At 42.4% G+C, this 121,887-nt stretch overlaps 5 protein-coding genes across 10 annotated transcripts in view; 3 read left to right on the plus strand and 2 right to left on the minus strand.

The window, feature by feature from the left end:
* The first annotated feature begins 8,244 nt into the window (after positions 1 to 8,244).
* On the plus strand, positions 8,245 to 43,395 carry LOC103095661 (zinc finger protein OZF-like). Of its 3 annotated transcripts, none has more exons than XM_056813502.1 (5): positions 8,245 to 10,437; positions 10,955 to 11,076; positions 26,184 to 26,310; positions 31,612 to 31,707; positions 33,718 to 43,395. In XM_056813502.1, exons 1-5 carry the CDS (start codon positions 10,389 to 10,391, stop codon positions 34,827 to 34,829), a joined length of 1,506 nt encoding a protein of 501 aa, XP_056669480.1. In that variant the 5' UTR covers positions 8,245 to 10,388; the 3' UTR covers positions 34,830 to 43,395. The 3 variants fall into 3 exon arrangements, with proteins under 3 accessions (XP_056669480.1, XP_056669481.1, XP_056669485.1); XM_056813503.1 differs by having other exon boundaries at positions 10,416 to 10,437; positions 10,955 to 22,690; XM_056813507.1 differs by lacking the exon at positions 8,245 to 10,437 and adding an exon at positions 21,020 to 22,690 and having other exon boundaries at positions 10,964 to 11,076.
* A 12,790-nt stretch (positions 43,396 to 56,185) lies between these two features.
* On the plus strand, positions 56,186 to 57,683 carry LOC100030326 (ubiquitin carboxyl-terminal hydrolase 15-like). Its single transcript, XM_056813510.1, is given in 2 exon segments — positions 56,186 to 56,255; positions 56,258 to 57,683. Coding segments are annotated over 2 exon segments (1,404 nt in total). The 3' UTR covers positions 57,592 to 57,683.
* A 3,344-nt stretch (positions 57,684 to 61,027) lies between these two features.
* Positions 61,028 to 97,861, plus strand: LOC100030337 (all-trans-retinol 13,14-reductase). Of its 2 annotated transcripts, none has more exons than XM_001379837.4 (11): positions 61,028 to 61,603; positions 67,517 to 67,699; positions 68,031 to 68,272; positions 69,132 to 69,333; positions 69,780 to 69,977; positions 73,167 to 73,286; positions 93,022 to 93,160; positions 93,556 to 93,665; positions 93,753 to 93,919; positions 94,118 to 94,277; positions 94,895 to 97,861. In XM_001379837.4, exons 1-11 carry the CDS (start codon positions 61,336 to 61,338, stop codon positions 95,038 to 95,040), a joined length of 1,935 nt encoding a protein of 644 aa, XP_001379874.2. In that variant the 5' UTR covers positions 61,028 to 61,335; the 3' UTR covers positions 95,041 to 97,861. The 2 variants fall into 2 exon arrangements, with proteins under 2 accessions (XP_001379874.2, XP_007477847.2); XM_007477785.2 differs by having other exon boundaries at positions 69,135 to 69,333.
* A 90-nt stretch (positions 97,862 to 97,951) lies between these two features.
* On the minus strand, positions 97,952 to 109,028 carry TGOLN2 (trans-golgi network protein 2). Of its 2 annotated transcripts, XM_007477786.3 has the most exons (4): positions 108,085 to 109,028; positions 106,083 to 107,503; positions 102,936 to 103,019; positions 97,952 to 101,726 (listed from the first exon to the last, which is right to left on the minus strand). In XM_007477786.3, exons 1-4 carry the CDS (start codon positions 108,140 to 108,142, stop codon positions 101,721 to 101,723), a joined length of 1,569 nt encoding a protein of 522 aa, XP_007477848.2. In that variant the 5' UTR covers positions 108,143 to 109,028; the 3' UTR covers positions 97,952 to 101,720. The 2 variants fall into 2 exon arrangements, with proteins under 2 accessions (XP_007477848.2, XP_056669515.1); XM_056813537.1 differs by having other exon boundaries at positions 97,952 to 103,019; positions 108,085 to 108,253.
* Positions 109,029 to 114,484: 5,456 nt separating this feature from the next.
* TCF7L1 (transcription factor 7 like 1) overlaps positions 114,485 to 121,887 on the minus strand; it is a 206,809-nt gene continuing 199,406 nt past the window's right edge. For both annotated transcript variants that reach the window (XM_007477797.3, XM_056813553.1), the window contains exons 7-12: positions 121,751 to 121,834; positions 120,800 to 120,943; positions 120,016 to 120,175; positions 118,015 to 118,122; positions 116,925 to 117,006; positions 114,485 to 115,845 (exon numbers count right to left, since the gene is read on the minus strand). In XM_007477797.3, the coding sequence (XP_007477859.2) occupies positions 115,412 to 115,845; positions 116,925 to 117,006; positions 118,015 to 118,122; positions 120,016 to 120,175; positions 120,800 to 120,943; positions 121,751 to 121,834 (1,012 nt within the window). In that variant the 3' untranslated portion in view covers positions 114,485 to 115,411. The remainder of the gene's footprint in view (positions 115,846 to 116,924; positions 117,007 to 118,014; positions 118,123 to 120,015; positions 120,176 to 120,799; positions 120,944 to 121,750; positions 121,835 to 121,887) is intronic.

Genomic DNA, 121,887 nt, shown 5'->3' on the forward strand with positions numbered 1-121,887 from the left:
TTTTCCACCTAGGAGAGACAATGACTGCGCGTCCACAGAAATTGTCAAACCTAGAGCCCTCAGTTTTTCATGAGGTCTTACTTCCATATACCAGAACGTCTTCCAGTATATGAAAGGGAAGCCAATAGATCCCGAATCCAGCGGCCGTCTGAATTCTGGGACTGTTGGAGGAGAGCAAGACATTTTTCCTATCAAAATATTACCCACAAAAACAGGGTATCAGGAGTAATGGTTAACAATGGTATTAACACTCAACTACTGCTATGGTAGTCAGCCCTTAATGTAATGTCAGGAACATAATCTTTGCCTGGATGTCAATGATCTCTTACAATAACTCAGGTTCCTGATTAAAGATTTCCTAATGTCTTTTTCCTGATCTCTCATTCTTTCTTGAGAGTAACATCAGTGTCATCTGTCCATTAACCATGTCTGTGCAGCATTTTCTGCTTAGCACCTCATTTTTGATGTCAGAAATATCAGATCTATCCTATGAATGAAAGTTTTCTATCTCCTACTCTTTGGAGAGTCCTACCAAGGTCTATACCCTTGTTGATAACAGCATTTCTTACAATACAAGTGGTAGCTTTACAATGCATACAATTCATAATGCATACAAAATTCCCTTTGACAGTATCATATACAAAATACAAGGTATACTTTAGTAGCTAGACAATTTGTAGCTATTTCATCTCAATCCCATCGCAAAGTCTTTGGAATGTGGGATGTATCTGGTGTCTTGTACAGACACAAGTGTGATTTAGTCCTTCTGAATTAGCATACTTGATGTTGCTCTGGGTACCCCATCTCAATGGATGTCAGCATGACAAGTGTCCGTCAGTGGCCTAATAGCCAATGTCTCTAATAGTGTAATGTCATTGTTCTAGAGTGATATTAGTCACCAAAGAAGTGTCCTTCCAGCGAGTCTGGATTGTGGCTGGCATGTAGGTAGCTGATGCCATCACCTTCCGTCTGCTTCTCTTCCTGGTCTGTATCAGCTGGCATGAAGCATGACGTGGGTGCCCAGATGTTTTCATTATCTGTGAACATACAAACAAGACCTCGACCCAACATTATCATCCCCTTGGGTCCCTTACAGTCTTAATATCTTGATGATTTTTAACCCAATTCAGGTATCTCACACAATGTGATCTTTATCATTACATTCAATATTGATTATTACAAAGCTTTAACTAATATTCCTTTGTGGGGTGTAGAAGAGATAGATGGTTAGTGATACCATATCCACCTCTTTCCTATTGAAAGTGGAACAGTCATAGCTTAACAAAAGTGACTTCTAAATAAGTCTGATTCCAGCAAAAACATATTGTTTGCAAATATAATGTACCCTTTAAGACCATAATCATCATTACATTTTGGATAGTATTACCCATTTGTGCTGCAAGTGGACAGCATTCCTTATACTGTCATAATATTCCCAATTATACCCTTTTGATATTTGATCAAATTTGGCTAACATGGAACAATTCCAATAATATCATTTCAAGTTACACATTGTACCAATACCATTCAAAATTGTCAGGCATGTAATAAAGTTAGATCTTTTACCAAATACCCATATATTCCTAGAACAGAATATCTGTTAGTGACTCAATGATACTCTTCTGCATGTACATTGTTTCTCATACAATTACATGTGTGTGCATAGTGTGTTAAACCTGCCTATAGGGCAGCCTTTACAGTCCATGTGCTGCTTTTCTGGTGTCCTGTGCCAGACACCTCTGCCTTCTGTCCTTCTTCCGGGCAGATTTTCTTGCCATCAGATGCTCTTAATCATCTTCCATGGACTCCATGTATCTGAGAAAGTAAACAGAAAACCTCGACCCCAAATGAAAGCCTCATTGGGTCTTAGAAAGTTAGAAAGTGACAGAACATAGATACCTTCAGTTTTTGAACCTTGGGGCTCATGAATTCCTTTGAGCTCTATTTACCATAGCTGGCATGTAAGCCATGAGCTATGCCATTTAGCCTTTGCATTGCTGTTAAAAGCCCTGCCATTCCAAGCTGTTTGGAATAGACAGTTGTGCACAGTTATTCATAAAATCTGCAATCACTTTGCTCACTTCTTCATTTGAGCTTAAACCCATAAACCAGGAGAGTAAGTATCTCCCATCATTTTTCACAGTTCAACCTTTGTGCCAGGAGCAAACTGAAATGCACCTTTTGCTCCAAAATATACAGTGGATATTTATCAGGGGTGAAATTAATCCACAGCAGTTTGCATTGATAAGCGATATCACCTGCTTGTTCAGGATATAGATGTACCATAGATCTGGCCCTCTGCTAGAGCAGAGAATGCCAGCAGCTGTTTGTTCAAAACAGCATGTATAGATGCTTAAATATTTGCTTTTTCAAATCCATAATCAGAAAAATATCATTCTATAAATCACTTGTGAATTGACCCATGTGTGCTGGGATCTTAAGCCTTTGTCTGCCTGCACACAATTTTTGCTTTTTGAAAAATTTCCACCTTGTGCAGTTATTAAAATTATAGCATTGTCTTATGCTGTACAAATAAGCATAGAATTATCAAACAATTGCACAGAAGTTGTTATTTCTGAACTCCTGCATAACTGAAAAGATCTTAATACTGTGAATAAAATCATTACTTTCATCTGCTAAATCTGCAAATCTTCACTGCAGAAATAAATCAAATTATGCCAGTAACCTTTGAATTTGCATTATTATCATAGGTCTCTTTTCAATATCATGATCAGCCTCAATATCTGCAATTTCAATACATGATAGTATTGCCTCTTTCAAATCCTTAATAAATTACTGTACTGAGTAACAGAGTTCCTGATAACCTTAATAATTAACCACTGGTAAACAGATTGAATCCTTCTAACCATGCTTTTACTCTGCTGAGCATGTGTCTTAATTTTCCATAGTAAAAGCTATTCTAGTTATAAATCATTTGCTTTCTGGATACAGGTATGTTAATATGCCCAGTAAAAAAGTTTCTGAACTGCATACAGGCTGTTTGAATAAGCTCTGCTCAAGATTCATCCTGTTGCTTTATGTCCTGCTTAGAAAAGTGTTAATAATTCCTCCATAGTTAAAATTAGAAAGCCTTATAAATTCCTTTAAATCATATTCCAATTCATGCTTATTATATCTTAGTATTAAATTTGTTCTTCTAGCCAATTACAGCCTTAGTGATACAGCTTGCAACCTCAGTTGCTCTGATGCTATCTTCCACGTGGCTCAAGCCACGTGGCCAGTAGAGAAAAAACATTTCAAGCTGCTTCAGATTTAAACTCAAACCTTAAAAGTTTTCTGTTTGCACTTTAATTACCTCGTGATTTATACCAAAATTTCTCTACAGATAAAACATTTCTAGTCCTGATATTTTGTGGCATATAACAAAAGTCAGAGAAAGATATTTAATTCTCCTTTTTTAACTTCCTTTATCAAAAAATATAAGCAGACATTCCTTTATAATTTTGCCTATCCAACCTAAATTAAAACTAAATTCAAATTCAAATTCCCAGCACCCAGGTAAAGCCTGCCTTTACCTGGCTGGACCTCAAACAAAAGAGTTCCTAGGACCTTTTTTCAAATGCTAAATGAGTTTGGAGGCTTGCTTTTTTAAAAAAAAAAATCTTCTGCCTTTGGTTACAGAATGGCAATATCTTTTTACAACTTAGGCTGTTCCGAATTTAACCTAATTCAGGATTATTACCTTGGTTCCTTAATTTTGCTGAGACCTACGGTTTTATCAGAAAAAAAAAATTTTTGTTTTTTATCCGTTTTTTCCAAGTAATTCTGATCTTTTAAATGCCCTGCTTTGAGATTAAAGCAACCACTTCCTGATAGGCCTTTCAAATGCATCTGAGTCCGACCTCTCCTGAAAAGGCACAGGGAGTTTCTTGTAAAGATTAGCTTGCAGAACTTTTGAAATAAGAAGTGCTTAAGAAAGAACTCCTTAGCATTCTGCAGCAGTTTCTGCCTTGCGTCTTCGCTAGCTTTTCCCCCTTTTGCTAAACTGACTGTTTTGCCTATGAATAGCAGGTAAATTCGACTTTGCTTTCCAGATGAAATTTTAACTCCTGCTTTTTCTTTTCCCAGTTGCTCCTATTGAAATTCACTAGGCTCTAGCAACTGTTTGTTTCAGAGTGAGATTTTTCGAGTTCTCAATAGCCCCTAGTGAGGGTTTCCCTGGGTCAAATTTTCTTTTTCCTTCCCCTCCCCCTCAGACCACTCCTCAGGTGTTTCTTAACCTCCGGAGATCCAGGTCCGAGAGAGGAGGCCTCCGACTAGCAGACCCAGGTGGGGGAGGGAAACTGCACCTCCCTGACAGAGATAGTTTAAGAATCCCTCTCTGACCGATCGTGTGCTTCCCTCATCCTGATTCAGTCTCAGGCAGTTAAGCTCTTTAGACTTCCATTTCTCCCCCATCAAGCTACGACATTAAGAGTCGAGCAGGGTTCAGAGGGGAGACCCACCTCAAGCAGAGGAGGACTTACCGTCCTTGGCCAGAGGTACGGCAACCTTCCTGGACTTCCGGCACCTGCCTACGCTCTTTAGCCTCGTGTCCTCGAACGCGTTCTCCCATTCGCTGTGTGAAATAAAAGAGTGGAATGCCACGAGAAAGTTGGGCGCCATCTGTAGCTCTCTCTGAGGTGAGAGAAGCCACAAGGTAGGAAGATAGAGACAGGATAGAAGTTTTGATACCACGAGGGAAGTGACGGAGTCCTAATAGAGATATGAGGTGTTCAGGATGAGTCTTTATTAATTATCAATGAGCCACAGCTAAGCTCTGATCAAAGGACCAATTCTGTAGGCTTTTCCAGTCCTGAGATCCATACCACGCAGGTCAGAGAGGTGAATAGAGAAAGATTAAAGATGGAGCTTGGCCAGAGGCCAAGCTCCTGCAAGGACAGCCATCTGGTAGCCTGAAAGAGAAGGAGAGCAGAGAGCAGAGGGCAGAGAGCAGAGAGAGAGAAGGCGGAGCCAGCTGGGCTAGATATAGTTTTTGATATGCAAATATACACAGTACATAGGGATGATTCTCATTGGTCAATGACAAGGCATAGGTGTGGTTTCTCTTAACCAGGTGAGAACAAAGAAACCTGTTTTCCCGCCTAACCTGGGAGAAGCTGGGGTCAAGGGTCATAGGCCTTCCCAGCCATGAGCACTACTGAGCATGCCCAAGACTGAGCAATCTGCACATACTGTGTTTCCCTTGCCCATAGCCAGGGGGCGGACTGCTACAAAGGGAAACAACAAAACCTGGAAAAAAAACCTTATACCAAGTTTCTCTGATAAAGGTCTCATTTCTCCAATCTGTAAAGAACTAAATCCAATCGATAAGAATACAATTCAGTCTCCACATTATAAATGGTCCAGGGATATGAACAGGCAGTTTTCAAGTGAAGGAATCAAAGCTCACCCTCCAATGTTTGCTGTTCCAGGCAGGGGAATTGGACTACTACTGCCATCCCACTGACAACCCAGGTTCTTCCCCTTCTTCCTTCCCTCAACAATAACAGGAATATTCAGTAGGAAATGGCATTGTACCTTAGAGTCTAAAGAGATAGGCTGGTTGGGCACCACACTGAAAATGACTGCAGGGATTTCTCAGTTTAGCAGGTGACATTTTCCCAGAGTGACCATGGGATTGATGAATGGCAAACCCAGAAGAGCAGGAACTTGGTCTGGGATCAGCAAGATTTAAAGACTAAAACCACACAAGCATCAGAAGAAGGCATTGAATGGGCAATGGAGCAGGGCCTCCTAGCACTGGGGACAGAGCATGCTCAGAGCCAGGGTGTCCCTTCCAGTCTCAGCTGCCTGTCTCCCTCTTGTTCCTCAAAAAGCCCTCCCTGGAGCCATGTATCCTGACTTGAGATCATGCAGATTCTCCTGCCTTTGGTGGCTAAACACCAGGAAAAGTCTGGCTGAGAGGAGGGCCTCCACTTGTTCCCCCCTCATTCTCTTCCCCACTCTCCACACAGTCTGGCTTCTGATCTCCCTCTTCCCTGCTCTCTCCAAAGATACCAATGAGCCATTATCTCCTCAATACAAGACCAAGATGGATAGACAGAAAAGGCTTCCTTCCTCTTACCATCCAGGGATCTCTGGGCACACTCTTCTCATCCCAGGAAGTCAAAATCTTCAACAATGGCACCCATTTAGGAATCTTCGGAGTCCCTGGGGCATTTCCCCTTGTCTAAGCTTAAAAAGTCCCCAAAAGGAGAAAGATAAAACAGAAGAAAAATTGGGTTTTCTCATTTTACTGTAGGACTCACTTGGCCACACTTGAACACAACTTTTAATCCATTTCTAAAATATAAAATTTATATTAAACTCCCTTCTCAAGGGAACATATTACCCTAAGCAGTGACGAGTTTGAATAAAAAAATGGCATCTGTCCCCTCAAATCACACTCATCCTTCAGTCTCTCTGGAGCTGAGCTAAAAGGTTTTCCCACCTTCTAAATCCCTTAGGCTAATAATCCAATTTAAAAGACCCAAGGATTGAGATCTCACCCATCCTTACAGTGCCTCAGCTGGTAAGACACCCAAATTCTACTTTCTAGAAAGCTGCTTTTTCGAAGAACTCGGGGTGGGTGGGTGGGGGGGAAGAATGAAAGAGAAAACGAAAAGAGGGAGCCTGTCACTAATTTCGTGCCACTATGATGGTTATCAATAACAATCTGGAGGCTTATTCCCAGAACTATAAGCACATTGAAGTAAAGAGAGGGGCATAGATGGGGGAGAGAGAGAGATCTCATCCTTTCTGACTTCACGGGCAGATCTGATTCTCCATTTACCTGGGTAATCCATGGATCTCCAGGGAATGGCAGGGGGGTCAGGGTGCCCCAGACACCCCATCCCAGCTGAATGCAGGCCATCCCCAGACCAGGACTGGGTATTCTCTCCTCCAAAGCACTTGGAACCAGGGATTTAGAGGAATTTAGAGCAGCAGCCTCTGGGGCCCTGAGGCTAGAAAAGGAAGACTTGTTCAGAGGAAGAGGCCCTTCTAGGGCCTTTAGCACTTTGGTGCCTACTAGAGCCAGGACCTGGAGTTAGGAAGACCTGAGTGCATCCCCAGCATGACCCTGGACAAGTCACTTTACCCTTCTTGCCTCACTTTCCTCCCCTGTAAAATGAGCAGCAGAAGGAAATGGCAAACCAGGCCTGCATCTCTGCCCAGAAAGTCCCAAAGGGGTCAGGAAGAGTCCAACAGGACTGAACAGCCTGACCCACAGCAGCCCTGCAGACAGACACACAGACTCTCCTTTCTCCATCAGGGACTCAGAGCATGGGCTCAGCCACTGCTCCTGGCCTTCTCTGGCCTGAAAAAGGGAAGGAGATGAGTTCCTGGACCTCCCCCAGGCCTCTGAGTTGTCTTTGGTCATTTTGGCTGGGGGCAGGGCTGGAGGAGACCCTCCTTAGCTGATTCAGAGGCCTCAGGGGACCCAGAATCCCTAGTTGTGAGAACCGGAGGAATCAGCCATGTTTTTCCTCAGACCCACCCTGGACCCTCTTCCTCACAGCCCCTGGGGTCAGGCTCTGAGTCTCTGGTTCTCACAACTGAGGAAACTGAGGTAAACACAGGGAAAGAGCTTGTCCAGGCTCCCCAGCTGGGAAGTGTCAGAGGCCAGATCTTGTGGATTGTGGGTCTAGGCCGGAAGCCCCAGAATCACCAGATTCCTCCAACTGGGGACAGGGTTGGCCCTATTTTGGGCAATTCTGGGTCCCCACCCCCAGCCAGAAGGAGCAACAGGTGGGTCAGAAAAATCCCTGGAGGAGGGGAACTTGTGAGAGGGAGGTCATGGGCCTGGGCCTGGGCCTGGGCCCTGGGCAGTCAGCGGCTGCCCTGTGCCTCAGTTTTCTTCTGTCAGAAGGAAGAAGCCTAGCACCACCTCTCCAGGCCATTGGGAGGATGGATCCATTGATCAATCAAGCAGTCAATCAATAGACACTTATTAGGCACCTGCTGTGTGCCAGGCCCCATCCTGAGGTAACTTCCAGGCTAAAGAAGCAGGGCCGGGCTGGAAGGTGAAATGGGAGCGCAAGGGAGAAGACTGCAGCCCCCTAGGTGGGGGACCAATTCCTTTATAACTCCTCCCCAACCAAGACTCTAAACCCAGGAACCCAGACAGGAGGACTACATTTCCCAGAATGCCGAGGTCCTGACTTCCTGCAGCTCTTTCTATACGGAACTCCATTTCCCAGAATACATGTTTCCTGGCCCCTCTCCAATATGGCAGCCTCGAGGCATGCTGGGATGCTTTTTTGGGTAGTCTCAACCGGGAAGGGTGCACATCTGTGCTTTTTGGATCTTTCTCAGGGTGCGAGGGGGAGGAGAGGGCGTCAGTGGCCAGGGGCGGCCCAGGCTCCCTGCTGTGACAGCTGAGACTTTCTGCTCCCTAACTCCCCGAGAAGGGTAGACCCGTTCCGGATTAGTGAGTCTGAGCGAAAGAGAATGCGTCTGTGCAACGAGAGAGGAAGGGCAGGGATCGTGAACCCCGGTGTAAATGGGTGTGATGGGCAGAACGACGGCTCTGCAAGTGTCTCTGTCTCTTTAGTGTGTGTGTCAGAAGGGGGAATCCTGGCATTACTTCCCCAGGCCGTGGGGAGCCTCGATCCGTTGCTTGAGCAGTCAGATAAGACGTAGACGCTTATTAGACACTTGGTGTGTGCCAGGCTCTAGCTGGAGGCAGTTTGCATTCTAATGAGGCAGCAGTAGAGCTGGGTTGGAAGGAAAAAGGGGGATGGGGGAAGCAGCCTGAGGCCTCCCAGGTGGGGGAGAATTCGTGGATAGCCCCTCCCCCTCAGCGCTCTAAACCCAGGGTCCCAGGCAGAAGGACTCCATTTCCCAGAAGACCTATTTCCTGACTTCAGCCAAGTCCTGGCACCTCCCTCTGGGGAATTCCCAAGGCATGCTGGGAATCTCCTGTGGGCTCCCAGGTGTGATTCTTGGGCCTTTGCTGGGTGAGGGGGGCGGGGGCGGGACTGGGAGTCAATGCGCAAGCGCGCCCAGGCTCCTTGCTCTGGTATCCTATCTTTGGGGAAGTGGGAAGACCCAGGTGGACCAGTTCCGGGTTACTGAGCCCGGGATTGGCGGGGTGGGGCAGTGGTGTTCCCATGAACTACTAGAGAGGAGAGAAAGGCCTGGTGGGAGCGGCGGGGTAGAGTGAGTGAGTGAGTGAGTGAGTGAGTGTGTGTGTGTGTGTGTGTGTGTGTGTGTGTGTGTGTGTGCGCGCGCGCGCGCGCGCCTGTGTGACCTTCTCTCTATGCCTGTATCTCAAGTGTGTTTCTCTGTGTCTATCACTTGAAAAGACTATAGAAAAGGGAGAAATGAGGAAGTGCCAGTAGACTAGGAGCCAAGGCAGGGCTTTGCCCATCCGAGAGGGGAAAGAAGGATCCCACAGCCCCTGAGCCTGGCGGCAGCAGGGGAAGGGGATGCAGTCATAGAATGGGGCGGGTTTGTCGTGGTCTGGTCCTAGCCCTTCCCTAAAGGGAACATTCAGGTCACCACAGGCCAAAGGGGGCAGAAGAGAACAACATGACCATGGGGGTAGGGAGGATGCCAATACCCACGTGTCATGCATGGAAGGGGCTCTGATTTTGGGCAATGAAGAGATTCCAACACTTTCTCACCGACCCCCAGGTGATATCCTTAGCCACCTCCCTCACTCCTCCCCTGCCTTTACCCAGTAACCTCTCTACCTAGGAATTTCCCTCCATCTACCCTTTCCACTGTAAACCTTAAAATTTCACAGACTTATGAATGTTAAAAATTTTACTCCACATTGAGGAATCCTCCAATTTCCTACTTGAAATAATTCCCTACCAGATTGTGAGAACTCTACCTGAATGTGAAAACTCCTTGCTATGGGAGTATCCCTACTCCACCCCTACTTAAGACTGCTTTAGGGCAGAAAACTCCTTGCTAAACAATGAAAGTACTTGAAAACCATACTTATAAAGGAAAAGAGTTCTTTGAGCCATGCCTGTTTTTGGAATTGATACAATGGGATGCTAGGTGCCTATAAAGGTGGGGCAACTTATAAACTACTTAGACCTAAAAGGTGAAAACTTACTCAGAGGTTTTCTCTTAATGAAATTCCTAGACACAGCAGCATTTTTTTTCTGACTTACTAAAGAGATTAATCTACTCAGCTGTGAATTCAAAATGGGCTGTCTTTTGGAAAACATCTACAGTGATTGGTAGATGGAAGAACTTAGGGGAGTTGACATAGGAGATTTTGCCCTTAAAAATAAGAGCTCAGAGAAGAGCTGGAAGTCATTCTGAAACATTCAGATTGAGGAGGACTCATTCTGAAACATTCAGATTGAGGAAGGACTGATTCTGAAACATTCAGATGGAGGAGGGAGCTGGTGAAAGCAGCTGAGATGATGCTGACCTGGTGTCACTTGAATCCTTGCTTAGGCAGACCTTGTGGTGAGTGTTAAAAGACTGATCTCTCTCTTAAGACTCAGGTCTAGGCCATGTTGGCTTAAGGCCCTTCATACTTATTTCCTTTTTCTCTCTTTTCTTTAATTCCACATTTGTATTAATTAAAATCTCTATAAAACCCAACTGACTTGGGTATTTGAATAATTGGGAATATTTCACTGCCGACCACCTTATATTTGATTTAAAAACCAAGGCACTGTAGTGAAACATTTTCTGCGGTCAAATTTACTCACCCTCTCTTATATCTATCACAATTTATATCTTCCACCATTTTAACTCACTGCAGTTTAAGACCTCAACCATTTTAAATCTCACACCACTCAGTGCAGTTTGTGAATTAAATGAAGCCAAAGATGGTGGTAGAGAGGGTGGGAAGCCTCTTCCTGTCCAGTCCAAGGTTATTTCCAAGCCTGATGCTCCCTCTTTCCTAATGTTGGGGGAGAGACCTTGGGAAGGATGCTCCAAGCTCCTCTGAGACCTCACCCTCTCTGATTCCCCATAGGTGTACTAAGAGGAAGTCTCCTCACCTTGGGGAGCCACTCCCTGATGGACCACAGCCTGGCCCAAGCAGATTCCCCAGAGCCAGAGGGAATGGCCCCTGGGACCCAGAGATCTCCATCCCAGGTGAGTGCAGTCACACTCCAGCCCTGGCCAAGCTTCCCCCAGCTAGAATCCAGCATGACTAAGACCTCTGTCTTTCCCAAGCCACCTTCACTGTTTTCCTCAGTGTGACCTCAAGGGTCAACCCTGGCTGCTCCCACATGCACATTATTTCTGGGGTTTTCCAGGGCCTTGGTAGCCTCTGCCTGAATAAGCCAGCCCAGGTTCTAGACTGACAGGCACAAGTGCTGTCATTTATTCATCCACCTTTGAGTGTGACGCCTTCCACCAGCAGGTGATGGCCCTTTGTCCTGAGATTGCAGGGATGGCACAGGGACATTCTCTGCTTCTCAACTCTATAACCTGGGCTTCGGACAGGTCAGTGAGGCTTGCCAGGGAGGCTTCATAACTAGTGTGGGATATGTTCTCTCCCAGATTCCCTTCTGACAGCCATTCCACACTGACTATAGAAGAATCTTAGTTTTAGGTGCTAAGGGTGAGGAGCGTGGAAGATGGGATTGTACTTCCCCAGCTCAAGGAGCAAAGAGCCTTGAAGGGGCTGGCATCAAGATGGCAGAGAGGGAGTGGGCTGGCAGAAGAGACCTACCCAAAGGAGGAGATCAGGACCCCTGGGTGAGAGCTGAAGTATGTGTGTGTGATGCAGGGCCTTGGTAGGAAGGTAGCATCAAAGACCACTTCTTTTTCATGGAAGACCAGTGAGGGATGGGGCAGATATCTAAACTGTGCGAACCCCTGGCTCCACCCTACCTGGTTGGTTCCTGCACTTCCTCAATGTTTGTTCCCTTCATGCAAAATATTGTAAGGACCATCATTCTGAGCTGAAGATTCAAACTTTAATTGTGGGAAATGAAAGCTGGAGATGGCACCCACCATACCTGTAGCAAAGATCCCATAGAGATGTAGGGCAGGGTGTTTTATGGGTGTTTGACAGATAGGTAGCAAAGTCATTAACAGGTTAGAATATACAGAGGAGTTAAGAAATAGTTGGTGGTGTTTTGTCACCAGGGTTTGAACATTTGCTCCCAAGTTCTCAGTTTAATACAAGGTTAAGAGAAGAAAATGTAATGAATCCTCCAGAGCTATCAGTCTATTTAGGTCAGAGGAACCAATCTTGATCACAATCCTTCAAGAGCCCAGAGTTGGCATAATCTTCACAGCCTCAAACAGCACTTGGACCAGCTGAGGTGGTTTCCTGTGTCCTCTCATCAGGCCAGCTATTGACTCGCCATTCCCAGTTATCCTAGTTCCTTCTTCAGAGCTGTCAGTTTCCCCAAATGGCTACACAGACCTCAAGCTTTTATTCCTACAACAGCTGTCTTTGATGTCATGAGTTACTTTAGTATTCTAATGCCCCAATCTTCATCCCTTCTAATACTGTGGCCCATATTCTACTAGATGTCTGGTACATAGTTTCATACCTGAGGCTAATTCTTTCTAAGAATTGTCATTGCAGTTACTTATCTATAGGAGTATATATGATGAATTCGTTCATGATCAGTGGTATAAAGGCAAGGAACAGTTCCCTCTTGGAGAGCATACTGTTAATCCCTTTGGAGGTGTGTTGATAAGAATTTCTTTACACAGAGGGCAATCTTTATGAAATATGTGCAATCCAGGACAGGCATCCTCTTACCAGTACACAGAACTCAACTACAGAATCAATAATAATGTCAGGTTACATTATTATGAATTCAAATCCACATTCTCTTCTATCAATGTCATGTTTTGATTCATGACTTGATATAATGATTGAACTATCTTTGGGTGATACACAAGTGTTTTGTAGAGAGTCTTGACTTTTAATTTTTTTTCAAACTTTTTAAAGCATTGAGAATTGCTTCAGGGTTCAGTTTATCAATCACACATCTCACAGACTCAGGAACCAAGGACATTCCTAATTTAATATATTTCTTAAGATTATTAGTTGGACATTTCTTATCGGTAGTAATAGGGAACTCTTCAAGTTTATTACACATTAGTGAATGTCATTTTCTGGAATTCCTTTCTAAAAGAATATTCTCCATGATTTACAAACATGCCCTTGAAATCTGAGGAGGTGAGGTCTCTATTGTGGTGAACAATTAATTTCCACAAATAAAAATTTCAAGCTAATAATAGGCCTATTGGGAGAGGGCCCATCTCACTATAAAGCTGAACTCTGGTCAAAAATCTGATGACATAGTATCCTATTACAGACAGAAAATACAGTCAAAATTAAAATAGAATGAATACAAAATCTTTCACATGGGCAGGTCTTAATGAATGATTCAAATATTGAATAAGCTGGAAAGTACAAAAATAGTCACTTTCAGTGGTAACTTTATGTCTTATGGCCGTTCTTTCTAAGGCCTCTACCCTATGGGGTCAGAGTTTAATTGTTTTTGCTGACAAGTATTATTTAATGGGAGGTATCAGCAGTTGGATGACTGATATTGTCCCCAAGAGCAGCCTTCCACTTCCCTACTGACTGTTTTGTCATACATAGAACTGGGTGTGGTGGGCTTAGTAGAAACTTTTGGGCTATAGGCTTAAAGTCAAAATGCCTTTCACCAAATTTGATACCACCATAAATTGCATTTTCTTAGCTAATGCTTACAATTCATATAAAGCAAACCATATTATTTGATTATGTAAGAGTTAAAATAGTTGAGGCCATAAACTGTAGTGATTAAAATAGTGGAAGACATAAATTGTAGCAGATATAAGAGTGGATGAGTAAATTGTGACCGCAGAAAATGTTTTCACTACAGTGTCTTGTTTTTAAATCAATATTTAAGGTGGTCGCCAGGGAAAATTTCCCAATTATTCAAATATATCCAAGTCAGCTGGGTTTATAGAGATTTTAATTAATACAAATGAGGAATTAAGAAAGAGGGAGAAAGAGAAAAAGGAAATAATGAGAAAAGGATAAGCCGGCCCAGGGCAGCCCTGGCCAACCCAGGCCTAAGCCCTTAGAGAAAGATCAGTCAGTTCTTAATCACTCACCACAAGATCTGTCCAAGCAAAGATTCTAGTGACACCAGACCAGCTTCATCTCAGCTGACTCCACCAGCTCAGTGCCTGAATCTCTATATCCATGTGAATGAATCTGAGCTCCTATTTAAAGGGAATTTTCTCCTATGTCACCTCCCCTAAATTCTCACATCTACCAATCACAGTAGATGTTTTTCAAAGGACAGACCCTTCTTAGTTCACACCTGAGTAGACTAATCTTTTGAGTAATTCACACTTGAGTAGACTAGAATCTCTGAGTAAGTTTTCACCTCTTTGCTCCTTATAAGTTCACAAGTTGCCTGACCTTTATAGGTACTTAGCACCCTTTTGTATTAGTCCTAAAATAGGCATAGCTTAAGAACTTTTGTACTACTATAAGTATGGGTTTAAGTACTTTCATTGTTCAGCAAAGAGTTTACAACTTTATCTTCCCCTAAGGCATGCTTAAGTATAGTGAAGTAGAGTTCTCACATTACTGATCTAAGTAGCTTCACTGCCCAAATGGGGAATGGTCCCAATGGGGAATGGTCTTAACCCAACCTTATGAAGTAGGGTCTGGGAATTTTTTTTTAAGGTTTACAATCCTAACCTTATGAAGTAGGGTCCGAGAATTTTTAAGGTTCACAACTATCAGCTCAAAATTAATGATCATGTTATAAAAATAATTATTAAGGCTAATACTATTATGATCATAAAATCCAGTGGGGAGTTTTACATTCATACTGTTGATGCCTGAGTTTGGGTGTGTAGGAGTAAAAATGAATAAATACTCATAGTATTTAAAAATATATAGAATAAATAAATCAAAACAAATCAAAAGAGAGGGAAAAGAAGGAAAAAAAATACGTTCTTTCATTCAAGTGACACCTGCATCACTTTACCAAAAGACAAAGCTCCAAAAAAAAAAAAACAACCCGCAGTGTGAGTCTCAGCCAAATTTATCCCCCAAGCCTCTGTAGGTAAGGTATGTTTGGGAATGTAGCTCAGGTGTGGCACATTTTCCACCTGCACAGGTGCTAGGTTTTGTCAACATCTGGTAGCTTAAACTGGATGGACTATAATATTGAAAGGTACTGGGGATAAGGAAGGGTTGGTAACAGGGAATGGAGGAGGTGAAGGGACTGAGAGACTGTGAAGGGCTGGAGAGATAAAAGGGAGGAATACTATCTGTGGCTGAGGCTGTCTTTGAAATTCCCTCATACTCAACCCACAAGAGAGGTACCCACTGGGTAGAGTTAGGTTAAGGATGACAGGACCAGTGTCTTTGAGAGGGCTTTAATGAAATGAGAAATTATTTTTCTCATGTTCTAACAGTTCTTCTATCGGTTCTTTATAACTAGGTGTATCGTGTTTTAATTCCTTTATATCTTGGGATGTGAAAGGTGTATGTTGTTTTAATGTTAACACAGCCCCATTGCTTCCTATTGTAGGCACTTCCCTTATGGGAAAAAGGCCTTTATAGGAATCAGTCAATGGTTGTGGTTTCTTAGTAGTTGTCTGTGTGGACACTTAGGCAGTACAGGTAGGAATCTATATGGTAGGAGGATTATGTTTCCTCAAGGCTGAGGTTGGTCGTGGGATGGGAGAAGAGAAAGGAGACAGCGGGGCATCAGGAAAAGGAGCAGGAAAGGGAGGTAGGGTTAGCCAGGAGTTGCACAACATGCGAGTGGAGGTTCTTCACCTGAGACATAGGTCAAGGGTCTTCCATCTGCTTTTCAGGAGAAATAGGATTTTCCTTTCTTGGTAGTTCAGGAACAAGTATGCAAAAATCAGACTTTTTTGGGTGGAATCCTTTGCCATTAGACCATGCAAGAAGTGCTTGAAATTGTCTGGTTGAATTTGAATTTCGGCCTGCATTTTCTTCAGGCAAGCCTGTTGAGTCTTTACATTTAGGATCAGGAAAAGAAAATTTCCTAGCAACATAAGGAGAAGTTGGCATTCCAAAACCTTAAAGGTTCCCATTTGGACAAAAGTCAGAAGGCTTTCTTGCAGAGTAGCAATCATGCTGCTTGGCATTGTAATCAAGAGATTAAGAAACTAATTTTCAATGTTTTTTATTTTATTCTTAATTACTTTGTTTTTTCATTTATTTATTATTTTGATAATTATTATTTTTATTGGTGCTGCCCTCTGGTGGTAGAAAAGCAGCACTGCAAAAGGGTTGCCAGCTTAACAGGGAAAAAAGATGAGCGCTCAATACTGGCCTCTAGTGGCCAAGAGGTAGCATGACAGTTGGGGTGGGATGGGGGTGGTGGTGGTAGTGATAGAAGTGGTAATTTAGTCCAATGTACCAAAAACCAAAATGGAGTATCTGGCTGCAAAGGTAAGATGGGTAGAGAGTAGGCAGAAATCCTTTCACTGAAGGCTAAGTGGAGGGTTAACGGGAGACAGCTGCCTACTCCCTTCCCCAGTGTAAAATGCTAGAACCACATGCTTCTGACCAAGTACTTCTGTAATGGAGGAAGGTTTGAAGGGTTTTTAAAGAAATAGGATCTAAGAGAGACAGCTGGTGTTTAAGATTGGCTCAGAGAGAGGAGTAGGGGTTAGAAGATTTCCCCCCTTCACCCTTCCCTCCTTAGCTATGGTTGCTCTCCCATATTTGATCTTATCCCTCTTGTCCCTCCTCCACTACAAGAGACTTAAATGTTTCTTCTTAAAAAGATGTCTCTCCTCCTTGAAGCTTTTCACTCACACTTGATTCAAAATTTGGGGAAAGGATAACTATTTTAATATCAATTAACTCAGTCATGGTAATACAAAGGAATAGCTGACAGGGAAAGGAAAGTGGGGAGAAGGGGTCTCTTTCTCTAGCTAAATCCATTTTCCCTCCCTCCTTGAGTTTGGGGGGATCTCGGGCTTTGGCAGCCTGAGCCCCCTAAGATAAGTCAGGTTGACTGACCCTGGGTTTGGCCCCTTGGCCCCAGTTGAGACCCAGGGCAACAGGAACTGAGGTAAAGTCTGACAGAGACTCCAAATGTCTTTCTTAAGTTTCTCTTCAGTGGTCTTTAATAACTGGGAAATTTTTTGGGGGGAAGATTTCCAGTGTCAAGCAGGGAAAAGGTGGGTTACCCTCAGGAGAAATTCTTAACCAGCCCTCCCTCTTCAGCTTCTCCAAACTAAGAGACCAACTGCTCTTCAGAGGAAACTTTCTGCTTCCTCAAGATTCCAACCTCCTAGGGCCCCTCCCCCGATGAGGAGAAAGATCCATCCTCTTCAGCTTGGCACCTTTCCCCTAGTGCCAGCTTCTGTCACACTTCCCACCATGTGCTTCCTTATGCAGGGAACAATGCCACTTTTCTGAGTTTTGCCTGGGGCAAAATATTTTTATAATTTTTTTTTAGCTCATTTGTGCTCTAAAACATCTTAGGGTAAAAAAAGGACCAGTTACTTTTGTTACTTTAATGCTATTCTTCCTGACTGATCTCCCCAGGTTTCACTTCTCACTTAAATTAATTCTAGAGACATGTGGGGCTTGGAAAAAGAGAAGGACTTCCAGGAGCAAAACAAGACTAAAACTTTGTTAATTTCAGCTTAACAATGACTCTAAAAACAAACAGGTGAACAGAACTCACTACCTTTACTCAAGCGGTCTAGCAGACTCAGCTATTTAAAACACTGACTTAAGGAGGTTGTAAAGAGTGAAAGAAGAGTCAAGAAAATTTGAGGGAGATTAAGGGTACTCTTCCCAACCTATGTGGTCATCCATAATGTAAAGGGCAGAATGTAAGGGGTTAAAATTAAAGGGTTGTATTAAATTATTCAAAAGTATGGTCTCCAGGAATGAATTACTCAATTCCAAATGATTTTTATGGTAATTTATTTACAAGAGGAGAAAGTGAAAGTAAGAAAATCGAGAGAGGATAGGGTAAGATATCTAATTCAACACACTAAGTATGTAGCTCTGGCCCCTGGCTCAACCCAGGCAGGGCTAATTAGTCCTCAGCTAGAGGGGCCTCAGACTTGAGCTGAGGGCCTGGTGATGAATAAAGCAAGGACTTCAGCCATGAAGCCTCTCTCAAGAGAGGAGGCCTCACCTAAGACTAGTCCCTCCAGAAAATCCAGGAAAGGAGTCAGTCTTTTTCACTGACCCACATGTTAGTTCAAAGGGAGAGATTTAAGAACAGTCTCACTAAGTCCAGGGTCTCGGGTCCATGAAGCAGAATCTTCACATCCTCCAACTCAAACTTGGAACTCCAAAAAACAAAGAACACCTCACAGGAAGTTGTAACTCCTTTTTAAAGATGCTTCTTTGTATCACTTCCTGTGCCTTCCTCTACTTTTACATGGATCATTTATAGTTTATAGTTTTGCTTAGGACTGCCCAGGGGGCAGTCAGTGGTTTCTGATTCATCACCCACTTTTGCATTCATGGGGTATATACACTTCTGGTGATTAAATCTTAAAATGGGCAGAGAAGAATTAATCCCATCTTCACATATCTAAGAATTCAAGTTTTGCAATATTTTCACTATGCACACATGTAATTTACAGAATCCTCACATATATACATATATTACATGAATGTATGTTACATATATGTACAGATTTAAAAAACCTTTTGCATTATAACAACTATGGGCATTGAAATTTACATATATAGACATATCTTACAACATATACAAAATATGTATACATATGTAAATGTATGTACACTCACTATATTATAATTTGTCATCACAAACTATGTTACAAATTATATACGTGTATGTACAGACCTATTTATTTATGTGTGTAATGTGTTCTTCAGATCACCACCCTTATGTGAATCTTAAACCTTAATCTCTCTACATATCCCTATATGTTGTCTGATGGTACCTAAACAGTATCACAACTCCGACCTTCTATATATGTAAGACCTTATTGATCCTAATGTGTATAGCTAATCTACTGTTATCCTAACCAATATTTATGGTACCTATTCATCTACATGGATACTTTGCTTATTAAAGATCTAATTACATTTAGTAAGAAATGTATCCTAATTATTTGCATGTTGGATGTAACCATACCTACCAAACTCTTCAGACTCTCCTTATGTTGCCTGTTGACTCTCCTCTGCCTTCACAGTTTTTGGTAACATTATGTAGTGTTGCATGCAACTAAAGTGGAAATATACTAAGTTACTCACTGTCATGAGTCTGTTAACCTTCTGCTCCTCTTCTGTGCAATGTTAGCCTCAGATCAGCTGCCTTCTACCTAATTCTTCTGCTGTCATCTGGTTCTGTGCTGTTATCCTCTTCTTTTTTTGAATCTCTTCCATAGATTCGTCCTCTCCTTACTGAATTTTTGACTGCAAACTCATTTTGCCTGATATAATCTCTCAGCTTTCCTCTATGTATATGATTTCTATGTCCTCTCCTTCTTCTATATCTATCTCTCTCCTTTGTCTTTGCTGTGAGCAAGTTTTATGTGCAAGCAATGAAACCATAAATCTCTGTCTAGGACCTTAATTGCTGAAGGTGAAGTTAAAATACATTTTAAAGACCAATTCAGTTTTCTTGTGTTGCAGATGTTTTCACAAAGTTCTTAATATAGACTGAATCTCCTGGTTTTATATTGTGAAAAGAATAATCCAGAGGACCAGATTGGACTAACACTCCCATGTCATGAAGTTCTTTTATTCTTTCTTGCAAAGCAACTATGCAGGATTCAATTTGCATACCACCTCCTAATATTGAGGCATAAGCAGTCTTACAGATCTTAGCTTGCAAGGGTGGATGGCCAAATAACATTTCATGAACTGATACATTTAAATCTGTTTGAGGTCTAATTTTTAGTTAGAATAATCTCATTGGAAGTATTTCTGGCCATTTGTGATGAGTCTCTGTACAAAGATTTCCCATTATGGTCTTTATTTCTCTGTTTAGCCTCTCAACTTGTCCAGAGCTTGGGGGATGATATGGCACATGAAATTTTGCTGTTTTCCCTAGGTTTTCATAGACTTGCTTTAATATTTCCTGTGGAGAGTGTGATCTGTCTGAGTCTATAGAAACTGGAATCCCAAATCTAGGAATAATCTCTCTTAGCAATACTTTCACTTAAAAATCTACTGTGTTTGTAGTAGAGGGAAATCCTTCAGACCACCTCATTAGCTTGTCCACCAAAACCAAGAAAAACTTGTACTTTCTGCTTTAGGCATGCTAATGTAGTCTACCTGCAAATTTTCAAATGACCAATCAGTTATCTCACTGTACCCAGGGATCCATTGATGGCATAATTACTCTACTTTCTGTATTACCTAATGCAAAATGACTAAATATATTCCAGTAAGTAATGACATTCATCATAAAGCAAAGACAGGATATTTTGGCAATGGCTTGTCATACTCAGTGGTTCATGTTTATAGCAGATCTCCCTCCTAAACCTTTCTTTCTAAATGCTTCCTGATTGAATTTTTGACAGATAGAACAGCTATTATAGACTCTACAACATACTAATTCCTTGGGCAATCCAAGTTTGTTTTATTGAATCTACCAATGCCAGATATGGCATGACATATATGATTGTAAAAACCTTTTGGCAAGATTAGTTTTTGTAAAAAATAGACTCGAATACAGGACTACAATCCCCATGAGCCTTTGCTCCACTTCCCCAGAATGCCTTGTAATCTCACCTGGGCCGAGATGTAGAAGGGATTTAAACTGATTCAAAGTCTTTTGAGGGGCTCTTGGCGCTTTTTGGACTTCCGTTTTGGAGCAGGCGGTCTCTTGCGTGATGTGAGGTTATTTTGTCTAGGCCTCTGGCCTAGGCACATGTTTCTTACTTGTATATTCTTTAATATTTAACCTTTAATAAACCTCTAAAAAATATAATACTTCTTGCAGAGAGAAACTAATTTCTACCTGCCTCAGTCTCCCCATCTCCCCTAAATTTTAACTGTTACAGATGGCGACCACTAGATTGGATGAGAACTTCTCAAAATTTTTTTAGCCTAGAGAATTTTTTTTTAAAGCCAAGGTTCTCCGAGATGCTCTTTAGAAAACCATCTTGATCAGCTCCTGCCTGCGGCCCTCTCTGGCTCCTGCTTCTGCTCCTGGCCTCTCACCTGGTGCCTGAGCTGTGCTCCAGCTCCTGGCCCGACCCACCCCGGCGGTCTGTCTCTCACCCATCTGGCCTCCGACCCAGCTGACTCACCACCCAGATCCTTGGAGCAGATCTCAGGACTCATTGCGACCAGCTGGTAACTGTATTGGCCACGTGGGTGGAGGGGAGAGACGAGAGGGAAAGGAGACCAGGTAATTTTCCCTTAGGCTAAGCCTCCACGTGGCTGGGGGTATTGGCTACTGCGGGATCAGAGAGGGGAAAGAGAGAAAAGACTAGAGATCAGAAACAGACTTTTCAAACAGAAACCTAAAAAGCAATGGGCTGTTTAAAAGGATTTTTGACTCTTCTGGCAATTTCATTGATTTTACCTGCCTGTCTGGGAGCAGACTCAGCCCAAAGATTCAACTTTAACTTTGGGGAGGAAAATGGGTGGCCCAGCGAACTGGAAGCCAGGCCCAGAGACCGGAGGTCTCTAGCTAAAATCTGGCATCCGATGCTTCCCAGCTATGGGGCCCTGGACGGATCCCTTGAACCCCATAGCCTAGCCTTTACTACTCTACCTTCGGACAATAGACATTTAAATGGATAATTAAAAACAAACAAAAAAAAAAAAACCCCAAGGAACTTTGAAGAGACTAAAGGCTACATTCTAAGGCATTTCAGACTCCAATGGTTTATAAAAAAATCTCTGTATTCTATTGCATTTTTTGTTTAAGATATAACTTTGTGGTTTTAAGTTCATATATTACTGGATTGAATATTATTCTGTGAACTGAAGGTTGATTGAATTTATTTTGAATGTACTGAGTTTTAAAATTCTGTTGTTTTTCCCCTATAACTGTGTTGAACAAATATTATTGTGAATAAGCCCATATATGAAAAAACAGCTTTTTTCTATTTTGCTGAGGATAGATGGACTTCAGAACTGGTTATAATTGTATTAACAACCTTGGAAAATTTAATGTGCTAAATACCTCAAATGATTTGATTTTAAGGGTTTTTTAAATATGATTGTTGGAATTTTTTTAACAATCTGGTTATTTTGCCTGCCCCTACCACGAGGTAAGGCCTATTAGCTGAAGTGAAATACATTTTATAAACCCCAACCTTCCCACATGTGAATGGAAGTTGGGCAGTTAATTTCAGGGCATTTGTACCCTTAAAAAGCCTCCAAAAGGAGCACCCCTTTATTTATACTCTTCAGCTCACTACTTTACTTGCATCAGAATTATATCTAGATTTCTTGATTATGTTCTTAACCCTAGACAGTTTTACTTTGTTTAAAAAAAAAATGTTTATTACCAAGGTTGAAAGATTGCTGTTTGTAAAAATTGTGACAAATGTCCATCAATTCATAGGTTTTAAAAATGTCATACAGCAACTTATGTGAAATATGAAAGTGTGTTTGTTTGCTATTGTAATTAATTGGGCTATTGAGAATTTTGGGGATTGTGATATCTACATATTTGTACTACTGTATTTTTAAAGATGAAAAAATTGTTAACCTTGTTCAATTCATTTGCCTTCTACTCACAGTGATCATGGCCAGATACAAAGAGGAAATGGATCTCATTTTTTGGTGAGAAAGCCTTGCATTTTATATTTTCTTAGCTGACACAGAGTGTCAATGGTTATAATCTATATTTTTGAATTTTTAAAGCTCTTTTATTATTATATTTTTCTTGCATGTGCAATATACTTTTTTCAGGTTTTATTTTTATTTTTCTCTCTTTTTTTATATTTGAAGCACATGTCACCAGTATTAAGATTTTCTTTAACCTTTTGATTTTCAGTGCTACAAGTTTAAGATACATTTGCTAATGCATGCCCTAAAAAGCTCATGACTATAAAAACGATGCCACTAATTATTTAAAAATTATGGGACTTTGCTTAATGATTCTGTCTGATTCCAGGACAAGATATACACATAAGAGCCATTTCATAGGGCCAAAGAAAGGCCAATCTAGGATGGATTGATGCACTTCTAGGCCAATACAAAGGTCCTGAACCTAGTGTGAAGACTCGAGGTTACTATGTTTAACATGTGTTAAGACATAGGCTTTCCTTGTATCTACACTCACTCTGAAGATACTCACAGATGAGTATCCCCAAAACCTTGGTTCCAACTTGGCTTCTATAATCTGGTCCCTTTCTTTTCTGCCTCTCATAGTGTGGTACCTTTCTGTAGTCCTGGCACTGACTGGGTAAATGCATCATTACTTAGATCATTTTGATTGGGCCCTGATTGAAGGACCTGTTATAGATTTATTTTTCTTCTACTTGGAATTTTTACACATAAGACTTTGATAGTCTATATTTTCATCCAGAAATTTTTCTTTTGGATTTTCTGATGTCTTTTTAATATCTCTTGCCAATTGATTCATATACCTCATACCTCAGCCATGCATCCCTAACTGATTCTGAATCTTTCAATTACCCACAACACGGGGGAATGTAAAAAAAATCATTATTTAAATTGCAAAGTTTAAATTCCTTTTGAGAAGAATTTTAGGTAAAGAAGATGCTACCTCTCTGAATCCAGAACTGAACTGTTGGAGAAGCCACCATGAAGAAGCCTCCAGACCACAAAATTGCACAAAATTGAACTTTGGGTTTGGTTGATTGAACATTTATTTGTATGTATACTTTTATGCCAAAGGGGACTGCCCCCTAATGGCTTTTTGTCAATGTGTTCAGCAATTACTGGTTTTATTCTTTTTTCTCTTATCCTCACACTATTGCAATCTTTTAAGTTTATTATGTTTTTATGATCCTTTTGGGAAAAAATTAATTTTTCCAAAATGATCACACAAGGGAATGTAAAAAATAGACTCGAATACAGGACTACAATCCCCATGAGCCTTTGCTCCACTTCCCCAGAATGCCTTGTAATCTCACCTGGGCCAAGATGTAGAAGGGATTTAAACTGATTCAAAGGCTTTTGAGGGGCTCTTGGTGCTTTTTGGACTTCCGTTTTGGAGCAGGCGGTCTCTTGCGTGATGTGAGGTTATTTTGTCTAGGCCTCTGGCTTAGGCACATGTTTCTTACTTGTATATTCTTTAATATTTAACCTTTAATAAACCTCTAAAAAATATAATACTCCTTGCAGAGAGAAACTAATTTCTACCTGCCTCAGTCTCCCCATCTCCCCTAAATTTTAATTGTTACATTTTCCAGTATCTGTGACCCATATGCCATATGCTTCTCTAGCTCCACAACTTTTCCTTCCATGTTTGAATCTCATAGTCCAGATATGCTTTTTTGAGATCTGTTGACTCTATAATGGATGAATTCATAACATAGAATGGAGCTTTGCAGGCTCCATATTTTGCTGTTACATGTACCCTATAATTCCTATAGACACTGTGGCCTTGGCAATGTATTATAGTTATCTGTCTTGGCTTCTGGATAGCTGCTATCAAATCAGTTATTTCTGCATGTGCTGTTTGTTTCCCCCCAGCTGTTATGAACCCATGCTGTTTCCAAATTGACCCTGTTGCATGGCAGATCGAAAACGAGTATTTAGAGTCAGTATAGACAATAGCTACTTTGCCCTCTGCAAGAATGCAGGCTTGCTTCAATGCAATGAGTTCTTCCCCCTGAGCACTTATATTTTGGGGCAGTGAGGCATACCACAGAGTCTCAAATTCTGTGACTACTGCAGTTCCCATGTAATGAATATCATTATGGATGTAAGAAGACCCATCTGTTAAAAGCACCAAATAAGCATTTTCGATAGGTGTATCTTTCAAGTCCTGCCTTGGTTGTTCCACCAATTTCCCTACTTCCTCACATTCATGCAATGGCTCCCCATTAGTTGGCAACTCTGCTAGCAGTGTTGCTGGATTTAACACACTACACTTCTTTAGCTGTATGCTTTTATGACCCAAAAGAATTATTTTGAGGGGCAGGTGGGTGGCTCAATGAATTGAGATTTAGACCCAGAGATGGGAGGACCTGGGTTCAAATTTGACCTCACACAGTTCCTAGCTGTGTCACCCTGGGCAATTCATTTAACCCCCATTGCCTAGCCCTTACCACTCTTCTGCCTTAGAACTAAAACCCAATATTGATTCTAAGATGGAAATTAAGGTTTAAAAAAAAAGAATTATTGCATACCAAGAAATTCTCTGGTCAGAAAAGGCCTGGGTATGAAATTTTTTCCTAAGTGCCTCATTTTGATGTGAACAATAAACTGTCAAAGGGCATCTGAAAACTAAATCAGCTGACTTTTGCACTAACAATGCAGTGGCTACTACACCTCTGAGACACGGGACTATCCCTGATGCTGTTGGATGGAGTTGACAACTGTAAAAGCCTATTGGACAGTAATTTTATTTCAGAGTCTGTGTTACTACTCCAGATATAATCCCTTTGCACTCATTTACAAATAGCTGAAATGGTTTTGAATAGTCTGGGATCCCAAGTGCTGGTGCAGAAAGAATTGCCTCTTTTAGCTTTGCAGTGGCTTGCAGATGTTCTAGTTTGGGCTTCAAAAGTTCAGGTTCTGAGTTTCTTGTCAAGTCAGTAAGACATTTAGTTATCTCACTGTACCCAGGAATCCATTGATGGCATAGTTATTCTACTTTCTGTGTTACTTAATGTAAAATGACTAAATATATTCCAATAAGTAATGACATTGATCATAAAGCAAAGACAGGATATTTTGGCTATGGCTTGTCATACTCAGTGGTTCATGTTCTTACCAGATCAATTCTGACACTTGTGATGAGGAGGAATTTCAGATCACTTTCTTTCTCCTCCACAGAATCTCCTACCTTATTAAGAGAAAGGGTACCATCTCCTTGATTCCACAGAGAAAAGGATTTCACCATTAGGCATTTCTCCAGGTTTTAGTCTTCCCACATTATTTTCATGTTAGACACAAAATGCCTTTCTTAATATTCCACTGGGTTCTGAATGTTCTCCAGGGCTGGCTCTGGCCCTCATGAGGGTTAGCAGTTTGGGGAAACTCCCTTGTGTGCTTCAGTTTCCTCCAATTAGTTCATAAGAACTGGGCTGGATGAATTTTGAAGGCTCAGCTCTAAATCTCATGATTTTTGCTTGTTTAGGAGTCAATAACATTCAAGGATGTGGCTGTGGACTTCAACCAAGAGGAGTGGTGCCTGTTGGACCATTCTCAGAAAGAGCTATATATGGAGGTTATGCTGGAGAATGTGCAGAGTCTCCTCTCTGTGGGTAAGGACCATTTTCTCTCTTAACTCTGAATGTACCATTAAGGGAATATCTTCATTCCACGCCAAATGTATAGGACTTTGAGCCTTTGTCAATGATTAAGAAAGCAAAAAAGTACTGATCTCTGCCAAGGGTTGTCCTCCTGTCTACTTTTCATTAAAAAACTGTCTTTAAATTATGTGATTAGAAGCTGGGACTTTCCTTTCTTCCTCCTGAAATTGTCTCTCCTCTGTTTTAGGTAATTTCAGGTAAAAACTTTGAGTGTTTTAGATTTACATTCCTGAAGCTAATCTCAGAAGTCTTGTAGTCCTGCCTCTAATTAGACCTAAATTTTGTATGCAATTTCTTTGTCAATAACCAGGCAGTTTTTCCTTCAAGATGGGCATTGAAGGGAATCAGTCCCTTCCCATTTGGGATGTGTCTGGTCCTTTGAAAGGATTTTTTGTTCAAAAGTATTAAATGGGGGATGTGAAGCCTATTTGGCAGCATATGGCAAATGGTCAATGGGTTATGAATAAGCAGTTTTCAGATAAAGAAATCAAAGCTCTCAATAATCATAAGAAAAAATGTTCTAAATCAGTCTTCATAAGAGAGGTAACTTAAAAGAAGTCTGTGGTATTACCTCATACCTCTTAGATTGGGCAATATGACATTCGAGGAAAGTGACAAAGGTTGGAGGGGATGTGGCAAAATTGAGAAACTTAATGCATTTCTGGTTAAGTTGTGCATTGATCCATCCATTGTGGAGAGCAATTTGGAATTACTCCCAAAAAGCTATAAAACAATGAATGCCTTTTGATCCAATCACTACTAGGTTTGTACCCCAAAGAGGCTGGAAAAAATGGGGAAATGTGAATTTTAAAACTACTCCATCCTACTCAGACTGTACTTTAGAAGATCTGATTTAGCTATTTCCTGATTAGTAACAATGGAGATACTTGGTCTAACAGAATCAAGTCTTGGTAACTCTACATTTCTCCAACCTACTTAGCTTAACAAGGTCAGGAATGTCTGCACCATATTCAAGGATTAAGTATCTGAGAAGATGGCCTTCAACAGACATGTGCAGAAACAGTAGACAGACCCCCTGGGCTGTCCTAAGTCAAGCTAAGCTAACATTGGTACAGATGAGACGCAGAAAAGTGATGTAAAACCGTCTATATGGGCACGTCACTTCTTCTCTTCGGCCTCTTTACCCGGAGAGGCGTCTTTGGCTGGCAGCCTGCTAAGCGATCTGAGATCTTGGGGTGGTGGCAGTGATTTGTCTAGGTTTTGTCAGTGAGTTTGCCCTTAAGCTAATTCAGGTTCAGGCATCTTGGCTGAACCCTCTTGGAGTTCAGGCTGATTCCTTCCTCTTTTACTCTCCAAAACCTTACCTTCTAGAGCCTCTAATCTTCCCACCAGGCACAAGCCAGGTGGGAGAAATCCTACACCCTTTCCTTCTCCCTTCTTAAATTTCTTTCTACTATATTAATTAAATCACCATACATTTCCAGACTGACTTGGGTACATTTTTTTTTATTATTTGGGATATCCATGGCAACCAATAATTAATATAATTTAGGTCACAACACTAAAATTATCCTTTACAGAAAGGGCCTACTTGTAGGAAAATATTTGTAACTGATCTTTTGGTGGTAGCAAAGGGAAATTGAAGGGATATCTATCAATTGACAAATGGCTGAAGAAAATGTGGTAAATTATGGTGATGGAGTACTATTATAAGAAAAGATGAACAGGATGATTTCAGAAAGAGCTGGAAAGATCTTCATGAACTGATAAGCAGAACCAGGAGAATATTATACACAGCAAAAATAATATTTTGGAATAATCAGCTGTGATAGATTTTATTACTCTTGCCATTACAATGGTCCAATATAATTCTGAGGGACTTAGGACAAAGATTGCTATTCATCTCCAGAGAAAGAACTGTTGGAATTAGAAGGCAGATGAAAGCATTCAATTTTTCACTTCTTTCTTTGTTTTTTTTTGTTTGTTTTGAGGTTGTGGTTTTATACAATTATTGACTTACAAAAATAAGCAGTATAGAAATAAAATAAAAAAGTATAAAACTTAACTCACCTCCCCTAATTCTGCCCAGTCCAACAAGTTTATCCTTATTCCTCCTTCATTCTTCCCTCTAATTTGTAGAGCTTAAATTTAATGGTTGGAAGCAGTTTATTTACCCAAATAGAAGGGGAAACAATAAATTAGATAAATGTGAAAGAGGATAAAGAAAATACCTATACTAGTCCTCAGCAAGGAGGGCTGGTTGAGTAATCATGAGGCCTCACTAGCTTCCAAGATGGAAGCTAGTCTCTTAGTAAATGAGTCAGCCTTTTCACTTACCCAGCCAAGTAGTCCAGGAATCAAGAGTCTAAGTTGAAGTCATGATCCACCCTGCACTCTCCAATTAAGTTCCCTCGAAGACTATCTCCAGGAGTCACTCTCCATGAGGCTCAACTTCACCAGACTCCCAGCTGAAGGATTTTGTGGCTTTTATGGTGGTTTCCTGTCCCTGCTCCTCTTCACAGGGGCCATTCCCAGTTTCCAGAGTTGTACCACCTCTCATCCTCTTAAGGTGGCAACTTTTTTTTTTCCCACAGTGAAATCAAAGGTTTATTCATTTTTTAAAAATAATATTTTATTTGATCATTTCCAAGCATTATTCATTAGAGACAAAGATAATTTTCTTTTCCTCCCCCCCATAGCTGACGCATGATTCCACTTGGTATCACATGTGTTCTTGATTCGAACCCATTGCCATGTTGTTAGTATTTGCATTAGAGTGTTCATTTAGAGTCCCTCCTCTGACATGACCCCTCAACCGCTGTAGTCAGGCAGTTGCTTTTCCTCGGTGTTTCTACTCCCACAGTTAGTCCTCTGCTTATGGATAGTGTTTTTCTCCTAGATCCCTGCAGATTGTTCAGGGACATTGCATTGCCACTAATGGAGAAGTCCATTACGTTTGATTGTCCCACAGTGTGTCAGTCTCTGTGTACAATGTTCTCCTGTTTCTGTTCCTCTCACTCTGCATCACTTCCTGGGTACTTCCTGGAGGTCGTTCCAGTCTCCATGGAATTCCTCCACTTTATTATTCCTTTTAGCACAATAGTATTCCATCACCAAGATATACCACAATTTGTTCAGCCATTCCCCAATTGATGGGCATCCCCTCATTTTCCAATTTTTGGCCACCACAAAGAGAGCAGCTATGAATATTCTTGTACAAGTCTTTTCCCCCATTATCTCTTTGGGGTACCAACCCAGCAGTGCTATGGCTGGATCAAAGGGTAGACATTCTTTTATCGCCCTTTGGGCATAGTTCCAAATTGCCCTCCAGAATGGTTGGATCAGTTCACAACTCCACCAGCAATGAATTAATGTCCCTACTTTGCCACATTCCCTCCAGCATTCACTGCTTTCCTCTGCTGTCATGTTGGCCAATCTGCTAGGTGTGAGGTGATACCTCAGAGTTGTTTTGATTTGCATCTCTCTGATTATAAGAGATTTAGAACACTTCTTCATGTGCTTGTTAATAGTTTTGATTTCTTTATCTGAAAACTGCCTATCCATGTCCCTTGTCCATTTATCAATTGGAGAATGGCTTGATTTTTTGTACAATTGATTTAGCTCTTTATAAATTTGAGTAATTAAATCTTTGTCAGAGGTTTCCATGAAGATTTTTTCCCAATTTGTTGTTTCCCTTCTGATTTTAGTTACATTGGTTTTGTTTGTACAAAAGCTTTTTAATTTGATGTAGTCGAAATTATTTATTTTACATTTTGTGATTCTTTCTAAGTCTTGCTTGGTTTTAAAGTCTTTCCCCTCCCAAAGGTCTGACATGTATGCTATTCTGTGTTTACCCAATTTACTTATGGTTTCCTTCTTTATGTTTAAGTCATTCACCCATTTTGAATTTATCTTGGTGTAGGGTGTGAGGTGTTGATCAATTCCTAATCTCTCCCACACTGTCTTCCAATTTTCCCAGCAGTTTTTATCGAATAGTGGATTTTAGTCCCAAAAGCTGGGATCTTTGGGTTTATCGTATACTGTCTTGCTGAGGTCACTGCCCCCAGTCTATTCCACTGATCCCCCTTTCTGTCTCTTAGCCAGTACCAAATTGTTTTGATGACTGCTGCTTTGTAATTTAGTTTGAGATCTGGGACTGCAAGGCCCCCATCATTTGTGTTTTTTTTTTCATTATTTCCCTGGATATCCTTGATCCTTTGTTATTCCAAATGAACTTTGTTATGTTTTTTTCTAAATCAGTAAAGAAATTTTTTGGGAGTTCAATGGGTATGGCACTAAATAGATAAATAAGTTTGGGTAGGATGTTCATTTTTATTATATTGGCTCATCCTATAAGGTGGCAACTCTTATCAAAGACCTCTGAACATCAATTTCTCATAAAAAATTTATAGTTTCTGAGGGTATAAACTCTTAAAAGAATTCACAAGTTTCTGATTGCTTGAGTTACAAAAAGGGGTGGAGCTCTTCCAAGTATCTTGCTGGCTTCTCACCTCTAAAGGTGTTAGCTATCCTCCTAGTTGTAAGAGTTTGTGGAGTTCCCTTACTTTAGAGTTAAGTATGGGTGTATTTGCTTATGCTGATTAATTCAAAATTAGATAAACTAGAGGTAATTCTGTTTTCAGTCTAGTGAGGTACTAAGTAAGGGTACTTAAATTGTTGTTACTACAAAGTGTTAACTCCAACTAGGCAAAGAGAACAAAGAATTTACTTATCACAAGTGCAAACTCAGAATAGACAAAGAGAACCAAGAATTTCCTTTCACAAATTCCAGGCCAGAGGATAGGAATGGAAAGGAAGTACATAAGCATTTTAAAATATGCCCTATGCCCCCAACTGGGTAAAGGAGTTCATAGTTACATTAATTTCATAACATCCCTGTGAGTTTGGTACTCTTATTACCCTCAGTTCATAGTAGAGGCAAGTATAGGTTAAATAACTTGCCAGGGATACTCACTTACCATCTTTCTGAGACTTTAGTGAGTTTGTTTTTGATTCCACATTCTGACATTATCCTCCTTTACTACCACCTTCCTTTCATTTCTAGATAATGGAGGTTGTGGAATGTACCTATCCTTTTATTAAAAGAAGTAAAGAAAGATGGACTTTTGAAATTTTAAATGGTTTCCATGATCTCTGCCCTCCTGCAAATGTCCCAAAAGGGAATTCCTCAGAAACCATCCCATAGGCCTTGCTTACATACCTCCTTTCCATGAAGAGGACTAATGTTTTTATTTTTCTCTCTGGATCCCTTTCCTTTTTCCTTATTCCAAGGACTTCCCATTCCTAGAGAAAATGTTCTCTCCTGTTTTCAGCAAGGGGAAGCACCATGGCTGCTAGAACAAAAAGATCCAAGGAGCTTCTGTCCAGGTGAGTGAGGTGAAAGCAGGTATATGAGGGTTGTTGTCCCAAAAGACTTTTATCTATTGTAGTGAAGGGAGTGCTAGACTTTGTGACTGGCAGACCATGTTGAATTCTGCTATTCATTTCCTCAGAGATGGATGATAGACTCAGTGTAGAGTCATGTTGGTGAACCTCTGGCACATGTGCCACAGGGGACTGCTCTCCTTTCCCTCTCCTCTCACCTGAGGACATTTCTTATTTCACCCATACCTCTGCCCAGCAACCCAATGGGAGTGCTTCCTCCTCCCTGCTATGAGAGTTACAGTTGGTGTACTCAGTCTGTAAAAGGGTTGTGATCACTATTATAGAGTATGGCATAATATATGATAAATTTTAAAATAGGATGAATATTTAGTATATCTGCATTAAATTGTATACTATCTTTGCATCTGTAGAGAAAAGAAAACTTTTATTGCATGAGAGTTGAAGTTGTTTCTCAGCTGAACATATAAAGTTTATCAAAAATGACCAATTGAGAGAGCAGCTGTGTTGTTCAGTGGATTGAGAGCAAGGCCTAGAAACTGGAGGTCCTAAATTCTAATCTGACCTTTGACATTCCTAGCTATGTTACCCTGGGCAAGTCACTTAACCCCCATTGCCTAGCCCTCACCAGTCTTCTGCCTTAGAACCAATACATAGTATTGCTTCTAAGATGAATGGTAAGGGTTTGTTAAAAAATGACCAGGTGCATCAAAAATGTGCATTCAAAATGTGCCTCAAAAATAATGAGAACAGAATATTTGGAAGATGAATTGAGACTGAAAAAATTATAAGAATAATCAATGAGTGACTTTTTAAAAAATTTTTATTTGGTCATTTCCAAACATTATTCATTGGAAACAAAGATCATTTTCTTTTCTTCCCTCCCCCCCTCCCACCACCTCTCCCATAGCCCACGCGCAATTCCACTGGGTATCACATGTGTTCTTGATTCGAACCCATTTCCATGTTGTTGGTATTTGCATTAGAGTGTTCATTTAGAGTCTCTCCTCAGTCATATCCCCTCCACCCTTGTAGTCAAGCAGTTACTTTTCCTCAGTGTTTTTACTCCCACAGTTTATCTTCTGCTTGTGGATAGTGTTTTTTAGATCCCTGCAGATTGTTCAGGGACATTGCATTGCCACTAATGGAGAAGTCCATTACCTTCGATTGTACCACAATGTATCAGTCTCTGTGCATAATGTTTTCCTGGTTCTGCTCCTTTCACTCTGCATCACTTCCTGGAGGTTGTTCCAGTCTCCATGGAATTCCTCCTCTTTATTATTCCTTTTAGCACAATAGTATTCCATCACCAACATATACCACAATTTGTTCAGCCATTCCCCAATTGAAGGGCATCCCCTCATTTTCCAATTTTTGGCCACCACAAAGAGTGCAGCTATGAATATTCTTGTACAAGTCTTTTTCCTTATTATCTCTTTGGGGTACAAGCCCAGTAGTGCTATGGCTGGATCAAAGGGCAGACAGTCTTTTATCGCCCTTTGGGCATAGTTTCAAATTGTCCTCCAGAATGGTTGGCAATGAGTGACTTTTAAAGGAAAGACAGAAAGGGCAATGGAGAAAGCCTATCTAGTAATGTGGTCAGAGTATTCTCAGGCAAAAGGTTTGAGTTGAGTGTTGAGTCTAGTTACAGGGAGGTTGGTCAGGTCATTCCTGTATTCTGGTCATGACCTGAGTTGTAAAATGCAGTGTGAATATTGGACCTGTCTGTGTCACAGGCCTATTGTGAGGTTTCATTGGTATTGTGTGTGAAGCTATTTCTGAAATCCTCCATCTTGCAAATATGACCAAATAATGTATTGAAAGTCTGGTTCTGCTTGTATTAGTTTAAAAAGTTATTTTTGACAGGGGAAATAGAATAAAAATCAGTTTACTTTCTCCAGTCAGAGCAAAGAACTTGTATGTTTATGTGTTTGTTTGTGCGTGTATATATGTCCTCCTTCCTATTATGTTTATATCATTATTTGTTTTCTTCAGAGACAGAGAACAATTCTGAAGTGAAGAAGATATCTACAAAGCTGAGCCTTTATGTGCAAGGATGTGACCCTCAAATATGCATGAATGAGGGTTCCTGTGACTTGATTTTGAGAGAAATCTGTGACTATAATATCAACATAAATGAAAATCCAAAGACTAAAACTGCAGAGAAATTCAGACAGTATTCAGTCCTATATCAGCAAATGAAATTGATCTCAGAAAATAATTGTTTTCAGGATAATGCATTCAGAAAATACTTTCCTGAAGAAGTTGAACTTATTCAGTCACATGAGAAATCTCCTAAAATGCCCATGTACCAAGGTAACCTAGAGGGAATGACATTTGGCTCTAGTTTAGACTTCATTAGACATTCAAAAAGTAAACATGTAGAGATGCTTTCTGTGAATAATAAAAGTGGGAGACCTTTCAGTCAGAAGTCTGAACTTGATTCACATAAAATAATCAACTGTGAAGAGAAACCTTATGAATGTAAACAATGTGGAAAGACTTTTGCAGTGAAGCACAGTCTTTCCATACATCAGAGAATCCACACTGGAGAGAAACCTTATGAATGTAAGCAATGTGAAAAGGCTTTTGCAGTGAGGTACAGTCTTGCCAGTCATGAGAGAATTCACACTGGAGAGAAACCTTATAAATGTAAACAATGTGGAAAAGCTTTTGCAGTGAGGTACAGTCTTGCCAGTCATCAGAGAATCCACACTGGAGAGAAACCTTATGAACGTAAACAATGTGGAAAGGCATTTACATTAAGGAGTAATCTTGCCAGACCTGAGAGATTCCAGAGTGGAGAGAAACCTTATGAATGTAAACAATGTGGAACGGCATTTTCAGTGAGGCACAGTCTTACTCAGCATCAGAGAATCCACACTGGAGTGAAGCCTTATGAATGTAAACGATGTGGAAAGACTTTCACACGGAGGGGTGGTCTTGCTAAACATCAGACAATCCGCTCTGGAGAGAAACCTTATGAATGTAAACAATGTGGAAAGAGTTTCACACAGAGGGACCATCTTGCCAAACATCAGACAGTTCACACTGGAGAGAACCTCATGAATGTAAAAACATGGAAAAGCATTTACATTAAAGTGTAATCTTGCTATACATCACAGCACCCACACTGGAGAGAAATCTTATGAATGTAAATAATGTGGAAAGACATTTGCATTGAGGGGTAAAATTCCTATACATCAACGATTTCACACTAGAGAGAAATCTTTTGAATTTAAAAAGTGTGGAAATGCTTTCATCCTTAGGGGCTCCCTTGCCAGACATCACAGTCCACTCTGGAGAAAAACCTTATGAATGTAAACAGTGGGGAAAGGCTTTCACATGGAGGGCCTTTCTTGCTGTACATCAGAGAATCCACACTGGAGAGAAACTTTGTGAATGTAAACAATGTGGAAAGACTTTCACACAGAGTGGCAGCCTTACTCAACATCAGGAAATCCATCCTTCACTCTGGAGAGAAACCTTATGAATATAAGCAATGTAGAAAGGTGTTGGCAGTGAGGAGCAGTCTTACTCAACATCAGAACATCCACACTGGAGAGAAACCTTATGGATATAAACAGTATTGAAAGGCATTCCCAGGAAGGGTCAGTCTTACCACATCAGAGAATCCACACAGGATAAGCAGTATGGAAAGGCTTTTGCAGTGAGTGACCTTCTTGCACTACCTTACAGTCCACACTGGAAAGAAACCTTGTGAATATAAACAATGTGTAAAGGCTTTCTCACAAAGAAATCATCTTGGTAAACCTTAGAGCATTCACAATGGAGCGAAAAGTTATGAATATCATCAATTTGTATAGGTTTTCACATAAAGCCCTACCCTTGCTTCATGGTAGAGCGTCTTACCTAGAAAGAAATCTCATGAGTGAGGCTGATCTTATTGTTGCCACTCTTAAATTATTTAACATAAGAGGATCCCCACTAGAGAGGAACTGTAGTAATATGATCAATGTGAAAAAGCCTTCAGGCAGCAATCATGTCTTATACCCAAGCAAAGTTTCCTTTTGGGTAGCAATCTTATTACTGTCCTAAATGAAGGAAGACATTAAATGGAAGAGTCCAGATCTAGTTCAATATGGGGAAATGAGAGGATTCCTAGTGCATAAAAACCTAATGAGGGGGAAGCTGGATGGCTCAGTGGATTGAGAGCCAGACACAGAGACGGGAGGTGCTAGGTTCAAATCTGGCCTCAGACACTTCCCAGCTGTGTGAACCTGGGCAAGTCACTTAACCCCCATTGCCCAGCCCTTACCACTCTTCTGCCTTGGAGCCAATACACAGTATTGAATCCAAGATGGAAGGTAAGGATTTAAAAAAAAACCTAATGAATGTGGTCAATTTCTTTCCATTTTCCTGAAGAGTAGAGTGAACACTATTATTTAGAGAAATGAAAATAATAAGTGTGACGGAACACCCCACATCGATATTAGATTGTCTATTGTACATAAAAAAAAAGTGACAAAAGTTGAAGGAGATGTGGGGAAATTGAGATATTGATGAACTCCTGGAGGAGTTGTGAAGTGATTCGACCATTCTGGAGAGAGCAATTTTGAACTATGTCCTAAGGGCATTAAAAAAAAACAAAAAGGAAAGGAAGTATATTTAAAAGACAAAACAACATACTTAAAGCTGCTCTTTTGGGGGTGGCCAAAGAATTAGAAAGTAAGAGAAAACTCATCAATTGGGAAATGGCTAAGTAAATTGTAACATATGATTGTAATGGAATACTGTTGTTTGATCATGAATGAAGAGAGGGAGGAGCTCAGAGAAACCCAGAAAGACTTGAGAACTTATGCAGACTGAATTTAGCAGAACCAGAACACTGCACATTGTGACAACACTATCGTATGTAGAACAACTGAATTGAACTGTTGTCAACAATATACTAATCCAAAACAATCCCAAAGGACTGATAAGAAAAAAAAAATCAGTTTCGAGAAAAGAACTGATGGAGTCTGAATCCAGACCAAAGAAAAATTTTTTGACTTAAAAATTTTTTCTTTATTGTTTGAGTTTAGTTCCACAAAAGGATCAATATAGGAAAATGTATTATTGTGTTACATATGCCAACTCTATATAAGATTGCTTAACTTCTTTTGGTTATGGGGAGAAAAATCCAAGACTCAAAAAAAATTAAAATATTGGACATTGTTTTCATACATAATTTTTGTCAAAAAATAAACTGAAATAATGGAGAATAGTTGTAAGAACAATATTCTTTCTGGAATGAAAGGCTATACAAGTAATAATTACAGGAAGGACTTCATCTTGAGCTAATACTTGACTAAACAATGGACACATAGAGGTAAGATTCAGTGTCTCCAATTCAGTAGGAGAGGCCTTATGCTGTAGCACAGACTTCATAGATTGTCCTACAGAGAAGCCTGCCTTAAACACCCCAAATTTCATACTGTGCATAAAATACTATAATAATAAGTCTTTTTCTCTGAAATCCTAATGCTTGTCATTCTACCTCACTAATTGAAGGTATTCATCTGTTACAGGTTTTTTTTTTTTTGCCATTCCCTAGTTAATTGGCACTTGCTTCTTTCCCATTTTTTTTATTGGCACATATGGATCTGACCAAACAAATGTGAAAAATGGAAACTTGGTATCTGTAAGACACCATACACCTTTTAACCCTGAAGATTTAAATAAATTTAAGGAAGATCTTCCATCATTTGAGGAAGAACCAATATTAATTATAAAAAGATTGGAGAACATATTCAGAACTTTTGACCCCACTTGGATAGATGTTGGAAATTTATTAGAAAAATTTCTGACAGAGAGAAAAATAATGTCATCTCTCTGGCTAATCAGAAGTGAGGTAAAAGAGGACATTATTGGCCAACTGAAGATCCACATTGGAACCCCAGTGTTGAACCAGATTATACAAAACTAAACCAGGCCAGAGAAACATTATTGACAGCCATGAGAGCATGCTTGGATAGACCTGAAAAATGGTCAAAATTTTAAAGAACCTGACAAGAAATTTATGAGAACCCCTTCCAGTTTATGGACAGACTTATTGATGTAGGAAATACATATATGGACCATGATTTATCCAGAGAAAGGGACATTAGGCAAATACATACGCAATTCATTGAGAATTGTTGTTCAGTGGTAAAAGACTACTTTAAAACTAACTGTCCTAATTGGGACTCTATAGACCTCAAAGAATTGAGGAGAGTAGCAACCTATGTTTATAAGGGTTGTGTAGAAAGACCTGAGGAACATAATACATTAGTGGAAGACTTAAAAAAAGAAATTGAAATGTTAAAGAGACAATTGAAAAATAAGGGAGAAACCACAGCCCCTTTGCAGGAATCCGCAGATAAATCAGTAACCTGTGTAACATTTAAAATAGTTGGAGACCATAAACTGTTATATTTAAAATAGTTAATGCCTTAAACTGTGGCAGTTAAAAGAGTTGAAGGCTATAAACTATAAGAGTTAAAATGGTTGAGGTTGTAAATTGTAGTGAGTAAAATAGTAGAAGATATAAATTGTGATAGATATAAGAGTGGGTGAGTAAATTTGTGACCGCAGAAAATATGTTTCACTACAGTGTCTTGGTTTTAAATATAAGGTGGTCACCAGGGAAATATTCCCAATTATGAATATACCCAAGTCAACTGGGTTTTATAGAGATTTTAATTAATAATACAATGAGGAATTAAAGAAAGAGAGAAAGAGTAAGAAAGGAATCAGTATGAAGGGCCTTAAGCCAACATGGCCTAGACCTGAGTCTTAAGAGAGAGAGAGAGATCAGTTACTCTTTTATCACTCACCACAAGGTCTGTCTAAGCAAGGATTCTAGTGACAGAGTCTGCTCAGAGAGAGTTCTAGCCAGAGTCCTCCTCAAAGAGCCTTCCAGCCAGAGACTCTCTCAAGAGATCCTCCAAAAGGATTGATTTTCAAGAGATTCTGCTTTTTCTTATATAGGGGGTTTTCTCCTATGTCACCTCCCCTAAGTTCTTCCATCTACCAATCACAGTAGACGTTTTCAAAAGGACAACCCATTCTAAAAACACTGCTGGGTCGACTAATCCCTTTAGTAAGTTTGTACCAGAAAAAACTTCTGAATAAGTTTTCACCTCTTTGCTCCTGGCAAGTTTACAAGTTGCCTGACCTTTAATAGGTACTTAGCACCCCATTGTATTAATTCTAAAAATAGGCATGGCTTAAAGAACTTTTTGCCTCATAAGTATGGGTTAAAGTACTTTCATTGTTTAGCAAGGAGTTTTCTCCCTTAAAGCAGTCTTAAGTACGGATGGAGTAGAGGTCCTCCCATTTCTGATCCAAGTAGAGTTCTCACTGTCAAAATGGGGAATGTTCCCAGTAGGGAATTGTTCCAATGGAGAATTCCCCAATGTGGAAATGTTTAACATTCACAAGTCTGAGAAATTTCAAGATTCACACCTGCTACTTCTGTGAGAAGGGCCACAAAATGATAGAGTGCAGAACTTTTCTTAAGATTATCTGAAGGAATACCCAGTTTAATAACAATTACAGAAGTGATAATTATAGAAATAACTATAATAATGACAATGGAAACCACAGCTTTAGAAATAATAACTATAGAAATGACTATGATAATGATCATAGAAACCACAATTTTAGAAATTATAGCAATAACTATAATGACTATAGAAATAAAATTTTAGAAATCAAAATTATAGAAATTGGGAAAATAATGACAGTGTTCCAAATGAAGAAAATTATACCCAACACAATGCCCAGCAACAATATATAAAAAATGGTGCTCGTCCAAAAAATACTCGAGGTGCTAATGCCCCTCAGGGGGATGCCCTTCAGAGGGGTGCCCAAGGAACTTCCTAAACCCAATGAAGGTATCTGGGGGTGGGGTGGGACTGGGGCACAGTAATCAGAGGATTCAACCTTTGATTTTCTGGACCCCGAGGTCCTACTACCCGTTGTCCCTATCCACTGTCCTCCCCATACTAATGAACCCCATGTTACCTTAAAAGTGAGTAACACCTATTATGATTGTCTTTTAGACACTGGAGCTACCAAGTCTATATTAAAGAGTATACCTGATTTACATTGTTCCATTGACTCACAGTGTAGTGGGAGTATCAGGAATACCCCAAAGAGTTAAAAAACTTGCCCCTAGAATGGTGTCTGTAGGACCCCTAGAGGTACAACATTCCTTTCTTTTGATGCCTGACTCCCATTTAAATTTGCTGGGGAGGGATCTTCTATGCAAACTCAGAGCCACAATAACTTGCTCCCCAGATGGTTCCTTATCATTGGAAGTACCAGAGGAATCTTTAAATTTACTCCCTGTACTTCTCTCAGAGAGCCAGGAGGCAAAAGAGCCTCCCACTTTTGAAATACCTACAGATATACCAGAGTCTCTTTGGGCCACATCTTCCAATGTAGGCTTACTTAAATCTGCTGTTCCTGTACAGATAACTAAATCTAGCCCACCTCCTTCCATTCCTCAGTATCCCCTCTCAAAGGAGGCAATTGAGGGTATTACCCCAGTAATTAACTCATTAATTAAACAAGGAATAATAATCCCTTGCAAATCAGAAAACAACATGCCCATCCTGCCAGTTAAAAAAACCAAAAAGAAGGTCTGATGGCAAGCACCTCTATAGATTTGTACAGGATCTGAGGGCAGTGAATAATCACGTTATAAAGAGACACTCCATAGTTTCCAACATAAATACTATTATTTCCTCTATTCCTAGCACAGCTACATACTTTACAGTAGTAGACTTGTAGCTTTCTTTTCCATACCTGTACATGAGAACTCCAGGCATATCTTTGCTTTTACCTGGAAGGGCTCACATTATACATGGAGTCATCTGCCCCAGGGTTATGTGGAAAGTCCGAGTTTATTTGAACAAATTTTGAGCCAAGACACAGACAATATAACATTTAAAAATAGTAAATTAATCAAATATGTAGATGATCTACTCTTGGCTTCAATGCAGAAACATGTCAGGAAGATAGTAAACACCTTTTTTTTGGAATTTCACAAAAGAGGACATAAGATCTCAAAGGATAAGGTTCACTGATGTTTCCCTAAAGTAGAATATTTGGGATTCATCCTGACTGCTGGTGCTCATTATATTTCTCCAAAAAGAATTGAGAATATTCAAAATTTAAACACTCCTACTACTAAGAAACAGTTGAGAGCAATTTTAGGAGCAACAGGGTTTTGCAGACAATGGATTCCTTGCTATGGGGAAATTACTAAACCCCTTATAGCATTAACAAAGGATTTGGTTCCTGAACCCCTCAAATTAGAGCCTGAACACTTGTCAGCTCTATCAGATCTAAAAAAGGCTATCATGTCTGCCCCTGCTCTAGTCATCCCAGATTACAAGAAGCCATGTGCATGAGTGAAGAGGAGTAGCTTCTGGTGTTTTAACTCAGACTTTGGGACCTTCTCAGCGCCCAATTGCTTATTATTCTGCCCAACTGGACCAAGTAGCATCAGGAGCACCACCATGTCTTAGAGGAGTAGCTGCTACAGCCTTACTAGTGACAAAAACTGTTGATCTAGTATTGGGATGTCCCCCGGTATAACTACTATAGCCTCTAAAGTGTGTTTAGCCTGCTCTACCTGCCAAGCATATAACCAACATGCATTTCGTGGGAAAGCCTTTGGTGGGCATCCTCTGGCTTACACACCTTTTGAGCATCTACAAATAGATTTCATAACAATGCCAAAGGCAGGACATTATATATTTTGATTAGTCATAGTAGATTAACTGACCAGATGGCCAGAAGCATTTCCTGAGACCCGAGCCACAGGGGCTTTTGTTGCTAAGGTACTTTTAAAAGAAATTATTCCTCTCTTTGGCCTGCCAGCAGGTATTGATTCAGATAGAGGAAGTCATTTTACTGATTCTGTTCTAAACCAGATATATTCTTGCTTGGGGATAACTCCCAAATTCCATGTTCCATATCATCCCCAGAGCTCAGGCCAAGTTGAGAGGATGAACAAAGAACTTAAAACTATGATTGGTAAATTATGCACTGAGACAAATTTAAAATGGCCTGAAATTGTCCCTTTGGCCATATTTTATCTTAGAAGCAGGCATAGAGGAGACCTACACATCTCACCATTTGAGATGTTTTTTGGACATCCACCTATACAGGCTAAACCTTTCTCCCCTGCATATACATCACTATAGGGAGATACTACTATTGCTTCCTATATACAGGAATTACAGCACAAACTACATGAACTCCATGAATCCAGAACTGCAGTACAAGCCAGACCACTGGACTTTTTACTTCATGACCTGAACCCAGGAGAAAAGGTGTATATTAAGAATTTCAAGCGTACTGGAGCAACTCAGCCTTCGTGGGAAGGACCATTCCAAATATTGTTAACTACTCCAAAATCTATAAAGGTTGGAGAGAAGGACTCTTGGATTCATTGCTCACATGTGAAGAGAACATCTTCTGTTGAAACTGATTGACTGTATCCTATCATAAACATTGGAGATAATAATCCATAAACAAGTGGATACTGTTTTCAGGAACACACTGAATTCTTGATCCCCCCCCCCTTGTTTTTATTATTACTTTTCTTTTATTTTGAATATTTTATTTTTTTCTTTATTTTCCTCATTTCTTGTACTAAAGGTACATACAATTTATATTATTTTTCTGCAGTAATATAAGTTTAATATATATATATGTGTGTGTGTATGTATATATATACACTTGCTATAATATCAATGCATACCCAAAAGCTTTAAACTGTGGGAACCTGCCATTTATTGATAAAATGTTATGGAACTGTGATTAATGTTTGTGTCTGATTTTAGGAAATGGGATAAAAAAAAAACAAGGAGCACAGACTTAACCTGAGAGCCAAAAAGAGCACACGGGAAAAACTAGTGTGAGACTTGAGGTTGCGACACTTGACATATGTTAAGTCATAGGACTTCCTTGTATCTACACTCTTTATGAAGTACTCAGACAAGTACCAAAATTTGACTATCATTCTGGTTCCCTATATCCCTGAAAAAAATCAGACATGGGAATGACACTTCCCTATCAAAATAAAATTCTAGTTCTTTTCTTCTTATAGTATGGCAACTTCCTGTAGTCTTGGCTGCAAATGGGTAAGGGAAATATTACTGCATTCTGTCCTACAGACTTGTGGGATACAAACTATTTTAAATTGGACCTATACAACGGCCTGTTAGAAATTTATTAAACCCAAATAAGGGCCTATTTTGAATTTTTTATTCTTTTTTCTTTCCATTTTTTCCCTTATTTTTTTTTGTTGTTTTTCCTCTTCTTTTGATAATTAACTCATACACCCCATAACTGAACCATGCATCCTGAGCCGAACTGGATGTTTTTTAACACCCACTTCAGAGGGGGGATTGTATTTTAAATAAAATCCAAGTTTTTTTTTTTTTTTGAGAAAGATCTTCCAGGAAGAAGCTTGCTAACTCCTAAATCCAGAGAATAAAGTATTACAGAAAGATGCCAGAAAACCTATACTACATCAAGAAGATCAAGAATGAACTTTGGGTGTAGTTGATTGAACTGAAGTTTGATTGAACATTTATTTGTAAATGTACAAGGGAACTCCCTAATTTGTCTTTTTTGTCAATGTGCCTAGTAAAACATTGGTTTGCTTTCTTTCTTTTCTATTCCTCCCTAACTACTGTAATTTCTTCTTAGAAAATTGAATTTTGTATAAATCTGTATTTAGAAGTGCTTTAGGACTAAAAGATAATTATGTTAAATGATCAATGGGGAGAATAGTCTCCCAATGATTATCAGGGGGGATTGTGAACTTGGAAATTACTCCACCCTACTCAGACAGTGCCTTAGGGGAAGATAAAGTTGTCAACTCTTGATTGAACAATGAAAGTCCTTAACTCATACCTTATGGTGAATCCAGAACTTTAAGCTAGGTCTATTTTTAGATCTAATACAAAAAAATGTTAAGTACCTGTAAAGGTTAAATTAATCACAAAAAGGTCAAGTAACTTACTTTTAAGATTAAAATTTAGGGGAAACTGAGGCAAGGTAGAAATGAGTTTCTCTGACAAGGAGTATTATATTTTATGAGGTTTATTAAGGATTAAGTACTTAAGAAAATACAAGTAAGAAAACACGTGTCTAGGTGGGCCAAGAGGACCATTAAACCTCATCTACATCATGAAAGACCTGTCTGCTTGCAAGCAGAAACAGGAAGAGACCCAGCCGTAGGTGGAGACTCTTTAAATAATAATTTTTTTCTCGATCCAGGTGAGAATTGAGGTGAGGTTACAAAGCATCCTGGGAACCAGAGCAAGGACTTCTGGGGATTGGAGTCCTAGGTTCAAGTCTCCATTTTTACATTACAAAAGGCAAGCTTAACAAAGAGGTGTGAAGTACTCAGAAGATATAATCTAACCAGAGAAGGTGTGAACTAAAGAGTGATGAAAACTAAGAATGGGCAGTCCTGGAAAAAAAAAAAAACCAAACGTCTACTGTGATTGGTAGATGTGAAAATTTGGGGGAGGTGACATAAGAGAAAATTTCTTTAAAAGGAAGGGGTAAAAAGTCAGTGGAAGAATTTTTCAGTTCAGAGTATAAGAACCTTGCTTAGAGATGGTCTTGTGGTGAGTAATAAGACTGACTCGCTCTTCCTTAGGCTCAGGAAGGCCACTTTGGCCTAGGCTTTTAAATACTGCTTGGCTCAGCCTGAGCCAGAGCAATTTAAATTAATTCTCTCTCTCTTTGTCTCTCTCCTTCCCTTAATTCCTTCTCTCTTTATTAATTAAAATCTCCATAATGCCCAGCTGACTTGGGTATTTTCATATTTGGGAATTTTCCATCTCGACCACTTACTTAGAATTTAAGTCAAAACACTAAAATTATCCTTACAGTTTTTGCGTTTACACAAAATAACAATGCATGAAGAAGATGTGGAAGGGATAAGGGACCTGATCCCTACTGTTCAGTCCATTCTATCCAAGAACTCAAGCTCATGATGCAGTTGGCTGATTCCTGAGTCTGAGCCAGAGTTCAACCCATTGGATGAAGAAATAAGGGAGAATTTGAGGTCTCCAAGTCCACTTTGTGTCTGGAAATATATCAATTAATGGGAATGCAGGGGATATCCTAAGGTTGAGCTGTCAGGCTAAAGAGTAAAAGGATACATACGACTCCCTTCATAAGCAAGAAGTAAGGCACATTCTTTTCTGGGTATGAATTAGACACATTTTTTGCTTATAAGAATTTCTTTCCCCCATTGAGAAACAATATTCTCAGAAGAAATAGCCTCATGTTCTTTACTGGTTAAAGTCTCCATGCTACACAATAAAACATTTCTCTAAGATGAACAAAGTCCTAATTATTCCTCCCTCTGATAATTACTTTGCCTCTATTCAGAGGGACCTTAAAATGGAGAAGGGGATAAGAATTTCCATTGCCCTTATAGCTCACAAGGAAACAAGGACATTTAAGCCAATCCCTTCAATTTTCTCCTTTCAAATGTAGGCAATAAATAATGGATGCATTTTAAGATGATCAATATAATATGATACAATATTATACATTCTATTATATTTAATAGATCATGTGTAATATTGTGATATAGATTATAATACTACAATCAGTATCATATAATATTACCATCTTTATGATAACCCAAATAAATGATTTCCTTGAGGGATAACTTCAGAATGAAACATAATGCTTCAGAATTAGACTTAAAACAAATTAGAATTAAAATTCATGAAACAATGCTTGATATAATTAAAACACATGATCAACAAGGCTGATAAAATACATAATCTTTTAAAATACATTTTTTTTACCACTTAAAAATTTTAGTTTATAATCTATCAAGATCCAGATTTTAAGAGAATCTGCTTTTCTACAGCATTTCTTTATGATAGTTTGTCAAATTTCATGTTTTCATAAACGATGATTTTGAAACTAGAAACAAAACTATCCAATTTCCTTTCACAGAATTGCTTCTACTTATTACCTTTTACATTTTTAGTCACATCTAAAACCCTGTATAAGGCTATCTAAGGTGAAGATTCTATGAAACCAACAATAGCCCTTACACTAGGGGCAGCTAAATGACTTGTTGGATTGAGAGACAGATGTAGTACTACGAGACAGGAGGTCCTGGGTTCAAAGGACTGAAACACTTCCTACCTGTGACCCTGGGCAAGTCACTTAACCCCATTACCTAGCCCTTAGCACTCTTCTACCTTGGAACCAATATACAGTATTCATACCAAGAAGGAAGGTAAGCATTGAAAAGGTAATGACAGCAATAACAAAGATGAGCATTTATGTGTTTGCCACAAACCAAGTAGGCAATTAAGCCTTTTAGGTGCTAATGTATCCCTATTACCCTTTAGAAAGGTGAAATCCCATGGCTAGTAAATGAGTAAAATTGGTAAAAAAACAAACAAACAAAAAAATTGGTAGAATCATATTTCCCATCATTGTGGCTCTTCCTCAAAACTGTCAACTCTCTAAAGAAAGAAAAGCTCTCATTTGATCAATACCCAGTTTCCAAATTCCTAGCTAACGATAACACTAAACCTATTTCATTTCTGAGCTGGATCAGTTTCTGTCCCTGTCCAGAGTCCTGATCAAATCTTTTGTGTTCATTTAATCAACTCCTAAACCTCTTTCCACCTATCCCCAGGCTTTTCAGGTAAGCATCTTCACATTTGACCTCTTCCCCCTCTCCCCAGCTTCAGGAGCTGAAATTTTCCAGCTACAATTACTACATGAAAACTGTACCTGTCCTCCTTCCTACTTTGATCTGAGCCTTCCGTTAACAATCACATCCAATGTTGTTTATGGAAGCAATCCTTCTATTTGACTGATTCTTGTTTTTAAACCCTTACTTTCTGTCTCATCTTTTTCTTTCTCTGTTTGTTGTCTTTCTCTGTTTTTTGTTTTTCATCTGTTTTTATCTCATTTTTTGCCTCTTTTTATCTGTCTTTTATCTTTGTCTGTGTCTGCCTCTCTTGCCTGGAGACTGTACAATTGGAAATCTGTTACCCTAAAAACTGCATTTCCCAGAAACCCACTGCCTTCCTGTCATTACAAACTTCCTGTAGTCTGAGGGATAAATTCAGTGGGTATTCCTGGTCTGACCTCTTGGCTTTCTGTTGCAACCATGGTGGTGGTAAGCGGGGGTTTTGAGCAGGCTGATTAGCCATAGGCACATGGTTTTTATTTTGTTACCTTTTTATTCCTTTACTTCTAAAGATCATTAATAAACCTCTTAAAATATAATATTTCTATTTTTTGAGATTAATTGTAATTTTTATAGGCAAAATATCTTTTCCTAATTTAATCAATACTGGGTAGACAATTAACCACCTGGAAGTCCTGCCCATACTCTTGGCTCCCTGAGGCTCTGCAGTACTCCCTATAGTCCACCTCTCCTCAATCACTGATGGAAGCCAGCCTCAGGAAATCATCACTTCACTCTCCACTCTCAAGAAGTTTCTGCCACCCAACTTCCTCAGCCCAGTCATAGCTTTGGCTTTCTTGGCCATCTCAGTCCTTGCTCTTCTCCAGTTCAGGCAACGACAACTAAGAACAATTCACTCTGTTCCTATACCTGAATGATGGATGTCAGTTTATGCCTGAGGCCTGTAAAAATAATATGTCAATGAATTGATTATGGATATAAATTGATTAGATACTCTGCTTGCTGTGCTTACAAAGTCTCTTCGGTTTGTATCAGTGAAGGGAAGCTCATAAGTGAGCTTCTCTTCAGGGCCAGGAACAAGAACACTAAGGACTCTTGTTATATGAAAATAAACTATTTACTGAGAATATAAGGACATAAAAGGATTGTTAACTCTAAGGGATTCTAACTCCACGCCAATGAGAAGACACCGTGTATGTGTACCCCAGAACCTGTTCTCTTAGTCACTGAATTGTCGGAAACCATAACATTGCCTCAGCCCTCACCACTGCTGACCTTGAAACCCATTTCCCATGACCTATTTTCCTTTGCCGTCCTTGGCCCTTCCAGCATGGTGGCCCCAGAGCCATCTATTCCCTCCCAGCAATGGATTTGGAAACCTTGGCCAAGAATCTACCACAATATGTCATGTCAGGAGAATGCTGGTCAAGTTTCTGGGGGAAACTTTCCTCTTTGGAAACAATACAATGTATTGGTTCTAAGACAGAAGAGTGGTAAAGATTAGGCAATGGGGGGTGAAGTGACTTGCCCAGGGTCACACAGCTAGGAAGCGTCTGAGGCCAGATTTGAACCCAGGACCTCCCATCTGTAGGCCTGTAAGGCCTCTATCTTTACAATCACCTGGATTTGAAATGTCAGAATCATTCTTCTCTCTTTTTTGCTTCACCCTTTATCTCTAATCTTATGGATTCTCTCTCCACAATATCTTCCATCTCTTTCCTTCTCTCCATTCATGGAGCCACCTCCTCGACTCAGGTCCATATCATTGTTCCCAGACGCTCGCAGATGCCTCCTCATTGGTCTCCTGGGACTCCGTTTGTTCTTGCCTCAAACTATATTCTAAAACAATTCTGAAATTGATATTCCTAAAGGATGGCACTGACGTGGCACAACTTACTATCCAACCAGAATTCCTTTATATTCAATTCTCTTTAGATTAAAATAGTTGCTTTTTGGAGCTGAACAAAAGCAGCAGCATGTATGTTCCCCTTCAATATATTCACCGAAAGCATCACCAGTTCAGCTCTAGTGGTAGATGGGAAAATGGCGGAGGAAACGTGCTTCCTTCTGTTCCCCCCCTCAGCTCTCTATGCTTTGAAGGCTTTTCGTTGCCTGTGGCTTGGAGCTTCTGAGTGTGTGCGAGGAGGACATCTCTCTAAAATGTTTGTGAAAGGAGAATGGCCGGGGGGGCCCGCCGGGGTCCCCCCATGCGGGGGACCCAGACGGATCTTGGGCAAGCCTCACACTAGAAATGTGAGGCGAAGGGAGATAGAGACGTGCGGCTCTTGACTTCACAGTATTTCCCAGGGATTCTCCGTTGCTGATGAAGAAATGGTTGCATTTCTTCCAATTCCTCGAATCCAGAGCTTCTTGAGTCTACAAACTTAAAAACAATTGATAACTGGATTTTAATAAAATTGGCTTGCTTTGTAATCTTACATAGTTTGTTTTCTGCATTTAGAAATATTGATTAGAGAAGGACTCTATAAGCTTTATCAGACTGACAAGCACAAAAAAAGGTCAAGAATCCCTGTTCTGAGCCCTATTTGCCCTGGACAGTTAAAATGCACCCCACCCTGTACCCCAGTCTTTTCATCTCAGGGCTAAACAACCCCCAATTCTCTCAGCCGATGTTCATAGACTATGGTGGAAACCCTTCATCGTCCTGGGAGCCCTTCTTGAACTCACTCCAGAGATAAAGGGGAGCACAATGACTGCAGGAGCACAGTAGGGCAAGGCTTGCCAGCTCCCATCTTTTCACCTGGCCCTTTTCCATTTCAGCTAGGTGGCCCAGGAAATAGAAAGCTGGGTCTGGAGTCAAGAAGTCCCGAGTTCAAATTTGGCCTTAGACACTTTCCAACTAGGTGACTCTGGGTGAGTCACTTAACCTTGGTTTGCCTCCGTTTCCTCATCTGTAAAATGGGTCTGATAATAATAGTGACTACCTCTCAGGATAATAATTGTAAAGTGTTTACTTTGCACCGTGCCTGGCACATGGTAAGTGCTATCTAAATGCTGGCTACTATTATTACTGCTCCATTTTACTGATCTGCAGAGGAACCAGGGGCGTTCATAGGCTGTGTGTGGGCTCGTGACTGAAGGAAGATTCACTCCGCCTCTTTGCCAAGACTCTGGGATGCTCTGAAGAAAATCCAGGCAGGTGACTCAGGGATTTGGTAGGTGTCAAAACGAGTCTCCCATCAGAATTTAGACGTGATTGTAGACTGAGTGACAGCAAGAGAGAAAACACAAAAGCTTCGAGGGGCTCCGGCTGGCTATTGGAGTGGGCTCTGGTCCCTGGAACAGGGAGGCTGTGTGGCAAAGAGGAATCCAGAAGATGGCAGCAGAGAAGGGCTCCATGGAGAGGTCCACCAGAGGGCAGCGCAGCTGAGATCGGAGTCCCAACACACGCCTGATTGCCTGTGGCATCTCTGAAGTGAATTGTTCACCTGAGCCATGAATGTGCCCTGGCCACACGTGTTCCCTACAGGCTCTCTTCCAGGTGTTCCCCCTGGGGATCCCCATTCCCTCGGAGCCTCCCTTCTCCAGGAGAAGGTGCCCCCCTTTGTCACTGCTTTTGGGACACTGTTTGATCCACTGACTTTAAACATGATAACTGAATGATGGTGTAAACATGCCTGAAAACTACGGGAAGGCTTCCACGTTTAATGCATTCAATGCTGCATCGGCAGCCCAAATCCCAGCCACAGACCCGGTGAAGGCGAAGATCCTGATACAGGGGGCAGCCCAGATGTGGTCGCTGCATCTCTAGGAGCAGTTCAAGGACCCGGAGAGATGGAGCCCAGCCCAGCTCTGAGGGCGCAGGAGAGCCGTCCTTCCACAGCCGAAGGGCTGACCTGGTTCAGTGGAGACTGAGCTGTTAGCTCGATGCAAGAAAAGCTTTTCTAACAATCAGAGTTGTCAAGAAGTACAATGGCGGCCTTGGGAGCTGGTGGTCTGGAAGCCAAGACCAAACAACTACTTACTTTTCTGGATAAACGTTTGCTTTTCCAGATGATGGTAACGATGATGATAATGGCACATGTCGAGGGCGCATGGATGCCCTTTTTGGTCTGAATTGGACAATATAATCCTTCCAACTTGATTTTATCATCTGTATTCAAGGGGCCACCAATTGAAACCACATCCCCCTCTCCCAAGCCTACCCATCCTCTCCCTCTGTTTGTTACTGTTTTCTTTCTTCTTAAACTATATGGAATCAATCCATCAACAAATGTTTCTGCCTCCTCACTACTGTCTTTTCCACCTTCCCGTCTGGAATCAAATATGAACTACTCTGCTGGGCCACCATTTTGTCAGGCCTCTAGGTCACCCTCCCTTCACTCCTGGCTCCCCTCTTGAATTTCCAGACTTCTCCACCCTTGCCCCAGCAGCTTTCCTGCCTTGGAGATGCATCTTTCCAGAAGCCCACTCTCCTCACTGCTGAGTCTTCCCACACTCCTGGTTTCCAGATGCCCTTTATGTGCTTTTCTCTGTCCATTACAATGTAAGCTCTTTGAGGAGTAGTTTTGAATTTTGCTTTTGTATTCTCAGCACTTAGCACAGTGCCAGGAATATAGTATTTAATATGTAGATATGTATTGTTAAAAGTACATAGATTTGAAGGGGTTTAGGGAAGGAAATGCAGAGGGAAACAGCACAGATAAATATTTTGAATTTATTTAACATAGAAGGGATGAATGGGGAGGAAGGAGGGAAAGGGGTATCTGACTGCTTAAACCCTAGTTAAGCCACGTCAAATAAGTTTAACTTCCTACATAAAATCCTAAAGTCCAGTCCAACAGTAAACCCAGAGATCTCACAAATAGAGTCCTTGACAGGTAGATGCAGGTATCCAGATGATAAGTCCTCAGATGTCCCAAGAATGGCTGAAGTCCTCCATATCTCCTTTGTCCGTCAAAGGATATTCGGGAAACTCCTGTTCACTCTTGCTTGAAGGGCTGCTTGTATGTTGTCCAAATGAAGTCCATGAGATATCAGATCTGCAACATCCAGTCTCCTCCAGCAAGCTGCAGACTCCCAGTTGAGGCAAATGGTTAAAGGCAATTGTGATCTGGGTAACAAAGGATTGAGAACTCAAAATGATGGTGATACATATGAAATATCAACTTGATCAGATGGAATTATATACAAAAGATAACAAGGCATCTATGTATTTATCTATCTACCTATTTACCTATCTCCCCCCACTCTCTCTCCATGTCCTGTCTATCTGCCTATCTATCTCCCTACCTATGTCTGTCTATCTATCTATCTATCTATCTATCTATCTATCTATCTATCTATCTATCTATCTACTATCTATCTATGTTTGTCTATCTATCTGCCTACCTACCTATCTCCATCCATCCTTCTTTCTTTCTTTCTTTCTTTCTTTCTTTCTTTCTTTCTTTCTTTCTTTCTTTCTTTCTTTCTTTCTTTCTTTCTTTCTTTCTTTCTTTCTTTCTTTCTTTCTTTCCTTCTTTCCTTCTTTCCTTCTTTCCTTCTTTCCTTCTTTCTTTCTTTCTTTCTTTCTTTCTTTCTTTCTTTCTTTCTTTCTTTCTTTCTTTCTTTCTTTCTTTCTTTCTTTCTTTCTTTCTTTCTTTCTTTCCTTCTTTCCTTCTTTCCTTCTTTCCTTCTTTCCTTCTTTCTTTCTTTCTTTCTTTCTTTCTTTCTTTCTTTCTTTCTTTCTTTCTTTCCTTCTTTCCTTCTTTCCTTCTTTCCTTCTTTCTTTCTTTCCATTGGTCTATTTGCTTATCTATCTACCCACCTATCTATCTCCATCCATCCATCCATCCATTCATCCATCTACCCATCCATCTATCTACTATCTATCTATCTATCTATGTCTGTCTATCTGTTATCTATCTACCCACCTATCTATCTATCTCCATCCATCCATCCATCCATCCATTTATTCATCCATCTATCCATCTACCCATCCATCTATCCACTATCTTTTATCTATCTATCTATCTATCTATCTATCTATCTATCTATCTATCTATCTATCTGTCTGTCTATCTGCCTATCTGTCTATGTACCTGTCTCCATCATCTATTCATTCATCCATCTATCCATCTACCCATCCATCTATCCTTCTATCTATCTATCTATCTATCTATCTATCTATCTATCTATCTATCTATCTATCTATCTATCTATCTATCTATCTATCTATCTATCTATGTATCTGTCTATCTATGTATCTATCTATCTGTGTATCTATCTATCTATCTATCTATCTATCTATCTATCTATCTGTCTGTCTGTCTGTCTGTCTGTCTGTCTGTCTGTCTGTCTGTCTGTCTGTCTGTCTGTCTATCATCTTCACAACCTGCCCCCCAAACCCCTCTTCCAATCTTGATGTAGAATACTTCCCATGTACTCTATGTATAATTCTGCATCCAAAAAGTCTTGTCCTCTTGCTGTTGCTTACATACAATACTTCATCTCCTATCTCTATCTTGGTGCTTTGTTCTGGCTGTACCCTGGATGTATTCCCATTCTGCTTCTATTTCTAAGAATTCAGATTCTTATTGAAGATTCAGCTCAAGAGCCATTTTCTGTCTGAAGCATTTCCTGGTCTTCACCCCTCACCCTTACCCCAACAGCTAGGGCCATACCTCCTTGTAATTGCTCCTTATTATGCATATTTTTATACTCATGTTGTATATGTCATCTTTCCAATATTAGAACAAAAACATCTTAGAAATCCAAGTTATCAAAAACATGCTTCAAATCATTAATAACTAGAGAAATGCATATGAAAGAACCCATGAAATTCCACCTTATATTCCTCAGATTGGCAAATTTGACTAAAGAAAAACACCAAATGATGGAGAGGTTATGGGAAAACAGATATAGTACTACATTGTTGGTGGAGTTGTGAATTGGTACAGTCATTCTAGAAAGCAATTTGGAGCAGTGCCACAAAGGCATAATTAAGTTCTGCATACTCTTTGACCCAGAGATGCCACTAATATACCTATGTCCCCAAAAAGGTCAAAAAAAGAGGAAAACATTTCATACACAAAAAATATTTATAGCATTTTTGTAGTGGTTTTGTTGTTCATTTATTTTCATTGTATCCAACACTTGGTGACTCTATTTGGGATTTTCTTTGATAAGATACCAGAATGCTTTGCCATTTTCCTCTCCAGCTCATTTTGCAGATGAGGAAACTGAGGCAAACAGAGTTAAGCAACTTGCCCAAAGTAAACATGCCTGGGCTGGTAGTTTGGGACTCTTCTTTCTTAAAGAAATCTCATGAGACAAGAGGAGATGAGCAGGCCAAGATGGATTTTTATCTTCTTGGTTTGTAGGGAAAGAAGGGTCCTATTTGATATCCAGGGTATTCTAAAAGTTTTTGTACAGCTTTAAGCTTTAATTTCTTTAATATCATGTGTTCCTTTGTCCTTTGGATTGAGTCATGAGGGTCAGAGGGGAAGCTTGAGGAGTGACACAGGAGAGAGTGCCTTAAGTTTTAATAGCTACAAACTTCATGTATAAGATATTAATCAATATTTTGAGGTATAAGAGCCATTTCCTAACTGATAAATGAGCTAAGGGTATGAACAAGCAGGGCTATCTATAACCATATGGAAAAAATGCTCTAGATTTCTTCTAATTATAGAAATGCAAATTAAAACAATACTGGCATTCCACTTCACATCCATCACATCAGTGACGTTAGCAAAAATGGAAAATGACAAATGTTGGAGGGGCTAGGGGAAAACAGGCACAGGAGGCACTATTTTTAGACCTGTGAGTGGAGATAAACATTCTGGAAAGAAAATTGGAACCAATCACAAATAGTTAGTCAAGTAACATTTATGTAGTGCCTACTGTGCATCAAGCACTGTGATAATCACAAAGAAAGACAAAAGATAGTCCCTGCTCTTAAGGAGCTCATAGTCTAAGAGGGAGGCTACATGGAAAAACCATACAAATAAAATCTATACAGGATAAATTGGGGTGAGTCAATAGGGAAGACACTAGCATTAAGGGGGGTTGGCAAAGGCTTCCCATAGAAGGTGGGATTTTAGCTGAACTTGAAGGAAATCAGAGTCAAAAAAGCAGAGATGAGGAGGGAAACAATTTCATAAACAGGGACATCCAGTGAAAATGCTTGGAGTGAGTGTCTTGTGCAAGGAGGCCATTGTTACTATAATCACAGATTTCATGGAGGAAAGTTATAAAGTGTGAGAAGACTAGAAAGGGAAAGGGGGAAGGGGAGCAGGAAGTGATCTAATTCAACCTGACCTTTGGGAAAATCACTTTAATAGCTGAGAGGATTGGAGTGGAGGGTTTGAGGCAGGCCATTACAATAGTCCAGGTATGAGGTGATGAGGGCTTGTATCAGTGGGTTAGCAATGTCAGAGGAGAGATGTCATGAAGATTACTAAACAGTGCACATCCTTTGACCTACTGCTAGGTTTATACCCCATCCCCAAAATTAAAGGAAAGAGGAAAAGGTCTCATGTATTAAAAGTATTTCTAGAATCTTTCTTTGTGGTGGCATAAAACTGGAAATCAAAAGAATGCTCATCAATTGAGGAATGAGTGAATAAATTATTGCAAATGAATGTGATAGAATATTATTATTGCATTGTAAGAAAAGAGGAAATAGATGATTCCAAAAACATGGAAAAGATTATACAAACTGATGCAGTGTGAAGTGAGCAGAACCAGGAAGGTAACATACTCTAATATCAATAGTATAAAAATAAACGATTTTGAGGACGTAAAAATTAAGAAGGAAATAAACAGAAACTAGAGCAATTTATGCAATAACAACACAACTATAAAGACAAACATATGAATTCTAATCAGTGAAATAACTGGGAAGAATCAATAATGAACCATGACATCTTCCTCCTGACTGATTCTCTAGACAGCCAGAAAAAAGTCTGGTGAGTCGTTTTGCTTGATCAAGCAAAATTGTTAAAAGGAATTGTTTCTCTTTCTCCTCTCCTCTCCTCTCCTCTCCTCTCCTCTCCTCTCCTCTCCTCTCCTCCCCTCTCCTCTCCTCTCCTCTCTTCTCCTCTCCTTTCTCTTCTCTTCTCTTCTCTTCTCTCCTCTCTTCTCCTCTCCTTTCTCTTCTCTTCTCTTCTCTTCTCTTCTCTTCTCTTCTCTTCTCTTCTCTTCTCTTCTCTTCTCTTCTCTTCTCTTCTCTTCTCTTCTCTTCTCTTCTCTTCTCTTCTCTTCCTTCTCTCTCTGTCAAATAAGATGTTAATTAATTAATTATTATTATTATTTGCTTTGGTCTGGATTCAGACTCCATCAGTTCTTTTTCTTTCTTTTTTTTAAATGGAAATTCTTTAGTTAACTTAGAATATTTTCCCATGGTTACATGATTCATGTTCTTTCCCTCCCATTCTCCCCCCCCCAACGGGTAATTCCATGGGGTTTTAATTGTGTCTTTGATCAAGACCTATTTCCATGTTATTGATAATTGCACTAGAGTGATGTTTAGAGTCTCTATCCCCAATTATCTACCCATCAACACATGTGATCAAGCAGTTGTTTTTCTTCTGTGTTTCTACTCCCACAGTTCTTCCTTTGAATGTGGATAGTGTTCTTTCTCCTATAGATGTTAATTTTAAAAAATGTAACCCTCTTTAAAAATAGAGGGGTTGGGCGGGCCGCGGGACGCCGTGTTCCCACAATGCTCCCGGGTGGTGCCAACGCCTCCACCGCCACTGCCGCCAGTACCGCCACCTCCTCTGCCACTAGTGGGAGAAGATGGCGGAGGGAGGAGCTGCGGATCTGGACACCCAGCAGTCCGACATCGCTACGCTGCTCAAAACCTCGCTTAGAAAGGGGACACCTGGTATTTAGTGGATAGTCGGTTCAAACAGTGGAAAAAATATGTTGGGTTTGACAGTTGGGACAAATACCAGATGGGAGATCAGAATGTGTACCCTGGTCCCATTGATAATTCTGGACTCCTTAAAGATGCTGATGCTCAGTCCCTTAAGGAACATCTTATTGATGAATTGGATTATATTCTATTGCCAACAGAAGGCTGGAATAAACTTGTCAGCTGGTACACATTGATGGAGGGTCAGGAACCAATAGCACGCAAGGTGGTTGAACAGGGTATGTTTGTAAAGCACTGCAAAGTAGAAGTATATCTAACAGAATTAAAGCTGTGTGAAAATGGAAATACGAACAATGTTGTAACACGAAGATTTAGCAAAGCTGACACAATAGATACAATTAAAAAAGAAATAAGAAAAATCTTCAATATTCCAGATGAAAAAGAGACCAGATTATGGAATAAATACTTGAGTAATACATTTGAACCACTAAATAAGCCAGACAGTAGCATCCAGGATGCTGGTTTATATCAAGGACAGATGCTAGTAATAGAGCAGAAAAATGAAGATGGAACATGGCCAAGGGGTCCTTCAACTCGTAATGTGAAAAATTCAAACTATTGTCTCCCATCATACACTACTTATAAGAACTATGATTATTCAGAGCCAGGAAGAAACAATGAACAGCCTGGCCTCTGTGGCCTAAGTAACTTGGGAAATCCATGTTTCATGAATTCAGCTATTCAGTGTTTGAGCAACACCCCTCCACCTACTGAATATTTCCTCAGTGATAAGTACCAAGAAGAACTGAATTTTGACAATCCCTTAGGAATGAGAGGTGAAATAGCAAAATCTTACGCTGAACTCATCAAGTAAATGTGGCCTGGAAAATACAGCTATGTCACCCCAAGAGCCTTTAAGACACAGGTGGGACGTTTTGCACCTCAGTTTTCTGGGTATCAACAGCAAGACTGCCAAGAATTACTAGCTTTCCTCTTAGATGGTCTACATGAGGATTTGAATAGAATTAGGAAAAAACCTTATATTCAATTGAAAGATGCTGATGGAAGGCCTGACAAGGTTGTTGCTGAAGAAGCCTGGGAAAACGACTTAAAAAGAAATGATTCTATCATAGTAGATATATTTCATGGCCTTTTCAAGTCAACCTTAGTTTGTCCTGAGTGCGCTAAGATTTCAGTAACATTTGATCCTTTTTGTTACTTGACTCTTCCACTGCCTATGAAAAAAGAGCGTACCTTGGAAGTTTATTTAGTTAGAATGGATCCACTTACCAAACCTATGCAGGTAAATATTATTGTTTCCAGGTAAATAGCACTATTTATGTCCTGCTTATAACATTCAAAGAAATTAATTTTGAACCTTCATTTTCAAACCCAGTTTAGGTGGAATTTATGAGCTCAAGAATTTTAAGCATCATAATTTTTAGAATATTAAAAAATTTCATGATGGTGTGGTATTTTTTTCCCAATAAAAGTCCCAACCCTCAAGGAGCTTACATTCTATTGTGTAAAAAATAGACTCGAATACAGGACTACAATCCCCATGAGCCTTTGCTCCACTTCCCCAGAATGCCTTGTAATCTCACCTGGGCCGAGATCAAGAAGGTATTTAAGCTGATTCAAAGGCTTTTGAGGGGCTCTTGGCTCTTTTTGGACTTCCATTTTGGAGCAGATTCGTCTCTTGCATGATGTGAGGTTATTTTGTCTAGGCCTCTGGCCTAGGCACATGTTTCTTACTTGTATATTCTTTAATCTTTAGCCTTTAATAAACCTCTAAAAAATATAATACTCCTTGCAGAGAGAAACTAATTTCTACCTGCCTCAGTCTCCCCATCTCCCCTAAATTTTAATCTTTACAATTGTGTTTTCTCACAAGTATGTATTAGATAGCTGCATTCTTTCACTCAGTTTTGTCCCAGAATGTGATACTAAAAATAGATTGATAATATTACTTATCTCTCAGATCCTCCATTTTTTGAGTCTTCTTTTCATTAAGATGCCTAGTATCCTCTTATTAACCTCTTAACTACATCAAGTTTTCCTACTTTGGCATGACACTTAAGACAGTTTCTCATATTTTTCTGATATTCATCCACAATAAAATTAAAATATATGTCATACTCATTATGGCTAAATCAAAGGCCTGACAAAATAATCTGAAAAAAAAATAGAGGGGTTGGGAGGCTACAGGTATGGAATGTTCCATGCATTTTGGGGTAAGATCACTATATTTTTAGTTTTTCTTAATTGTTTTACTGTCACAAGAGAGTTTCACAGGATTGGTTGATCTGGAGATGTTTGTCATGTAAAACCAAAAAATGTCAGTAAAATTTAGAAAAAGTAAGAACAGAAAGCAAAATGAAGCCCACTATTGGATTCATAGGAGCTCTTAAGATCACCAAGTCAATCGACAAACATCAATTCCTCACCACATCCCTGTGAGGTAAGCACTTTTATTATCTTCATTGAACAGTTTAGGAAACTGAGGCAGAAAAGTTCAGCCACTTTCCCAAGATTCCACCCCTAGTAAGTGTCTGAGGCTGGATTTGAACCCAGGCCCATGAGCCTACATGATCAGGTCGTACCATGAACTTGCACAGGTATAAAGGTCCATATCTCACAGAAGGGTCAGAACTCTCCAGGACGTGATCCAAATAACATAATTCCCATGTGAAATTGGAGAAACGATTAGGCATGGAACCAGATGCCTGGGACCTTGAGAGACCGAGTGCTCCTATTGATTAGCAGAGGGGAAAGTGTGCTTAGGGCTGATGATGATGATGATAATGAAGATGCCGCCTTTCTCTCCTGTTCCTCTGACTTCAGGCTTGGAGAGCCCTTCTTTAAGCCGTTTAGCCTGTGCTCTTTCTGTGCACCTCGCTTTGGGGTTTGCTCCCATGTACTTCTATCAACCAACGACGGGTCCCTAGACCATGAGATCAATGCCAGGATCCAAAAGGCCAGCCAGGCACTGGAGGCACATGAAGCAGCTGGAGCAATTCCACCAACGGCTCCCTCCGGTCAATGATGAGGATCCGATGGCAGGACCGAATCACCAACCAGGAAGTCCTCGACAGAGCCAACTCCACCAGCATCGAAGTCCTCAACACCCAGCTACGATGGTCTGGACACGTCGTCCGCATGGACCCACAGCGGATACCAAGACAGGGATTCTATGGGGAACTGTCAGCTGGACTCAGGAAACAAGGCCGACCAAAGAAAAGATACAAGGATCAGCTAAAGTCAATCTTGAAGCGGGCTGGCAGGACACCAAAGCAACTAGAACTCGCTGCCTCTGACAGAAGCAGCTGGCGAGCCCACATTAACCACGCAGCCACCTTTGAAGATGAGCGACGTCGACGTCTTGCCACTATGCGTGAATGCCAACATGAGGCCACAACCGCACCTCCTGTAACAACTGGCGTCCCAGGCCCCGTGTGCCACAAACTGTGCGCCTCAGCCTTTGGACTCCAAAGTCACAGGAGGGTACACCGTAGATGAAACGGCACAAAGACAATCGTCATTCGGCTTCCGAGAAACTACCACTAGACTTCTATCAACAACCACTTGCTTCCGATCGAGGTGTGTGCAGTGACTGCTGGAATCAGGGAACTGAAGAAGGCCGTCCCGTGATGCTTTGCCTGGGGCTCTGCGCGGTGCGTACCCTGCAGCGATGCTTCCTCCTTTTGCCAAAACAAACGCTGATCTGGAATTGGACGCTGTTTTTGTATCGCTCCGTATCCAACATGCAGCGGCAGATTGGAAGGGAAGGTGGCCGGAAGGTGGCCCCCTGTCAGCAGTGAGGGCTGCTGGAAGTGTTTCTCCAGCGATCCTGAGCCTGCGGGAAGGCGCTGAATGGGACGGGAAAGACCAAGAGCTTCAGAATTCCGCAAACAGCAGGGCGGCCCAGGGACGTGAGATGAGTACAAGTGAAGGGGGCCGCTTCCCCAATGGGCTTTGGAATTCAGGATCATGGAGCAGTCTGGAGAACTGTTGGCTTCGTGCTCCGCTTCGGGAATCTGAAGAGAAGGCGCTCTTCTTGCCGTCCAGGACCTGGTGAATCTATCCCCTCGGCACCGCCTTCCCCGCAGCAGCAAAGGCCACTGGTTTTGTGTAAGCCACGCCCACCTCACGCCCACCCCACGCACGCACACTCAGTGCGCACTAAGCTGTTCCCACTTCCACTCCGCTAGGTTCTCCCATATTCGTCCTCATACAGCAGCCCCCTCTCTTTGGGGTTCACCCCATTCATCTATACCCCGCCCCCCCAAGGCCAGCGGCTTGTTACTGAAGTCTATCAGTTCCCAATTCAATTGGAGAAGCGAGGGTTCCTCGGTTACCTATTCCAGATGCGGAAGGGATACAAAGCCCAAATAGTCCTTCTGCTCGAGGTGGGAGGGGGAAATCCCCGGGCCCGGGAGGAGTAAACAGGGATATTTGCGAGGGATCAGGGACGGCTCCAGCGCCTGGCTCCCAGGTTTCCCCTCCCCCCTTCCCTCCTGCCCCCCTGCTTCGCTATCTCCTCCCAAGGATGCTCTGCTCTCTGCCGCATGGTCCCATTACGTGCTCCCCGCCCCCAGCAGCTCTGGTCAGTGGCTGCCCTTTTCCTGGCGCTCCTCCTACTAAGTGCAGCTTCTAACTCAGACGGTCCGCGTCCCGCGCCCCGCCCGCGCCTCCCCCTCCCTCCCCCCTCTCCTCTCCCCCCCCTCCCCCCATGCGGGTGTGCCCAGGCTCCGTCTTGCGCCTCCTCGTCCTCTTTGGACGGTTTTATCAGCTCTCAAGGATTCCGCTGGAGCTGAGCCCGGGGCTCCCCTCCTCGGGCTGTGGAGCCCCGGCCTCTCTCTCGGGCAGCGGTCGGGCCGGGCGCCTCCCCCTCAGTGTCCTCCTCTAATCCTTCAGCCTGTACTGCCAGTTCAGTTACGCCCAGCCCTCCCGGCCTTGCGCCTGGCCCCCTCTTCTCCCCAGGACTACCGTCGATCACACGGTCCCCCTTCCCTAGCCCGGCTGCGCTCCGGCCGCCGCTGCCCGTCCTCCATCAGCTAGGGGCAGACCGATGTTCGGAGACCCCCCTGACCCCAGCCAGCCGACTCTTGCCTCCGTTCCCGGGGCAACCGAGCAGCAGGGGCTGGAGGCAGGCAGCACCATATGGCTGTGGGCGGCGTTGGGGCTGGGGACTGGGCTCGTGCTGTTGATGGCCGGGGTCCGGAGGCTCGTCCTGGGCCGCCACTGGAACGGCCCGAATCCCTTCGCGGAGGACGCGAGGAGGCCGCCGAGGCCACTGGTGACTGACCAGGAGGCCCGCAGCGGCGTCCTCAAGCAAGGTGCGCGACGGGCTGGAGGGGGAGGGAGACGGGACAGCTAGGAATGGGATCGCGCGGCAACTTCTGGAGGCCAGAGCCTCGGAGGTTCGAATCCCTGCCCCGAGTCTCAGTTTCCCTCTTTGTAAAATGCTGTAGGAATTGAGGATTTATGGGAGATCACCGTGAGGGAAGGCAGAAGGGTTGGAAGGAATCTCAGCAGTGGCACATAATAGTAGGTGCCTCATAAATACCTATTGATCGCCCCATTGACCCAGACTGTGGAATTCTTTAAACAGCCGGATATCCTCCTCGACAGGACGTCCCTCCCCAAGTTCTCAGGGAAGCCTTAAGCTTGAACAGCTGAAATAAATAAAGGGGGCTCCGTTTTAGTAGATTAAACCTGCCAAGACTTGGGGGACCCCCTGTATTTTACCAGTCCCTGGGACGGGAGAGAGAGAAGGCTGGAGCTGGGATCAAGGGCGCTGGGTTCCATTGCAGCTGTGCAATTGTTGGCCTAGGATCCAAATGTAACTGAAAGGCGATCTCGGGCTAGCTGGCCCTACTCCAGTTTACAACTGAGTCTCAGAGAGCTTAGGTGACTTGGCGCTGGTTACACCGGGGTACATTGTGAGAGGCGAGAGCCCAACCCAGGTCTTCTTGGGTCCAAGACTAGCTCTCCATTATCGCTGGATTTCTTCCTCTAAATGAGGAGGTTTTGGTTCATCTCACATCTCTTTGAGCTCCACTCTGCTTCTATAATCGCAGACCCTCCCCTCTTTTTAATGAAGGCTTTACTAGTGGGTTGTAAACTTTGCTGAGTGGGACCGAAGGGAAGCCCTGCTTAGCTAAGGTAGGAGTCAAGGTTCAAAACCAGCCTCAGACATTTATGAGCTGTGTGACTCTGGGCAGGACCTTTGCTTGTTTCAGTTTCCTCCTCTGTAAGATGGAAATCATTTTAGCACCTACCTTATTGCGAGGATCAATAAGATACCTGTAAATCACTTAGCCGGTACCTGGAACACAGTAGGCACTTAATAAATGCTTCTCTTCTTTCCCATCCCTGGGGGAGAGGATGACTCATTTTTTCAACTACAGAAACTCTTGTGAAGGCCATCTATTAAGCTTATGGTCTGCACTGTGATCAGATCCTCAAAGAATCAGACTAATTGCTTCTCTCTCCCTCTCCCTCTCTCTTGTCTCTTTCTGTCTGTCACATTTTCTTAGCCTTTGCCTTTCCCTTCCCATCTCTGTCCTCTATCTAGGTCTATAGTGCCCCATTCAGTTTGATGGGGGAGGAGGACCGCCTACACTTTAGGGAGGATGCTAACATATCCATGTTGCTTTAGAAGAGGACAAAACAATGGGGGAGAGGACAGGCAATCCAGCCATTCAAGGAGCAACTGAAGGAAAAGGAGCTGTTTATCTTGGTGGAGAAGAAACCTCAAGGAGACATGATCACTGTTTTTTTATTTTGTTCTTTTGTTTTCATAAGCTACAGAGCTGGGATTTGAACCCACGTGCTCTGGGTTTGAAACCATTTGTTCTAAAAAATATAGTGAGTTCCATATTCTCTCCCCTCTAGCACTCCCCCCACCTAATGAGAAGTCAAACAATATGATATCCTTTATACGTGTGAAGTCATGCAACACATTTCCATATTAGCCGTGAAATTGGAAATGAAAAATAAAGAGAAAACCAGTCTATTTCATTCTGCAGTCTATCAGCTCTCTCTCTGGAGGCGGCACTCCTGGTTCATTATGGGGCCTTTGGAGTTATCACCGGTGATCACTGGTTTCAAGTATTTGAAAGGACCTGCTTTGTCCTGCTTGGCCTCAGAAGTTAGAATTCGGAGTGATGGCTGGAGTCTGAAGAGAGGCCGTTTATTGGTTGGCTCCCTTACAACTCAAAATATTCCTGAAGGGGATTGGCTTCCTGAGGAGGCAATGGGGTCCCCTTCATCAGAAGACTCCAAAGGAGCAATTGATACTATTGATGGGATTATTGTTTGGTTATGAATTGGAGTAGATGGTCTGTAGTTTGCCTTCCAATTTGGAGATTCCATAATCTGCTTGCTGTGCATCCTAGACCTAGGAAGGAATGGTGAAAGGACTTAGGGCAGTGGCAGATAATGCCCCATAGTTGATTTATAGTTATCTTTGGTCACCTGGACATTACCATAATAGTAGTAAGACTTCAGATATAGTAATGGCCTTGTCTCAGTTCTCATTCTCTTTGACCTCTCTGTAGCCTTTGAAACTGCTGACCATCCTCTTCTCTTTGATACTCTTCTCTCTGGGTTTTCAGGCCACCTCTCTCTCTGATTGTCCTCCTACCTATCTGACTGCTCCTTTGCTGGTTCCTCCTCTATATTAGGAACCATAGGTGTCCCATAGGGTCCCATCCTGGCTTCTTTTTCTTCTCTTCTCTCTTCTCTTCTCTTCTCTTCTCTTCTCTTCTCTTCTCTTCTCTTCTCTTCTCTTCTCTTCTCTTCTCTCCTCTCCTCTCCTCTCTCTCCTCTCCCTCCTCTCCTCTCCTCTCCTCTCCTCTCCTCTCCTCTCCTCTCCTCTCCTCTCCTCTCCCTCTCCCTCCTCTCCTCTCCTCTCCTCTCCTCTCCTCTCCTCTCTCCTTCTCTTCTCTTTCTCTCTTCTCTTCTCTTCTCTTCTCTTCTCTTCTCTTCTTCTCTTCTCTTCTCTTCTCTTCTCTTCTCTTCTCTTCTCTTCTCTTCTCTTCTCTTCTTCCCTTCCCTTCCCTTCCTTTCCTTTCCCCACTTCCCTTGGTTTTCAGTTGCCATGGTTTTTAATTGCCATCTCTACAATGATAATTCTCAAAACTCTCTATCCTGCCCCAATCTCTCTGCTGGTCTTTAATCTCACATCTCCAATTGTTTTTCAGACATTTTGAACAGGATGCCTAATAGACATCTTATTTCTAAATTTTTTCAAAATTAAATTGGATTATTTATTTATTTTAAAAGATATTATATTTTCCCAATTACATGTAATAACAATTCTCAACATACATTTTCCAAAATTATGAGATCCAAACTGTCTCCCTCCTTCTCTTCCCTTACCCCTCTCAGATGGCAAGCAATTTGATCTGAGTTTCACATGTATTGTCGTGCAAAACATATTTCTATATTGTTCATTTTTGTAAGAGAAAGGTCATATAAAGCCAAAACCCCCAAATAAAAACCCAAATAAACTAAAATGAAAAATTGTATGTTTTGATCTGCATTCTGACTCCAACAGTTCTTTGTCTGGACATGGAGGGCATTCTTTGTCATTAGTCCCTAAGAATTGCTCTAAATCCTTGTATTGCTGAGAGTATCTAAGTCTTTCACAGTTGATCATCATACAATATAGATGTTACTATGTACAATGTTCTTCTGGTTCTGCTTATTTCATTCTGCATCAGTTCATACAGGTTTTTCCAGTTTTTTTCTGAAATTATCTTACTCATCATTTCTTACAGCACAATAGTATTCCATCAACATAATTTACTATAATTTATTCAGCCATTCCCCAGTTGATGGATATCCTCTCTATTTCCAGTTCTTTGACATCACAAAAAGGGCTACTATAAATATTTTTTGTACAAGTAGGTCCTCCCCCCACCTCCCTGCCACTTTTTTCCCCTCTCTTTGGGATCCAGACCTAGTAAATGGTATTACAGGGGTTAAAGGGTGTACAGTTTTATAACCCTTTGGGCATAGTTCCAAATTGCCCTCCAGAATGGTTGGATCAGTCCACAACTCCACCAACAATACATTAGTATCCCCCAGTATACATCTTAACCTCAAAATCAAATCCATTCTCTTTCCCCCTAAATTCTGATGGCTGTAGAGGGTAACACTATCCTTTCAGTCCTTCAGGCTCCCCGACTAGGAGTCATCTTGGACTCTTCACTCTCTCTCATCCCTCTCCCACCCCCTTCTCCAGGGTCTTGTTGCAAGGTAATTACAAATTACAAAGTAATTTCCTAAAGCAAAGATCTAACCACGTCATCCACTTTCTCAATAAACTCCAGTGGGTCCTTATCACCTCTAGTATGGAATACAAAATACTTCATTTGGCATTCAAAGCCTTTCATAACCATTCCAATCTTCTTACCCCTTACTCCCTGATTTATATTCTTTGATCTGGTGAAACAGTTCTCCTGGCTGTTGCGTGAACAAGATGTTCTCTGGTGTTTCCTTTGGCTGTCCCCAGACCCGGAACTCTCTCCCTCTTCTACTCTAATTACTGATGTCCCCGACTTCCTTCAAGTCCCAACTACACTTCCATCTTCTACAGGAAGCCTTTCTGAATGCCTCTTAATTCCAGAGCCTTTCCTTTGTTAATTATTTCCTGTTTACCTGGTGGGTAGCTTGTTTTGTATCTATTTGTTTGCATGGTGTCTCTTCCGTTAGACTGTAAACTCTTTGAGGGCAGGGACTATCTTTTGCCCCTTTTTGTAACCCCACTTCTTAGGACAGGGCCTGCCACAGAATAGGCACTCAATAAATGTTTATTGGTTGATTGCTTTTCTGTGGACGCTGCCTCTACCCACATGAATTGCAGCCCCACTAAATAAATGGTCTTTGAGAGAGGCTGTGGCCAAAATCTTCACCACCATGCAGCCTACCTGCTGATACACCTCTCTGGACTTGGCTTTGTAGTTATCAAGAGTTGGTCATCAGACTTGTATCCTCCTTTCCTGCCTTCAAGGCCCCACCAATGCCACCAAGACATTTGGAATCAAATTGAATCAGGCCCGAAAACTTTTATAGGAAGAATAATCCTAGTAGCTCACAATGATATAAAGCCGGGATCTCTTCAGTAGAGAAATACTTTTTATTCTTATTTCATGGGTAAAGCAACGGGGCTCAGAGAAACGACTGCCTTTGATCATTCCAGCAAATTGGAACCAAAGGCTGAAGCTGGATATTCTGGCTCTCCTCACTGATCTCTTGCAGTGCCCACATAAACTGGTCCAAAGGTCAGAAGGAGTTTTATGCCCTTGTCTAGAGCTTGAAGCCAGAAGAGAACCCAGCAATGGGCAGCAGAGGAAAGGTCATGGAAAGGTTTATATTTCTTCCAGCAAGACACTAAGACCTTCCATCTGCAGACTGAGCATTTTCACTAGTCCTGTCCTCCCTGACTTCTGTGGCCTCCATCAAGTCCCAGCTAAAATCCCACCTTCCAAAGGAAGCCTTCCCAATCTATTTTTTTAAACCCTTACCTCCGTCTTAGACTCACTACTGTATTGGTTCCAAGGCAGAAGAATGGTAAGGGCTAGGCAATGGGGGTCAAGTGACTTGCCCAGGGTCACCCAGCTCTGAAGTGTCTGAGGCCAGATTGGAACCCAGGACCTCCTGTGTTTAGACCCAGCTCTCCAACCATTGGGCCACCCAGCTGCTCCCTTCCCAATCCTTCTTAATTCTGGCACCTTTTCTCAGTCAATGATCTCCTCCTTATCCTATATATATATATACTTGTGCACAGATGTAGATGTGTACATACGTATAGATGTGTAGAGTGTGTGTGGTTTGTTCATGTTTGTTTTCTTGTTTCCTCCTTAAATTATGACTCCTTCAGAACTGGGACAATTTACCTCTCTTTGAGCCCAATACTTAGAGCAGATTGACTGACGGATAATTAGCCAATGCTTGGGAGCACTAAGATCTGCAACGGGGCCAGGATCGGCTTTGGCGCGCTCTAGTCTTCGGCATTCGGTGCTCTCCTGTTCCCACCAAGCAGCCTCCTTCCTTTCCTTTTCCTGGATGTGTGGAAATGACCCCCGAGCTGGGCTCGAGCATTCTTTCCTGGACGAGCCTTCCTTTCTGTAGGGGGTCCCTGAGCAGTGAGCACGGAAGCCCTCCTCCTCTCTGCCCTATAATTCGGGCTCCCTCATGCCGCCTCAACGGTTGACTCCTCGCCCTTCCTTGCATTGCAGCTCTCTCAGACACGCCGGTGCCAGAGCGGCTCGATGCTGTGGTGATTGGGAGCGGCATTGGGGGCCTGGCAGTAGCGGCCATCCTCGCCAAAGCAGGGAAGCGCGTCCTGGTGTTGGAGCAGCACATTAAGGCAGGTGGCTGTTGCCATACCTTTGGCCGGGATGACCTAGAGTTTGACACAGGTAAAGCGAGTCTGGGGAGGGACTGGCGTCCTCTAGCCCTGGGAACACGTTGACGGCACCAGCTGGCTTGGATCAGGCGTTGGGAGATGTCAGACGGCAGGCGATCCATTTGTTTAGCGATTCCCTCCTCTTCTGAGGGATCCCCAAGGAGGGAGTTAGCATTGTGTGGTGCGAGGGCAGTCACTGGCTTTGGAGACAGTGGATCTGGGTTCAAATCTTGGTTCTACCCCTTACCCTTTCTGTCACCCTGGGAAAATCATTGAACTCCTCCTCGTTTCCTTTTTCTACCTCCTGAGGGGAGGCTGTCCCATTCCTTGCCACTGTTTGACAGGAATCCACTACGTGGGGCAGTTGAAAAAGGGCAGCTTTTGCCGCGTCTTCCTGGACCAGATCACGGAGGGGCAGCTGGATTGGGCTTACCTGGGTTCCCCCATTGACATCATGGTGCTAGAGGGCCCCAGTGGCAGGAGGCAATTCCCCATGTACTCTGGGGAGAAAGCCTTTGTCCAGGGCCTCAAGGAAAAGTTCCCTGACGAAGAAGCTGCCATCGACAAGTACATGAAGATGGTGAAGGTAAGACTGAGGTTACCTGACACGTTTCCTCCCCTCCTGTGTAGAGCCAGGAAGGACCAACATTAACATCTGGGGGAGGGAGTAGATCTGAGGAGGGACCCAGGGCCCACCTGCTTCTCATGAGGTGAGATGGGTCCGGTCAGGTCCTCAGGTACCCTTGCCTCAGGGACTTCCTCCTTCTGAGCATTGAAGCTCTTTTAAGATACAAGTCCCTGGCCTGGCAGAGCGGGCACTTAAGGCGTGAGTTAGTCTCTCTCTGCCTCAGCTGTAAAATGGGGCTATTGGCACATGCATCCCTCCTGGGCTTGTTGTGAGGATCAAATGAGATAGTACTTGTAAAGCACTTACACTGTGCCTAGCGTGTAGGAAGTCTCAGATATTACTATTAAGGAAACCCTAGCAGGCTCTGGGTTGTTAGCTAAGCTCCTGCCACCCAACAGGATCCCGTAGAAAGGAGAAAAGGGCGGACAGAATTTGATGGAGGGAAGGCAGGCTCAGGACAGGCTGGAGAATGAGACGTCTGTGAGCAGTCCTGGTGGGATGGGGTACAGCGCTGGACCAGTAGGGAGGGGGGCCGTGAAATGGAAGAAGAGCCGAAAAATAGTGGTGGGAAAAGCTTCAAGCAAACCTCCACTAACCTGTTTTACCTTGGGGAGATCAAGGCATGGTTCAGGGCACTGAGTTCACCCGGGAAGAGCACCGGTTCTTGCTAGGTTAAGGAGGAATTCATTTTTCAAAATGAAAATCTTTCTAAGAGATGCTCAAGAAGGACACCCTCTTTCACTTAGGGAAGACCCCCAAGCTTGGGTTGCTGGCACAGGAGTAAGACCTCTCTCCCTGGCTTCCTTTCTTTTGCCAGCAGGTAGCAAAAGGAACCCTTCACATGGTCCTGCTGAAAATCCTCCCTTTGCCGGTGGTGAAGCTGCTGGACAAGTTGGGGGTGCTGGCCTTTTTCTCCCCTTTCCTGAGAGCTGCCACCCAGAGCTTAGGGGAGGTGCTCAGCCAGCTGCCTGCCTCCCAGGACCTCAAAGCCGTGCTCAGCTACATCTACCCCACCTACGGTAGGGACCGTGGGTTCTGGGCACCCAGGGTAGTGAAGGGAGCAGCCAGGGGTGAGGGGTGGGTGGTGGCAGGCGCAGGAGGGCTGCTGTTCTCTGGGTTTCTTCTTGCTTTGTTGAACATAAACAATGAAGTTTAGATTGGAGTCCTTTGGGAGCCTGTGAATGTGCCAGCTGCCGTGGAAGAGTCTTTTCCACTCTGTGTGCTGGAATTGTTTTTCACTTACTAGAATTCGCTATTCTCTTCAGACGTGGCACCATTACAATCCCGAGAGGGGACGATTCACCTACTGCCCCAGAGGTCAGTAAAGGGCCATGATTTGATTGGTTCAGGCCCCAGAATATACCATGGTACAGGCCTTCTGGTACATCTACTGAACCAGAGCATCCATAGGCGAGATGGAGAGCGTCCAGCTGAGAGGACTCAATTTTCTCCCTCCTTCTTCTAGGTGCCATCCCAAAGAATGCCAGCTTCTCTATGCATGCCCTACTAATCAACCACCTCCTGGATGGGGCATTTTACCCTCGGGGAGGCTCCAGCGAAATTGCTTTTCACATTATCCCTGTAATTCAGCAGGCTGGGGGTGCAGTCCTTACCAGGGCGACTGTGAAAAGTGTGCTGCTAGATTCCACTGGAAGAGCCTGTGGTGAGAGCTGGGGACCAAAAGTATTTCCCAAGACTTGGGGGTGGGAGACAGGCTAGGGGAAATTTGAAAAGGAAGAAGTGCTTAGGGCAGAGAGTATCAGGTATGGGTAATAGCACGTAAGTGGTCCCCATGTGGGGAGAGAATATTGAAAGACACTCCAGAGAATTTTATCTGGGAGACACGAAAGAGCATTCAGTCACTCATTTATCTAGCTGGGTTTCACCACTGAGGATGAGCAAGGCTGCATGCCGCTAGGCATCCTGGAGGACACAGAAATAAATAAAAGGTAGCACCTGCTCTCAAGAACAGTCTAGGCTGGTTCTACCAACAATCATAATGCAAGGTGGAATGGGGGAGATACCATTGGAAAGGCAGAGAAATGGCTTAATGAAAGAGGAGATATTTGAAAGACCTGGGATTGGGAACAGTTGGGTGGCTCAGTGGATTGAGGGCTAGGCACAGAGATGGGAGGTCCTGGGTTCCAATCTGGCCTCAGACACTTCCTAGCTGGATGACCCTGAGCAAGTCACTTAACCTTCATTGCCTAGCCCTTACCGTTCTTCTGCCTGATTTAAAAAACAAACAAACCCTACCTTCCATCTTAGAATCAATACCATGTATTGGTTCTAAGGCAGAAGAGTGGTAAGGGCTAGGCAATGGGGGTTAAATGACTTACTTGCCCAAGGTCACCTAGCTAGGAAGTGGCTGAGGCCAGATTGGAACCCAGGACCTCCCATCTCTGGGCCTGGCTCTCAATCCATTGAGCCAACTAACTGTTCCCCACAATATTTATTCTAAGGTGGAAGGTAAGGGTTTAAAAAAAAAAGAAAGGATTGGGATAGGGAGCAGGAGATATTATGGAGAGAACATTCTAGGGAGCAAAGACAAGAACATGTACAATGTATTCTGGGATCCAAATCAAGGAGGCCTGAGTTTGAAATCTGGCTTTAACTCTGTGATCCTCAGCTTAACCTTCTTTGCCTCAGTTTCCTTATCTGTAAAATGAGAAAAATAATAGAACCTACCCCGGAGTTGTGATGAGGATTAGTTGAGGTAACATATGTGAAGAACTCTATTAATAAATACAATTATTATCTAGCCTGGACTTCAGTGTATGAAGAAACAGCCTGGAAAGGGAAATTGGGACAAGGAAACTGGAAAGAGCCTTTATTTTCAAAAATAGGAGTTTGGATTTTTCTCTTGGCAAAAGGGAGCCACTGAAAGTTCTTAAATAGGGAAATTACAATCCGAGCTACACCTTAGGATGACGTCTGTGACAGCAATATGTAGGACTGAGAGGAAAAACGGAGAGAGCAGCTAGTTCTGACTGCCTCCTTGGCTGACCAATCATTGACTGGATGCGGTGTGGGAGCTGAAGGAAGAGGGATGCGTTCCAGATTCCAGTGGGTTTTCAGTACTGAGTAGCAAGGTGACCTTTGGTACGATTGACCAGAACAGGGTGTTTAGGGGCAGATCGAAGAAGGAGGAATGAAGAGGAAGAGAAGTATGTGTCTGCATTTGATCCTATTGAATTTTAGGCAACTGAAAAAGACCTTGAGAGATGGAGGCCAGACATAGAGATCTGGCAGCAATCCTCTTGGAAGTGATGGTTGAACCATTTCCTACTCCCGGAAAAAGGGCAGAGAGTGAAGCTGGAACCTTGGGAACTTCTCCACTGTTAGGAGTGGAAGGAGAGAGAGGGGAAGGGATTTGTGAGGAAGAGAGATGAGCAGAGAGTAGCACCCAGGAGACCCAGGAAGGGGTATGTGGTGGGAAGGGGTGGCTGGCAGTGTGTGATGTCAAAGAAGGGTCAGAAGAAGGATGCAAGACTGGGCCTTGGCCTTTACAAAACTAGGAGACAGCCCCTGGAGGAAGGGTGGGAGTGTGACCCAGACTGGTAGGGAGAGGTGGGTGTAGCTCCCATATTTTTTAGTGTCTATGGGAAGGCAGAAAGTTTTCCTTAGAACGGAATAGGATTAGCTTCAAGCAAAATTGTGAAATAGTGTATCTTCTTGGCACCCTCACCCTGACACCTCTCCTTTGCACACCCCGAGGCACAAAGGCCCTCTAATCCACCCACTACTTATTTAGGTGCCCCTCATTCTAGGCCTGCCTTTCTGGGTGTGTGTCCTGTCAATCAGTCAACAAGCATTTAAGTTAACACTTACTATATGCCAGGCGTTGGGCTAAATCCTGTGCTCAGCATGTCTTGGTCTTGCCTCACATTCCTCAAAGCAAAACTGTTCAACTCTTACTTAGGAAAGATTCTGAATAGCTCATCCCAATGTTTTGTATTTTTAAACCCTCACCTTCTACCTTAGAATCAGTACTGTGTATTGGAGAGATAACGGCTAGGCAATGGGAGTTAAGTGACTAGCCCAGGGTCACCCAGCTAGGAAGTGTCTGAGACCAGATTGGAACCCAGGACCTCCCGTCTCTCAGCCTGGCTCTCAATCCACTGAGCCACCTAGCTGCCTACCCAATGTTCTAATAGCTAATTAAATGGTTGTGCTGGCCCTCCTTAATTGCCCATTTTTACTTTAAGGACAGAGTTTAGCTCTCGTGGTGCATTTCTGGCATCTGTGACAAGGGATAGGTGGCATCCAGCGGACACATGCCAAAGCTGTAGCTAGCTGGAAGCCCTGCCCAGGCATAGGCCTACCCTGGTAGGAATTCTGTACTCCTCTAGGTAAGGGCTGGTGGTGGGAAGCTGTACAGTTCATGCTGGTTCCATACTGGGAAGTCCTCATTTCCTCCTAAATATTCCCAAATCTTCCAATTTGCTTGAATTCTACTGCTGGAGCTTTAGTTATCCTTTTAAGGCCTAAAACTATACAAAATGATCTCTGGGAAAAGGCTAATATTTAAAGCTGTTAGTAGTCACTTCCAATACTAGGGATGAGGAACTGGAGACTAGGAAAGAACTTAGCTCAGTGGATTCGCTGGCGATGGTTAGGGTGAGAATGGGGAAACTTTATCTACCCTACAATTTTGTTGGGGATCCGACAGCCTAAAAGAGAATCGGGTGGGCCCTTCTATGCAGGAGAGAACGAAGGCCCAGGAGAGGCACTGTTTGGGGGAAGTCTCAGACTCTCAGCTCTAGAGCACCAGAGTTCTTGGGAAGTTCTGGAGTCTTCTCTGAAGGCCGCTGTGCTTTCTCTGCCTCACTGAGCATCTTCTCTTCTGCAGGTGTCAGAGTGAAAAAGGACCGAGGGCTGGTGAGCATCTTTTCTCCCATTGTGATCTCCAATGCAGGAATATTTCATACCTATGAGCACTTATTGCCTGAGAGAGCCCGCTGTTTGCCAGGTAAAAGCCACAAGTCCATGCCAACCATGACGTCTCCTCTTAAAACAAGCCAGCTGAGGTTGTGACAAAAGCTTTTCTCCTCTTTTTCTCAAGTGCCTCATATCCCCTCCTTATTTAGGAAATGTGAGAATACTCGTTTTCCTGATTTCTCCCTACAATCCTATTCCCAGGGGAAGTATTTGTGTTTTGGCTACTTTCTTTCCTATTGCTTTGGACCTGTCACTCCCAAGATCCATTTTCCCAGGCTTTCCCATGTCCTCCTTGTTAACACTGGCTGTCTCTCAACAGCTTCTCTCCTTCCTCCTGCATGCCTGTCTTAGTGGATCAAGAATGGGATTTGCAGTCAAAATAATCGGGCTTAAATTCTGGCTTTCCCAAGTTGACTAGCTGCATGTGATCATGCCGATCCCTTGCCCAAGAACCTTTGACGGTGCCCTATTGCCTCTGAATACCTTACAAACTCATTCAATCCGTAACCCTTTATTACAAATGTAATGAATGAAATGACCCATGCTGGCAAGGAGCCTGGAAGACAAGTCCTTCTATAAACACACAGAGAATAAACATGAAGAATATATCTGCAAATAAGGACAAAGTAGTTCCATATAAAGTAGTTAGGGAGAGAGATGAGCTCAGACATCCTCAACTATCCTGAGATTCCAGAGTACCCCCCAAGGATCTTGTAGGAGCAGCAAAAGCCTGGAGGTAGGGGGCAGCACAGGAACTCAGGGGTCCTAGGGCACCCCGCCCCAAAGCACCGCCCAGAGGCATGAGACTGGCCTTGGCACAAAACTTCAGTTTAGGAACTAAAGCTACAGAAATGAGTAAATTAAAGAAAACATACACACACATAAAAATGATTGCAAATCACAATAATAACGGGAGACAGAGATGCAAAGGAAAAAGTGTCTTTCCTCTATGAATACATAGAAGACATGAAAATCATAAGTGAAATCTGCCTGAATTGCTAGCACCAGCAAGAGAGGGAACAGGAAGAAAAATCTCTCCACCTCCCTCCTGAAAGGGAGGTCATGTGCATTTTGGATCTCCCCGGCTCTGCTTAGTTAAAGAGGGGACAGGAGGAAGCAATGGACCATTGAAAAAAATGCTCAGAAGAGGAGGAGGCCCAGATGAGGGGGAAGGGTCAGAGTATAACTTATATTATTTATTATATGCCTTAAAAACAAGTGGCATGAAGTGCAGATTTGCAGGTGCATGGATAGCCCTCTTTTTGTGTGTTTTGCGGTGTGTATGTAAATGCCCTTTTTGGGGTATTCTAAGTTTAGAACTGAAATTGTTAAAAACCAAAAGCAGCCCCCCAAAGTAATGAGGTTTTAGCAAGCCAAAACCCAAACCAAAAAGAACAACACGGTATGGATTATTAGAAAAGGGCTCCCCGGTTTCATACATGACAGTAAATTTCATGTATGATTGCCACACACAGTTGGTAGATTATGTAGTTTAACCCAATTGTGTAAGAGATGAGGCATCCGAGGGACTGAGGAAGGGACTTGGCTTGCCTGACATTAATTGCATAGCTCCCCAGGGCTCGTCACCCCTTAATATCAGTTGTTTTCTGGACTCGGTGCCCGATTTGCAATTCTTTGGAGAACTCTTTGTTCATGTCCTTTGACTCCTTTTCTGTTAGGAAATGGCATCCGGTCTTACCTATTAGTTATTATTAGTTAGTTGTTGACACATCCTAGATTCAATTCAATAAACATTTGCCACACCATCTGCTCTGTGGCAGGCGCTGGACTAAGAAACTGGGGATACAGAAAGAGGTGAAGAGAGTCCCTGCCCTCAAGGAGCTCCCTAACTAATGGGGTGACATTATATATCCAAAAGCAAGCTATGTGCAGGATAAGTAGGAACCAATGAAAAGCAGGAAAGAAGCATTGGGATGAAGAAGGGTGAGGAAAGGCTTCCCGTAGAAGGTGGGATTTTAATTGGGACTTAAAGGAAGCCTTAAAATGCTGTCCCCTTCCCCTGAGATGATCTCTTTTGTCCACATTTTTTAACAAATCTTCCTCATTAGAGTAAGCTCCTTGGGAGCAGAGACTTTGAGTCTTTGTACTCCGAGCACTTGGCACAGTGCCTGGCACAGAGCTAGATAGGGCATTGGCCTTCGGCTCAGGACACCCAGATTCCAGTTCTGATGACGATGCTCTACCCAAACAAATAGGCTCATGACGCACCTATCACAGGCTGCAGGCAAACCGGGGGAGGAAAGAAGAGTTTGTTATAAGGCACCCCCTGAGCCGGGGCTTGGGTCATCATGGATTGGGTAATATGATCTTCGAGGTCCTGTAGTCACATTACCTTGTCCGCTGCCAGGCTGCAGGCTTCAGGGCTTTTCAGATGACCACTGACTAGTTTTCTGCCCACTCAGTTTATCTCCATTCCTTCTTGCTGAAGACCCTAGAAATGCTTAGTTTAGCTTTGTAAAAGAAATGCTACTTGCCATCATTTATTTAAACTGGGTCTGATTTAGGTCAAATTATCATAAGATTTATATGTATTCATTCTGGTTACACAGTAAGATGTGTTTGATTATAATGCTCAACTGTCTAATTTTTATTTAAGAATCTTATTAATGCATTTTGCTTGTTACGCAACACTCACTTTCCAAAATTCTCTCCTCTGCCACCCAAGGTGCTCTTCCCTTCAACAGCAACAAAAGTCCTCATTAAACCATGAGGTGAATCGACTAGACATCACGGTTCACCCCTCACCCCTCACTTTTTTGAAATCAAGAATATTCACAAAATTACAGAGTTAGAAGAGACTCAGTGGCCCTTTAGTCCACCCTTTACCATTGTACAACAGACCTGATTAAGGAATCATTTAGTCACTGCTTAGCAACCTCCAATACGGAGGCACACATGACCATAGTCCATTCCACTTTAGCTGTAATTATTGGGTCCGTTTCCTCACACCAAGCCTAACTTTTGTTTCTTCATCTTCTACCCACTGCTTCAATTTTGGTCTTCTGGAACAAAACAGAATGCATGTGTATGTATATGTACATATGAACATGTATGTATTTGTTAATTATTTCTATATCGTGGACCCTGAATCCTTATCGCAGAAATCTGATATAAAGATTTTTTTTCTCTTTTAACCACTTCCCTTCTTATCCTTACCTGTGCAGAAGCTTTTCAGTTTCATACAATCACTCATCTGTTTTATCTTTTGAAACTCCTTCAATCCTTAAGAATATATCCCCTATGGTGGGCAGCTGGGTGGCTCAGTGGATTGGGAGCCAGGCCCAGAGATGGGAGGCCCTGACTCAAATCTGGTCTCAGACATTGCTTAGCTATGTGACTCTGGACAAGTCACTTAACTCCCATTGCCTAACCCTTTCTACTCTTCTGCCTTGGAACCAATACATTGCTCAGAAGTGTCTGAGGCCAGATTTGAACCACAAATCTGCCTGGCTCTCTATCCACAGTGTATAATTGAAAATCTGTTACCCTAAAAAAGAACTACATTACCCAGGAGCCCACTGACTTTCTGTCATTATGTACTTCCGATAGATAGGGGATATTAGGTGGGGACATGGAAGGTCCTAGCTCTTTACTTCTAGTCCCAAGCTTGGTGGTGGTAAGGTGGGTGTTTGAACTGGCTGATCAGCCATGGGCACATGGTCTTTATTTTGTATCTTCTTTATTCCTTGATTTCTAATGATCATTAATAAATCTCTTAAAATATAATATTTTTATTATTGAGATTTAATTTTTACTGATTTTACTGATCAGGAAGTACATAATGTCAGGAAGTCAGTGGGCTCCTGGGAAATGTAATTCTTTTGGGGGGTAACAGATTTTCAGTTATACAACTGACACATCTATTCTTTCTCACTGTGGCTTTGCCGTACTTGGTTTTTTTTCTTTTCTGGCTATTTGTAATATTTTCTCCTTGACCTGGGAGTTCTGAATTTTGCCTATAATATTGCTAGGAGTTTTCATTTGGGGACTTCTTTTAGGAGGCAACTAGTGGATTTTTCCCTCTGATTTTAAGAGATCTGAGCAGTTTTCTTTTATAATTTCTTAAAATATGATGTCTAGTCTCTTTTTTTAAAGCCTGGGTTTCAGGTCATCCAGGGATTTTATCTCTTCTCAACCTGTTTTCTAAATCAGTTATTTTCCTCATTAGATATTTAACTTTTTCATATTTTTCAACTTTTCAACTTTGTTTTTTATTTCTTGATGTTTCATGAAGCCATTAGCTTCTGTTTGACCAATTTTAATTTTTAAGGAGTTATTTTCTTCAATTCATTTCTTTCTTCCATAGCTCTCATTTGATTTAAAAATATTTTTTTTCAGAGGGTACTTTAACTCATCTAGGAATCTTTGTTGAGCTTGTGTACAATTTTCATTTATTTTTTTTCTTTCAGGTTTTGCTTATAGATGTTTCCAAGTCATTCTCTTTTACTGTTTGAGTACTGACTCCTATGTCAGTGTTATAGCTCCTTAAGGTCAAGTTCTTTTTTTTTTTTGGCTTATTTTTTAAGCCCGCTTCTTGGCTTTAGACTTTGTTAGTACACTTCTGGGGTGGAGATGTATTGTGGTGTCTGACCTGAGCTAGTTCTGGGCTTCTATAAATTTTTAGTTTTTCCAAGGTGGTATGATGTAAGGAAAGGGGTGTTTAATACTCTCCTAGCCTATGCTCTGGTCTGTGAGCAACCTCAAGCATTATTTTACTCCTTGGAACTATGACCAGGGTCCCCTGCTCCCCTCTGGCTGCAAGCACTGGTGTCTGCTAGTGCTCCTCCTCATCCTGAGACCAGGACCCAGGCCTGAGACCTGAATCTGCAAATAAGCAATTCAACAAGATTCTCAAACCCAGAGCCAGCAAAGGGACCCTTTAAGCTCCTTCTGAGCAGTTGTCCAATCTCTCTTACAGTCTATGGCTGATAGCTCTGAAAGCCTTGGCTGTTGATTGAGCCACTCCCAAGGCCTGTTGCTGAGGTGGGGCCAACCTTGGTGCCCTGCTTTGTGTTTATCTTCCACCCTAGTGCACTAGATCTTTTGTGCTAGCCTCTAAGTTGTTCTGGACTGGAAAATTATTTTTACTTTTCTTTTTGTGGATTATACTGTTCCAGAATTCATTTTGAGGCGTTATATCATAATTATTTGGAGGCTAATTTGGTAGAGATTAGGTGGGTCTGTGTACCTTCTCCACCATCTTGGGTCTGGCCCCTCCTCTGGTATTCTTTCTAAGAATGTTCTAAACACCTCTTTATTCTTGAATGTTCATATTTTTTCAGTTTTGGTTAAGCTCAGATTTACAGGCTCGTCACCTTAGGCTGCATCCTGAGCTCCATTGTTCTTTGGAGCACTTTAATCTATTCCTTCTTGTTTTCTGGTGGTTGCAATTATTTTAATTTCCATTCCTTTGTTTTTGCATTTCCTTTGCTTTTTTTTATCCTGACCTAATTATTTTTGCAATGTAGGGCATAAATTTTGCCCTCACAATTCTCATTCCCTTTTAAACCACTTAGCTATAGTTCCATGTTCTCAAAATCCACAGGGTCCTCTGCCAAATCAAGCGTTGAATTCTTTTCCTTTGTTCAGTGGTATTTGTTTATATTCCGAACTCATTTACTATATTTGGAAAACATATTTGATTTTTCGGTTAATGACTTCTCTGTTGTTTTATCTGCATATGCTCAAGATCTTTCTGAGTTTTCTGCCTCCTGAGGTCTTCTTTAATTTTGTCTTCCCAGACTCCCTTATTTTCCTTTCATTTCACTTTCTGCTTCCGTCTTCTCTAATGGTAGTTTCCCTGGATCTCAGCCTCCTCCTACACTGGGCAATTCAGAGTTCACCACCTAGGCCTCTGCCTTATGGGACTTTTGTGGGGACAGAACTGGCCTTCCCCTCAGGCTTTCCCTTCCTTTCCTCTTCTGTTTTCATCAATGTAGACGTGTTATGGTGATGAAATTCCCTCTGCCAATACAGACTGGCAACTGTTCTATAATTTAAGATGTCTTAGAGGATTGTCTGGTAACCGAAGAGCTTCAGTGACTTACCCAGAGCCACTATGTGTCAGAGGTAGGATCTGGACCTAAATTCTTCTGACTTCTATGTCAGTTTTCAATCCACTGTACAAGTTTCTTCTTTCATCTTTCTTTAGAGCCATACTATCCCATTCCATTTGTATACCACAGTTTGTTCTGTCTTTCCCTGATCAATGGACTTCTATTTTGTTTCCAGTTTTAAACAGCTACCAAAGGTTCACTGCTAGGAATACATAAGATATACGGTACCTTTCTTTCTGTCATTAAGCTTCTTTGGCTATATGGCCAGGAATGGAATAAATGGATCAGAGTGTAGGAAAAGTTTAGTAACTTTTCTTTTTTCTGCACAGTTCCAAACTAGTTCTCAAAATAGTCGGCTCAATTCACAACTTTATCCATAGCATGTTGGTGTGCCTATCTTTTTAAAAATTCAATTTTATTTTATTTTCAGTTCTAAAATTTCTCCCTCTCACCTCTCCTGCTCATCTCTATTGTCACTGAGAAAATAAGAAAAACAAAACCCATTATAAACATATGTTGCTGTTGTTCAGTTGATATAAACATACAAACAGAACATCCTCAAAATAGTCATGTTCCCCACCCCTCAACGAAAAGGTTTCAACTGATAATCTGAGTTGATCTGCTTTCTTTGAATGTGGGTGGCATGATTCCTCATTAGTCCTCTGAAATTTTGACTGGTCACTGTCCTGATGAGCATGCCTAAGCCTTTCAGAATTCCTTAACTTTACAGTATTGTCATTAATTGTATAAACTTTTCTCCTGGTTCTTGTAATTTCACTTTGCATCATTTCATAAAATTCTTGAGGTTTCTATGAGGCCATCTTCTTCATCCTCTCATAGCACAATAGTATTCTATCATATTCATATACCACAACTTGTGTAATCATTCCCTAATTGCTGCCATCCCCTCAGTTTCTAATTCTTTGGTTTTTTTTACAAATGGATCCCTTCCCCTTTTCTTTGATCTCTTTGAAATATAGATCAATAAGAATATTGCCAGGTTAAAGGGCATGTATAGTTTAAATAGATTTTTGGTTATACTTCCCAATTGCATGCCAGAATGGCTATACAGTTCAGTTCATGGTTCCACCAACAATGCGTTAATGCACCTGTTTTCCTACATCCCCTCTAGCTTTTGTTATTTTCATTTTGGGGGGTGGGGTCAATTTTGTTGATTTGATGGGTGTGAGTTATATTTCAGAGTTATTTTAATTTGTGTGTCTGTAATTACTAGTGATTTAGAGCACTTTTATATGGCTATTGATAGCTTGGATTTCTTCCTCTGAAAACTTCATGTACTTAGACCATTTGTCAATTGAGGAATTGCTCTAATTCTTATAATTTGAAGCAATTCCCTATATATCTTAGAAATGAGACCTTTAAAAGAAAAATTTGCTGCAAAAATGTTTTTCCCATTTACCTACTTCTCTTCTAAGTTTTGCTGCATTAGTTTTTGTTGGTGTGAAAACATTTTCATTTTATGTAGTCAAAATTGTCCATTTAACTTCCTGTTAACTTCTCCATCACATCTTGGGTTATACACTTTCCCCTGTCCTTAGATCTGACTGTAATTTCTTCTCTGATTCTCCAATTTGTTTAAGATGTCATCCTTCATGTCTAAGTCATCCTATCTTGGAATACAGTGTGAGATGTTAGTCTATACCTAGTTTCTGTCAGATTTTTGCTCTCCATTTTCCCAATAGTTTTTGTCAAAGAGTGAGTTCTTCACTCCATTCCACAAAAGTTGGGATGGTCGTCTATAATAGGAGCCTCCATTTCCTCTCCTCTTACTCTCCTTAACTCTACAGTCAGGCTTCTGACCTCACCATTCAACTGAAATTGCTCTCTCCAAAGTTGCCCATGATCTCCTTTTTGTTCATTTTGTTTTTTACACTGAAAGGAATAATTTAGTGGTTAAGTGTCCAGTATCCAGTTGAAGGAGAAGAAGATCAAGTCCCATCCTTGCATCTTATCTCTTCTGTTTCCCTTCTGACAATTTCAGTCACAAATAATAAAACCAGATAAAAAGAAACTGCACACTATGCTTCATACTTCATCTGCCTCCTAACACTGAATGGACTTCAGCCTCCCAGAAGAATATTTGGATAGATAAGCAGGTACTAGTGCATCAGAACTTGCTTTTCCAAGGTAGGGAGAACATTGTGGCTTAACAAAATAGGGCCATGAGGAATATTCCTTTAGCCAGTGAAATTTAATTACTATGTAGTCAACCAAATGGATTTTAATTCCACTGCTGAGAGCCCAAAAGGCACAAAGTTCACCCTCAAAATCAAGGCTCATTGTAGACAGGAAAACTGTCCTGAGAAAAGCTGCCAAATGCCATCATTTAAAGAAGGGGAAAAAAGTCTGAGAGCTCCGGAGAAATATTGTTATTATGAAGTTAACAAAATCCCCAAACAGGTTCCTATTAATCCTAACCCAAACTTGCCTGTCTTGACGAAGGTCCAGTCCTGCTTCTCATTAAGTCTCTTTTCTGAAGTATGTGATTTGTAAAGAGAGGCAGGACTGATCAGGAATGTACAATTATTGGGGCTTGTTGCGATGGAGAATAGCCAGGAGGACAGGAGATGGTCTGTTCTCATTTAAAAGCTGTTTATTTTTCACTTGGTAAATGCCAGCTATTTTCAGCTTTTGAGCCGATTAGCTAAAGGCAACAACCTACGAGGAGCTACTACAGCAATTCAGAGAAGAATAAAGAAGCAAATTTTATACACTCTAATCAAGTGAGAGAATGAGCTAAATAAAGGTCAACTGGCTGGGCCTGCTGCCACAAGGGTTCATTGTAAAGCCACGCAGTGCTCGGAACCCAGCTTTAGAACCCTCCATTTCCTTCTATAAAAAGAGAAACGAGTCTAAAGTAGTGTGTAGGGCTCGCATTTTGGTTCGAGGGTCTAAGATAATACTGTTTTCCTAATAGGCGGCTAAAGTGGCTTGGCCTAGTTTTGCTTTTTGGAAAGTCTGTTACATTTTAAAAAAAGAAAGAGGTTTGTTGTGTTAAAGCTACAACATTGGTGCAACCACCAGGCAGCAGTTTATTAATATCCTTAGAGGGAGGCGGGAGGGAGGAGGGGGCCCAGAAAAAATGGACAGTTTCACATTTTGGAAAAAAAAAGACTGAATTAGTTACAAGCTTCTGAAAGAGGAAAAGAAACTAAATTTTCAGAGTTGGTTTCATGATTTTACTTCATTCTGTTGCTAAACAGAAACCTGTTTGGGCATTCGGATATAATGTTTTCCAAATGGGAGTTCAGGCTGTGGCTATATTTAAAATGCCCTGAGGAAGAACAGCCCAGGGGTGCATTTCATCTCAGACTTTAGTGTACAAAACTTTTTCTTCTTTACGTTACTCAAATCCCCCAACAGATGGATGGATATGAATTCTTTTTTTTTTTTTAAACCCCTACCTTCTGTCTTGGAGTCAATACTGTGTATTGGCTCCAAGGCAGAAGAGTGGTAAGGGCTAGGCAATGGGGGTCAAGTGACTTGCCCAGGGTCACACAGCTAGGAAGTGGCTGAGGTCAGATTTGAACCCAGGACCTCCCGTCTCTAGGCCTGACTCAATTCACTGAGCTACCCAGCTGCCCCCGCGGATATGAATTCTTAGAACAAGACTTTGCCCATTTCCTGGCTTGAATGATCAGTGTGTTGGTGTTTCTAAAGAATTGCTCATGACAATGTGAAAAAGTGCTCTAAATCACTACTGATGAGAGAAATGCCAATTAAAGCAACTCTGAGGTGCCATCTCAAATCTATCAGATGGGCTAATACGACAGAGAAGGAAAAGGACGAATGTTGGAAGGGACGTGGGAAAATTGGGACACAATGCATTGTTGGTGGAGTTGTGATTTGTTCTAGCCATTCTAGAGAGGAATTTGGAACAGGCCCTAAAAGCCTGTTCACAGTATAAAACTGTACATGCTCTGATCCAGGAATACTACCACTACTGGTCTGCATCCCCAGAAGATTTTTTTAAAGGTACAGAGTGGGAGGAAGGACCTATTTTTACAAAAATATTTCTGGCAGCTCTTTTTGTCATGGCAAAGAAGTGGAAATTGAGAGGATGCTCATCAATTAGGGAACAGCTGAACAAGTTGTGGCGTGTTGTGCTATATAAAACGATGAACAGGACAATTTCGGGAAATCCTGGAAAGACTTCTATGAAGTGAGCAGAAACAGAACATTGTATAGAGTAACAGCAACACTGTACGACGATCGACTGTGAATGACTTAACTATTCTCAGCAATAAAATCATTCGAGATAACTCCAAAGGACTCGATGAAAAATGCTACCCACCACCAGAGAAAGAACTGGTGGAGCTTGATTGCAGATCAAAGTATACGATTTTTCACTTTATTTTCTTCAAGTGATGTGTCTTCTTTCACAAAGTGATGAATATAGACATATATTATAGCATATTATAATTTATGTTGTTTACTGTCTCAGGGAGAGAAGGATGGAGGGAGGAAAAGAATTTGGAAATTAAAGTGTGAGAAAATGAATGTTAAAATTGCTTCTACATGTAATTGGGGAAATAAAATATTACTGGAGAGCGGAAGAAAGTTGTTCATGATGAACTGAGAGGATTCTTGAGCTCATTCTGTAGTGAGGAAACGTTCCAAAGGAATGAAGAAGAAAACGTAATCCTGAGGGATTAATCACAAATTCCTAGTGAGGAAGGGAGGATGCCTCTGCCATTCTCCCAGCCACTGACAACTTTGGACTTTATGAACTCAACTCCGACTGTGAAAGCCTTGAGGATTGTAGACTTCTTCATATCATCTCCATGTCTCCTGCTGCTAGCAGATCCCACACTGCACAGAGCAGCTGAAGTCTTCTGTCCTGCCTGGGAGGCTGGCCTGAATCTTCTTGTAAAGGTCATACTGTATCAGTATTAGTTTGTCATTCCACATTCCAGGATGCTAAGATATTTTTACGGAGGCATTAGAGCCTTGATCACCATGCCAGCTCTTTGAAAGATTCTGTTTGAGTCCTTCCAGGGGAGACAAGCTCAGTTTCCTCCACAGTTCTCTTTGGCTGTTGGGATCTGCTGTAAGGTCAACCTTGTCTACATTCTGAGCTCTTCTTCCTCTTCAGGCTCTTTGGAACAGACGTCCTAGCAGTCATGGTATCCGACAGCAGACCTTTTCTGGGTGAATTCAGGTTGATATCTCAGCGGCCAGAGTCTACATCTGGGCCATATCTAGGGCAAAGGATCTGGACCAAGCCTCGTGTCTATTGCTCCCACTTGGCTTCAGGAAGACTTTATTATAGCTATGGCCCCAATCACCCTTTCATTGCCAAATTTAATAGCCTTTTCTCAATCTTCTTCCTTCTTGACCTCTGTGTAGCCTTTAATATTGTCAGACACCCTTTTCTCCCTGATACTCTCTTATCTCTAGGTTTTCTGCATCACACCCTCTTTCTCCTTTTATAAACTGACTATGGAGTCTCCATCTCCTTTGCTAATCTTCATCCAGATCATACCCATTTCTGTGGGTGTCCTGGAGGACTCTGTTCTGCCTTACCTTCTCCCTCTAAACTATTTCACTTCATGATCTCATCAGTTCTCAGGAATTAACTATCATCTCTATACTGATGATTCCTTTATCTACATATTCAGTCCCAATGTCTCTGCTGAACTCCAGACTTACATCTTCAACTGCCCATTAAACGTCTCAAACCTGATGTCCTATAGACTTTTGAAATTGTTTTAATCAGCCCAAATCTACCTTCTTGCCCCCCATCATTTTGCCACCCCCATTGAGAACACAAGGAAACAATTACAAACATGTAGTCAATTTAAACACATTTCCACAGTGACCATGTGAAAAAAATAATTCATTTCACTCTGAATCCTTCCCCTCTATATCAGGAGTGGATCGCATATTTCATCAGTGGTCCTCTGGAATCATGGCTGGTCATTACACTGAGAGTTTTCAGAGCATACTATTGTATTCTGTCAGTTATATGCCATACTTGTTTCAACCAATTGCCAGTTTATGGGTTCTCTCTCAGATTTCTATTCTTTACCACTTCAAAAAAGGCTACGAATTTTTTACATATCTGTAGGCTTTGTTTTCCTTGGAACTAATCTGCTCTTTCAAAAGGGTCCCCAGAGCTCTAATTCTTCCTCTTTCATTCTCCCCTTTCCCTTCTATTTCCCCATTGACTGAAATGTACTTCTGTACCAAAATTTTGACCAGTTCAGATGAGAGGGAGATTCAACTATTAGCTATTTGCTGTACTTCTCCCCACCATTCTCCTCTTTATTAGATATCAATTTATAATGGGATTTTTTTTTTGTCTGTTCATTCTTCTAGCCTATTTCCTGACTCTGGACTTGTTAGGGCTAAACTTGGTGGTACTTCTGTGGGGGGAAGTCTAGGCTGGCTCCCATCGCTGTTTTCTCGGAATATTAAACCTTGTGTTTAATTGAACTCATTGAGTTCAATTTTAGACATGTTGATCTAAAACTTGGTTGGGGACCCGTATCAGGGATCTGATCCCCACTACTGCTGCTGGGTTCTGAACTTCTTCTTTCTTGGCACACTGCCCAGGAATGCTTCCCCTTCTACAATCCTTCCAGGACCTGTGACCTGGAACTAGGTGTAGCCACCCAAACTGCCAGTTCACAACTATTCCCATTACAGTGTCCTGAATAGGATCTCCTCTTGCTCTGGTACACAGTCTCTCATTGGTCCTGGGCTGCCCCTGTGTTCAGGGTCTGCAGATCTCCATGTCTATTTTCCTGTTCTGAGCTGGCTTGGACAAATGACTCACTATGACTTTTCTTGGATTCTTCCATTCAGCATTAGGTTTGCTGTATTTTCTAGATCTCTCCAGAGGAGTCTTGTGAAGGGGAATTCACTGTATTGCTTCTTATCACTCAGCCATCTTGGTTTTGTAAAGATTAAAATTTAGGGGAGAGGGGGAGACTGAGGCAGGTAGAAATTAGTTTCTCTCTGCAAGGAATATATATTTTTTAGAGGTTTATTAAAGTTAAAGATTAAGAATATACAAGTAAGAAACATGTGCCTAGGCCAGAGGCCTAGACAAAATAACCTCACATCATGGAAGAGACGCCTCTGCTCCAAAAACGGAAGTCCAAAAAGCCCGAGCCCTTCAAAAGCCTTTGCTTAAATATCTTCTCGATCTCGGCCCAGGTGAGATTACAAGGCATTCTGGGGAAGTGGAGCAAAGGCTCATGGGGATTGTAGTCCTGTATTCGAGTCTATTTTTTACATCCCCCCGTGTGATCATTTGTGGAAAAATTAATTTTTCCCCAAAAGGATCATAAAAACATAATAAACTTAAAAGATTACAATAGTGTGAGGATAAGAGAAAAAAGAATAAAACCAATAATTTCTGAACACATTGACAAAAAGCCGTTAGGGGGCAGTCCCCTTTGGCATAAAAGTATACATACAAATAAATGTTCAATCAACCACACCCAAAGTTCAATTTTGTGCAACTTGTGGTCTGGAGGCTTCTTCATGGTGGCTTCTCCAACAGTTCAGTTCTGGATTCAGAGAGGTAGCATCTTCTTTACCTAAACTTCTTCTCAAAAGGAATTTAAACTTTGCAATTTAAATAATGATATTTTTTACATTCCCCCGTGTTGTGGGTGATTGAAAGATTCAGAATCAGTTAGGGATGCATGGCTGAGGTATGAGGTATATGAATCAATTGGCAAGAGATATGCAAGGCTTTCTCACCAAAAAATGAGATCCATTTCCTCTTTGTATCTGGCCATGATCACTGTGAGTAGAAGGCAAATGAATTGAACAAGGTTAACAATTTTTTCATCTTTAAAAATACAGTAGTACAAATATGTAGATATCAAAATCCCCAAAATTCTCAATAGCCCAATTAATTACAATAGCAAACAAACACACTTTCATATTTCACATAAGTTGCTGTATGACATTTTTAAAACCTATGAATTGATGGGACATTTGTCACAATTTTTACAAACATAGCAATCTTTCAACCTTGGTAATAAACATAATTTTTTTAAAACAAAGTAAAACTCATCTTGGGTTTAGAACATAATCAAGAAATCTATATATCATTCTGGTGCAAGTAAAGTAGTGAGCTGAAGAGTATAAATAAAGGTGCTCCTTTTTCTTGGAGGCTTATAGGGATACAAATGCCCTGAGATTAACTGCCCAACTTCCATTCACATGTGGGAAGGTTGGGGGTTATAAAATACATTTCACTTCAGCTACTGGGCCTTACCTCGTGGTAGGGGCAGGCAAAAATACCCAGATCGTTAAAAGAAATTCCAACAATCATATTTAAAAAACCCTTAAAATCAAATCATTTGAGGTATTTAGCACATTAAATTTTCCAAGGTTGTTAATACAATTATAACCAGTTCTGAAGTCCATCTATCCTCAGCAAAATAGAAAAAAGCTGTTTTTTCATATATGGGCTTATTCACAACAATATTTGTTCAACAGTTATAGGGGAAAAACAACAGAATTTCAAAACTCAGTACATTCAAAATAAATTCAATCAACCTTCAGTTCACAGAATAATATTCAATCCAGTAATATATGAACTTAAAATCACAAAGTTAAACCTTAAACAAAACAATGCAATAGAGTACAGAGATGTTTATAAACCATTGGAGTCTGAAATGCCTTAGAATATAGCCTTTAGTCTCTTCAAAGTTCCTTGGGTTTTTTTTTTTGTTTGTTTGTTTTTTTGTTTTTAATTATCCATTTAAATGTCTATTGTCCGAAGGTAGAGTAGTAAAGGCTAGGCTACGGGGTTCAAGGGATCCGTCCAGGGCCCCACAGCTGGGAAGCATCGGAGGCCAGATTTTAACTAGAGACGGACTCCCGTCTCTGGGCCTGGCTTCCAGTTCGCTGGGCCACCCATTTTCCTCCCCAAAGTTAAAGTTGAATCTTTGGGCTGAGTCTGCTCCCAGACGGGCAGGTAAAATCAATGAAACTGCCAGAAGAGTCAAAAATCCTTTTAAACAGCCCATTGCTATTAAGTTTCTGTTTGAAAAGATCTGTTTCTTCTCTTTAGTCTTTTCTGTCTTTCCCCTCTCTGATACCCCAGCAGCCAATACCCCCAGCCACGTGGAGGCTTAGCCTAAGGGAAAATCACCCGGTCTCCTTTCCCTCTGGTCTCTCCCCTCCGCCCACGTGGCCAATACAGTTACCAGCTGGTTGCAATGAGTCCTCAGCCATCTGCTCCAAGGATCTGGGTGATGAGCCGGCTGGGTCGGAAGCCAGATGGGTGAGAGACAGACTGCCGGGGTGGGTCGGGCTGGGAGCTGGAGCACAGCTCAGGCACCAGGTGAGAGGCCAGGAGCAGAAGCAGGAGCTGGAGAGGGCCGCAGGCAGGAGCTGATCAAGATGGTTTTCTAAAGAGCATCTCGGAGAACCTTGGCTTTAAAAAAAAATTCTCTAGGCTAAAAATTTTTTGAGAAGTTCTCATCCAATCTAGTGGTCGCCAACTGTAAAGATTAAAATTTAGGGGAGAGGGGGAGACTGAGGCAGGTAGAAATTAGTTTCTCTCTGCAAGGAATATATATTTTTTAGAGGTTTATTAAAGTTAAAGATTAAGAATATACAAGTAAGAAACATGTGCCTAGGCCAGAGGCCTAGACAAAATAACCTCACATCATGGAAGAGACGCCTCTGCTCCAAAAACGGAAGTCCAAAAAGCCCGAGCCCTTCAAAAGCCTTTGCTTAAATATCTTCTCGATCTCGGCCCAGGTGAGATTACAAGGCATTCTGGGGAAGTGGAGCAAAGGCTCATGGGGATTGTAGTCCTGTATTCGAGTCTATTTTTTACAGTTTCACCTCCCATCCAATAGACAGCTTAAACTCAACATGTCTAAAATTGAACTCACTCTCTTTCCCCCTAAACCTTCTGCCCTTCCACACTTACCTGTAACTGTTAAGGGAACACCATCCTTCTGGGTTCCCAGACTGCCCACCTAAGTATCACCCGTGACTCCTCACTCTCATCCCCTCCACATCCAATTTGTTGCCAAGACCTGTGGATTTGGCCTTTTTTAGTATCTCTTAAAAATACGTCCCCTTCTCTCCTCAGATACTGCCACCACCCTGGTGCAGGCCTTCTTGCTAGTTGGTCCTCCTGCCCAAATCTCTTTCCTATACACATCCACAACTCTGCCATCAGTGATTTCCTAATTAAAAAAAAAGCACAGATCTGACCATGTCCCTCTTCAGTAAACTTTGGTGGCTCCATCTCATCACCATGATCAAATCTAATTCTGCATTCAAAACCTTTCCTAACCTAGTTCCCCCACTCCCACCTCCCTATCTTTCTAGTCTTGTTACACCTTAACACCCTGCATGTATTTTTTGATCAGTGACGCTGGCTTCCTTGCTATTCTTCAAACAAGACACACGGGTCTAGGCCTTTTCACTAGCTGCCCCTTATGTAGATGTGCTCTCCCTCCTCAGCCACTTCTTTTGGCTTCCATAGCCTCCTTCAAGTCCCAAATAAAATCTGGCCTTCTACAAGAAGACTTTTCCCATTCCTCTTCATTCTCGTGTTTTTTCTCTGCTGATCATTTCCCATGTATCTTGTCTACAGCTTGTCTGCATATATGTGAGCTTACTTGTTGTCTCTCCCATTACATTGGGAGTTTCTTGGGGGCAGGGGCTGTCTTTTGTCTTTCTTTGTATCCTCCAGCACTTAGTAGAGTGCCTGGCACATAGTAGGAACTTAATATTGATGGCTTGACTGACTAATGGACATGCTTACTTTATATTAAATCTGATCAGAAAGGTACCCAGGAAATCCCCATTATAGATAATGCTAGCCCTTGGTTTGAAATCAATATCACCATTCTTGTGTGTGTGTGTGTGTGTGTGTGTGTGTGTGTGTGTGTGTGAGAACAGGAATGGGTATTGCATCTTGTTAAAAATTTTTTATTGCTATCATGGTTTTTTTTCTTGTTATTAATAGTCTGTTATGTTTATAGTTTTCATAATATTAAACCAGCCATGCATTCTTGGTATAAGACCCATCTGGTTCCAGTATTTAATCTGTGATATGTTGCTACAAAGTCCTTGCTAATATTTTATTAACATTTTCATATCAATAGTCATTAAGGATATTGGCATATAGTTTCTGTTCTCTGTTTTGACTCCTTAGAATTAAGACCATATTTGTGTCATAGAAGTAATTTTTCCTTCTTTTCCTATTTAAAAAAAAAAACCTTACCTTTCATCTTAGAATCACTACTAAGGACTAGACAATTGAGGTTAAGTGACTTGCCCAGGATCACACAGCTAGGAAGTGTATGAGGGTCAAATATGGATCCAGTACCTCCTATCTCCAGGCTTGGTTCTCTATCCACTGAGCCACTAAGCTGCCCCCAGTTGCACTATTTTTTTTTTCTTCAAACAAACATGTAGTATCAGAATTAAATGTTCTTTAAATGTTTGATAGGGCTAACTTGAAAATTCACTTCGGCTTGATGTTTGTTTTTATTTGAGAATTCATTTATGGATTGTTAAATATCTCTGTCTAAGACTAGGTTATTTAAATCCTTTATTTCTTTTTCTGTTAATCTGGGCATTTTTTGCCTTTTGCAAATACTCATCCATTTCATTTAGCTTGTCAGTTTTATTAGCATATAATTGAGCAAAAGAGTTCCAAGTAATTCTTTCCTCTCCCCTTCAGTTGTTGTGAATCACCTTTTTCATTTTTAATACTGGAAATTTTGTTTTTTCTTTTTTTAAAAATCAACTTTTTTAAGGCTCCTAATTTTATTTATTGAGTTTGGGTTTTTTCTTTCAATTTTGCTAATCTCTTCTGTGAGTATTGAGATTTTTGTTTTGGTGTTTAATGCGTTTAATTTGTTGGTTTTCTAGGTTTTTAAAATATTCATCGGTTTGCTTTTTTTTTTTTTCAACTGATGAGACTATTTAAAAATATAAGTTTCCCCCCTTAGTACTGCTTTGGCTGAATCCCCCAAATTCTGGTTATCTGCTCATAATAGCTGTTGTCATCACAGTTAATCATAGTATAGTATTGCTGTTTCTGTGTATAATATTCTCCTGGTTCTGCTCGCTTCACTTTGCATCAGTTCACCCTGGATCTATAACCAAGAACTGGGGAATGATTGAAGAAGATTCTAGATGGCACTTGTTCCTGCTCCCTAGGCTAGTTCAGGGAGCCCCTGGGACCATTCTTGCCCTGGTGCTTTCAGTCTTTGTGTATGGCTTCAGTTTAGTTTCAGTTCCCGAGCACTAGAATGTTCCACACTGGCATGTTGTTGACCAGATCCATTGTCAGTTTTTGCAGTCCTCTCTGATGCCTTGTATTGACCTGGACTGGGAAAATGACTTGCTGTGACTTTTTCTTCAATTTTCACATCAGCACTTGGACTGGTGCATTTTCTATAGGCTTTGTGGATGGACTGTGTTGGAGTAGCTGGGCTATACTACTTTCTGTTGCTCCATCATTTTCAGTATGCCTATCTTTCAACAGCTCTTCCGACCACTGGCTAGCTTTGTATTTTATCACCTTGGTTAATTTGATTTGAGTAAATTTGCACCTCAGACTTGTTTTAATTTGCATTCCTCTTAGAGTTATTTGGGGCATTTTTTTCCATTTTATGATTATCGAAATTTCTTTTGAAAGCTTAGCTTATATTCTTTGATTACCTACTTATCCATAGGGAATGGCTCTTAGTCATATATTTGAGTCAATTTCCTTTAAGGTTTAGGTGACATATTTCTGTCAGAGATCTAACAGGAAGGATAGGAGGAGAAAAGGAATAAGCATTTATCTAGTATCTAATTTGTGTCAGGCACTGTGCTAAGTGCATTACAAATACTATCTCATTCATCTTCACAACAGCACAGGTAGATGCTGTTATTCTCTTCATTTTACAGTTGAGGAAACTGAGGTAGAGATTGACCTGCCCAAGGTCACAAAGGTAGTAAGTTGTCTTGAGGTCAAAACTGAACTCAAATCTTCCTAGTTACTCTGCCTCCTACCTGCTCTTATACTAACAGTTTGACTTTCTGTGTTTAAAATGTCCAAATTTAAAGAATCAAAATGGTATTCTCTTTTGTCACTACAGTTTTAGCAAGCTCCTTTGTTTAAAAGAATGAAGGTATAATAGTTGCAGTTAAACTAATGGAAGAAAGGAAGGAATAAGTATTTATTAGCATTTTCCTTGGGCTAAGCACTGTGCTCAGTACTTTCCAGCTCTTATCTCATTTGATCCTATTCTGTTGGCACTGTGAATCAGCTTGGAGAAGCCAGAGTAGGAGGCTAAAATATAGGTATAGATTTAGGATATAGATATATTAGCAACAGCTACACAAAATGCTAACAGAAGTAGTGGAGACAGCCTAGGAAATAGGAACAAAGAAAGACAAGGTTGTTGACATGGTTCTAGGGATGAGCAGAGTATCCCGAGAGGGAGAGAAGGGAAGAGCTTTCCAAGTTGCTGCAGGTTGATATTTGGGGTGAAAGGACTCTCATCCAAACACAAAATCGGGGCAAAACTGGATAACACACTGTCCCAAAAGCCAGATAGGAAGTTTAAACCATCAGGCTTTCCCCAAATCAATGACTGTGGTCAATATCCAGGATATGCACCAACAGAGCTGTCCATCTGTCGCTGCATCCTGAGGTCACTATGGTCCATTTAACAGGTATTCAGACCCAGCTGAGAATGGTGCAGCATGGCCCGTCTGCACTTTGTGTCTTCATCTGCCTCCGAGGCTCCAAGAAAAGCCTGGGCCTGGAAGCCAACAATTGTTATCTCTACTTTGACTCAGACACTGACCAAGCGTAAGTCCTAAAGGAGGAGCTGGGTAGGAAAGGGGTTACAAATGATTCAGAGGCCCATGGCCTCCACATCTAGTTACTCTTCCTGGAAGCTTCTGTATCATTTTTGTCCTTCCATTTGCAGGAGACATCTCCTAAGCCAACTTCCTCTTTCCTCAGGTTTCGAGATCAGTTATTGGCCTGCCTTGATTGAGTCTCTGGCAGCATTTTTGGATCCCAGGAATCTGCCAGGCTCCCCTTCTACTAAACTCTCCTGTTTGGGGAGAATGACACCTGTCCCCTTCTTGGGAGAGCATTAAAATACCAACTTAGAATGTAGGATTCTTTCTTCAGGAGTTACATGGATTTAAGCTGTAGAGGAAGCAGTCACGTGGCTGATCTCTTCTTTCCCCCCACAGGATGGAGAGGTACCTCTCCCTCTCCAGGGACAAAGCTGTGGCCCACATCCCCTATTTCTTCATCACATCAGCATCAGCCAAAGATCCAACATGGAAAATCAGGTTCCCAGGTGGGGCAGAGGCCATGGAAGAGGGCAAGGACAGGGGTAGGAGTGGGCCCAGCTCCAAGTATTGTGACCAGAGTTCTGTCTCCTTAGACCAATCAACACTGATTATGATGCTGCCTGCCCGCTATGAATGGTTTGAAGAATGGCAGGATGAGCCCCCAGGCAAGAGGGGGAGTGACTACGAGGCCCTGAAAAATTCTTTTATAGATGCTTCCATATCTGTTCTGATGAAACTGCACCCTCAGCTGGAGGGGAAGGTACTGGCATAGGGAAAGGAGGGAGGGAGGTCAGCCTTAGTTCTGTGTCCTCATACGGGGGCAGAGGAGTGTGGTCCTAACTCTGGGAGTGAGGGGAGCACAGCTGCAGACAGGTCACCATGAAATGGTACAAACAAACACACTGAAAAGGGAGTTTTCAAAAAACCTCTTTCTCAACCATCTTCTTTACCTCCTCAGGTTCATAATGTGTCAGTAGGGACTCCACTCAGCCATCAGTCCTTCCTGGCTGCCCCCCACGGAGAGAACTATGGGATTGACCACAACCTGAACCGTCTACAGCCCCATGTAATGGCCTCAATGAGGGCCCAGAGCCCTATTCCCAATCTCTACCTTACAGGTATAATTGTCTCACTGTGCTGAGATTTAAGTTGTCTTTAAGTTCCTTTGGCTGTCACCTCTTTGCCTCTATCTCTTCATCCCTCTTCAGGCTCTACGCTGAAAGTTTTCTATGAGCAACAGGAGATAGGAGATCCCTGGAAAACTAGGAGAGGTGGGGTGAGAAGAGAGAATTTTGATTTATGGTGCTTCTAACAGGGATCCTTAAATTGGAGACTGAGATCTTCTTGTTTTAACATTTTGATAACTACATTTCAATATAATAGGTATAACTAGCATTTTGTTTTACGCATTTAAAAACACTCTTTAAAGAGATCTATGACACAAAAAGGTGAAGAGCCCCAGCCCTAGACAGACTCCCCAGATTCCTGGCATTGGAAGTAAACTGGTCTCTTTGAGTTCCTCTTGCATCTTCACTCAGTTGCTATTTTGCCCAGACCCTGATCCATTTCCTCAGAAAAGGAGAGAATGTATTCTAGTGAGGTGGAGCACAGCATGGACTCGGGGGTCCCTTGTCTTCTCCTGGAGCTCAGGCACAGCCTTCTGAATTCTCTGGTGGAGAAGCAGGTTTGCCACACTGCTTGGCCCAGCACTCCCATGACTGTTTTTGCCTTCCAGGGCAGGATGTGTTCACCTGTGGTTTTTTGGGAGCCTTACATGGGGCCCTGCTGTGTAGCAGCACCATCCTACAGCGGAATGTGCACTTGGACCTCTTGCGACTCCAGTCTCGCATCTCTGCTGTCCTGCCCAAGAGGATGAATTAGCACAGGCCAAGTGGATCATGTAAGGCAAGGGAGCTCTGAGTGGCCCAAAAAGCTGGGCAGAAAGCGGGACACACCTGTCAATTATCCTCTAATGCACTGTAATGCCTCACCTCATGCCTTAATGAAAGCCATACTTATCATACATAGCTGTCAATTGAGATTTCCAAGGTGAAGCCTAAGGCAAAGGTTTTTTCTTTTAGATCACGGTGGTCAAAATCAGGTCCTTGGTGGTCTTCTAGGTGGGCTAGGAGATGGTGTTTCCTAGCAGTGCTTCTCCTTAGGCTTCTATTGTGGACTAGTAATTTATTTAGGCCATTAAACAAAAACCAAACATTACCTCCTTGTAACCACCAACAGTGAGAGTTCTTTACTTGGGTACATCATGGTACAATGGTACAATGTTTCTGGAATTGGGACCAAAATTCTGGTGACACCTCTGAAAACTATGGGCAAGTGACTTCACATGTCTAGGCCAGCTTCTTCAATTGTAAATGAGGTGGGAGATGGAGGGATTACATAATTTCTTCTTTTTTTTTTAAACCTTTACCTTCCGTCTTGGAGTCAATACTGTGTATTGGCTCCAAGGCAGAAGAGCGGTAAGGGCTAGGCAATGGGGGTCAAGGGACTTGCCCAGGGTCACACAGCTGGGAAGTGTCTGAGGTCAGATTTGAACCTAGGAACTCCCATCTCTAGGCCTGGCTCTCACTCCACTGAGCTACCCAGCTGCCCCTTGGATTACATAATTTCTAAGGTCCCTTCCAGCCCCAAATGTATCACTGCATCTCTCTGTGAGAGGCACCGATTGTAGGTCTCTCATGAGGGTTATAAAGAAAGGTAAAGAATGGAGTGAATTCAGTCTAATGAATGAAATAGGAGGTAAGAGAATTGGCTTGGTGGTCAGGGAAGCATGGGCTCAAGTCTTACCAGTAACAGATGCTAGCCAAGTTGTTGACTTCTTAAGGATCTAAACAACCCTCTAAGACGAAGTGGCAGTTCCTCCCTATACCATTGAAGTCACAGGTCTAGTCCCTATCCCAAGTTTAAACTCTAGGGCAGCAACCATCTGCCTTTTGAGTGGATTCCAAGGGCCCAGAGTGAGAATTGCCTTCATTAAGTATTCTTGGTAGGGTCACTTTGAAGTTTTCTATCAAAGCCCCAAGGTTGGTCCCCTTCTGAATAATAAAGTTAGTGAGATTTTATGTTAAAAGCATAATCCCTGCTTTTCTCTTATTTTTCTATGTGCTATAATCCCTTTTTTAGGGTATAAAATCCATGTTTTATCTTGGCCTCCCTTACTCAGTTGGTTGAAGAAAGTGCTTTTGAAGCTCTGAATTACTGTTTATTCAGAGCAGGCACTTCCTTCCTTTTTGGTATGTGGGGATAGAATGAATAGGAAGATTTTTCTAGATACCAAAGCAGACTTTGGAAGAAGGCTCAGGTCAAACTGGTTTTGAGGAAGAACTATTCATCTCCAGCTTGTTTTTAATCATTGGCCACAGCCAATCTAAGGCCAACTTAGATGACTAGATTATAGACAGCTTCACTGGAGTTTGGTTCACGTGTGTGTGTGTGTGTGTGTGTGTGTGTGTGTGTGTGTGTGTGTGTGTGTGTGTGTGTGTCACAGCAATGTCCTCAGCACCAGATTTTCCCAAAAGCCTCTAGTATGTATGTTCTCCATCCCCTGTACTTCTTCAGTTACATAAGTGGAGAATACTAGGTCATCAGCAACAACTACTCAAAGGTATAGCTACAAACATGTCTGTAAGTTCTTTTCCAAAACTTTTGGGTTTAGGTGAAAGCACAGATTCAACATAATTTCCTTTTTAGGGAGAATAGTTATAAATTCATTCTTCCTAGGCTGTGGTCTCCTATCATTATTGTGTATTCTTTATGTGAAATAAAATTTTCATGATATTGATATTTACTTTCTAACAAAACACCTGGCTCTTAGGAAGGACATTATTGATAGGCTAAGTGTCCAGAAGAGGGAAAGCCAGACAGACGGTGAAAGATCTTTGAATCTGTCATATGAGGATTTGTTGAAAGAACTCGAGCTGTTGAGAATGTAAAAGAAGCCTCCAAGACTGATCCGAAGGCTTCTTTTAGTATCTGAAGGGCTGTGATATAGAAGAGGGATTAACTTGTTCTGTTTGGCCCCAGAGAGCAGAACCAGGGCCAATGGATAGAAATTGCAGAGGGAACTTCAGGCATGGTGTCAAAGAACATCTCATAATAAGAGCTGTCCAGAACGGTAATGCATTGCCTCTCAAGTCCTGGGTTCTGTAGTGTGGCTTCTTTTTTTGAATCTTAGTAGCACTGGCTTAGATAGCTAGCGAGATTCCTTCCAACTCTCAAATTCAGTAATTCTGGAAAAAGATTTCTATTACCTGTATTATACAAGGAAGTAATGTGCACCATGAGAATATCCATCCTATAAACATAATATTCTTGAAGGACTCTTAACTATTCAAGCTTGTTTTTTGAGAGCAAAAATCCCAGGTATTCCTAAACTTGTAAATAACATACATACATTCAGTCAAGTTGGATTTTCTTAATACTGTTAAAGGCTCTAGTTATGGTCCAGTTATACTGTATATTCTGATTTTCTACATTTCCTTTTATTCTGTAAGAGACCTGAATTGAATGATGTGACCTACCCATACCTTTCCCATTTTTTTCTGCCTTTCATCTTTTTTTTTACCCTAAAATGAACTGTTTATATGTAAATCCTGTGTCATGTGATAATCTCATCTGATAGGCTTTGTAGTGTGTATGAACTGAATCTGACAAATAAAGCTGGTCTCAGTACTACAATATAAAACTGCCTCTTGGGATGGCAATGCATGAAAACATGTAAAAGAACATTGAGGACACTGAAAAGTGGATATAAATCAGCAAAGACCAAATAACATTTTTTAAAAAATCATGTAATTTATTGGTGAAATTTGGTAAAAAGTGTAAGTATGGGACACGACACATAAAGCCACCAAGAAGGAAATGGGCTAGACTACCCAGAAAGGGACAATAATGCCAATTAGACAAATTACTTCATTTTACAAGGCATACTTGGAAATCACAGAAACATATATATCAATGACTGAGATAGTTCTTTAAAGAAAATTGGGTTCCAATGCAATGGGAAATAAAAACCGTAGCTCATGAATTCTAAGCACAGGTGCAGATAAACCTCAAGATAAAAGTCATCTGGCAAATGCATGCCTGATATGTAGAAGGACCTATAGTAGAATGGACCATGGCACTGAATATTACAACTAAATCCAGGAGGTTACTGGCAAAAGTCTGATCAGTACTGAATGCATATACTCTAGCAACATGCCCTATTAGCAGAAAGACTGGGCCTGATCCTTCCCAGGTTCTCAACTGTTACAATTCCAAATGTACAAAGGATTCTAGCTCTGACCATAAAAACTTCATTCAGCTTCAAACTGACTTTCAAAAACATAGGGTAGATAAAAAAAATCTGGAATGAAATGAATCAGAGAAAGAAGAAATAATCCACAGACAAGTAATGTAAGATTTTAAGGAGTATAAAAGAATCTTATCAAAATTTCTTTTTAAAAATTAACCCAAAAAAAATCATCACAGAAAAAGGACATTTAGTCTTCATTTCCAAGTTTCAAGCCAGATTCTCACTCCTGAAAAAAATACTTAGAAGAAAAATTTCTGGGGAAACTGGCCCCAAAATTTCCAAACAACTATTCAGCATAACAACACTCCATGAGAGAGTTTTGGGAATGAAATGATCTTAAGTTCTTTGCGTTATTTCAGCATAAAAAACAGCCTTTCCCTCAACTCAAAAACTGAGAAGATGAAATTTCCTATTTTTACTGGAAACATGGGTCTGACAATGCAACATCACAGTTCCCCCAAAAGGTTAAACTTCCTCAATGCCATATAATTCTTTCGCCTTCTCTTTTTCTTTAGGCAAACCTAGGAACCTCTAAGCAGTTGAGATCCTAGTCTAATATAATACTACATTTAGGTGGCAAGTATTGGCTAAAGAAACTCCACAATTTACTGAACAAAACAGAGATAATTTTCTCAACTAAGAAGGCAAGACCACATCTGTTCAAACTGAATAATGAAACAAAGTCCCAAATTGATTAAATTCCTGAATGCATGACAAAGTTAATAAGTTCAGAGGAGGATGCACGTAGGCTGTTCAAGTTGAAAGAGGGGGGACTTGAGGGGACCCTGAAGCAATTGGTCCTATTGAAGGGGAAGGATTGGCATGATCAAGGTAAAGGTAAGGAGATAGTTCATAGGTTGGCGAGATTGTTCAGACTTTAGCACAAAGCCAAGTGTTTCAACCTAAAAGAGTTAAGGTTGGATAGCTAACTTAGTACTAGATTGTTTTGAGTCTTGAACACCATGCAGGAAAACCTGGATTTATTTGGAGACAATGGGAGATTTTTGAGCAGAAGAATGAGATGAAAGGAATGTTTTAGGAAAGTGAAGCTGTCATCTGTGCAAGGTGAAGGTTTGGAAGGGAGAAAGAATCTGGTGGTAACAAAGGCCGCTACAACAAGCAAGGTGTGAGATGAGGAGAACTGGATCAGGATAATGGCAATGGAAACTACAAAAAGAAACTAACAAAGCAAGGCTAGAGGTGAGAGACATGTTAAAGGAAGAATCGATATGGTTCTTTCTGAGGAGTAAGGGGGCCTGGATAATAGGGAGAATGAATTGTGATCCTAAAAAAACAGGTTAAGTCAAGCTCGAGGAGACAGTCTGAAAGGCCAGGGAGTCTGGTTCCAAGTGACAGGGAGCCAGGCATCCAAGGAGAAACATGCAGCCAGTAGCTCTAGATACCAGATGGGGACTTAGAAGGGAGGTGGGGCTTAAAGATACAAAGTCCCACAGTGAATGAGTTCCCTGAGTACATAGAGACAATAGCAGAACGACTAAGTGCTGAAGAATATTCACTGTTCAAAGGGAGCAGATGGAGAGAAGCAAAGGGTACCAAAGAGGAGCAGCTGGAGAGGTAGGAGAAGAATAAGGCTTAGCATAATATCACAAACCCAAGGGAACAAGGATAGAATTTCGAATGCCACTTGCTTGAGGAGCTAGGCAGAGAAAGGAGAACAGGATGGTCACAGAAGTAACAGAGGCAGACAAATGGAAAAAATGTGCTCTGTGTATGGGGACAGAAAGGGAAAACTAATAAAGTGAGGAAGCAATTAAAAATGCTAAAGAATAAATGGGGAAGGGTGATAACTAAAAAAGAAAGCTCCTGGGAACAGGCAGAAAAAACTGGAGAAAGATTCTGGGCAGTGGAGTTAATTCTAAAAGGAAGAAACATTTCTTCCTCCAAATGCAGTGAGGAATGACACAAAGATACTGACTAGTTAAAGCCGAGATAAGGCTTAGTGAAAATATGCATATTAGGGAGCCTTGATCTTTTCAGTAAGGGAAGTATTAATTTTAATAAAATTAAAAAAAAATCAACTTAAGAAAAGTAGTTCTCACAATTTCAAAGCAGGAGAGAATTCATGCAACAATCTGAACTGAGCCTTCTGCAAGCTTCCCTACAATGCCCTGGCTTCTCTCTCACCTGATTCCCTGGGTTTCCCTGAGGTAAGCTATTCTGCTCTGGGTTTCACTTTACCCAAAGTCCAGAGTCCCTATAACAATGCAATAAAAACAATTATCTTGTGACCAACTTCCTTCAATGTTTCCAGCAGGGAAAATCACCTCCTTGCCTCTTGGAAATTTCCACTACATAGATCTTAACATCCCTGACACACAAGGAGCAGAGAAGCAGGACAGCTCTGTCTCAGAACCACCAAAGGATCAAAGGTTCCAGAATCCCTGCAAACAGACCAAGTCTGACTGGATGAGAAGTTCTTGAGAACATTTTAAAAGGCAACAATCAATGACAAGTGCAAAGTGGGTTAGGTGGGAAATCTGCTTCTCAAAAACCTTTTGATAAAATGATGTGATTTTCATGTGCAAATTTCTACTGTGCGTGTGGGTGAAATTGTGGACATTTATAAATGAACATCTTAAAATTCTAAAACATCTCTACTCAAGGGCTTAGCTCCCACAACCCAGAGCTGAATATATATATTCAGTGCAATTGGAGGGACGTTGTTTCCCTCATTTGTAGTTTTCCTGAAGCAATTTGCAAACATTAGAAAGACTGAACAATCTGCACTTGATGAGCAGGAACTCACATGCGGAGAAGATCTCTCCTGTTTGGAAGCTCTCCCACTTCAGCCATTACCATCTCTTAAATGAGTAATTCACCCTCCCTACCCTGGATCTGCTCAAGTCAGCAGAGAAGAGCAGTCAAAGAGTGCAATATTTTCTGCTAAGGCAAACCTTTTTACCACCAAGCCCTAGAGCAGAGGGCACAATAATAGCCCATCCTGGGCCAGGACTTTCCTTTGGTGACAGCCCAGGAAGTTCTTGTGTCTCTTCAGTCGCCCTCAGAGGAGGAAAGAATGGAAGAAAACAGCACACAACCAGCAAACAGAAGGAGTTTGATTTTATCAAAGTGCAGGTGCAAAGAAGAAACCATTCCCTGCCTTGACTGGCCCAGACTCGCCAGAGATCCAGCTCAGGGAGAGAGGTTCTACCCAGGTCAGGCACCATTCTTCAGGCTCTTGTACTTCAGGACACAAAGCAGTAGGGCAGGCACGTTTTTCAGGGTGAAATCAGATCTAAAACAACAACCACAATAACTCGGCTCATTTCTAAGAATTCTCTGTGGCTGATAGCTGTCTGTGATTTTGAAAAATTGCACATAAATACAAAAATGGCTCTGCAAACTTAAATAAATACAACTATAGGAATAGTTAGATGAGCAGCAAAACTATCCTCGAAGTCAGACTTAAAAAAATTTAGGGGACAGCAAAGTGGCTCAATGGATAGAAAGCCAGGCTTAGAGTCAGAAGGTCCTAGGTTCAAATGTGACCTCAGACACTTCCTAGATATGGGACCCTGGACAAATCACCTAACCCCATTGCCTAGCCCTTATCACTCTTCTGCCTTGGAACCAATACTTAGTATTCTAAGACAGAAGGCAAAGGTTAAAGAAAAAAAAAGCAATCTAGAGCTTGACGGTGCCAAGGGCCAGTGAACTTGAGAGGGCAGCAGACCTGGGTAGAATTCTGAAACTGGCCCATGAAGCCTTCTCAGCTAAAGTGGAGGGACCATGCCTGGTTTTTTTCTATAGACAGCAAATAGCAGCAAAGGGGCTTTTCTTAGTTATCAACTAAGACCACCCAAAGGTAAGCTCCATGCCATTCCTTATCAGTGCTAAGAACAAGGAGAAGAAGAGGGTCTATATGGTGGCCGTAGAGAAGTGGAAGCATATCAGAGCTCTTCTTGCAAGAGAGACTTGAGGAGGAGAGCTTGATCAAGTTCACCGGCCTCTGGTCAATCTGAAACTTGCCCTGGTCCCACCCCAGTAAGGAGGTATGGATACTTTTCTCCCTCATAGAAATCAGATGTTCCAAGCATATGAGTTAAGTCAACACCTGTTAATTGAATGCTCACTATGCTTTGAACATTTGGCTTAGAAAAATCACAAAATCAATGCTCTCCCTAAGCTGTTTTGTTCTTAGAGACAGCTAGATGGCATGGTGGATAGGGAAATGAGCATTAAATCAGGGAGACCTAAATTCAAATTAACCCTCAAGACAGTTCATACTTTGCAGCTCTGGGCAAGTCTATCTCTGCCTTTTTCTCATTTGTAAAATGAGAATAGCAGCACTTACTTCCCAGGGTGGTTTTAAGGATCAAATGAGATCGTATTTGTAAAGTGCTTTGCAAAACTCAAAGAGCTTTATCTATTTAGCCATTTCATTAACTTATTTCTAACTTTTAGGTGCTGCCTAATTGTCCTTCTAGAGATTCTAATTTCTTACCTTTTGGTCCAAACGTTGGTAGTCACTGGCCTTTGGCCTCCTGGTAACTTTGGCTCTCTTTCCTTCCAAGGCAAAAGCAATGATCTGGGGGGAAAAAAAGATATTCTAAATGATTTTTAAAATGTTCTGTAAATAGGAACATTTTCAAGCTTTGATATCAGAGGTAACCATTCCTGAGATTAGTGCTTAAAATTCTATAGAAACAATGGGCAAAATGAATGCTGGAGGGGCAAAGTAGGGACACTAATCCACTGCTGGTGGAGTTGTGAATTGATCCAACCATTCTGGAGGGCAATTTGGAACTATGCCCAAAGGGCAATAAAAGACTGTCTGTCCTTCGATCCAGCCAAAGCACTGCTGGGTTTGTACCCCAAAGAGATAATAAGGAAAAAGACTTGTACAAGAATATTCATAGCTGCGCTCTTTGTGGTGGCCAAAAATTGGAAAATGAAGGGATGCCCTTCAATTGGGGAATGGCTAAACAAATTGTGGTATATGTTGGTGATGGAATACTATTGTGCTAAAAGGAATAATAAAGTGGAGGAATTCCATGGGAACTGGAACCACCTCCAGGAAGTGATGCAGAGTGAAAGGAGCAGAACCAGGAGAACATTGTACACAGAGACTGACACACTGGCACAATCAAACGTAATGGACTTCTCCATTAGTGGCAATGCAATGTCCCTGAACAATCTGCAGGGATCTAGGAGAAAAAACACTATGCACAAGCAGAGGACAAACTGTGGGAGTAAAAACACTGAGGAAAAGCAACTGCTTGACAGCAGGGGTTGAGGGGATATGACTGAGAAGAGACTCTAAATGAACACTCTAATGCAAATACCAACAACATGGAAATGGGTTTGAATCAAGAACACTTGTGATACCCAGTGGAATCACACATCAGCTATGGGATAGGTGGGGGGAGGGGGAGAGAAAATGATTTTTGTCTCCAATGAATAATGCTTGGAAATGACCAAATAAAATAATGTTATAAAAAAATAATAAAATAAAATCTTACCAAAAAAAAAAAGAAACAATGGGCAATTTTCCTGTCTGGTCACAAAACAGAAGTTTTTATTTACCTATAGTTGTTATTTATCTATAATGTAATCTTTACATACTTTCGGGCACCTAGGTGGCTCAGTGTATCCACTGTGCCAGGCCTGGAATCAAGAAGATTCATCTCTTGAGTTCAAATCTGGACTTAGACACTGTGTGGCCCTGGGCAAGTCACTTTTTGCCTCAGTTTCCTCATCTGTAAAATGAGCTGGAGAAGGAAATGGCAAATCACACCAGTGTGTTTGCCAAGAAAACCTCAAACAGGATCACAAAGAGTTGGACACAATTGAACAACAAAAAGTTTTCTACATATTCTGATGACTATCTCAGAATAAGTAAGCATTAGTTTTTGCAATATTAAGTTCATGTTTCTAAAATAAAGTATTTTGAAGATATGCTTAAATTCATCTTAACTACTGACTACTTTTAATCAGGGGAATCTACACCATTTAATACAAGAGTTCTAATTTTGTTTCTATGGTGAATCCCTTAGGTAGACTTGTGAAGCCTAGGGTTTCCTTTCTCAGAATTTTGACTGGTTACTATTAGGTCTGTATCATAATGAGACTAAAAAAAAAAAGGAAAGGACCTACTTGTACAAAAATATTTATAGCAGTTCTTTTTGTGGTGGCAAAGAACTGGAAATGGAAGGAAAGGATGTCCATCAATTGGGGAATAGCAGAGCAAACTGTGGTATATTTTGGTGATGGGATACTATTGGGCTATAAGAACCAATGAACAGGATGATTTCTGAAAAAGCTGCAAAGACCTACATACAAAGTGAAATAAGCAGAACCTGACGAACACTGTACACAGTTAACAGCAATACTGTGGAATAATCAACTGTGATAGACTGAGCTATTCTCAGCAAAGCAATGATCCAGGATAATTGTGAGGGATATATGACAAAGAATGTTATCATCCACCTCCAGAGAAAGAACTGTTGGGATGAATGCAGATCAAAGCATACTACTGTTTACTTTCACTTATTTATGTTTTTATTTGGAGGTTTTGTTTTTATATGAATATTCTCTTACAACAATGACCAATATGAAAGTAAGTTTTGCATGACAATACATGTAAAACCCAGATCAAATTGCTTACCATCAATGGGAAAGAGAGGGAAGGGGGAAAATTTGGATCCAACAATTTTGGGAAACATATGCAAAACACTGTTATTACATATAACTGGGGAAATAAAAATATATTAAAAAATGTTAATCTTAAACATTTTTAATTAAAAAAAAAGGATTCTAGTTGGTTGCCCATATCCATAAGCAAAATGCTCAATTTTAGTTAAAGGTTAGTGAAAATAAAGATGTAATTTTTTTTTTCCTATTAGAGTTCACAGACCCTCTAAAATCCATCCATGGACTTCCTAATGGGTCTCAGTGTTCCCAGGCAACTAGAACTATCAGTTACAGGTAGACTGACAATCTTCATTAGTGGAAGAAAATTCCATTATGTGAGCTCCCTGTATCAATAAAATCACAGGTTCTACCTGCCAGCTCCCCTCTCCAACCAAGCAAAATAGAAATAAAAATAAGATTTCTTAAGGGATTAGCTTGCAAATCTAACCCTATACAATCACAGTAAAAATAAGTTAGCATTTATATAACCCTTTAAATTTTGCAAGCATTTTCACATGACAATATCATATAGTCATATAATTTGACAGCTAAAAATTTTCTTCATACTTTGGGTCATGGCTGAGGGGGACCTCATTAATAATAACATCTCAAACCAAAATGGATGGTAATACCAGTATTAACATTTAAATATTATCATTACAGCACTTACATTTTAAACAAATTTTTAAAATCCCACTTTTGCAACCTGGTTGCTTAATCTTTCTTATTCCAGTTTTATTAGGCTGGAAGTGATACAAATTTCTGAAGTTCTTAGCAAGATTTCACCCTATATCAAGAGGGAGAAGGCAAAGAATCTAGATATCTAAAAGTGAAACCAAGAACAAGAACCTAAGAAAAGTAAACAGCTTTGTTAGAGCCTGGGGTGACAATATGGCTCCTCAACTGAGAGGAATATGAATAACCCAAAATCTCCTTCCTAATTTAACTTTTAACCTACCTTTCTCTTGTTGTGATAGGCAATGTACAAGACAGCTACCAGGATGGCTGCTGTGACCAAGTATGCAAAAAAGTGGCTGCTTTCTGAATTTTCCTTGACTTGACCATTCTCCTCCAAATAAAGATTGCTATGCTCAGTATTGTCTGCTGGAGGATTCACATTGGTGTCTATTTTGGACTCTTCTTTCAAAGGATCACTAGAAATAATCTCATTAGAATCTCCTTTGGTCTCCTGGTCCACTTCTGGGTTGGTCTCCTGGTCCCCTTCTAGGCTGGTTTGTTGGTTCTTTTCTAGGGGGGTCTGCTGGCCTTTTCCTGGGGGGATCTGCTGGCCCCCTTTTAGGTTGGTCTTCTTGCCTTTTTCTGGTGCATTCTGCTGGTCCTCTTTTGGGCTGGTCTTGCTCACTTGTGTGTTATCTGGTTGGTTGCCTTGAGAGCTGGCCGATTGGGCCCCTTTAGCCTCTTGTGTGTCATCTCGTTGGCTGCCTTGAGAGCTGGCTGGCTGGCCCTCTTTAGCCCCCTGTTTGGTATCTGCTTGGCTGACTTGAGAGCTGGCTGGCTGGCCCTCTTTAGCCCCCTGTTTGGTATCTGTTTGGCTGACTTGAGAGCTGGCTGGCTGGTCCTCTTTAGCCCCCTGTTGGTTATCTGGTTGGCTGACTTGAGAGCTGGCTGGCTGGCCCTCTTTAGCCCCCTGTTTGGTATCTGTTTGGCTGACTTGAGAGCTGGCTGGCTGGCCCTCTTTAGCCCCCTGTTTGGTATCTGTTTGGCTGACTTGAGAGCTGGCTGGCTGGCCCTCTTTAGCCCCCTGTTTGGTATCTGTTTGGCTGACTTGAGAGCTGGCTGGCTGGCCCTCTTTAGCCCCCTGTTTGGTATCTGTTTGGCTGACTTGAGAGCTGGCTGGCTGGCCCTCTTTAGCCCCCTGTTTGGTATCTGTTTGGCTGACTTGAGAGCTGGCTGGCTGGCCCTCTTTAGCCCCCTGTTTGGTATCTGTTTGGCTGACTTGAGAGCTGGCTGGCTGGTCCTCTTTAGCCCCCTGTTGGTTATCTGGTTGGCTGACTTGAGAGCTGGCTGGCTGGTCCTCTTTAGCCCCCTCTTGGTTATCTGGTTGGCTGACTTGAGAGCTGGCTGGCTGGCCCTCTTTAGCCCCCTGTTGGTTATCTGGTTGGCTGACTTGAGAGCTGGCCCCTTTGGTCCCTTGAGAGTCGTTGGATTCGGCCTCTTTCCTCTGTTCTGGTTGGCCCTCTTGTGGGCTGTCCTGAAGATCTGTTGCTGGTTCACTCTGGTGGGGCCCTTCTTTACCACTCAGAGAATTGGCTGCAGCCTTAGCACCAGAAACCACGTCTTTAACGGCATCTCCAAGGTCTTTGGGGTTGTTATTCCTCTGGCTGCCACTCTGCCCTCCTTCTCCATCCTTCACCGCTTCTGAAGAAGAAAATGAGAGATGGGGGAGGGGGGGTAATGACACGTGTGTGTGTGTGTGGGGGGGTCGTGATAGGTGGGAGGATTGTGAAAGTGTGTGGGGGTTATGACAGAAGGGAGATAGTGTTAGGGGTGAGGTGTGAGGGTCGAAATAGGTATGTGAGTAGGTGCCGTGACAGGTGTATGGTGGGGGTCATGAGAAGTGTGAGGTCCTGACAGGTGCCAGTATGTGAAAGTATGTGTGTGGCCCTGACGGATTTGAAGAGGTCGTTACAGATGTGTGTGTGTGGGAAGTGGCTTGAGAGATGGGGGGGGGGAGGGTTCGTGACGGAGAACCACAGTCAGTGTCGGCTAGGAGGTAGGGGAAGCGGGGCAGGAAGCCCTGGGGACCCTGGGGCAAGGAGGCAGACAGGGAAAGTCAGCGACGCGGAACGCAAGGGCAGGCGCAATCCAGCCGCGGTCCAGCCGGAAGCCGGGCCCAAAGGAGCAGCTAGCGAGGCCGCAACCCGTAGACCGGCGTTCGGTCAGGGACCGAGGGGGAGCTGGACCGGGATGGGCTTAGGTGCGGGTCTGGGGGTACTTACGGGTCGCGATAGCGATAGCGACACTCCCCAGGAAAGCGAAGCAAAGCAGGAACCGCATCGTGCGGCAGCCACTGTGTTTCCGCCCACATGCAGCCTCGCGAGATCAGCGGGGCTGCGGCGGGACAGTTACGTCACGCATAGTGGCCCCGCCTTGCCCATCTCCGAGTGCGCGAGAGCCAGGCCGAGAGACCATCCCCCCTGGGGCGTGCCGGGCGTGGTCTCCCCAGCTTCCGTGTGATGCAATCCACGCAGTAATCAGGCTTTGGGGCTGCGGCTCTTAGGGGCAGTTAGGTGACCTGGAGCTGGGGTGAACTCCTGGAAGTCGGGCCGATGACTCACGCCTCTCCTGTCCCCCCTCTCCCCTACAGCTGCATCAGGACGGCCGACGGCGTCTCATCTCCCCGGGACTTCAGACTGACCCCCCATTCTGGGCAGAACCTTCCCTCACCCTGCCCTTGGACCACCGCAGGCGGTGCCCTCGCCACTCCGGCTCGTCTCCCCTTGGCCGCCAATGGCTTTCCAAGCCCGGGAGCGACTGTTGGGAACAGACCGGGGCGCTGTTCGGCCTCCGGATCCCTTCCTGACGGCCTTGTCCCTGGTTCTGCGATTCGGTGACCATGACCTTCAGGCTGTTCCCCAGACACGCCCCTCCGCCCCTCCGTGCTGGAGCTTCCTCTTGGGCCGCCCCCCCAAGCCTGGATTGCTTCCCCTGCCTGCTGACCGCCCTGGCTTCCAAGTCCCATCTAAAACCTCCTCTGTGCCCCAGCCCCTCCCTGAGTATTCCCCATTGATCCGGTCTCGTCCCGCTTTGTCTCTGTCCCTTAGCAGGCGTCACCTCGTTTAGATTGGGAGCGCCTGGAGCAGGTGCTGGCTTTTGCCCCTCGGTAGCCCCAGCGCTTAGCATAGCGCCGGGCATAGAGTAGGCGCTTAATAAATATTGCCTTGATTGATTGTTGGTCCACCAATATAATGTGAAGGGAACAAGTCTGCTAGAGAGGAGAGGTCCCGAGAGGGAGTCCGGAGGGAGCCTGGCTGGGGTGGCCGGGAAGGAGGGACTCCAGATCTGGGAGTCTCCAGATAATGAGAGCATCCTACTTGCGTGTAAAGTCCTAGAGACTAGAATCCTTCAGCAAACAATAACAAAACTTTAGGCAGCATGGGCTAGAGAAGGGAAAGCTGGCTTAGCGCTCCAGAAGATTGGGGTTCCAGTTTTGCTTCTGTGCTATCCTGGGCCAGTCGGACCCCTCTCAGTGTCCCTAGGCAACTTTCTAAGACCCTCGTGGCAGAGAACAGGTCTGCTGCATTGGGAAAGGGAGTTTCCTCACCTGGAGGTTCCTACAGTAATGGAATCACAGGCCAGAAACACCCAACTCGAAATGATAGAACAAAATTATTCCTTCTCTTAGGGCTGTTACTCCCCCTCCCTGTCCCCCATGCTGTAAAGCTCTCAGGTCTCAGGTAAGATGGATGGTAGCTGTTCACTGTCTTAAATAAAGACCTAGAAAAGCCTAGAAAGAAACCCTTGACTAGTTTCCCCTTTCTGGCTTTACTCGGCTGGATCCAAGAAGAAGGGAAGCCAATCCTGATTTCCTAGAACAGTTCCAGAGAAGATCTGTTTCCAGAAGGGGGAGAATCAGGGTGTTCTCAGAGCTAAAATTAGACTAGGTTAACAAGGACTTTGCCTTGGGGCACTTAACAGGGCCATACTGGCAAGCTAGCTAAAGGCATCAAAGCTGGTACCTCCTCATGAATAGTTGGTGAAAAGAAGTTACCAGAGGGGGAGTGCTCACCTGTCCACTCTGTTGCCCCCAGCATAAGGAGGTCCAGGGACTCCCTGTTCCTTTTAGTCAATAAATATTTGTGAAGTGCCTGCTATGTGCCAGACGCCATGCTAAAGCATAGGTGAAACAAAAACCAAAAACCAGTCCCTGCACTCATGGAGTTACAATCTTTTAATTTTTTTTTTTTAAGTTTTAAAAAATCCTTACATTCTATCTTAGAATGGAAAGTAAGTATAGGGGCCAAAGCAAAAGAGCAGTAAAGGCCAGGCAGTTGGGGGTAAAGTGACTTATCCAGGATCACACAGCTAGGAAGTATCTGAGGTCAAATTTGAATCCAGGATCTCCCATCTCCAGGCCTGGCTTTCTATCCACTGTAATACTTTGTAATTCTAGGATACAAACTCCTTTTAATTCGTTTTTACTCCCCTTAATTCTTTAGGATAAAATACAAACTCCTTAACACTTTCACAGTAGGGTTCTGGACAATCCTTTCTGATTTATTTTTTATTATTCCTGTTAACATGTCAGACCACTGATTCTCCAAGTGGGGTCAAGGGATCCCTAGGGATTCTCAAGACCCTTTAGGGGATAGCAAGGTGATCTCCATTGTCAAAACTATTTTCATAATGATGTTAAGATGTTTTAATTTGCAGTATGGTAAACGTCAATAGATAGAATGCACAGAAATGAAAACTCTTGGGGGGCAGTCCTCTCTCATTTTTAAGAAAGTAATGGAGTTCTGCACTAGACCAGGCCACCTTTATGACCTGTTAGGTGTTCCTCCAGCCCCACGTTCCATTCTCTGTCTCAGTCTGTTTGCATAGGTTGTTTTCTAGGCCTGAACAGTACTTTCTCCTTACCAGAATCCTTAACTTCCTTTCAGGCCCAGCTCAGGGGCAACCTCCAACTAGAAACCTTTTCTCGATTTCTTGTAGTTATCAGAGTTCTCTCCTACCTCTCCCTCCTCCTGTTCCCAATTATCATGCATATACTTACCTGTCTCCCTTGGGAGATGATGAACTCACTAAAAACAAAATGGGGAACAAAAAAAGAAGGGTCCAGACCACAGCCTTGGGGGATCCCTACAGTTTATGGGCATGACATGGATTAAAGACCAAGTAAAGGAGACTGAGGAAGAGAAGTTGGATAGATAGGAGAACCAGGAGAAAATAGTCATGAAAACCCAGAGAAGGGAATGTATACAGGAGAACGTGATTGACTGTTTATTAGATGGGATAGAGAGGTTTAGTGTGTGTCCTCTGGCTCTCTCTTCTAGGGACAGGAAAGCTACATTTTCCCATCAGGGTTCAGGGGTAATCTTAGGGGTTATGGACTATTTCTGCTATCAATTCCTTTTTAAAATGAAATTAATGAAATTAATTGATTTAGACTATTTTCCCATAGTTACAAGAATCATGTTCTTTCCCTCCTCTACTCTCTCCCATAGCCAATGAGCAATTCCACTGGGTTTTACATGGGTCATTGACCCAGACCTTTTTCCATATTATTCATACTTGCATTAGGGTGATTGTTTAGAGTACATCCCCATCAAACCATGTGATCAAGCAGTCGTTTTTCTTCTGTATTTCTACTCCCACAGTTTCTTGCTATCCATTGCTTGAGATGTCACTGGTTGTGTAGCATCAAGGGCCCCTCCCAATCACCCCCTGTACCTAATTGGTAATAATACAAGGAGGGGGGTAAGGGAGAGAAGGTAATGTAGAGTTGAGCCAGCTCTCCAAGAAATAACCAAGGGATGGAAGAATAGAGGTCCCAAATGAGAATGAATAACAGGTTTAGGCATTATAAGGCATAGGGAAAGATGAAATGATGAAAGGTTCTGATTAGATAAAGGATGAAGGCATAACCTCTGTGTGTGGCTGAGCTAAAGCAGAGCAGAGGAGTGGAAATTGAGTAGATTTAGGAATTAGGTCATCGGGGCATTTGAGGGGTCTTCAGTACATAGGTTGAAGTCCCTTAGTATGAAGCCGGAGGAAGGAAGACTGAGCTCAAAGAGCTGTTAGGGAGTAAAATCTATTGTTGTCCTCTTTGGCCAGACCAGAGAGTATGCTGTAAGATACTTTGCCTTTCAGCTGGGAGTAGTTTGGGTGCCCAAAGGGTCAGAAAATGAACAGTGGCATACAAAAGGTTTAGAGGGGCAGCTGGGTGGTGCAGTGGATAGAGAGTTAGGCCTAGTAGAGTCAAAAGGTCCAGAATTTAAATGTGGACCCACACTTCTTAGCTATGAGACTCTGGACAAGTCTCAACCCCCATTGCCTAGCCCTCACTGCTCTTCTGCTTTGGAACTGATACTTGTATTCATTCCGAGACAGAAGGTAAGGGTTTAAAAAAAGGATGAAGAAGTTGGAACTCACTAAGTGACCAACCAAATTTCTGTTTGGAGACTGGGATGATTAGATGAGGCATGTTCCTTTCCAAAGGGTGATTTGGTGACTTTTTACAACATTCTCAAAAATGAGTCATTGAGGGTGGGAAGGTTCCAGAGAAAATGGTGAAGAATCTGGAAAAAGTAAAGTGAGGGGCGAAGAACCTGGCAATGGAAGAACCCCCCAAAGAAGGAAGAATCCTGCTGGCAGTTAGTACCTTTTCTCTGAGATGGAAGCTTCCAGCTGACAAGAAGGGCTTCTGCTAATAGTGTTTGGTTGCCTGGATAAAGACTAAACCAGGTCATTAGGGAAGAACTGAATTATCTCCGAGTACAGAGATTACTTTCAAATCACCCTGTCCATAAGGGCAGCTAGGTGGCACAGTGGATGGAGCTCTGAGCCTGGAGTTAGGAAGACCAAAATTCAGATCTGACCTTAGACACTTCCCAGCTGTGTGACCCTGGGCAAGTCACTTAACCCCCACTGCCCAGCCCTTACCACTCTTCTGCCTTGGAACCAACACACAGTATTAATTCTAAGCCAGAAGTTAAAGGTTTATTTTTTTAAGCATTTGTAAGCAGGAAGAGAAGAATCAGGATCTGTTTGAGGGAAGGGGTGGTTGCAACAGGTATGGTTAGACCCTTTCAGGTTAAACATGATGTTGGATTTGTAAAATTTAAGTTATATCCCTACTAATAAAAATATGATATTTTATGAGGTTTATTAAGGATTATTAGAAATCAAGGATACAAAATAAAAACCACGTGCCCATGGCTGATTAGCCCATTCAAAATCCCCATGCTTAGCTTGCCACTATACTTTCTATATCATTGCAATGGAAGAAGAGAGCATGGGAGGCTTTACTGCCAGTTAAATACCAACTGTGATCTCGCCAATGTAGAGACTCGGGTGAGATTATAGGGAATTCTGGGAAATACCAAGGACTTCTGGGGATTGAAGTCTAGGGTTCAAAATCTCCCTTTTTACAGATTGTGGGTATGGTGTGCAGCTTCTCCTGGGATTGGGGTTTGCCTTGCTCCTCTAATTTTGTTATTTAAGGGACTTGGCCAGTGGTCAGCCATGAAACAAATGGGAATGCACTTAAGCAAAGGGAAGAAATAGCTCCAAGATTCTATTTTGTCCCATGAGCCCGGAGTCTCTTCCCACCCTCCAAACTATCCTACCGCCAGGGCCAGATGAGGGGAGGACGTGAAGGCATTTGATTGGCATTTCAGGTCCCGTTCATTTGATGCCCCTTTCCTAAAGGAGCGAGTGGTCATCACTGACGTGAATGTGTGGCCAGTTTTCTCCACTCTCCACTCCACACAGGGAGGCACTCCTGGCACGGGAATTTGCTCCACCAGCCACAAATTGATTACAATTGATCCCTCTGCTGTCTCTGTCTCTCTCACACACGCCGATTTAGACATGGAAAGAGAACTTCAGAGGTCACTTGGACGAGTCCTTTCATTTTACACAAGGAAAATGGAGGCCCAGAGATAAACCAATTTGCTCACAATCCCTCGGGTACTAAGGGTCTAGAATTCCATCCTGGCGACCTCTTTCCAATGCACATTACCCAGCTCCCTGGCCATCGGGATCGCTCAGGGTACAGGATACTATTTAGCACCTTCTAGGTCCTTTTTAATGAAAAACCGAACAAAGAAGTTGTACGATTATTTTGTTCAGAACATACAAAATGACGAATTGCACCATTTTCAATGAACGATTTTTTACAATCGCTCGATTGATTTGTCTGAGCAAGCTGGGTAGAAATTAAATGGTGGATTCAGGATCACCCAACTAGGGTCAGAGTCCAGAGTGAACTGGACCCGCTTCCTCTGCTCTTTACTAATCTTATTTTCAGATTTTGACCAACGCTCGGTCAAGGAGCCTTGGAGAGCCTTGGATCAGCCTGGCAGGGCCAGAAGAAAGCAAAGGAGGCTCCAAGGACTTGGAGAGATCCAAAGGTGGTCGGAATTGATTTGAAAAGGCTCTTTTAGTCCAAAGCTCAGAAGTCCATCCCTGCACTTCGGACGCTGGAGCCTGGCTGGCTGGCTTTCGTTCCTCGGGTTCCTCTAACGTCTCGGAGGGCACCAGGCTTCTGAATCGTCTCCCCTCATCCCTACCACTCTCCCCAATGGGAGGGCATGTTTTTTGCTTAGAACTCACAGCACATTTATTTGCCCATTAAATGAACGGCTCAATGGAGGATACGCACACAAGGGAGGGTTCTTGCAACTGCAATTTTATTTCTTTTGTGAAAATATGGTGACAACTGGGAGTTCAAATCGCTCCAAAGACATAAAAACAAAAACAGAAATACACACACAAAAAAAAAGCATGGTGGGGGGCTGGCGGGGGCGAGAGGGAGGGTCTCAAAGCTTTGGCAGACTACGTTCACCTGGCCCTCAGGGTCCAATCCTCTCCCCGGGGACTGTGAGGACGAGGTTTGGACTCTCCACTACGGTTGGGTGGCTTCCATCTGGCCCGTCTCCAGAGAGCGAGGGGCAGGCCTCAAGCGCTCCCGAGGAGCCCTCTTGTCATCGGACGGTGGAGGGGAGATTCTCATAGTCACTGAGTCTGGGGGAGGGGAAGAAGGAGGCGGGGGGGGGGGGAGCAGGTAGATAATCCCACTGAGGACGGGGGATGCTAGTGAAGTCATTAGAAGACAGCTTCTCGGTGGACGGCTTAGCACCAGGCAGAGGACCAAGGAAGGGCGGATGGAGACACGAGGCAAGTTGGCTACTGAGCGCTGAGGCTGGGGGCGAGGGGGCATCCCAGGGATCGCAGACATGCAGCCGGGAGAGAAGAGGCCGGGAGGCAGGGGACGGGGAGGGGCCTAGGGGGAGAGAGGAGTCTCTTCTGCACAGGTCAGTCCACCATAGACAGAGAGGATAACAAACTACTTTTCAGGTTTTTTTCCGTGTCTTCTTTTTTTTATTTTTAACTTTTTTTTATTAAAAAAAAAAAAAAAGCTCTTGAAATCAGCTACCGTTTACATCTACAAAGTGTGAAGCGCTGCGGTTACCAGACACTTCACCGAACAGTCCAGAGTGGTCAAATATTGACCAATAAAGTTTCCTTTTTGATTTTTTCTGAATCGCTACTTCTGGAGGAGTCCCTCGGCAGCAAGGGGGACGGGGCGGCGGGGCTGGCTTAGTGAGCAGATTTGGTAACCAAGGAAAGAGGCTGGGCCTGGTGGCCATGGAGGGGAGCCTGGAAAGAAGGGGGTGAAGTCAATAGAGCTGTGGGCAGGGAGCTGAGGGGAAGGGGCCGGGACAGGAGAGGAGGCTGGCCGCCCAGGGGGCTGGAGGAGGCGGCAGCCGCAGCCGCCGCCGCCGCCGCCTTGGCAGAGAGGAAGGCGGCCGAGTGGAGGGCCAGCTGGGCCCGGGCCTCCGGCTTGGTGGTGAGCGACAGGGGCTGCGCTTGCTCCGAGTGAGTGGCTGCCGGGGCGGCTGGCGAGGCCAGGGCAGCGGAAGGGGTGGCTGGGGAGTCCAGCATGCTCCCATGGGAGGAGGCAGGGCTGTCACAAGGCTTCTCGGGCGGTGGGTAGTGTAGACACGGCTTCTTGCTCCTGGAGGTCAGGGCACCTGGGAGAAAATGAGAGGGTCAAGAGAGGGCCAAGCCAGGGGATGGACATCAGAGTTCTCGGGAGTAACGAAGCTGAATCTGAGCAGCGATGCAGCTTAGTGCTTAGAACCAGAGTTCACGTGACCTCAGGCCTTGGACAAGTCTCTGCCTGCCTCAGTTTCCTCAACTATTAAATGGGAATAATAAGAGCACCTGCCTCCCAGGGTTGCTGTGAGGACCAAATGACATACTATTTGTAAAGCATCTAGCATGCCGTCAGATGGAGTCAGAAGATCCAAGTTCAAGTTTAATCTCAGCTATTTATTAGTTGTGTGACTCTGAGCCTCAGTTTCCTCATCTGTGAAATGGGCATAATAAGAAACATGTGTAACAGCTGTTCTGAGAATCGAATGAAGAGTGTGTGAAGAGTATTTTGGAATCCTTAAAGCATGATATAAGTACCAGGTATAATAATAATATATAATATTATATATTAATATATAAAATATAATATATTTTATATAACATAATAATATAAAACAAATATATAATATATAATAATATATAACATAATAATACAAAATATAATAATAAATACTAATAATAATGATGATACAAATTTTATCATCATCATCCTTTGAAATGCAGGGATTTCTGGGGAGGGCGATGAGTATCTAACAAGAGGAGAGAGTGGTTGAGCTAAAAGAGCTGTGGATAGAAGGCTACACTTGGCCTCTGTAAGGCCTGGGTTCAAATCCCACCTCTGACACCTTAAAAGCAGTGTGACCATGAGCAAATGACTTCAGTGACTCTGTGTCTCTGTTGGTGAAAGGACTTTCCTCACCAGGAGTCCTCTTGAACAGAAAATGCTTCCTAATTCCCGTGCTGGGAGGGAGAATGCTTATCGTCATGCCCATTTCACAGAGGAGTCAGTGACTTGTCAAGGGTCTCACAGGTTCTACGTGTCACCAGCAATGTAGGGGAGTCTGGTTCCTGCTTTGGTCTTCACAGCCCCACTCCTGCCCAGGGCAGCGCCTTCTCCTCCACCGCCCTGGCTGGAGAAATGGGGAACAGATCATTGGGGTAAATCAGGGCTTACTCTCAGCCTCTTGGACTTGCTGCTGCGGCTGTGGTGGAGGCTGGGACAGCTGCTTCTCGCGTTTTCTCTTCTTCTTCTTCCCCTAGGAAAAGGAAGCCCACGGAGAGAAGATGGCATTAGAGACACGGCGGCCACAGCACAGCCCACAGGAAAAGAAGGCAGGGGGGAGGCTGCCCCTAGACCAGGGATTTCTCTCTGACAACAGGACGCCTTCCCGAGCCTCCAACTCTTCCTCCTTCCCTCTGTGGTTACTTTCCTTCTATTCCGTATCTTATTCACAAAGACCTGGGTTCAAATGGTGGGAGCCCATTTTCCTAAATGTCTCTAAAACAAAAGGTGGGAATCCATGACCAGCCCCTGCGTTTGAGAAGCTCCCGTGGACCATACGTGGAGCCGGAGTCAACGGTGGGATTCAGGCACTGAGGAATCTCTTGGGATCTTGAATTCAAGCCCAGGAAGGACACTGAGGACTCGGGGCTTGTCCTGAGAACTATGAACGCGGTAAAGGGTCTTGAGGTTATGCCCCGTGGGGATGGGCGGAAGGACCTAGTGATGGGAAGTCCGGAGAATGGGACCCTCAGGTAGGAAGCAAGACATCTCTCGCAAAAATCTGAAGCATCGTGACTCAAAGGAGGGATTTAAAAAGAAAACAGAGAAGTGGCCGCTGAGATCATCCTCCACAGAGGTCATCAGCCAAAGGTTGGCTGGACAGAGCCTCTATCGAGCAGGATGCTGGGCTAATTTGAGGTCTCTCCTAACTCTGGGACCTGGAGAATGCCGGGATTTGGTATCGCCCCCAACATAATCCAGTTTCCTTGTGCCGATGTTCCTCGTCCCCACCAATGCCAGGCGTTCAAGGCTACAGGGAACTCCTTCTACCTCTGCAGTTAGGTTCCATCTCTTTCCCTGAATCCCACGGCCAGTGTGTCAGAGGAAGGACTCTTGAACCCTGAATTCCTGGCTCTGAGGACCGCTAACCATCCACCTCTCCACTGGCCTTCATCATTCTTGGAAACAGCCTGTAACTAACTTCCCGATTCCCCTCCGGCGATCCCCGCAAGCCTTCTCCTACACCAGGGGGAATACTCACATAGTTGTCCCGCGCTGACCAGGTGGGGTAGAGCTGGGAGTGCAGTTGCCTCTCTTTGCGGGCCAGCTCATAGTACTTGGCTTGTTCTTCCCTTGAGAGCGAGTGCCACTGCGGGGGAAAAGCAAAGACTGAGCGAAGAGTGAGAGGAAGAGGAAGAGACTTCTCCCTCTGGTCAGTCAATGGGCATTTCTTCACCGCTCTCCGTGCTGCAGAAAGACGCCAAGTGTCTGGGGCACAGACTGTCCCTAGCCTCGGGGCGCTGACCTTATCTAGGGGCGAGCACCGTCCACACACAAGACTGACAAGGAGGGTCATCTCAGAGGCAGGCATCCTAGCTGGGGAAGCCAGAGAGGTGTTCTAGAGAAGCAATCCTTGAGTGGAGTCTTGGGGGACAACAAGAAGAAGAGCATGGGGGCCTGATGGTACAAAGTCCTGGAATCGGGGGGCTGGAAGGGCATAGGGGAAGAATAGCAAGGAGCCCCATGGTGCTGTACATGGACAAGAAGAAAGCGTATGGGGTCAGGAATGGTGGGAAAGGGCCGGGTTAAGGAGAGTTCTAGAAGTCAGATGGAGGTCTTGGAGGCCACAGGGAGCTCCTGAGGCTCCTTGAAGGAAGAGGGTGGTTTGCAGGGTTAGATCCTTTAGAAAAGGGTCTTTTAGATGTTAGAAAAGTTGTCTTGGCAGCTGTCCACATGGAAGATGGAATGGAGTGGGAACAGACCTCAAGGAGGGGAGGAAGAAGAGGAAGAAGAAGAAGGAGGAGGAGGAGGAAGAGGAAGAAGAAGAGGAAGAGGAAGAGGAAGAGGAAGAAGAAGAGGAAGAGGAAGAGGAAGAGGAAGAGGAAGAGGAAGAGGAAGAGGAAGAGGAAGAGGAAGAGGAAGAGGAAGAAGAAGAAGAAGAGGAGAAGAGGAAGAAGAAGAGGAAGAAGAGGAAGAAGAGGAAGAAGAGGAAGAAGAGGAAGAAGAGGAAGAAGAGGAAGAAGAGGAAGAAGAGGAAGAAGAGGAAGAAGAGGAAGAAGAGGAAGAAGAGGAAGAAGAAGAAGAAGAAGAAGAAGAAGAAGAAGAAGAAGAAGAAGAAGAAGAAGAAGAAGAAGAAGAAGAAGAAGAAGAAGAAGAAGAAGAAGAAGAAGAAGAAGAAGAAGAAGAAGAAGAAGAAGAAGAAGAAGAAGAAGAAGAAGAAGAAGAAGAAGAAGAAGAAGAAGAAGAAGAAGAAGAAGAAGAAGAAGAAGAAGAAGAAGAAGAAGAAGAAGAAGAAGAAGAAGAAGAAGAAGAAGAAGAAGAAGAAGAAGAAGAAGAAGAAGAAGAAGAAGAAGAAGAAGAAGAAGAAGAAGAAGAAGAAGAAGAAGAAGAAGAAGAAGAAGAAGAAGAAGAAGAAGAAGAAGAAGAAGAAGAAGAAGAAGAAGAAGAAGAAGAAGAAGAAGAAGAAGAAGAGAAGAAGAAGAAGAAGAAGAAGAAGAAGAAGAAGAAGAAGAAGAAGAAGAAGAAGAAGAAGAAGAAGAAGAAGAAGAAGAAGAAGAAGAAGAAGAAGAAGAAGAAGAAGAAGAAGAAGAAGAGAGAAGAAGAAGAAGAAGAAGAAGAAGAAGAAGAAGAAGAAGAAGAAGAAGAAGAAGAAGAAGAAGAAGAAGAAGAAGAAGAAGAAGAAGAAGAAGAAGAAGAAGAAGAAGAAGAAGAAGAAGAAGAAGAAGAAGAAGAAGAAGAAGAAGAAGAAGAAGAAGAAGAAGAAGAAGAAGAAGGCCTTTCTTAAGATAAGCCTAGCATGGAGAAGAGCCATCGCTGGCAAGAGGCAGCCGTGGCTCTGTCTGGGCAGTGACGCCATGAGTCAGACCCATCCGAGGGATTTTTATTGCCTAGTACATGTCAGGTGCAAAGTGTTAGGAACACACGACCGAGGTCCTGCTCTTAAGGAGCATGGGTGCAGCTGGATTCCAAGGAGTGAGAGATCTCAGCGTTAGGTGGGGAGACCCCAAGGAAGATTGGCCCGAATATTCATAGCGATTCCTACCCTTCTTCCCAGGATCTGGTTGATGGCCGCACTCTCCTTCAGCGTACACTCAGCGACCACCTTGGCCCGCATCTCCTTCATATACAACATGAAGGCATTGAGAGGCTTCTTCACGTGCGGTTTCTTCTCTTCTTCCTTTTTCACGGTCACTGGGGATTTCCTGAGAACACACGGGATTGGACAACATTTTGTAATCTTCACAACCCATCCTTGGGGGTGGCCTGTCCACTCCATTGCCTTGACCTCTCTAGAGGGGCTTCTGAAAGGCCCTAGGAATGGGGTCCCGGCTCCCACCACCTCCCAATAGCTATTGTGACCCCCCACCAGTCATGTATTCTCTACCAGGTATGGCATTGTGACAGTACGAAGAGGAATGAATTTGGAGTCGATGGACCTGGGTTCAAATCCAGTCTCTGCCATTTGCCACCTGGGTAACTTTCAGTAAATTGCTTAAACTCTCTGGGCCTCTCTGTTGAGTGAAGGGATTGGGTGGCATCAGTTCAAAGAGTCTTCTAGCTCCTACGTTCTATGGTTCCAGAACGTTGCCTGCTCTACTGTAGGATACAGAGTCCACTGACGTCTCTGGGAAAAGGTCTCCAATGGAAGGGATAGAATATAGAGAGTCCCAGTGAACTATTTCCAAGGAGGGGCAGCTAGGCAATGGTTGCAAGTATTATCTTGGGTTCCAAGCTCCCTACCCACCTCACTTTATCACAGACCAGACACCAGGGCTGCTGAAAGCAATGGAACCCCAGCAGTCCCTTCTGGTATCAGGGCTACTCACGCGCTCACGGAGGGGCTCATGGTGGGAGGTGTGGGTTCCTGTTTGACGATGGGCGAGACGATGGCTGGGTGGGGGATCCCTGACGTGGGCAGACCATGGTGGGAAGGGGCCACCATGTGTGGGGAGAACCGACTTGAAACCAAACTGCTCAGGGAGGGAAACCAAAGATAAGAAGAGAGAGAAGCTCAGGGTTAATCAAGCCTCGGAATCTGACCCATTCCACTCCTTCCACTAGAAAGCAGCCCTCCTAGGACCAAATCTGAGGAACAGGAAACGGATCCCCTCCCCACACCGAGATGCCAGTTCAGCCTCTCTACCCAGCATGGACTTGGGTAGTTCTGGACACAGAGGAAGCAAGCTAAGACGATCAGAAAAAGGAAGGAATGGAAGCAGCCAGTCACAGACTCAACAAGCATTTATGAATGTATAAATCCTGAAAGGAAAATAAAAAGAAAAGCAACCATCTGATCTCTCCCCGAAAGGAACTTCCATTATAACGGGGAGGAGGAGACAACATCCAGGGAACTACGTAGATGTCAAGAATATACAGTGGAAATAGAAGGGAATGGCAGTAAGGAGCCTGGGAAGGCTCTCCTGCAGAAGGGGAGATTTGGGCTGAGTTTGGAAGGAAGCCGGGCAAAGGAAAGAGACCTCTACATCCTGATGGAATATTAGGCAAGCCATTTCCTTTGCTTTATCAATTATTCTAGGCCACATTCAATGTCTCTAAGCGGAGAAGGCATCCACCTATATTGGTATAGGGCATTCTCGGTACCAGCCAAACCACAGAGCCTGCCCTTGTTATCCCTCTCACCGGGGGCCTTGGCAAAGAGGGGCAGGAGAGAGAGGAGAGATCAAAAAGAAAAAGGCCAGGCTTGATTCAATGAGAAGAAATTGACTGTTCATGGATAACCCGCCTTCTCTGGGTGCCAAACCAGTCAGGAAACTTACCTGGACATTGAGGCATTCATGGCAAGAGCTGGGTACGGGTGCCGGAAGCCGCCGGGAGGGATGGAGTACATTGGCTGTCCTTGCCTAAATGTTCAAAGCAGGGAAATCTTATCAGTGCCTTGAGAAAAGTGGAGGCT

Source organism: Monodelphis domestica, chromosome 1 (assembly GCF_027887165.1).
Source record: "Monodelphis domestica isolate mMonDom1 chromosome 1, mMonDom1.pri, whole genome shotgun sequence".
NCBI classification, from domain to species: Eukaryota; Metazoa; Chordata; class Mammalia; order Didelphimorphia; family Didelphidae; genus Monodelphis; species Monodelphis domestica.

What these genes read in the sequence shown, in the direction of transcription:
- LOC103095661 (XM_056813502.1), top strand. Translation starts at nt 10,389, where the DNA reads ATGATGCTGACCTGGTGTCACTTGAATCCTTGCTTAGGCAGACCTTGT. An exon ending in CCCAGAGATCTCCATCCCAG is followed by an intron (nt 11,077 to 26,183) that starts GTGAGTGCAGTC and finishes TTGCTTGTTTAG; the next exon opens with GAGTCAATAACATTCAAGGA. An exon ending in TCCAAGGAGCTTCTGTCCAG is followed by an intron (nt 31,708 to 33,717) that starts GTGAGTGAGGTG and finishes TGTTTTCTTCAG; the next exon opens with AGACAGAGAACAATTCTGAA.
- LOC100030337 (XM_001379837.4), top strand. Translation starts at nt 61,336, where the DNA reads ATGTTCGGAGACCCCCCTGACCCCAGCCAGCCGACTCTTGCCTCCGTT. An exon ending in CAGCGGCGTCCTCAAGCAAG is followed by an intron (nt 61,604 to 67,516) that starts GTGCGCGACGGG and finishes CTTGCATTGCAG; the next exon opens with CTCTCTCAGACACGCCGGTG. An exon ending in ATGGAAAATCAGGTTCCCAG is followed by an intron (nt 93,666 to 93,752) that starts GTGGGGCAGAGG and finishes CTGTCTCCTTAG; the next exon opens with ACCAATCAACACTGATTATG.
- TGOLN2 (XM_056813537.1), bottom strand. Translation starts at nt 108,142, where the DNA reads ATGCGGTTCCTGCTTTGCTTCGCTTTCCTGGGGAGTGTCGCTATCGCT. An exon ending in CGCTATCGCTATCGCGACCC is followed by an intron (nt 107,504 to 108,084) that starts GTAAGTACCCCC and finishes TTTCTTCTTCAG; the next exon opens with AAGCGGTGAAGGATGGAGAA. An exon ending in CCTATCACAACAAGAGAAAG is followed by an intron (nt 103,020 to 106,082) that starts GTAGGTTAAAAG and finishes TTTTCCCCCCAG; the next exon opens with ATCATTGCTTTTGCCTTGGA.